The sequence below is a fragment of the Pangasianodon hypophthalmus genome, chromosome 23, assembly GCF_027358585.1.
Source record: "Pangasianodon hypophthalmus isolate fPanHyp1 chromosome 23, fPanHyp1.pri, whole genome shotgun sequence".
Classification (NCBI taxonomy): domain Eukaryota; kingdom Metazoa; phylum Chordata; class Actinopteri; order Siluriformes; family Pangasiidae; genus Pangasianodon; species Pangasianodon hypophthalmus.
Window position 1 is genome coordinate 17,334,833 of NC_069732.1, and position 144,179 is coordinate 17,479,011.

The 144,179-nt window shown below is 39.3% G+C and overlaps 1 protein-coding gene across 1 annotated transcript; it reads right to left on the reverse strand.

The window, feature by feature from the left end:
- Nucleotides 1–5,627: 5,627 nt before the first annotated feature.
- hs3st4 (heparan sulfate (glucosamine) 3-O-sulfotransferase 4) lies at nt 5,628–112,749 on the reverse strand. Its single transcript, XM_026929451.3, has 2 exons — nt 111,429–112,749; nt 5,628–11,735 (listed from the first exon to the last, which is right to left on the reverse strand). The coding sequence occupies exons 1-2, from the start codon at nt 112,010–112,012 to the stop codon at nt 11,081–11,083; spliced, it is 1,239 nt and encodes a 412-aa protein (XP_026785252.2). The 5' UTR covers nt 112,013–112,749; the 3' UTR covers nt 5,628–11,080.
- Between the last annotated feature and the right edge of the window lie 31,430 nt (nt 112,750–144,179).

Here is a 144,179-nt window from a genome sequence, read left to right on the forward strand (position 1 = left end):
TGAGAACTTTTTAAGACATTCTGGGAATTTGTACTAACACTTTAGCATTCAACTCTCACAAACATAATGGATGTGTACTGGCAAAAGGTTAATATTCACTCTGCACAAAATGGCTAAACAGTGTATTAATGAGACCATTACCAACAATGATGGATTTAGAAATTAGTGTCCTTTAGAGAAAAGTTCATTTATGTGGTATTGATTGGTGGGATGGGGCATTCTTTAGACATCACTCTGCCTCTATGGCCTTATTGAGACCATATAGCGTAATCTAAGGCAGTGTGAACCAATAAAAATATGGCGTGGGGGTGTGGTTTAGCGAGAACCTGTAGCGGGAGGGTGGCGTTTGGGGGACGAGCTACAGGATAATGAATAACGGGGCACACCCGAGCCCTGCCTCTCCCATAAATTACTAATGTGATCTCTATTTCTTCCTCTGTGTGTGTGTGTGTGTGTGTGTGTGTGTGTGTGTGTGGTCATGAGCAGAGCAAAGCATGAAGCAATGAGTACCCTATTATCCTGCCATGTTATCTGTGCTGAAAAGTTCTTTATGTTACGCTTGACATTGTTTCAGTAAGCTAGCATAGTCAAAACCGTCATGAAAAGAAAACTTAATACTTAATATTTGCTTTCTTCCCTGATCTTCACATGCAAAAGCATTCCCGTTAGTTTACAAAACTCTCAGTAGCATCTTATCTGAGTCTATATTATAGTTTCTTATTATAGATTTAACATGTAATCGCCATTGGAGAACCCATAGCTTTCATGAAATACAACACCCTACACACACACACACACACACACACACACACACACAATTTTTCTACCTAATTTAGTCTTGGCCTATTCCCACTCTCCAGGCAGATCTCCTCTAGCTTCTATGCATGTTCCCCTCCAGGTTCTCCGGTTTCCTCCCACCTCACAGAAACATGCCAGTAGATGCATTGCCTAAGATAAATTGTGTCCCTTTGTGTGTGTGTGTGTGTGTGTGTGTGTGTGTGTGTGTGTGTGTGTGTGGTTCTCTGCAATGGACTGTTCCATCCTGGGTGTTTTCCCTCCTCTTGCCCAGTGCTCCCAGGATAGGTTCCAGACGCACCATGACCCTGACCAGGATAAAGTACTTACTGAAGATGAATGAATGAATGAATGACTTCTAATTATTGTATAATCCTTTTATAAATTAGTAGATTTGATTTCAGAACTTGATTGCTATATAATTTAAACACGTACATACCTGTATATAATGTGTGCAGGGAACAGATCAGTATTAATCTGCACCTGTGACAGGTTAGTGGCTCACACACTTTAGAGGTCCACTGAATAACTAAGGGTTTTTATTTTCCAAAAAGGTTCTACTTGGAACCCGTTCTGACAGGGAAACCCTGTGCTGTAGGTTTCTATATACAGTAAAATCTTTAAGGGTTCCTTTTAAAGGGAAAGCCGGAGTGTGAATGCTAAGAATGCACTTATTCCCTTGAGGATGTAAGAATATCCTTGTTCCTGTTCTCACAACTCCTTCACTTCAACTCACAGTTACGTATTAGCAACAGCCACGTTCAGTCTTGATCACACGCCTCAAAGTCAAGGCCAGCGGGCCAAATACGGCCCACGTGAACGTCCAAAAAAAGTATTGAAACGACCTGAAGTACTCACTACTATACCTTTATATCTAAAAAATCTTGTATTCACTCTCCAACAACTTTTTTCCAACATCCCCACAACTAGTCAACTCATGAATGTATTAGTCTACCTAATAGAGTAACAAAAAGAAGTATATTAAATATTATCACCTATTAGTACATACAGTTGAACATTTTCTGTTCATTCTCTTTTCTTAGAATCATCCTGTTCTACTTTTAGGTTACTGATAATTGATAGAATACGTAATAAAACACGTAAAAAAAAAAAAAAGTAGCCTTACTTTATGGCCCTTCAAAGGCTCACTGAAATGATGATGTGGATCAGATTTTTACCCTCATTCACCTTCAGTAACTGCTTTATCCTGGTCAGAGTCACGGTGGATCCAGAGCTTATCCCGGGAACGCGGGACTCGATTATTAATGAATCCTTGAGGTTTTGGGTGCCATTGTGCAGACTTTTGAACGACTATATAAATTATCCCAAGTATTAAGGTAAACATGGTTTTTTTTCGGTATTTTCAGGAAGAGACCAACATTTTATTACCTCTGGTCAAGCAAAGTTTATGAAAAATGATATAAATAATTTATATCCAACGATGGTTGTGATTTTTGTCTTTTTACTAAATTCTGTTGAGGTTATGAGGAGATAAGTTACAGTATGCTCAATGTGCTAAGCTCTGTGTGTCTATATGAGTGCTGAGGACAAGTAAAAAGTACAAATGTTGCTATTATCTGTTTCAATGATGAGCTGTTATAAATTATAGATTAATATACTAAAATCATTTTTAACGTTAAATTCATTGATCTGGTTAAAGAAGAGATGATATCAGTGAATCACTGAATCTAAATTGTTACTAACTCAAACATCTTTGAGTAACAGGACGCAGTTAAAGTTACTTCTGGGTCTTTTATACATTTCCATAATTCTGTTTTTTATTTCATTTCGTTTCAAATAGAGATTTGAACTGAACTAGCGTGTTCATTGCAAAAGAGTCACGCTGCTTTAACACATCCTTTGTGACATAAGACAAAATAAGAAAACGTGAAATTGGCTTGTTTTAGCACGTTCTCTCTTGCGTGAATAATAAAAGTTTTCATTCCATTAATATCAAGGTAGTTTGCAATGAAAGCTGACACAGGCAAATGTTTACTTTTCTTTTTTTTTCTTTTTTTTTTTTTTTTTTTGCTAACTCTGCACATATCGTTATAGTAAACCTCAAAGAGTGTAATTCATGTACTAGAAAACAAAACAAAAAAAAAAACAGGTAGTGCCTTATTCTGCTTAGATATTGGAATGATGTATAGTTTCATTAGGAGAATATGTAAATAAGGAGAGAGAAAGTTTGAATGGTATTCCTAATATTATTTTCTTATCCATGGAAGCAGGGTGGATGAACAAATAATCGTGGTTGTTTTGTCTGTGCCTAATAAGCTACAACTATACAGTTGGCCCAAAAAAATCCTTATTAATTATGAATGAGAAATGAATATATGAATATATTTTCTTTATAAAATATGTCAAAGGAATTGTACTCCGTTTGAGACTGAGTGTTCAGCTGATGTCACCGACAGGGATGCTTGTCAGGAAAACGTCAAATCCATCACAAACGTCGCCACTGGCATCCGAGAGCATGTTTTATGCTAACCAGCACTGAAAAGCGTACATTTCAGACAGCGTTCTTCCATCATGTTCGACGTCGTGCTTTGGATTAGAACGGTACTAACATTACGATTGATTTTGTCTATTTGGTATGATGCGGCTTCAAGCGTTTTAAATATCACTGGAAAAGAATATAAATATTTCTCCTAGATCTTCAACATTCCATTGTAAGGCTTCATCTCCACCACAGGCCTAAAGAAGAAATACTACAGTTCAAAAAAACAACAGCAGTATACAGGATGCTGTGAGGCACTAAATAAGTCATGGACTTTTTTCTTTGGCTTTCTTGTAAAATATTTCATGAAGGAGGCTGCAAAGAGCTAGTCAAGAGCTGGAGTCTGCTGTATGAATTCATCAAAAACAAATCAATATAAATATTGAACTTTTGTGAGCTGGAGGAGTTCAGGGTTAAACAGAACGAACGCCGGTTTGCAATTACTCAAATAAGATGAACCTGCGGCTCCTGGAATCCAGCTGTTTGTATTCTCCGTATCACTTAATTTCATGTAATCTGTCTAGGAGCTGAGTTATTTTGACAGTATTTTATTGGACAGTGTCATAACCGCCACTTAGAAGAAACGGCTCGGTCTGATTGCCTATTCTTTCCCCTGACTCAGTATAAAGTGACATACATTGATTTGTGCCGCTCGGAACAAAAAAACGATGTGGCTTTGATACAGCGGTCCTGATGAGAGTGAAGCAGTCTCAGAGAGAGCTCGATGTCTCCGAGTCACACACTGCCAGACCGCCCACAGGGACACACACATGGAGGACAGCTTTGCATGTCTTTCATGCAATAGATCTCTTGTAAGCCATTATTCCTCTGAACGCAGGCTGTGCATACCTGAAAAGGGATTACAGAACTAAATTAAGGAGCGAAGAAGCTTTTAAATTGCAAAGCAGGCTTACTAATGAAAGACTGAAATGACTTTACACAGGGCTTGCACTTTGGAGACTTTGGCTGGTTTTCATGGTTCTCCTGTATGAAAAAGTTTTAGTTAATATTGTTAACTTAACGACGTGTGCTGGTTTGTTTGTGCGAATATATTTGTGCCTCACACTTTCAGAAAAAAACACTACAGCATTAAACTTGACCCTGATGCTACCCTTAAAGGTTTGTTCTTTGGTATGTTTCATATGAATATAATAGATCTTTAATACTAATTTAACGTACATCATTAGACTGTAAAGACCACTGACTTTGAGAGGCATACTACCTGCACTTTTTTCCAGATAAACAGAATCTATATAATTAATTTAAACACAACACACTCAGGCATTTTGTGTGGATGAAAGACACTAGTAGAAGTTTGTGCCACTAAATTCTACCCTTAACCAATCTTGCCTTATTAATAACATTGCCATAAAATATCTTTATGACAGTCCGACTGTAAACAGGGTTAGGGTTAGAATAGCATGTTAGCTGTAGAAGTAAAGTGACATCTTATAAAAATCAGATCTGTCTTTTTTATTTTGATGTCCTCCTGCAGTAGTAGATCATCTGTCACCTCAAAGTGTGCTCAAAGTGCAGCTAGCTGTCTACAAGCTTTCACACCAAGATGGGAAAATCCCAGTGCATGATCCTGATTGGTTAATCCTGTTTCGCACCAGGGCAGCTGACAGCCAATACAATATGATTAAACAAACTGTTTGTTTGATGTTTTGGGGTATTTAAATATGAAGGAATCATAATGTTGACTTTTTATGAACATCATCATAGCGCAGTTACTGCAGAAAACAATAACACATATGTATAATATCAGCTATGCTGTATGTGCGTTGTGATAAATAAGCATTTGATTTCAAACTGATGTAAAATATTTCAGGGGAATTCAAACCCATCCCAGGAAGAAGCAGCGGTACAGTTTAGCACATTTTTCTCACTTTCACTGGCACAAATAGACAATCCAAATCTGTGCAATGGGATCAGTACACTTCATAATGAAGGCTTTGAAACATGGGCTAAAAAGTCAGTCAACCTTTTTTGGTGCAGATGGCAGATAAGGGTTGATCCGAAGCAGACGGAGGCGATGCACCATTGTGTGTTCCTGCTCCACACACCTGACAGCATCCCAACCCAATTTCACTATAAAGCCTATGATTTAACTCAGGACTAACCGCAGCTTAGATTTGCATTATTATCCCCCCTTTTTATTACCATAAAAAGATACCAAACAAAGGGCTCTCGGAGAAGAGAAGAGATGGGATGAACGATTATAACGTGTTCAGAAATTAATCCCTTTTCAAGTTTCTCTTCCCCTCTTCCTTCCCCCCGCCCCTTTCCCCGCCCCTGTCCCTTGTTCACCGAGGCAGCAGAACAACAGCTCAGGCTCAGAGCTCACTCGCCTTCTCTCTTTCTTTTTTTTATTGTCTCCATTTTAAAAGACTGGCTTCATATATATTTATATACATTATATACCTTTATTATGTACACTGCAGCAAAAAATGTTTTCAGTTGATGTGTAGATCAAAGTGCAAATATACATACCATATTCATAAAGCTGTATGTTTTTAAAATTTGCAGGACTTTCTTTAATTATGACAAACATAATGTCATATCTTCTACATCATTCCCCCCCTCACACAGTGTTTTGATTGTAGTCTCACAACAATCTCGGTACTGAAAGAACAAGACAAAAAAGAATAATAAAAAAAAGAACATATGTGTGTGTGTGTGTGTGTGTGTGTATGATTAGCTTGAGCAGAGTCTTGGCAGAACTTTAGCAGCAGCGCCATATATCACCTTTCTTCTTACCTCCCCAGTGCTTTTGTCAGAAAAAAAACCCTGCTCGTGGCAGGAAACAGAGAAATATGAAATCAGAGAGTATGTACAGTGTGGCAACAAGGGGATCACCTTACATCTGAGCCTTTAAACCATGCGGGGATACAGCAGCTCGGAGACGAGTGATCGGGTGCGGGATTGTAAAGGGCAGCGCGGCAGTTACTCATTGAACCAATTGCTCTGTGTAACTATCCTGCGGCCATAGAATTCCCTCAGGCAATAAACACTCCAGCCCGGCCCACAGTATACACCCAGAGAGCGCTGCCTGGCTGCACGCAGGATTTTCTTCTCTTCTTCTCAAAGTGCTTCAACACAACCAAAGTGCTTCAGCGCTTACATGGTGATATGGTGCAGAAATTACCTCCCATATGCTTCCACAGGGCAGAGAATAAGACAGCATAATTGCTTTTAGAAACTCTAATACACCACTAATGCAGATATGCAATATTCTCCAGCATTTCCAGCTTACAGTAAGACCTGGTTAAAAAAACAAACAAAAAAAAACAATGCACTTAATCTGATAACTCGTTCTCTGCGCTCATTTGAATGTTGTTGTGATGCTGCTATGCAGACTCGCTGATCTTCCAATCATTATTTCCCTGAAGTGCACTGTGCATGTAATTTTTTGATCACGGCATAAACACGGCACATCTGTAAGTCAGATTCTCGCGAACAATCCCTAAATCATGCTTCCTCCCTCCTGGCTGGAAGAACACAGGACGCTGATGCTAGTACAGTCAGAATAATAGCTCCCAAGCTGTTTGCTAGACAAAAATAAAATACTTTTATGCTAAAAGTATTTCAGTACATACATTAAAATACTCCTCTATAATTCACACACTAGCCAGCTGAACGGTTTTTTTATGCTTGTGCTGTTAAAAGGCTGTTTGTAACTCACATTAGATCGAGTTCTGTGTCCTGTGGAAGCCTACGAAAGATAATTATCGTACTGTTTCTTTAGAAGCACACACTCCACTAAATAAATAAATAAATAAATAAATAAATAACAACAAAAGCATTTTGCTCTACAGAGTAAAATGTGAATTTTTTTTCTTCTTTTAAGCAACGATGCGGTACCTCAGCGGATGGCAAGCGAAGATGTGGAGTAGGGCTGCGTTTATTGATTCGCTGTCTGTATTGATTGTCTAAGTTGTCGAAGAGGAAGAAAATCAAAGCAATAACTACGGCGGAAAAGTGAGATGAAAGTTAATTGCAGTTGAAGGTTAAAACAACGTCAGGAATTTATGAAAAGCAGGAGATGGTAATGACACCCTGTTATCATAATCACGGCTGTGTTGGCAAACGACAATCACTTGTGGTCCTGATTAAAGAAAAAAAAAATCCCTCCTCAAACTGAACAAATTTCCAGCAACACTGCAAACAGCTGAATTGGATTTTTCTTTGTCTGGTATTTTGTTGGTATAAGTAAGCCTCCTGCAGCAGTCGTCCACAATGCCTTGATGGATTGAGTGTCTGAAATAAATAATTGATGGAAATAAATGAACCGCAAGCCAAAGAGAACTGTTAATGCTTATCTCATTTTCACAACCCTGAGGGCTCGATTTAAATGTCATAACACAAATGTAACTACAATATTTCTTAACTTACACAGGGCCAAGTTCCGCAAAAAAAATGCTGCGGAAATAGTATTAGCATATGTTATTTTATATCCTTCTATAGTATATGAATAAATCATTTTTCTCTGTGTAACGTTTTGCTCCGTCTGAACCCATGCAAGCCGTGCTGAATGCTTGTTTTTGCTGCTTATGATGACGTTGATTTCTACTTAATTAAAAGAAATGTATCACATTTTGCCTCACATTAGCATGGTCAGTGTTATTAAAATACCAATTTAATAACTTCCTTCAGTAAGTCAGTAACCTAGTACTAAGTGTGTAGTACTTAATTCATGACTATAAGAACTGAATATCAATGTTAGAGCATCTGGAATTGTGCAAAAGGGTGTCTTTCATTGCAGATGTGATCAAGTACGTTTATCAGCATGGCTTCAGGTAAATTAGGTAATCTGAATTATGAATAATAATAATAATAATAATAATAATAATAGTAATAATAATGTAAAAGTGGCTAGTGGTTAGCACGTTTGCCTCGCTCCTCTGGGGTTGGGGGTTCGATTCCCAACTCCACCCCGTGTGTGCGGAGTTTGCATGTTCTCCCTGTACTTCAGGGGTTTCCTCCGGGTACTCCGGCTTCCTCCCCCGGTCCAAAGACATGCGTCGTAGGCTGATTGGCATCTCTAAATTGTCTGCAGTGTGAGTGTGTGTGTGCGATTGGCTTGGCACTCTGTCCAGGGTGTCCCTCACTTTGTGCCCCGAGTCCCCTGGGATCGGCTCCAGGCTCCCCGCGACCCTGTGTAGGATAAGCGGTACGAAAAATGGATGGATAAACAATTCCAGTTCCCATAGTGCAGTTGTTAAACCTTAACTGAGATTTATACGAACAGCATGAAAAGTGTCAGCACCTGAGCAAGTACATTTGCATCCAGTGTTACATGCATTGAAATCAAACCCTACAATTTCAACCCTGAACCCATATCTGCACTGGAACGGAACAGAATTCACTGAGAAACGAGTGAAGATTTTAACAATAACAATGTTGCCGAGGCCTGTCTTGTAATAACCAATTTATCTTTAACGTCAAGATTTTCACACAGCAGATGTTTGGTAACACCCTCCTGCCCAGTCCGTCTGTGTTGTCGCTACACTCGATCACGCCTCCTTTTGCGTCTACACCGTGGACCAAATAGTAAGGAGTAAGGTTGCTTTAAGGCTGGTTATGAAGCATATGTGTGCCTCTTTGACGTTTTCCTGATTAATCCCATGCATGACAATGATTCATCGTGTAATGGTGCTCAAATCAGCTGTTCTTATGCTGTTGACAAGAGAATTAGCCAGTTAACTTATAGAAGACATTACTACTACCTACTGAAGGTATCCCACAGTGCTGTGTACTGCTTCACATTAAAGATTATGTCATTGTGGTAAAGAATGCTAATTCATGTTATGGTAATTCAAACCATTCTCACTCCCAGTGCGAGTCTTGAGTAAGCATGGGCAGAAGCTCTTAGCATCACTCTATACACTTTTATACCGTCACTATTTTGACTCACTCATTAATCCTGTTGTTATCAATGAAAGCCCACTTGCGTCATCTCTCAGACGCAAAAGGCAAACACATTTACCGCCTTTGTAGTTGTTAATGTGAGACTGGGTGTATTATGAGAGTGTGATTAATTAATTATCTGTTAATTAAGACTGATTTGAATCAATTTCAACAAGAATAAAGTCCATATTAAATTAGTAGATGTTAATGCTATCCAACATGTGGATAGTGAAAACACCCCAAAAATAAATACAAGTCTGACAAAATAAACTGAGAGTCTGAAAGTCTGAGACTGCTAAAGAAAATGCTTCTATTGTGCAAACGTTTTAATTACAAAAGATATTATCAGTAATAACCTGAGTTAAAAGTAACATTCATAGAATATTTACTTGATGATTTTGAAAATGTCTTAGTATTTGGTATGTCTCCCTGTTTTGCTTTAACGATAGTGTACACTCGATCTGGCATGGACTCCACAAGTTTGTGTAAAAGCTGATGATTCACGTTTGATCAAATCCATAGGAGTGTCGTCTGAACATGTTCTTCAGTGAAAGAGATCAATTTCACGGAACATCTTTGCTTTAGTAGAAATAAGTTACGAATCTCATAATGTCACAGATGTGCAGCATCTTGAATACTGAATATTTAGAATTTTGAACATTTCCTTTTTTTTGTTTCGATTATTTCTTTAAAAACTTCCAGTTATAATGTGGTCTCAGACTTTTCCTACTGTAGGAAGGTCCTAGAATTTCATTTAGCTACAGGAGACTGTTTTAGGCAGTCAAGCGTTTTGATCGGCCAACATTACAGCGCGCCAAAAAAATATGATGAGGAGACTTCCACGAACAAGTAATGAACCGTTTACTGATAAATATGATAAGTTAAATATTATGACCATATGCAGATAGGTCTAGCACTGAAGAACAATGCGAATAGAAAATCACCAAATTGTTATCCTTTATTATGGACTGTGTCTTGTTCTTTCATTCACCTTCTGTGCAGCAGACCTTTGAAACACAAAGTTCATCCTCAAAGCCAGTGCATGCATTTGCCTTTCGTGCTGGAGAGCTGAAGTAAATGGGCTTTAAATAGGATTACCGAGTGTGTCAAATTAGTCGAGCCAAAGGCGCCTTTCGGCATGCGTGCAGTGACGCTACAGGCTTCTGCCCATGTTTCAATATTTGGCGCGTTGGGAGTGAGAATGAGTTGAGAAAATACCTAAATCCAGTTAAACAAAAAACACAAAAATGATGCTTGTTTGTTCAAATTGATGTAGATGCTGAATATTCAGTGTAAAAATACAGATGCTTGTGCAGTTTTGTGGAATAAATCTGAACCTATGGTCACAGACTTGAAGTAGATTACGTCAAAAAAGAAAAAAAAACCTGTATTAATAACTTGCTTTGATTCTGAACAACTAAGTCTAAATGTCAAGACTGGACGAAATGATTTGCTAGAGACCCTTCAGCAGGTATAGGTAACATGTGACATGATCTAAACAAACAAATAAAAACAGACCGATAAATCCATATGGCTGAGGGGGTAAGGACACTTAACTCATTGCATGCATCGTCATAGTAGACATGATTTTAGAGCAACTTTGTGTTCAAAAACAAAATGAATAAAAGCATGTTCTTTTCACAAATATAAATATATTTATGTACTGTATAATATATATACAACAAATTGCCACCATGAAGACCATTGGCTTTTTGGGGAATGGATTAAAGAGCAAATCGGTAAAATCTTTGCTCTAAATACAGACAGCTATTACTGATTGGTTGTGCTGAAGCACTGTTTAAGGAGGATGAAGAATGTTGGTGTTTTTTCGCGGTGGTGGGGTTTAAGCTGGTGGAGCGGCGGTGCGCCAGTCTGTCAGTCCCGTGGGCCGGGGGAGTCACCTCCATCCTCCATCTCCCACTGGAAATTCTGCCCTGTCATTTGGTAGAACATATTATTAAAGGGCTTGTAGAACTTGTGCAGTCTGCGGATGACATCCGGCTCTATTTTGGGGTGTGTCCTGCCCTTGGACTTGCCAAGGCACCGCGGGGTGCTGCTGTCCTCAGGCTTCTTCAGGCAGGGGAAGCCTTTGGTCTTGTTGAAGTAGAAGTGCTTGTCGGTGACGATGCGCTTGAGACCCAGGAAGTCCTGCACCTTGGTCATTTCGCCGGCGGGATCCGTGATGAGCCGCTCACCGCTCACAAAGTGCATCTGTGACAGGGGAAAGTACTGGAGCCAGTTTTCTAGATGCAGCGCGTAGATGCCGATGCGCAGTGCGCTCCATGAGGCGTCGATTAGGCCCAGTGTCCGGTTCTTGAAAGCGAGGACCTCGAACGTGGGGATCTCGGGCCGTTTGGACAGCGTCTGTGTGTAGTCTGAAATGGCTCGTGTCACTGGGTTGCGCACCACTATGATCAGTTTGATGTCCTTCGCCATTGTGTGGATGCGCTTTGGAGCACTGTTCGTCACAAAATAGCTGGGCGTTTTCTCCATGGTGATCTGGCCCTCCAGCGTCGAAGGCATTAAGTCCCTGAAATGCAAGCAGACCAAAAATTAGTAGAATAATATTTCATCTGGAAAGGAGTAGATGTGAAACAGGTTGCATGTGTATGGTACTGAAGACAACACCCAATGATAGGAGAGGTGCAAAATCAGTACAAAGTAGATTACAGGGGGGGAAAAAAAACGACTATACATACAGCAAAAATGTACAGCTAATTACATTACATCAAAAGAATGAAAATGATACACAGAGTAAACATGCATGCTCACTGCTTAATCTGCATTAGGAGCTGTTTCGGTGCTTTAATAAATAAAAGAGTTCGCTGCATAACATTAATGCTTTCTGGCCTGGGGGATTGTTTTGTTTTACATCTTTCCCGTGAGCTCAGCAGTCCTCCTCGTCTCTTTCAGACACACCCCAGTCTCCTCTGTCAACTCTATAGTCTTCCCTGTCCTCCTCCCTTTAAGCTTAAGAGCGCTTCAGCGCAGAGGGAAACGGTGATTAATTATGACGTTCCCTCGGATCATTTGTAGCAGAGGAGAAATGTCTCTGCCTACAGAGATTTATCGGGAGGGATAGTGGGGAGCAATTTGCCACTGCTGCAAATATTATGTTCAACTTTGTCCTGGGGACTTGGTTGAAAGATGAATCAAGGCACAGGCACAAGTCATTCATGAGTATAAAACAGGAAAGAAGAAACCAGTGGTTTCTCAGTAAGTCTGCCTTCCAAGAAATGAGATGTAATCTACGTTCTGTGAGCAATTTACAGATTGCATTTAGAAAACTCCTCACTCGTGCTGCATCGTTGTAAGGTTTTCTTTTACTGCACTTTTATATGTCAACGCACAAAGTGTGTAGTTGTAGTATAGCTGGGCATCCATTGTGTCTGTTGGATCAAAATCAATATTTCAGTTCACGGTTTGCTTCTTATGTAACAATACCTACACGTTACTTGGGCTTGCGCAATATTGATTTGTCCTTGATCGTGATTTTCTATTTTAAAATAACTTGATAAATGATTTAATCATCCAGAAACTTTAGGCCAAAAAGACAGCAAAATGATCATTTCCACCATTTCAGGTTTAAGGAAAGGAGGGGAGGGTGTAACAGTATTAGCTGAGATTATTAAGAGATTCTGCAGTAATATGCATTAAACAGTTAAAAAAAAACCCAAAAAACACCACATTTCAATGTAATCTCTTTAGAAATCGGTTGTCTGATGTCCACATGGCCGACGTTTTCTCTCTCTTGATGCTGCTCAGAGTGTTGGGCAGGAGAGCACTAGTCAAAAGAAAACAACAACAGCGTATTTAATCACCTTCTAATTATCATCACAGCTAACATTGTTTCTAAAGTGTTATATCTGAGGTCTATTTAATCTGTCTGAGTCAAAATCTTCATCCATTTTTTCTCTTTTGGATAAATTTTTGGCCAAAATGTTCCAGTGACATCCCTAATAAATATATAAATAAATAACTATAATAAACTGATGCTAAATATATACTAGTCTAATGCTAACTAAGTTGAACATACACTGACAGATTTTATTTCACATTAACTCAAAATATTCTCCAATAATCGAGAGCGTGTGTGATGGAAGAAGTGGGCGGGGCTTCCAGGAATCAATGTCTGGTAATATCGGAGAGTTCAAACCACCCGCGCAGATCATTCCAGATTCACATGTCAATCGGCTCATCTCTTATTTTATTCAGGAGATAAAATCTGGCGTACATTCGAGCGGTAACTCGTATAAGCGTACTCTGCTGTTTTTGCGGAGCTCCTACACAAGATGTGTAACAGTGCCAGGTCTGGTAATATAACATAATCTGCAGTAAACGTCACCGGATACCGTGACAACGTAATATCGTTTAGGGACGATAATATCGTTATATCAGACAAGCCTATGTACGCATAACTTTTCGTTTTCGCTGCTATAAGACTATAAGAGCTTTACATGCAAGATGACTTGTAAAGCTTTCACTCACTCTCTCATGTCTTTCTCTTTATAAATGCTATGACTGTACTGACTTAATCATTCTAATTTAACATGTTTTTTTGTGTTAAAGCCCCAGATGCTTGAAAATGAACCCAGTATAATTAATCTATTACTGGTACAAGTTATATAACTATATTTGCTTAAAAAAGGGATGATTTTTTTAATCATGCAGAAAACACCTCACCTCTACCTTCTTTTTTTGATACCGTGCTATTTACAGTATGTCAGTCACAGGTTTTTGCATTAAAAATATTTTGATATTAGTATAAGAATGAAATATATATACTAAAAAAACAGTGTCTTGGTTTTATAGGTCTAATTTTTGATTATGACAGTTGCTTGCATGAAGCTAAAATGGCAGTCAATTATTCGCATGCGGAACACATTTTAATATGGACCCCTAAATGAAACACATTAAATGGTGAACTCACACACACACACACACACACACACACAACCCTCTCAGCACATACAGACACTCACTTACAAGCTGCTTTGTAATTTCATTTCTGCACCAGCGTTGCACTCTTGGTGCGTTATTTCCCAATGGATTATTTCTGGCTGTACATGGTATTGAGCGATGGCCGTTTGGGATATAATGGGATATAAAACATATCTCTAGCTTGCATGGCACCTACGAGCTGTATTAGTTTTCATTATGCACCATCAGTAACCCCTTCTTCCTCAGCATGCTTATGAACGGCTACAGTTTTTTCCCCTCCCTCCTTTCAAGGTCTTCAGGAGTTGACTATTTAAATTCAAGCACAAACAAATGTGAGAAACAACATTGAGAGAAATCTTGATGCCTACAAAAAGGCCATGACAAATCACCTTAGTGGAAAGCCACACCCATCTTCAACACAGCGCCAAGTTGTCTTAATATTGCGGTCATGCTTCTCCGGATGGTGCGGCAGGACATGCGACTTGTGCTCAAGGTAACCCTTTTCATTTAAGATGGGCCCATTACCAGCCTTTTGTCCTCATCAAGCCTCAGCACAACTCATTATACGTGTAATTGCGGAAATATGGAGATTACGGAGGCCCGATACCTTCATTTGTGATCGAGGTCGAACTCATTTGGATTGGGAGAGAATCAGTCATGGATGATGTACATTGAAAATGTCAAGCAGGACGGGGAGGTGGAACGGCAAACACAATGCTGATAAACAAGCTGATTTACCTACGCCTCTCCCGGCCGTGCACTCAGCCAGAACAGAAAGAACCCTGAAACGTAAAAGCACCCAGGCATGGGTCGTTCAGGTGGGCAGATAAATAAAGCATGCGGCACTGGAAAAGGCACTTCTCACCATCTGCTGTTTACCTACTCAGACAAATCGCATAACATCCTGTGGCCTTTTGTTCTATAGACCTTGCCATGCTTGTGTAACACCTGGATATGACACTTAAGCACAATAAACGATTGTGTTTCACATGGCCTGGTGTGTTATACAACACTTATTTTTAGCCCTAATAACAAACACAAGTACAAAGAGCAATTGTCACCTAAAAGTCATATTTCAGAGCCAGTAACAGCCTAAATTAGCAAGTTCCTGAGAAAGTTTTAGATGTACTCGCTATATTGCTATAAAACTAGTAGTACAGCTATGCAAAAGAATTAAAATAATCTTCACTTGCTTTAGAAGGACATTCAAAAATGGCTTTGCTCTTAGTGCTTTGAAGTTAAAAGCAATTTAATGGCCACTCACAGTGAGCTACGAACAGAACGGCGAAAGATCTTCAGAATCACTTTACTCTGGTTTACTCATTTCTCTAAATAAACCCATTCCCTACTTACTATGAAGAGCCGTTTATTGAAATCTGGCAAAACATGTACCTTTAGATCCAGCGAACACAAAGCTAAACACATAGAGCAGAGAGTCATTTGCTGTACAGACATGGCAATTGAATTGCAATTTTGAGGCTGCAGCATTAAAAAAAGACAAGAGACTTTTTATTAAGCAGTGAATATAGCTTCTTTTTTAAAGCGTCATAAAAACGACACTGTTCCATATCACAAATTCGTGTATTATTAGTGCTGGTATATCAACGTGGACATCCTCTCAGAGCATTGCTCCTAAAGTAGGTTCTCTGAGAAGGGAAGGAAGTACAATGTTTTAAACATTTCACAGCATTTCTATTTGTTATGCTTAGAGATGCCCAGTATCGGTATCGAGCCAATACCAGCGATAAATGGAGGATCAGAGGATCAAATTTATTTTTGGAGCTGGAAATGTGACTGTTTTTTTCTTTTGTTAGGATAGATTTTATTATATTTGTGCCATTTGTGCTTTATACTTTATTATATGTATTATATTTAAAGTAAGTGCTTTTTGTATGAAAGTGAAGTGCTTCGGTTAAAAAAAAAAACATTTGAAAGAAAACAATATCAGATGGGTATCGATATGGCGTCTACAGGTTGAACATATTGGCGTATAATGTATCTGTCTTTAAAGGGCAAAATTTAGGTCTTACATTAGTTTTGGTGCCTTTATGTTAACATCCTTATATATGCATCCTGAAAACTCTTTAACTCTTCTTTATACATCAATTTGAAAGGACGAGCAGGGCTTCAAGAGTGCTTATATTTCCTATAACCTCACTGGGATGTTTGATGTCTCATTTTACAGGAAGCACCCTAAACAGGAATGTACAAATCAATGTGAGCTAGCTAGCCAACTAGCCAGCTAGCCGAGGTGCTATAAAGTGAGTGCAGCTTCTTCTGGATCTATTTTGAAACAGCGGATCAAAAATAAACAGAACATTTGGCCATATTGTGTCTGAAATGTCACTCGATGTTAATTCTTATTTATAGTTATATAACTGTTGTATAAAAGCAATAGCGCACGCGTAAGAGTGCGGTTACAGTTTACTGAATATCAGCACGCTGTGATTAGCTACAGCCGATTCACAACCGTGCTGATATTCAGTATAACTGCACTCGAGCTCGTGCGATATTCTTAAAACATACAGGTTTTCACACTTATAAAAGGTTCCAGGTAGAAACCCTTTAGAGAGCTAGAACTGTTAACTATCCTTGAAGAACCTTTTTTTTATATAAGAAACATAAGAAACAAAAATAAGAAGCAATATATGCACAAATCGAAAGCTCTAGACTTAAGCTCTTGACTGAACCCTGTTTAGATAAAACTGGTGAAAATGTTTTTTTGTGTGTGTGTGTTATAATAAAGCTAAATGGATGGCAGAGACAGATGCTATGTTTATGAGCAGATTATAGTATTTTTTTTATTTCATTTATGTGCTCTACAGAGTTCATTGGATGAAAGGCATCTAAAATCATTGTATATTTGCAAAATCCTTTACATGTATCAGCTGGAGGCCCTTTTTTATAAGACTGTAAAACCTTGGAAAATATTTCTTTTTGACAATTGATACGGAATAAGAACCTGTCATACAGACTCAATGGCCTCAGTCTGAGAGAAGTGCTAAAGGTATTGTGAATATAGTTATATGGACAGAGAGAGAAAGAGAGAGAGAGATTTAAATGCCGCTGCTTCCTCCCAGCATCAAGTAAGCCCATTATGTTGGTGCTGAACTGTTTGCTTCAGTAGGAGGGTTAAGAAAAGGAACTGACAGCTGGTCCTGATCAAACCCCCTTTTCTCTGCTCCTCTCCCGCGATCCCCCAGAAGACCGTTCAACTTCCAACAGTGCTGCAGCCTGACACTTTTTCTAACACCACCATCAAGCTGCAACGCTCAAATTAAATATTTATTTGCCTCTTGGACGTGGAAGATGATGAAATAAAACAGAGGGGGAGAAACTTTATGGATCTTTGGAAGATCACCATAAACCTGATTATTGCTCTATGAAACCACCTTCTATATAACCTTGTAAATTAGCTTGTTTTTCTTTCCAGCATGTTAAAAACGACGAGGACACAGGCGCTGAGATCCACCTCTGGCTACGACGCAGTGAAACGGAGATAAACAAGGAGAAATCTCGCTTGTTTTATCATTTGTGCAGACTGGACAACAGCAAACACCCACTCATTTGAATATTTATACATTTACTTTGCAGTGTTTCACCCTCGTGTTGTTTACATCCCCCTGGATGAGCTGCTGAGAGTGCTTGAGGCCACACACATACAATTTGCTCACAACAGCCCTTGATAATCTATGATTACAAACACAAGTAGATGTGTGGTGTGCAACTGCAGAGTACAGCAACAAAGTGATCAGTTTGTGTTTTCAATGTCACTGCAGAAAATTTACTGGCATTGCAAAATGCAAAAAAAAAGAAAAAGAAAAAAAAAAAAAACACTGGAATTGGCAGTCACACCTGGGTACATCTGAGGCTAAGGCTATACCATTTATATCCAGAAAATCGTGCACACCTGGTTCACTTAAGCAGAACCGATTAATTTGACATATTGGATGTGATAGGTTTTATAGCGTGAGAGGGGAAAAAAAAAAAACATGGACGAGTGCTCATCCTGCTGCTCAGGGAGGGTTGACTGGTGGCCACGCACATTAACTCTCCAGCTTCTTTATGCAGGCCTTGGTGTGAGTAACAGCGATGAAGGGCGTCCATTAGCACAGAGGAAAGTGTGTAGGCACAGGCGCTAAATCCTGCTCAATCAGAGAGCATATGGCATGCATCGCCATAAAAACGCTTCAAAAGACTGACATCAAACGAGATGTATCATCCGCGCTCAGACACCAGTGCATGGAGCATGAAACATATCTATAGCGTAACAAGACCATGCTATTTACAGTATCAACCAATTATGCCTTTAAATCAAGTGTGGTGTGTTTGGAATGTATATCGTGTTTGGAGTGTGCGCCATAAAACACAAGCCCATGGGCATTTTATTGCGAGCAATCTAAACAACTTTTTTATTCTGCAATATGTGCAATACAGTGAAACACTAGGATTGCACATTCAAGTGAACTACATGTAAGTAACCACACACAAGTTGTCCCTAAGTGCTCAGTTACCACAGAATAATACCATACTGCCACTTTTCTTGCACTGGTTGATGAGCTGTGATCCTCTGGAGCCCCACAATGCTTTTAGGCCCACATCCTCTCTGCTCGGCCCTGAGACTTGCTTAAGTCAGCATCACAAGTCCCTATTTGTCCACAGCACTTTCCTATAATAGCTTGGCACAAACTAGCATTCGGGGCAGCTGAGGTTTCATTTACTCCGTGCCTTTACAAAAAAAAACATAGCAAAAGGAGCATAAACAACAATATCAATAAAAAAAGTGCATTTGAACCATCTCTGTCTCTGTGCAGCAGTCATCAATAGAGCAAAAGCGATGCACTACTTCCTTTCCCGCTTAATTTCCTGTTGATGGATTTACAACGTAATCGTGCATGCAAAACTGACATTTTGTAAAAATTGAACTTGTCTAGTCTTTGTTTTTGGTTTCCTGTCAAATGGATATATGACTCAATCAATTCCTCCATCTGTAAGTGAAGCAGTGGCTAGGAGAGACCTCCTGAGGCTTTGTGCTACTTTTTCCCTTGCATGGATCGCGTCAGTAAACTTATAGACGAGCTGGAACATTTCTGTTTAAGAGCAGGTTTTAGCGGGGGATATCAACACGATTGATTTTTTTATTCAGGTCTTCTTAGAGTCAGGCCACTGGAGCAGACTTCACTTCTGAAATGACTCGGTAGAAATGGCTGCTGGCCGGTGCCTCTCCCCTTTCTGTTCATTGATTACTCCCTCGCGTGGAGTCGCAGTGAATCACTCACAACTTCACTCCCACCTCAGAGCGAACAGTGTCAATAGCTCAACTCTATCACTGAGTCATATGCGAGGAACGTTCATGCCTGCAGAATCTAAAATAGTTAAGCATTTTAGCGGTGATATTTATTATACTGTACCTTACAGCTTCGATTGTACGGATGAAGACACATTCCAAATGAACAGTTTTGAAGAAAAAAAAATGTAACATTCACAATGAAACTATGTCTGTTAACAGAATTAGACTTTTCTTGCCTTGTTTTCTCAAACAAGGCAAATTAGTACAACTTAGAAGGTACTGAGTCAGCATACAGTGTAATTACACTTCAACAAATAGCATCTCATCAAGTGAAAATATCTTAAATACATTTATCTATTTCATATTGTACGATTAAATCTATCTCTGTCTCTATTAAACCTAATTCTGTTTCAAGCTGTAAATTTTCTATAATTTTGCTTCTTTCCATAAAGACAATAAATGAGTAAAATTGGCACAATTATCAGCCAAAAGAACAAGATCATTTCAAGCTTGAAATTAGTAAAATATATCTAGGAATAGGTTTAATAATCTTTATTAAATTTGGTTGTATATATACTGTAATTGGTAATCTTTAATATGATTTTTTTTCTATTAAAGATTACAATGGGGTCTTTTGATCCTTTTCTCCACACTTTCTTTATTTTTTTGGCGCCGACTTCCCACTTTTTGTGTCATCCTCCATCAAATGCTTACGTATGAGGGCCAGACAGCACAAAAACCGCAGGCTTGTACTGCAGGTTCATACACAACACGCACGGTGATGTGTGTGGGTTACAGACCAACCGCACCTGAAAATGGATATAAATATATCTTAATATATCTGCTCCTATAAGTGTGACAGTAGCTATTTAAATGTTACGATTTGTGAGTACAGTTAATCATGAGCAGCGGGTCAGTCAGTTTTTAGTGCTGCTGTAAAAAAAAAAAAAAAAACAGGAGCTGGACTGAATTTTAAAAATCACATCATAGGGTAGCAGATATTTATTTAGCATTAATTCACTGGGCAAATTTTTCATCTGCAAATTACACTATATGGCCAAAAATATGTGCACCTCTGACCCTACACCCATATGTAGTTCTTCCTCAAACTGTTACCACAAAGTTGGAGGCACACAATTGTATAGAACGTCTCCGTATTCTGTAGCTTTACAGTTTCCCTTCACTAGAACTAAGAGGCCCAAACCTGTTCCAGCATGACAATGCCCCTGTGCACAAAGCGAGACATGGTTTGAGAAGGTTGGAGTGGAAGAACTCGAGTGTCCTGCACAGAGCCCTGACATTAACCCCACTGAACACCTTTGGGATGAACTGGAACACCGACTGAACCCCAGACCTCCTCGACATCCCAACATCAGCGCCTGATCTCACTAATGCTCTTGTAGCTGAATGAACACAAATCCCCACAGCCACGCTCCAACATCTAGTGGAAAGCTTCCCAGAAGAGTGGAGCTCATTATAACAGCAAAGGGGAATAAATCTGGAATGGGAAGTTCAACAAGCACATATGAGTGTGATGGTCAGGGGTGCACATACTTTTGTCCATATAGTGTCTATAGCCTCTGTGCAAAGTGCTTCAATTAAAAAACAAACAAACAATATAGAAAGTCAGATTGAACAGGTCACCTGTTTTTACATAATTATAGATGATTAATTGAATATGCAAACACTAATAAGGAGAATGTCAGTGAAGATGAAAAATGCCTCCCAACTAATCCATCAAACAAAACACACCAGTCACTCCTTCTCAATGTGCAGACTCCTGATATGTTTTAACAGCAAAGAACATTAAGGCATGAGAAATGGAGTCAGCACTCAGAACTCAGATTTGAAATATCAGGGTGTCTCTGTACCACTTTTGCGTGCTGACACTGACAGTGTGTGAGCCAGTCAGTGTCTTACACACACTCACACACTAATACATAGACATGTTGCCCTGATACAGTGTTGTACTCTATTCTCAGTTTGATAGAAGCGAAGATCTCCACAATCCAGTGTCAGAGACAGACTTAAGGACAATGCGACATGTTTCGAAGACAGTAAAGTGATAGCCTTTCATCACAAAAATAACCTGTGGTTTTCTTCTCGGTGAGAAATATTATTTTTTTGATAGTAATTACACAGCGCCTCTTCACTGTGTCATTTTTGATTTTCCAAAACAACTATTACACAGGTCACTAAAAGCTCGATTATGGCAGTGTTAGTCACCGCTGAGATGCGGCCATGTGGCTCTGTTCATTTCAGAACATCTGCCCTGATGGAAATAGACCGGTAAGAATGTTATAATCATGCACCGAGGGGCCTAAGCTGCTCCATTAAGGTCTAAGCCGACCTAATACTGAAACCTCCGCTAATCCAAATTGTGCATTTGCTGGCACAGAAGAAAACCCTGCGTCAAATGTATTATGGTGAAACTATGTACAATCTGTGTGTTAACCACGTTCATGGCATAGCACATTCAATTTAGTTTTCATGAAGTTCATTGCAGGATTTAAAAAAAAAATTCTAAAGAGTTGGAGTCTAAATAGTAGTCTGGATTTCATAAAGAAATGTCATTTATGAGTTGCACGGAGAGGAATGTGATTAGTTTTAGGCTGCACTGCCAAGCAACGGTGCTCAAAAGCACCCAACAGCCAGCTTTTTAATCCTGGCACATGTTCATCCCCACTGGATGTTCGTCCCTCACATATTCAACAGCAAAGCCATCAAAAAACGATTGACTAAAATAGGGAGTGCCAGTTATATCCTGATAAAATTGCTCCTGGTTAGTTTAGCATTTCTGAGCTCAGGGGTTTGAAGTCTGGAGCTTCAATTAAAGTCTTCCTATCAAGTCTTCCCAGTTTATTTGAAGTCAACTTCCTTCCACAAAGGACAGTGTTGATTCTGGTGGCAATCTGCGTCCAGCTTTTAATTAAAATATGTCAGCACTAACCCCGAGCTCAGGACGCGCTCGTGATCATTTCAAGCCACTCATATTTTATAGAATCTACAGCAACCTATGGAGAATAACTACAATTTACTCTCTGGGACCCTTTTACAAATGTACATCATTAATCTGCATCTTGTGAGACTTTTTGAGAGTTTTTTCTTTTCTCAAAGTAATCATGGGCATAGGGAGTGTTGTAGGAGAGTGAGTTATGCTAAGTTAAGATATTAGTACAATCTTAACAGCAGTGCATCATGGTACAGAAACTCTAATGGTGTACAGTGAAGTCTTGAGACATGACCCTTGTGTCTCAGCAGTAGAGAAACATGAATAACAGCAATGTCACAGCAAGAGCCTTTAAGAGGTACGGGCGTTAGTAGTCTTTTCTAAAACGTCTGAAACGTCTCTGTCCACACAGGAAAGCTGGTGTAGGACTAACGTGTTCTCTTTCACTATGAAGATGAAAGTTGCATTACATACAAGAGCAATATCCGTATAAACTAAGCCATTCATATAATCGAATATATTCCAAGTAGACCTGAGCGATGTAATCGGATATCCCCGATGACTGACACGTAACCCAATGCTGATGATTGACAGGCGATAATCAATCAATGCTGCACGGAGGAAATAGAATTAACAGAGATCTTAGCATTTTTTGCATGGAAAAGCGCTGCCTGAAGCATGTTTTGTATTGATATGAAAAAAAACGATCATAATAATCATAACCACATGATATTTGCAAAGCCTACAAATATCTTCATTTAGATCCTCCTGTTCTCCTCGTTCATCTGGTTTAAACCAAAATACTGCTGATGTAGTGTCTTTCTTACAAACCAACATAACATCATTCGTGTTTGAGATCTGTTAATACAAGAATGCCTTCATTTCCACAAGAGCTAGTTTTAGTTCCTTAATTTACTCACTAAACAATATTAGTGAATATAGTAAATATTTATATTATAGTAAATATTTATTGTTATTTACTATGCGATTTTGAGTTAATCAGCCAACTCTGATAAAAGCAGTATCTTTAGCCTTTTGCTATCGTAGAGGTGACACAGGTGTGTGTGCGTGTGTGTGTGTGTGTGTGTGTGTGTGTGTGTCGGTAGGCTAATCCTAATTTAATTTGTATCAAGGAATGATATAAATATTGGAATATTAAATTATAATGCATTATAACAAAAAAGAAATAGTTATTATGTAAAAAGGGTTAAATGCATGAAATGTGAGAAGGATTGATTAATAAGTGACCACATTATCAATATTCACGCTATTTCAATAAGCGAATATCGTGATAATTATTTTTTGTTGTCGCCCAGTCGGCAAATTGAGAAGGTGAGATACAGCAGGCTGGTCACCGTATTGTTAACATTTTACACACTGAGGCTACTTTGTATTCGGTCTAAATGTACTGACACACACACACACACACACACATACACACACAAAATAAAGGTGCAACATTTGCTGCTAGACTGAAATTAACACCTTCCAAGAGCCATGAGTCTGAGAAGGGTACTGTACATTCTTCACTTAATTGTATGCAATTTCATTTTCTTCCTGTAACAGCTTCATTGTAGTTACTTGATAACACACATTAGGTTGAATAATTGAATAATAAGCCAAGCTTTAAATGTAAAAAGTTTAACAAGAAAGCAAGTCCTCTTGTAAAGATTAGAGCAGTCGTCCTGCAGTTGTTTAGTAGCTTCAGCACCTCTTGACTGCTCTAGCAGAAAGCCGGCGAGAGCCGCACTGAGCCAGTGAGCAACTGAATAAGCATTTAAGGGTTGCAGCAAGACCTGATGAAGTTGCTGTTTATTAGCAGGCAGAAGATTAACTCCATCCCTGATGGTATAATTCAAAGAATCCCACAAGTGCTCTGTGGAGAGGGAAAGTAGATATCGAACGGTCATCTGTCCTGGCAGCCGAGTGGCTTTACTCCGGAGTGTTCGACTCAGGGTCCTGGCTCAGGCTACTGTGTGTGCAAGGAGTTTCTGCTTTTCCACTTGTGTGTCATGTAGCGAGCCTCTCTGACTGCTCTATAGAGCTGAAAAAGAGCTGTCACTGAATTAAGGTTGCTAATGTCTGTGAGTTACTTTCTGCTAATTACCGTATGCTACCTACAACATTTCGAAAGACATCTTTAACTTAGTTTTCCTGCAATATTGCGACATGGATGTCTCCCAAGTTTGCTCTATCAGTGCAATGAGTAGAGAACAGGTGCCATGTTGTCTCCTGCCTGGAGAACCAATTTGCCTTCTTGTCTGGATTATGTTACAGGCTTGCAGTCCAAATTATAAATAGCAGATGTGATAGCACAATCAGCACTGTCTTAAATACCAGTCACTGCATCAAACGATAAATTAAAAAAGAAAAAAAGAAAAGAAACGTTTCATATTCCATCTGATTTAGAGCTGTAAAAGAAAAATACTCAAGTTATTGAAAAAATTGCAGTTCCAATTTGAGGAGTACATACATCCACTGAATGTTCCTACACTCCTAGCTCTGAGTGCTTTCTTGTCAAACTTCGGCATTATATCTTCCCTAGCACCATGCAGTGCCAGCTCAATAAAATGAGAGAAGGCAAAAAAAGTATCATTCTTTATCTTTAGAGAGAGCGACACAGAGCATGCCGACTGTGAAATGGCTGTCCCAAGTCATTGAACAGTTCACTGGCTCACAGTGAGGAGATGGATCTAGATATACAGCGTAATACTGGATGGATCTCCAGACAGCCCTCAGATGGCCTTGGGCCAATGAGCAGCTTGTTTAAGCACAGCCAGTAAATCACTGTACACATCTTTAATCTCCGGAGAAGAGGTAGTGTGCTACAGCGTGCCAATCTGCCATAAACACCTGCCGCAAAAAAAGCAGGATAATGATTTAAAGATATACAGATTAACTGTGCATAATGGTTTTAAGAGGGATCTTAAACCAGAAACAGCATTTATGGAAAATAAATGCAAAAATGGAACATTTATATATAAGTGTGTGTCTGTGTTTACAGTTGCAGTTTAGTAATAACCTTTCAATTCAATTTTATTTGTATAGCGCTTCAACAATGGAAACTGTCATAAAGCAGCTTTACAGAAATAAATAAATTCAGGATATAAATCTTAAATGTATAAACTTATCCCTAATGAGCAAGCCAGAGGCGACGGCGGCGAGGAAAAACTCCCTGAGACGACATGAGGACAAAACCTTAAGACTGAAAAAGGGAACACATCTTCATCTAGGTGACACCAAATAGTGCGATTATAAATGATTTCTCTTCTATAACTGTACACTATAGAGTCAGAAAGTGCTAATTGTGTTAAGAATTGTGAGTCATTTCTGAATCCATTCTAGTTTTAACTTTAAGTCTGTTGTATCAAAGTGAAGTCCTTAAAGAATGAAGGAACTCAATTCTTCCTTCAGAATGAACAAAAATGCTTTAAAGGAGCTTTACACAGAAGCTAGTCTGTGACCGTAATAAAACAGACTATTTTCTTACATTAAGGCCATATCAAATTCATAAAAATCTTTATAAAAATTAGTTTTTTTTATTAGTGCTCCAATAAGTCTTTTATAGCATGGTTGGAAACAAATACCTTAAATAGTGTATGCTCAATTTACTAAACCATCAGTGCAATTTTCTACAGCAGGAAGCTTTACAAAGCCAGATTAATTCACTGCATTGATTTAGCGTGGTATCAAAAGTGCACTAAAACTCAAATTTGAGCTTATTATCAAAGAGGAGATGAGCACTGAGGAGCTTCCCGGCTCAAAGTATAGCAGCTGAGCAAGAGCTCCAGCATCACACAGTGTCCCGTAACTGCAAATAAGACACATCTGAAGGCACTGATGGAATATTCTGTCTTTCAATCTCCAGCTTCACCTCCAGGCTTGAAAAAAAAACTAGATTCAGGTATCTCAGCAGAGAGGAAGAGATGAAAAACTTTGCCTTTATCACCTCATACATGTAAGCAGGGACTTGTGCACTGAAGGGGATGAAGAAGGATCGTAGCAGCAAAGACTTTGTCCATTTATTTGGATTTTCTCTCAGTAAAAGCTCAGAGATTTTGTCTGTTTGTTCAGTTTCCCAGAAGCACTCTAATGTGATGATCATCTTAACTGCAAGGCAAGGCAAGGCAAGGCAAGGCGAAGCGCGCACAGAAAGCTCACACACTTACAGAAAACGCAGACAACACGAGATTTTTCTCATGATGGATTCATTCACCCCGTTAATTTCCCTCAAACTACTTATGGGTTCTTACTGACTGACATTTATTAACATTTATGAATATTTATACCACAGAGCTGCTGAATTCTCAATTCTGACTGGTCAAAGCATAGCTAGGGCAAATTTACACTCATTTTAATACGTCACTGTTTCTATAGTAACAACTTCCACAGGGGCGCCAGATAAACTGATTTAAAAAAATGTGTGTAATTGTTGTTGATGTGGTGTTTTCTCTGAGGAGATGTTTAGCTATTTAACATTTTTGGAAGGAGTCTCCAGTGTCAGTAAAAAGCCAGGTAAATCTATTCCTTAAAAGACACTTCAGAATGTACGGCTTTAACATGAGAAACTGCATTTTTTAAAATGATTTTTAAATTATTCAAAAACATATCCAGCTTCTTTAGAGAGTTTGCATGTCATATTCCTTTTTTATTTAAAATTTTTTCTAAATATCATTAAAAAGTTACATTTACTGGTCATGTGTGGGTATACTATGAGTAAAAAAGGAAATAAATAAATAATATAAATTCATAAATTCTCCCAGTCTCTTTATAAACAAAAATTGCTAGCATTCAGAGATATATATAGTTGTGTTTATCGATATTAAATATTTGAACAAAATATAGTAATGTTCTTGTTGCATTATGCAGCTGATTTCTGAGGTAAAAAATCTAAAAAAAAAAAAAAAAAAAACAAGAAAGAAAGAAAAAAGTCATTAAGTGGAGTCTGGCACAATTTTTTTTCACAATTATTTTTTACTTAATTTACTTAAGTTAGGATTTTGTGTAGAACGTGTATAAAGATTGAGAATGGCACAAAGTTTAAAGAGCCACAGAAATCAAGATTCATGTTATTCATGTCATTTGGAGGTGATTTACATATATATATTTTCCAAAAAAACAAAAAAAAACCCTTTGCGCTGGATCACGTGACTCTGCACTTTCACTGATTACTTTCCTGTAACAGCACAGCAACCCAAGAGCTTCATTCCTTACATATTTTCTGATTTTTTTTTTTTTATTCACACATTTTGATCAACCAGTTGGATTGGCTAATTAAAAACAAAAAAAGAATTTTTTTTGCATAAATATTAAAACTTTTTTTTTAATTATTTTTCAAAAGCTGACAGGCTAACATGATAATATTTTTTCTAACGAGCACCTTACAGGCTGGACAGCAGCACTCTGAACCTGATCATGTGAAGGGAAATGAGAATAGTCACCGGCTGGGATTCCTTCTTAAACAAAACGATAATAAAAAAAAAATCATTGTATTCTTTTAAATGAACCTGAACTGCTTTCGAGCCATACAGTATATGAGCAATACAAAGTGGTTCCCTAGAAACAATAACAATAGCGTAATCCCACAGTTACTTAGTCGTAACATTAAAGCTGGCAGGCCACGTAATCAGCATCGTGCTGGTTTAAATCGTTTGCTTAGGAACATCTTGTAATTATGGATAAGTTACTATGACTACAGTAGATTGAACACATGCTGCAGTTTGCGCTTCATCTGGAAGGTAACTGGGGACTCAGCTCCTACTCATACAGTCCCAAAGGATGTCACTGTGCTTGAGGAACATAATGAACACATATTAGACTCTCCTCTTCACATGGACATTTTATAATCCAGACTTAGAACACAGCAGTTAGCCGGCAGCTCGAATTACTTTTTGTTAGCTAGTTAGCTAAAAATGGTAATAGTCCATTACTCAACCGCACTGTGTGTGTCCTCTCACTCGCTTGATGGATTCAGCGTCTAGATTTTTGTCATGGTTTCCATTTCACATTACATTAATGCTTTTAATAAAATGGTCATTATGATTTATTTATATAATAGGCAACAGTTGGTGGGAGAGAGAGAGAGAGAGCAAACTGAACAGTTTAAAGTTATACAAGAAGTTGCATAGACTAGTTGAGTAGTGTAATATGATACACAGATTTATTATTATGCACTTTTTTGCATTGATGTATTTACTTTCATCATTAGTGGTGTAATCAAAAAAGCATTGATGCTGGAAATGTAATGTTTAGCCTGTGAGGCTGATAACAAAACTTAACAAAACAGTTTGATGCGTTTTTTTTGCTGCACAAATAAAACAGCTTAAAAATAATGATGTCCTGAAACAGTTTTTGGTTTAACTATGGAAAAGATGATTAGTCGACTACTTTTTTTGAATTACTGCTCAGCTAGTAAAAATGAGTATTTGTCTCCAACCCCTAAAATAGACAAAAAAAAGAGAAAGAAACAAGCAGGCTCATTAATCAATCTTTTAGTAAAGTTGTGTGTAAAGGTATGTGTAAGCCAAACCAAAATAACATTTTCTACCAGATTTACAAAAGTTTTAGAAATCCTGATTTTCTTTGTTCTAGCGTGAGCATGATGATACAGCTCATTTGCATATAGTGACGCCCACAAGACTCCTTAAAAGGTCAAGTGCACAGACAGCTGGGAGCATGAAATGAACAATCAGGGTAAAGGTTGAAAGACAGAAGTGGAAGTTATTATGACTCACGTCTATGCCAAAAAAATGTAATAATACATAACATTAATAATAATAAGCGAGCACTAAATCTTCCGTTAGCTGAGGCGTTTGTTTACGGCTTGTGGCTCGGCGCAGACAGACCGACCCGTCCTCCGTTTATACACCGCCATTTCTTTTCTCACAATTGAATTAGTTTTATTTGTCTTAATTTATGGGTTTGTGTTGGCTTGCTTTATTTTTCACATTTTTTTAAATGAAAAAAAAACTGAATTTCACAAAATGTTCTCGATGGTACTCCTAATCCCTGACCGAGTGAATTAGCATGAGGATGTGTTTTTTATAGAGACTCCAAAGCTCTTCTGTAAGTCTCTCTGGATAAGGGTGTCTGCTAAATGCTAAATAAAATAGCTAAATAAAAATAAAAACAAAACTACAGTATTATTCCAGATATAAAAGTGCAGTAATTCATTCAAATTATCAATCAGGTTGAAGTTGACATTAGTCTGTAGTGTGTAACACTCAGGAGCACGAGTAGGATACGAACGTTTTTTACGTATTTACATGATTTTCATGAAGACCAAATTTCTTGTGTAAACATTCGTACAAACGATTTACAAATAAACCTGTTCATATCCAGCTTGAGAAATGAGGCCTATATGCTTGTATATGTATTATTTTCATTACAAATTTCATACATCTGTTTCTCTACATTACATGACATTATTATTAGAGGAGAGGAACACTGAACTAATATTTTACACTGCCAAATATTCTCACATAGATTATAATCATGGCATCAGACTAAGGGAGGAGAGCATTTTTAGAATGTTGACAATATGCTTACTCTTTTTAATGAGCAGTACTTTAAGTGCTAAAGGTTTTTACACTATTTATAAAATGCTGATTCAGTGCCATTACACTGCTTCCTTCTTACGTGGTTCTCACTACACTTGTATTAGTGATGTTTAACACTCGACCCTTCCACAACTTCATCATGACCCACTTGAAGAAACTTTAGTGACACCATTTTTCTGTTTTTATCTATGAATTTTCTAAAGTGCCACCATGAAATTAACCCGAACAGCTGAATCAGAGGATGAAATTCATATTACCCTCCAGTACTGGATGAGTTTCTTCTTCTCTTTCGGGCAAATCAAGCCATTTGGAAAATTGTATAAATTGGTACAAGCCTAATAAAGCTTTTCATTTATATTTGTGAAACATTCATACTTCCTTTTCCCTTCTGCTTCCTAAAATTCTGTTCATTTCCTGCGTGGATGAGTGTACAAATATACCATCCAGACTGGTGCTTTTCTGTGGCTGCTCATCGCAGATAAACCATTTCAGGCACTTGGAAATTATGAGATTAAGGTGGGGTCAATGGGATATCTCCTTTACACAGCACCTCAGAGCTGCAAATAACCTGTGTCATCAGACTAAGGGAGGAGGGCTCTCCATCGTCTTCTTTAATCACTGCTATAAACCTGAGAAGCACACGCTCAAATGGATCAAATCCACCCCGCGGTGCTTTAGAATGCATAAGAGAGCTCACACAAATCTTTAGACCTGCTTATTTGAGGGGATCGTTTATGACTCTGTTTTACGCTGGACAAGAGAAAGTATGCGTTCCATTATGTGGTTCATATTACACCCCAAACACTCCTCTAATACAGACGTCCGGGTCTCGGCGAACTCTCGCTCCGTCTGGAAATCTGTAAGGTCAACTGGAGGTCCGGAGCTGAAATCCGAGCTCATAAAGTCCCCATGATTTATGAAGTTCCTCCCTCTGGTTTAATGAACTAAGACTAATTAATCCAATTTCCCTCTCTAGGCTTTGAATGCTGAATATCGAGTGAGCAGAACATGGATCATTTTGGCCTTTTTAAGAAAATTAATTCAATTCAACAATCTGAACAATCGCTCGACTCATCTTCTGTTATCGGCTATTTCATCCACATTAACAACTGTGAAGAAATGAGTTGACACAACAAAAGGCATAAAGGAATAAAGGAATAAGGACTTTCTATGATGGTAGGGAGTCCAAAGAAGGAAAAATAAACATCAATGGACATCAATGTGAGAGGGAAGGGGGAGGGGGTTGATGAACGGGTCACAGTCTTGACTGATTGATTAGACTTAAAGCAATCATATGTGCCTTTGAGCGTGATTATCCAAAGCCTGTGCTCTGAGAATAAATCTCACTCAGGACTCAAGCTTTAGCGTAACATCATCGCAGCTCCTCTGTCATTGTTACATGGAGGAGAAGCACGGACATGCTCTTGAACCTGGCAGAAATAGTGTTCTGTGGAGAAGCTTTTTATCATGAAGGTCTTTTTGGCTATTACGGACAACTATTTCAAAACTCTTTTGCTTTTAATAAATAGAACCGTTCCTAAGAGAGGAGTTGTACATGAGTAAGGAGGAACGTCTCCACAATGCCATTCAGACAGCTTTTAGTGCTGGTGAATGGACAAACAGGGCTGAATGGACAAAAGTGCAGTTGGATGAAGATTTTTTTCATAAAACATAAATCATAAAAAGCCTGATTTGATTTCTTTAAAAGTGAAAGTCAGTGGTGCAAGCTTGTGTTTTAAACTCTATATACCGTGTGTGTGTGTGTGTGTGTGTGTGTGTGTGTGTGTGAGTGTGTGTGTGTATGTGTGTGTGTGGTGGCCTGGAAAAACCTTTCACATGGTAAGATTTTGACATTTTCTTCTATATAGTTCTGTAAACTACACGCATCCCTGAACTGAAATATGTTTCTCTTTTGCATCTCAACTACAAGTAAAGTTCTCGCATTTTAAATTTACTTACTCCACAAAAGTCCTCAGCTGGTATCTGATTCCAAACTGAACTGATTAGGCTTACGTCCAGGTTTCTGGCATGCAGCCAGTGGAGGCTGGTGGTGATATTCAAAGGGAGGGATAAAGTCTAATACCTATCAATACCCCGAGCATTAAACTAATACCTCATCAATTAAAATAATACCTCAGCAATTAAACTATAAGGGCAGACCAATACACCATATCCTGAGGCCTCATTTATATAATAATAATAATAATAATAATAATAATAATAATTCTTTTCTTCTTTTTCTTCATATTCTTATCTGAAATTATCTGGAATTTGTTTTGGATAAGTGTGTTTGTTAAATGCAAACATGTGTGAATATGTAAATATAATAATATTGTGGTAAATTATCACACACACACACACACACACACACAGTTCTTAAAGGAGATTGGGATCTGCATTAGTGATTTATTGATTGCATTAGTGATTTTTTTATGTTTCAAGCTCATAATACTGGACTGGGTTGATGCTGGGTTCACTTCAAGGACAATGGCGACACGCGGCGCATGTGGCAGGGCATCCAGGCCATCACCAGCTACAGGACAACATCACCTGCCTGCGACAGTGATGCCTCCCTTCCAGATGCGCTGAACAACTTCTACGCTCAGTTTGAGGCGCAGAATGACGTGGTGGCAAGGAAGACCACCCTCCTCCCAATGACCAGGTGCTGTGTCTTACCACAGCTGATGTGAGGAAGACTCTACACAGAATTAACCCACGGAAGGCTGTTGGACCAGACATCATTCCTGGCAGAGTGCACAGAGGATGTGCAGACCAGCTGGCGGATGTTTTCACTGACATCTTCAGCCTCCCCCTGAGCAGCGCCGTCATTCCAACGTGCTCCAAGGCCACCACAATTGTCCCACGCTGAAGAAATCTTCAGTGTCCTGCCTCAATGACTACCATCCCATTGCACACCCATCATCACGAAGTGCTTCAAGAGGCTCGTCATGAGGCACATCAAGACCCTTATGCCCCCCTCACTGGACCCCTTGCAGTTTATGCATCATCCGAAGCGCTCAGCAGATGACGCCATTGCCACCACCCTCCATCTGGCCCTCACCCACCTGGACCAAAATGACAATTACATCCGAATTCTGTTCATAGACTTCAGTTCAGCATTCAACACAATCATTCCTCAGCACCTGATTGGAAAGCCGTGCCGGCTGGGCCTGAACACCTCCCTCTGCGACTGGATCCTAGACTTCCTGAGTGGAAGACCAGATCGGGAACAGCATCTCCAACACCACCACACTGAGCCCTGAGGCCCCCCCAGGGTTGTGTGCTCAGTCCACTGCTGTTCACTCTGCGGACTCACGACTGTGCAGCAATGCACAGCTCGAATCACATCATCAAGTTCACCGACAACATGACAGAGAGGAGGTGCAGCAGCTAACAACCTGTCCCTGAATGTGGACAAACAAAAGAAATGGTTGTTGACTTCAGGAGAAAACAGAGTGACCACTCTCTGCTGAACATCTACAGCTTCTCTGTAGAGATCATCAAGAGCACCAAATTCCTTGGTGTTCACCTGGTGGAGAACCTCACCTGGTCCCTCAACACCAGTTCCATAGACAAAAGAAAGCCAAGCAGTATCTCTACTTTCTGCAAAAGCTGAGGAAAGCCGACATCTTACGACAACTTACGAGAACTGTGTCCTGGTCGGCACTGCACTGTCCTTTACTGTACCTATTGTCCTGTTTAGTGATTGTTCTTCTGTCTTGCGCTGTTCGTGCACATTGGTACACGTGAACTTTATGTAGTTCTGGGTATATCATTACAGTCTCATTTAGTTCTGTGTTGTTTATGTAGCACCATGGTCCTGGAGGAGCGTTGTTTACTTTCACTGTGTACTGTGCCAGATGTACATGGTTGAAATGACAATAAAGCCACTTGAACTTGAACTTGATGCTGCGTTTCCTCTGAATAACAAACACGCAACACAGAAAAGTTGTAGCACTTTCGTTCAAACCAAAAAACACTAAACTTACAGTTCTTTCATCTGTCCTTTGGTGGAATTTGTGCAATATTTGATTAGGCAATGTGTGCTCAATCTATCATCTTTTAGTTTCTCCTCCAAACATATTTAAGCTGAAAAATAATGATAGCGTAAATAATCCACTTCGTTCACGTTCATTATACATGTGACTGAATCTGTAACATGGCTACTGATGATGTATTATGGAAATGTCGCCAAAAATGGGCTAGAATATAGTAGCCCATTGGAGCACAAAATTATTGGGGGCGTGTCACTGTATAATCACGTGACATGACTGTTGCTGATTGGCTGCGCGAATCTACAGCACTGGGCTCGTTACAGTTAGCTCACAGCCTTGCTTCATATCATTCTGTGTGTTTTTTTACAATCTCTGGTGGTGCTTTTGCACTCGTTTTCGAAAAAAAAATCACTTTAAAATGTTTGTTAACCGCAGATAAGATGATGTGGATCTTATCCATATTGAGCTTTCTTTTACCTTTGAAAGATGGGCGTGGCTTAGTCCTGCTAGCCCATTGATATGTCGCTATCCAACAACTTGATTAAAGCATGACATTCACTGTGTGAGGAAACAGCTAGCAAAGTCTTCTTTATAGGCAAGATTATAAAGTAAATAAATATTTCCACACCATTTTGGTGGAATTTATGATTTCTTAAAGTTGAGGTGTCAAAGTATGTTACAGGCAGACTTTCAATTAAATAATTTTGTTACACAATAAGAAGAACATTTATTTTCCATTTCACTACAGGTATACTAATGTGACAAGTGCACAGTGAAAAGTCTTGTATACTGTATACACAATAACACCTTGCATTGTTTGCATCACATTACGCACAACACTACTACAGGATTGACTGGCTACCTGTTAAGTTTAGAATTGATTATAAACTAGCACTACTTACGTAAAAGGCTCTAAATGGTTTAGCTCCCACGTATCTAGCCAGTCTTCTAACACGTCACAATCCACCACGCTTCTTAAGATCTCAAAACTCCGGACTTCTGGTAGTTTCCAAAATATCAAAGTCTACAAAAAGGGGTAGAGCGTTTTCGTATTTAGCTCCTAAACTTTGGAATAGCCTTCCTGACAGTGTTCGGGGCTCAGACACAGTCTCCCAGTTCAAACGTAGATTAAAGACATCTGATTAATTGCACATTATGATCTAGTGCTTTCTAATATTTGAACAGCAGCTACGCTAATTCCTTTTCCACTTGTTTCCCTTCTTCTACCCATCCCGAGGCACACAGAGATTGTTCCAGCTCCAGTAGACAAGGCCAATCCTATGAGGATCCTGAGGCATCCAGAGATGGACCTGCTCCAGCCGGTTTCTGCCTCGTGAGGATTTGGGTATTCAAAGCAACGCTGCCAACCCTATGTGGACTTTGAGGAAGACAACAACCTCCAAATTAATATACACATAAAATTCTATGTGACTATACATAAATACAGAAAGGACATTGTTCATATCACACTCTCCAGTGTCACCCAGATGAGGATGGGTTCCATTTTGAGTCTGGTTCCTCTCAAGGTTTCTTCCTCATATCATCTAAGAGAGTTTTTCCTCGCCACAGTCACCACAGTCGCCTCAGGCTTGCTCACTAGGGATAATTCTGTCTAACATCTAGGACTGTTTGCATGTTTTTGTTTCTGTTTGCATGCTTTTTGTTTCTTATGTTCTGTAAAGCTGCTTTGAGACAATGTTCATTGTTAAAAGCGCTATACAAATAAAATTGAATTGAATTGAATTGAATTATCCTTACACACGGGAACTTTTAACGCACACGTTTGTCAAAACAATACATAGCAGTCTATTCACAATCAAATATTTTCATTGATTTTATTCCACATAAGGTTAAGGCTAGTGAGATATTAGCGGCCATATTTTTGAATCTCCTTTGTAGACAGGAACACTTTCTGCTTTTTGTTTCGGCTTCCTGTACTTGCTTCCTGTAGATAGCCACATCAGATTTAAAACACTGACACTAGCCTACAAAGCCAAAAACAGACCTATCTGAAGGCACTTATCACACCCTGCTCTTCACTACACTCCCTTCAGGCCTCTAGCATGACTCGACCTTGGTATAAAGAAGACATGCATCAAAACCCTTCTCTGTCCTGGTACCCAGGTGGTGAAATAGCACTTATTTAACCTATTAAAGAAAACTTTTCATGCTGTACTAACCTCTCCCTAACATGATTTTTAGCTCAAAGGTATTGATCTATTGAACTAGCTTGAGGATGTGTTTTTGATAGAGTCTACAAAGCCCTTCTGTAAGTCGCTCTGGATAAGGGCGTCTGCTAAACGCTGTAAATGTAAATGTAAATGCAGGAGACTGATAATCCAGCAGTCTGTAAGATGCCTGTCTGTCAAACGAGTGTGATAGTTGGACTTGAAATTTTTCAACTGTGAAAAGCCCACTTCACAAAAGAAAATGGATGGAAAGGAAGCCTTCAATTTGAATGCACAAGATATACGAGGGGGTTATTTCTCACTACTCACTAATCTCCAAAAGTCATCATAAGTTGATCTGACTTATCTTTTTATTTTGCACATCTATCCCGTTTGGCAAAGTAAACAGATGCTATACTGTACACTGGCTGATGTTTTCTCAATGTCTGTGCAAAGGAACGGGTTTGCAATGTCACAAAATCAGGCAGTCCGTTCCTGGAGACGAGTGCTGAATTCCAGTTTTGCTGAAAGCTTGAAAACATTCTTATCTGTGCTGCACTGAATAAATTCCTCCAAGGTCAGGAAGTTTGTCAGTTTCCCTTTACCTAGCTGACATATCCATACAACCAGGTTTGATTTAAATGCATTTATTGCACTGATCATGTGCTGGATTTCTTTCTTTCTTCCTTAGCTTTAAAGTCAAGCCTGTTAGAAAATCCGAAATCTTACAGCCAACTATTATCTGTAAGTTTATGTTTCTTGTTCCTCAATTAAAGAAATGATGATTTCTAGTATTAAACAAAAACTGTGACCTTCACAAAAACAGAATCAAGTTCAGTAAGCAAAGACTTAAACCAGAGATATTGAAGTCACTTGGCCCTGATTGAATTAACAGTTTTCACATGATGTGTGAAAAATCGATTACTTTGACACCTAGTGTTTGCTGATGAATTACACAATGGTAAGTGATCTGAATCTTTGCGGCAAATCCTGACCACGCACCAAGCGTTGCTGGAGCTCCATCTGTTGTGAAATCCACCAGCTTCTCAAGGGGAACACTTTTTCACTTGAACTAATTGAATACATCCTCACCAAATCCTCGTGAACACAGGAAGAACATGTGAAAGGAAGCTTTTCTCAAACTCGTACCCTTAAAAAAGGTGATGAGTTTGAGAAAATCTTCCTTGCAAATGTTCTCCCTTTGTTCTCTTGGGTTTCAAGCTGTCCATAAACATGCATGTAGTTGGATTGTCTACACTAAATAGCCCATTGGTTGTGAATGAGTGTGTGTGTGTGTGTGTGTGTGTGAATGGTGTCCTGTGATCGACTGGCGTCCCATCCGGGGTGAATTCTCCCGCTATGTGCCCAGGGTTACCAGGATTAGCTCCAAAACCCCCGTGACCCTCATCAGAATATAAATGAATGAAAAATTTTCCTTGGTAAAAGAATCCTTAAATATCACACAAACAAAAACCATTAGCTAGGCAATATCCACTGATTGATCATGTCCAGACCTAAGTCTTGTTTAAAACTTGTTCAGAATCTTCCTGTCCACAGCAGATTTTCCTAGTGCCATATTTCTAATCATAATTTTTTAACATCCATTTTGTTTTTAAAAATCAGGGCGTATTCAGGCTCATTGCTTCTTTGACAACCTCAGGATCTATGACTGGTTTCTTATGTTTGGTGATCAGGCGGCTGACTCAAAACCATGCTAGCCTCCTTTGTTTTCCCCGTAGACTCAGTCAACGGTGACTGTTGGGCCTTAAATGCAAGCTTTACCTCTCTTTTCTGAAGCTCACTCTTCGTCAAAATCTGTGTGCATATAGGTGTGATGGCTCGCTGAATTTCCCCGTTTGGCCAAGGTAACAGTTTGCTTGCATATAGCATGTGCACTGTCTTATCTTTCACACTGGTGAAAGGAAATTCATTTTTCCCAGCCCCCATTAAAATGATAAGTTTTAGAGTCGAGCTGGCTTTTCTGTGCTCAGCAAAACTGGGGTTTGGAGGCACAAAACCCTGAAGCAAGCTGACTGGTGGATGTGTACATTGTACTAGCATGTCTGTCATTTTAAATGTAATTTATCAGCATTTGTAAGTAGACTTCAAGAGAACTAGGAACACTAGACTGACAAGCGAATTAACAGTTGACTTTTAGATAGTCTAATTACAAAAATGATATTTATTAAACGTCTTTCTGAATATACAGGTCCAAATTACTATATATTTAAGCGATATTGCACACGCAGTCGTTTGGTTATACTGAATATCGGCATGGCTAGAGCTAATCTCAGCTGTGCTGATATTCAGAATAACCGTATGAATGCAGGTACGATATCACTTTTATACAACAGTGCTATAAACAAGAAATTAATATTGAGTAAGTGACATTTTGTGCATGACATAGTCAAATGTTCTGTTTATTTTTGCTCCGCTAGCAGAAATAGATCCCGAAGAAGCCACACTCACTTTATAGCAAGTCGGCTAGCTAGCTCACATTGATTCATACATTCCTGTTAAAGGTGCTTCAGGTATAATCGGTGTGCCTTCTTTCTTTTCTTCTTCATCTGATGAGCTTTCATGTTTTAAATCAAAAATTATATTCATGAAAAGTATCATTCGCTAAGTCCACTGATGATGTCGCTAAGTCTACTGTAGTAACCATTTCAAACTAGGAAGTGGAAACTTACGTGCGAACTCAGACAAGTGGAGTGATACACACAGCGAAATGTCCCCGTGTGGTTATAGGAAATATACGCACTCTTGGAACCCTGCTTGACCAATCAAATTAGTGGACTGGGAACTAACTGATGTATAATAGGTCCACATTAAATTAAATTCAATTCAATTTTATTTGTATAGCGCTTTTAACAATGGACATTGTCACAAAGCAGCTTTATAGAAATAAATGGATTCACAAAAAATACATTGTAAATATGTGAAATGTGTGTAATCTTGTTTTTTTGTTTTTTTTTAATCTGGGATTATATCCTCAGCAGACATTTGTAACAAGCATTTTTAATTGTTTTTTTGGACAAGACACTTCAATCCCCCTTCAATCCCTCAAACTCATACTGTGCAGCATACTTCTTGTCTTTAATTATGTGTTGTAAATGGAGGTGACTTTCCTAATTAAAACTAATCCATGAACAAAAGACCGAACATATTATTACAGATGTGAGTATTCATTTAAGGCTTTTGTTCTGATTTGAGTGGTTAGAAGTTTGTGAAAGTTTGAATTGCAGCCATGACAGAAATGGATGGCTTTCCACTTTCCCTTGCCAGTCAAAGCATTCAAGTACGCTATGAAACTACATGAGCAGCAGTCGGAAAAGATGTGACAGCACCCTGTCTCTCCCTGGGGCTTTTCACACTTGAAATAGTTAATCCTGGGTCATTCTAAACCCCGGGTTAACAGAATCCTGGGTTATCTTCTTTCACGTTTCACATTACTCCTACTTTACCCGGGGTTAACAATTAATCCTGGGTATTAATAATCTGACATTTCACCGAAACCCGGGGTTAACGTACTTATTTGCGTATCTGCGGTGTCAACAACAGCACGCAACTGGTTTAAATATCGGCTTGGCTTGCGCTTTCGCATCAGTGAGAAAAAAATGTCACAGCTTAAATCCTCCTGGGCTGTTTTTAGCCTCCTGAGATGCACAAAGAAAACATAGACAAAAAGACAAAAGAAAGAAAGCACAAAGGAGCAAATTATATGATTTTTTTTTTTGGGGATTTCTTTTAAGCATGGAGAGACTGGTGTATAACTCGGGGTTAAGTGCAGTGTGAAAAGCCCTCCTGATTGGTAGATTTCATGTGACAAGCGGAGAAATTGCTAGATTTTATGAATGCTTTTTTTTTTAATCACTCAAAATGCACTTTCAGGTCATCATGTGTAGTTCACACTGCCAAAAAAATGACATCTTTGCAAGTGGAAATACCTTGAATATAGTATTTCCTGTTATAAGATCACACTAAACCAAATATAAGATTATTAAATGTATTTCAATCAATTTTTACTAATTCTAAGCTTGATTTTTTTTATTATTTATTTATCAATTGTTTTTTTTTCAATGTAGAAATTTATTTATAGAAAAGATAAGAAGCAAAATAATTTGCCAATAGAATAAGAGAATTTAAGGCTTGAAATTAGTAAAACAAATGTCAAGAAATAGGTTTAATAATCTTATATTTAGTTTACTGTAATCTTATAATAGGAAATACTGAATAAATATGACTATATGCAAACTTTTCACTTGCTAAAATGACATTTTTTGCAGTGTACTTTCAGTTAAGTACTAAATACTGCACATGGCCAGTGTGCTAAGAGTATATTCAGTGTATTCTTTACTGTAAACTAAAAACATGTATAATTTTCAATCATGAGACCTTTGTATACTTTGCCTGAAAGATCACTTAACACCATGAGATTCCATGAAAATTAACCCTATCTCGCAGTACACTGGCGTTCTATTCCACCGCCAGAATGGAAATCGAATTATCAGACATTTTCAATCAGTATAAACAAATGAATGACTTTATTACTGCAAGTCTGTTATAAGATTAGTCAGGACACTGTTGGGTTTCTGTTTGTAGAGTATCATGACTCTGTGTTTAGCTGCTGGTGAGCAGAAATACTTATGAAAAACTGCAAATTCTTAAAGAAATAGCCATTTCATATAAGCCATTAAGCACTACTGTGGAGTGAGACATCACAAATAAATTCAATCCTAAACAGTACAGGTGCAAATTCCATTTTTTTTGGCTTGAAACACATTAAGCGGACCTGTTTCGCCTGCTGTGGAGAATAGCTAAAGTGTTAAAGCGCCGTCATGCTGGATGCTGACTAACTTTACAAGTCACCACACAAGCCTATTTAAACTCCTCTTCATCTGGCATGTGACATTTGCAAAAAAAAAACAATTAGCAGTGCAAATAAACAGCAAAAGAGAACATGGAGCTGATCATAAGCAAGCCTGGATTCATTACAGACTTTTCTTGCACCCTGACATTCACGTGAAAAGATTAACAGCCAGCATGTTTGCTGTTATTGTTACAGAGCACAATACGAACACGTATACTTAATTGCAGTTTATTTGCAGAGGTGATGCTTACTCACATACTGTACATGTTTGCTTGTGAATTTAGCCTGTGTATTTTGTAATATATTATATTATATTATATTATATTATATTATATTATATTATATTAAATTATAATACAACAGCATTATACTGCATCTGAAGCCACAGTTCCTTATTGTACCAGCTTTAAAAATCACCTGCATGTCAATCTCCCATTCACTCTATGCACAATTTCCCACAGAAGCTATTAATGAGTATGTTTACACACTCACTGTGTTAATATAATTAAAACCACAAGAAAAAAAAAAAGTTAGGAGTAACTATTCAGTGTAATTAAAACAAACTCTCTAATGGAACTAAATGACCACTTTCATTTCTGCTATATTTTGTAAGTTTTGTAAATCTATTATAAATTATATCAAGTGATTGTTGTGATTGTGATGTTATTTTTTAAATTAGAAAGTATTCAAGTTGTGGGCATTAACGCACCAAAAGTCTTGACATCTTCCATACGAAATAAACGGCAATATCTCACATGTAAGATTCAGAACGGATTTATCCATTATCCTTTCTAAAGACACGTGATCTATAATGTATCCATTATCCATGAACTGTTTCGAGTAACAGCGTGACACAGTCACGAGAGAAGACAGACTGCAGTAATCCACCATCTTTCTTTGTTTGTTTGTTTCTATATAATAAGGTGAAGCATATGAGCCATAAGGAATAATTAGATGCCATGTGCTGAATCCCGAGCAAGGGCTACGCATTTGAAATGGATTGCTAGCTGATGAAGACAAATTGCAAATGATTCTCCCTGCTCTCACTGTTTGCCATGGGCACACAACTAATCTGCTGTGATTATGGCTCCCTAATAGGTTCATGTATTTTTGACTGAATAATGACGACACCTTGCACAATCCCTTCTGTGAATTAACCAAGTCTCAACAGCCTCCTACAAAACAGTTGGTTTAAATGAACCTAAAATAGACTCGCCAACTGTTGCCTACACAGACATCCCATTTGGGAAAAAAAAAAAACACGCAAAGACACACAAATAAGGCTGCAAATTATATGCAGTCTGATCATTGATTAATTCGAGAAATTTTCTTGCTTAATCAATTTGTTTTAAAACAATAAAAGGTGCAGCTTTATACCTAGAAAGAAAAAAAAAGAACTTAATTAACATACAAACATAATCTTTATTGAGTCAGGGGAGAAAAAAAAAGCAAAACCTTCCTGAGCTGTAGTCTTGATATGGCGAGAGTTTTCTGACACATGCACAAACGCCATCTTATAATGTCCTCTGTGATCATGCAAATACGTTTCCAGTTGTTCCAGTGCTGACTGGAAGCAAGCTAACTGGCTAACGTTAGCTAGTTTGGTAAGACAACCTAAAACGAATATGAAAATGCACAGATGATGTAATACGTTAATCTGAAAATACTTCATTCCGTGTTTAAACTAGCTAGCAATAACGAGCTACCTAGCTACTGGCCCTGTTTGATAGATGGTTGAGTTGCACTAAAGGCTGAGGAAGGCTAGTATATTTATACTACAGTGACGCAGAGAGAGAACTTAAGGGATTAGCGCAGAGTGTGTGTTGTGCTAATTTCACCACAGTGCTGGCGATTAGTGCCGATCGCTGATAGATCAGAGCAGAGCACACGGAGTACACAGAGCATGCTAGCTGGTTAATGCTAGCATGCTAGCTAAAAGGAAAGCTCTTGTGAGAAGTGAGAGGTTTTGTTCTTTCCTTTTGTATTGACTTGTGTCTCACAGACATCGGATTAATTAACACGGTCTAGAAGGGTGCAGCAGACATTATGCTACAAAATGTTCAAATGTACAAAATGTGCAGCTTGCAACAGCAATTTTTCTATAAGGGAGCAAATAACCAAATCTTGTATTCAACAGCTTTAAGGAAATGCGAATACTGAAACAGAACGACTTCCGTAGGAAGATTCTTGGCTCCAGGGCGAAACCTTCTTATACAGGAACTACAGATGTTACGGAGAGCCACCACTGCTGGAAATGATGTCATGAATGGTGTAAGGAATAACACACTCCAGACTGTGTGGTTATAACAGCAGGGCCTGGAGTGTGTTATTCCGCTTATACTACACTTTTTAGAATTTGCCAACGATTACAATGTCCAATTTATTAATGAATGACACCGTGTGCATTTTCACACTTTATAGTTAAGTTATTATAGTTATTATAGTTAAGATTTAATGTTGTGGAACATCCGAGAGACAAGTTAGTTCCTGTACTCACTTACGTTAAAGCTGCGATAAACAGTTGCTATCTCAGCAGCATCTCCTTCTCTCTCTCTCTCTTTCTCTCTCTCTTTCTCTCTCTCGCTCTCTCCTTTTCTCAAAACTTGCAGCTTGTCATTTTACCGTGAAAACAGAAAGCATAAACTGGGAAACTCTGCCCTGTTACTGTTACAAAGCTCTGAGACTCCTTCCCTAAATGTTAAATAAATGTCGCCAAATAAAAAAATGTCACCACATCAATGATTATACGTGTTTCTTTGTTAAACAACAAGACATTTAAAAAAAAAAAATCTGTTTATTATTAGTCTCAGATTATGTGGAGTGTCTCAGCTGTGTATGAGCTGTTACTATAGAAACGATATTAGAACAAGCGCATGTTATAGCCAGAGCTACTGCCTGAGCCGCACCTTCTGACCAATCGGAGTGAAGAATTCAGCTGTGCTGTGGTATAATAAAACCTTCAGCTAAACCTGTGATAAGCCTCATACATTTCTCTGAAGCAAAACTGTACTTGGTACCATGGAAGCAAGACAACAGGATTGCTTTGTTGGGCTAACAAAAGTATAGAAATGTTGTTAAATTATTTACCACGTTTTCCCAACGATGTAGCAATCCCTTGTGATGAAACCCTGTCTGATTGTCTTCAATACAATATCATGTTTCTGATCCTTATCAGACACACAGACGTCTATAATGCATCACTTTCGATTCGTCTAATCGTCTGAGTCTTCCCACCAAGTTATGTGGCATCGCTAGACGATAAACAATCTACATAATTGATTGACATGTTTATCACTATCACTTTTGTGTTATCAGTATTGCAGCCCTAGATCTTCAGATTTTGCAGTGTTAATAAGGTGATGCAGAAGGCACGGCTGCTTTTGGAGACATTCTGAGGCCACTGAGATGCAGTCATAGCACAGACAGAAGAGGCTCTGAGAGTGTCTTTCATTATTAATAAAAATGTGACAACAGTTCCAGCCTGATGGCCCTGAACCTCCCCCCTCCCCAAACCCGTAATATAAAGCTGGTGATGGGCCTAAAGCCGCAGCAACAACACTCTACGAATGATGCTGCTGTCACAAATACGCGTGCACATGTATTATCCAACTGCACCGTATAATTATTCACACTGCTCAAAGTGCTCTCAGTCTGATATCAGGATCACATTTGTTAGGTGAGTTTAGCTTTAGAAAGAGGGAAAAGGGAAAAAGAAAAAAAGATGGGTAAAAAAAAAGGGGGAACGCTCAGTATAGTGGTGTTAGAGTGCTGGCCATAAGTGATTTCAAATTACTAGTTGAGATGCCAAACAGATAATCAAATGGAGTGAAACGCTAATTTTTAAACATCTTATTTCGAAGCCCCTTTTTAAACATTTTTTAAAAGCATGTCACTCTTTAACACGCCAATGAAAGTGTGCCAACGGCTCCAGCACTCACTGCAAGCACCGCCTTTAATCTTTTCTGGGCTCTAATTCAACATCAAACCAACACAAGCTCACTTTGTTCGAACTGATTTCGAAACTTGCAGCCAGTTAGCATGCAGCATGGCACACATCTTTAATCTCTGTCTCCCTAGGAGACTTGAAAGTCTCTACCTGCTTTAATACACCACCATTATTCCACTCTTAAAGAAAAACAAAGTGGCCTGTCTCAATGGTTACCGTCCAGTGGCACTCACCGCCATCGCAATGAAATGCGTTGAGAGGCTGGTAATGGGCCGTATTAACACTGTTATCTCAGAAAGTCTGATCCACGTCCAGTTTGGCCACTGCCGCAACACGTCTACTGTGAACACGATTTCTTCAGGAATGCCATATTCCAGGATCAACATTCCTGATACAGTATTCGTTTTTACCAATAACTGCCCACTAACATCATTATTGTGTGGCTTTGATTACTCCTATCAAAACCCTTGATGCATTTACAAAATTTAACCTGTTAGCTAACCTGTTAAGTTAGCTAGCTATACAACTACTGACTGCTGATAGTGCTTGTTTGCAGATAAATGCCACTATGGTTAGATGGTCAATGTTTATTCTCAACAGATACACAGTGTTGTTTAATTTTATGACCTGAAATCCAGGGCTAACTCTGGACGGTATCCTCAACACTGAGTTCAGCAAGTGATTAGTCATTACAGGTAGCTAGCTAGCTTGTTGCTAACAAAAGATGAACATGGAGGTATCTGTGGTTTTTTTTCCACATTGTAGCTTAAACACACAGAGGTTAAAAAGAACATAATTCCGAGCTCCGATTTCCCCCTTCTGAGGTAAGTCGAGTGCAGTGCACACTGGTGCACACTGATGATGTCATTTGACAGTGATTGGTTAACAGTTATGTTGTTTGTGGAATAACAGAGTGAGGTTTATCCTGGAACATGTACTACGTGAAGTAATAATGTTCACCTTTGAAATATATGTGCTTTATATTACAGTGCCATAGTCTTGAAAAATCCTATACGCTCTTTGACATTCAACACTTTCATCCAAAACTATCACTAAAACAGACAACAGCTGGATCCCAACAAATGGAAATCCCACAAGTTAGTGTGCTGGGTTTGTTTCTCTTTTTGTTCACCTACAGTTTGACTGCATACGCAGACATAACTCCAAATCCTAACATGTATGTATATTGATGACATTACTATGTACTGTATATGCCAAAACAGACAAAATGTAACAGAGTGGTGTCTGGATAATATCCAATATGGTGTCTCTCACCATCAGCAATGCTAAAGAGCGAGTCGTCAGTTTCAGGAATCAGGAAGTACTCCCAATGGCTCCTTCTGTTGCTCCAGAAACAACCTAACTGTTAACCAATCCCTGTGAGATGACATCATCAGTGTGCACCACTTACTCCTTCCATTCCTAAACCACTTAAAATGTAACTGTTAACCATGGAGATGGACAACAGCTCTGAAATTCCCATCACCGTTACCAATGACATCAAGTGTACACAGCATACTTAGCGTGCTGTATGCTTCTTTTCTTCCTCAGATGACTCAGTGACTCACAGAAGTTGGAGAACACTGTTCAAGTGCACCGTGGAGTCTATTCTTACAGGTTGCATCACCTCCTGGTCTGGTGTCTCACTTCAGCCTGGACTGTGTTGCTGACACACAGCTTACAGCATCACTAGCACAAAATTTCTCACAATGCAGGATGCCACAAAGACAACTCACGTCCTAAAAGACAATAATCACCATAAATACATGCTGCTGTACTGAGCTCTTGTACTGAGCTATTAGCACGGCAAAATTCAGACAGCTTCTGCCACTAGCAGATAATCAGAGTCAATATCCAGGATTTTGGACCAATATTTTATTACAGTTAATAGCAGTATTGTACTCTTAAACTGTCAACATCAATTCGGTTGCACAGACACTTGCCAATTTAACGACCAGCTGGCAGTCGAATCTATCGAATGGTGGTACGGTGAGTTTTTGAATTTCCAAATTCTCTGCTTTCTTGCAATTAATAACAAGAAACAAAAACAAAATCTCATAACACATGATACATTTCTGAATTCCTCAGTACGTTGACGGTCTACATGTGAAGGAAAAATGTTTGTCATATTCCAAAGAAGAATGGCTCAATGTTTTGTCAAAACTGACTGAAAACCATTTTTTAATGAAATGTTTGGTCATTTGGAACATTGTGAAAACATACGTAATGTATAAATATACACTATATCGCCAAAAGTATGTGGACATCTGACCATCACACCCATATGTGGTTCTTCTCCAATCTGTTGCCACAAAGTTGGAGGCACACGATTGTATAGAATGTCTTTATATGCTGTAGCTTTACAATTTCCCTTCACTGGAACTCAAACCTGTTCCAGCATGACAATACCCCTGTGCACAAAACGAGCTCCATGAAGACATGGTGTGTGAAGGTTGGAGTGGAAGAACTCGAGTGTCCTGCACAGAGCCCTGACCTCAACCCCACTGAACACCTTTGGGATGAACTGGAACACCGACTGCACCCCAGACCTCCTCGACATCCCAACATCAGCGCCTGATCTCACTAATGCTCTTGTAGCTGAACGAACACAAATCCCCACAGCCACGCTCCAACATCTAGTGGAAAGCTTCCCAGAAGAGTGGAGCTCATTATAACAGCAAAGGGGGAATAAATCTGGAATGAGATCTTCAGCAAGCACTTATGGGTGTGATGGTCAGGGGTACACAAACTTTTGGCCATATATTGTATCTTACAGAGGTGAAAACTATACCAATCAAACATTTAAACAACATGTGCTTCATTAGGGCTCTTCATTTTTACTACTGAAGATACTGTGTATTTTAGAATAATTCTAATAATGAAGTCATTATGAAACTGAATATCTAGAATTATGCCAGGACTGAGAAAAGTGTTAAACAAATCAAAAATATTTTATATTTGACATTCAGAAAACTGAAACACCACCCAGTCATTTGGAAAACATAGAAATATTTGGCAAGGAAATATGAAATATAAGCAGCAGAAGAGAATTTCAGATTAGCCAAAATAAAAGGAATATGTTAAAGTTTGGTGCTCTGTAATTCCAGGTAAGATATGGGATTATAACGCTGCTGATTATTACTGATTGTTTAAGCTGTTTCTTTCAGTCCATGTGTGCGTGTGTGTGTGTGTGTGTGCGCGTGCACTGAGTAGACCTATCCGATTACCGTTAGCCTGCAATAGAACGAAATCAATTAAAATCGAGTAGGAAAAGTGGGTAACTTGTCTACACTGCTCCGCTTTGAGCCATTCGCTAACGGAGTGATTTGTCAGTCGTGTGCTTCTGCGACATGAAACTGCGATGTCAGCTGAACTTCACGCAGAATGATGTGGTTAATAGGTTAGACGCACTTTAAAAATGGACGTGCAATTGTTTTTGTGTGTGTGTGTGTGTGTGTGTGTGTGAGCGCATTTGGGGAAGATTATTCCTATACATATTGTAAACTAATCCAAAGTGTCTAAATATATTTTATGATACTTAATACCTAATGTGTGTGAATGTGAAGGGAGTATCTGGTGTTTTCAATCCATTTTTGTTGCTTTTATCTGTGAACCAGTAATTAATTAATTAAGACACTACTTCTAACAAGCTACTAACCCAAAACTCTGATCAGTAAGAAGCAAAATGAGACAAAGATTGCCTAACACACGTCATAGTTCTTATAGCTGTGCCTTTAAAATATGCATTACCTGTAAGACAGAGTATTGAGTTTTCAGCCCTGGATTCGGCCAACCCTGGTGCTGCTTTGTTTAATGTTGATGCTGTGAGCTGCCATGTTGATTTGACGTCACTTGCTGAACTTGTATTTTTTCCCTGGTAAGAATTACGAGCTATGACCTGTAGTCGTATGCACCATAAGCTCACAAACCCTGTGCAGGAACATCTCATTTCCTCCAATCACAGACTTCTTGTCTGGGGAAACCATTTAAGCTAAAATAAAAATGAGGTGATTTAATAACAAAAATTTGATTCAGAAATCAATTTACACGGGGCATTAACGAGGTATGAGGTCATCAAGACGACCTAGTGGTCATGTGAGGTAAGATGTTTCTGATGGCCTCGCTATGAGTCTAGGTTTGTGTGAGAGGCTGAGTCAGAGGAAGCCAGCACCTGTCATGCTGTCACCCTTACTGATGATGACAGAGAGGTATTGCTTCAGGCTTGTCTCACACACACACACACACACACACACACTCAATCTCTCTCTCTCTCTCTCTCTCTCTCTCTCTCTCTCTGCACCTGATCTGCCTCCATGTGTTTTAAGACAGGAGGGGGAGGATGTGGGGGACAAATACTTCAGCCAGGCATCCATTCCATTTCAGCCGTCAAACAGTGACACGTGGCATCTTGCGCAGGGATTTGGCGTGTTTGAAAGCCCTCAGACTTCCTCATGGCTCGCTCAGAATGCCTCCGACTTGTGCATAACTGTCAGAGCAGACCCCGGCAGGTGAGCTGACAATTTTACCATGCTGATGAATGAAACTCAGTGGAGTTTGTCACAAATATGCACACACACCTTGGGTAAGTGCTACAAATTCACACAGACACACACACACACACACACACACACACACACACATGGCATAGGTGTACGAATACCCACACCTTCTATGACATGAAAAATGATCCAAGGAATATGACAAATCCATGGACACCTATTGCTAACATGCTTAGTGTAGTCATTATGTGTTCCATAATGACGTGTAGTCTGTTCTATCTAGCTCCTATTCATTTCATTTCCTATAACGCTAATGTGTCACATGGATGGGTCTTTGCCTCAGGCGCAGTAGGGATACACTGATATGTGATAAGACTTCGCTTCACTCAAGGACTCCCAAATCAGATGATTATTCGCTGTACTAGCCAGCTCGACTCGGAGGAGGAGTTGGGACTAGATGGCTTGAGTCACCAGAGTGAGGAGAAGAAATGCCTGTAACGAGCTCAGCAGTACCTTTTTCAAAGAAAACCCTTAGCAGAAACCTTGTGAAAAATGAGTAGGTAACGACAATATTGACACGGTTCCTCATCCTTTTCTGATCTCTTTAAGAGCTACGTTTTTCCCGAGCCAACCCAAACCCAGTTATTCTTTAATACCTCTACAAAAATAACAGCAGCACACTGCTAAGAGCTTTTCTCACAGGTTCATTTCATAGTTCTGTCTTCAGTTTCTAAAAAGCAAGGGGTGAATTTGTGAGCAAATAGAATTATGGATAGAATAGAAGAAAACACTCACAGTTTTACACTTTAGCAACATTTTAAAAAACACTCTATTGGATGTTAGATACATAATGTAAATCATAAATAAATTTAAAAAACGGTCGCATGCAGCTTTAGAATTGAGAGCGCCTTCTATACGCTGAATATCAACGTTCTGGCACAAACATACGATGTTCTGTGTCACGGAATTTGGAGTCGGATGCAAGCGCAAGTGGTTTCTTTACAAACGAAACACAAACATAAACAAGACAAAAACTAGGAGCGTAAACATGAGCTCTGAGATGTACAAGACATAAAAGACAAAAACATCATTTAACACACAGACAGCACAATGCTAGACAAAGGAACACACAAAAACCAGGATTTATGGTGCGTTCAAGTCATGTCAGAAAGATCGTATTTACGAGTTGAACGCACATGAACGCCACCACAAAGTCGTAATTATGAGCGGGAAGCTCTGGGTTTTCTTTGAGCTTTGAGTTTCCGAGTTAGAGAGCATGTCAGTAAGAAAACATGGTGGAATCAGTGGATGTAACATCTGTAGCTGACGGTAAATTTGTTGAAATGAGTATTGAGTATTTAGCAGTGACATGTCTTTGTCAGGCTTTTTAATTTACAATAAAACAAGCTAATTGCCTGCACAAAATACAATAGCATTGTACAATTACGATATAATATGCAACGATAAGTTTTCAGTGGCTTCATAAATTGATTAAAAACATAAAAAAGCAAAACACTCCTGATGCGCATTCTTTATTCTTCATTTTCTACAAGTAGAGTTAAAAAAACCTTGCTGCATTTTTTTGTAGTTAATTAAGAGAAGGTACATTGCCATTTTTTACTCCGACCAAAGTGACTTGAATGCACCTGACGTCGTAATTACGACTTCCCAACTCATAAATATGAAGTTAAATGCAGTGCTCATTAGGTGCAATCAGGAACAGGTGTGTGTCATGTGATGTGCAGAGGCTGATGGGTAGTGTGGGTGTGGATTTCGGCGCTCACATGACACTCTGCGTGAGACGTTCTGAACCAACGTATTTTAACCAAGCTAACCTCTACCACTGTGCTATTTCAATAAGATCGATATGTAATAAAAAAAATTACCTCTTTTTTTTTACGTATTGAGCATTGCTGACTATCTGCGTAAAGTTTGTGCTTTTCACAACAGGACTCATGAAACTTCTTCTCTTCTCCTCAAACACAAATAAGTCACGAGGTAAGGCAGTACAGTAGTATGAGTGTTTTCAAAATTTGGATAGTTTTTATCCCGTAAATTCTTTAGGATACTGAAAATACACAGACTTCCGCATGTTGAAAATACCAGCGCTAGCGTACCGTGTTAACTCGCAAGCCTGTTTGTGTTTGCACAGAGTTTCATGAGCTCGGGAGGTCTAATCGTGAAAAGCACAAATTTTACACATGCAAAGGATAACACTCAATATGTTAAAAAAGAAAAGAGGTCAAAAGATTTACTACACAGCGATCTTATTCGAATAGCGTAGTGGTAGAGGTGGGCGTGGATAAATCATGTGACATACAGAGCACTCAAGTGACAGTTTAATACGTTGATATACAACATACAGTATGTTCGTAACAGAAGATTGATATTTTCTGTATAGAAAGTGCTGCAAATGAGTTGCATGCAAACATTTTTTTTTTCCAGTGAGACAGGGCTGATGGAAACACTACTGAACTGACCACATATAAACTCCCAGAAGCAAACTTCTTTATGCCCACTAGCAGGCTATCTTAGTGCAATGTGTGCAACAAATGACAGTCATTTACTCCCGAATGCAGGCATTTCAAAAGGTTGCACAGCAAAGAGAGATGGGGAGAAGAAAGAGGCTATTACCTACATAGGTAGCAGTGTTATGATGGGTGTTGTGATATAGTGAACTCGTAGACTCGTTTATGCGCAAGTGAAAGTGAACAGAATGCAGTAATGTGAAGACAGTAAAATGTCATCTGGAAATTCGGGTGGATCAGAGGCACAAAAATCAGGCACCAGACCTATTAATGATACATATGCTGAGGATTGACAAGGAAAGGCATCAGGTCATCAGAGAGCTTTCATTTTACAGCAATTAGTCGGCAAGCAGATGAGAAGTCGCCTGACTACAGAGTAGATCAACATGACGCAGAGCAAGAGAGTCATTTGGTTGGAATAAATATGCAGGACCTTTGCTGCCTGGAAGATTGCAGGGATTTTTCTTTATTTATTGCTATAGAAATCCAGTGAGCATTAAAGACGTGAACTTGTTGACCTTCAGGATGAGTTGCCAGTCATGACCTCCTCACCTTGCAGCCTGCACATGCCCTTTTCTGGCCATTAAAAATAAAACGATGCCTTGTGTGACCACAGATAAACTGACCTCAAAGTACAGCTCTGTTTACTTTGTTTTTTCTCCAGTTCATATATTGCTAGTATAGTGGCCTGGGTCTTCGTTTGCTTTTCCGAAAGAGCGGCGGCACAAAACCACTGGCAGAACTAACCGAGATGAACGAGCAATGACGTAAATTTCCCGTTGAAAAAGAATCTACCCAGTGCTAAAAGTGAAGCCAGACAGACTGGCACTCTGAAGAACAAAAGCGCAGACAAACAGCATCATAAAATATGGATGATTGTCTTGTCTCCCTAAATGCTGTTTGACCAAGTAAATGCTTTTTTTTTATAGTAATCCAGTGAGACTATGGTGGGAAAAAAAGCACTGAGACAGACTCCTACAACCCACAGAGCCATAACAGGAATCACTTAAACTATTACAGTACATATTACAGAGAGAACAGTAATAATTCCTTTACACATGTAAACTGTAAACATCTGATTGTTCTTTTATTTTAGTGTATGATTATAATACAGCAGGTAGCTGAACAGGTTTAGGAAATATTCGTAACCCAGATCCCCAAATTAAACACTGTGAACACATGATTTAAAAAAAAAAAAAAAAAAAGACAAAACCAAAAAAAACATTCATCACAATTCAAATTACACAGCACTCTTTCTTAATACCTAGCTACACATTTTTGTAAGTATTTATTTTACCCTCATTGTGTTCTGGTTTCTAGTTTGCTGTTACTTTTTACTCTTGCACAAACTTATCGAAGTGTCTGATTTAATTACAGCGTGTGAAGCACTGCAGGGTGCACCGCTTCCTCTCTTTGTGCAATACACACAATAATAATAAAGTCGACTTTGACTTTGACCCGCATTAGATTTGTTATGTTCAATCTGGGGTTCAAATTCAATTTTTTAGGGCTTTGAACAATGGAACGCATGGACTGTTAATTAATTATGGCTAATCAAACATGTAATTTAATCTGCTCGCTGTTGTGCTTTAGTGGACATGCTAACAGGAATGGTCGAGCACCAAAGTTATTTTTAGAGGCCGAACTGAACACATGATTATGCAGCAATCCGATACCCAATATCAGCATCGGGCCAATAGCAGCAAAAATGGTGGATTGGATATCGGAAAAAAATATCGGATATCAGTTCCTGTAAGAAATGGCATTTTTGGAACTGGAAATATTTACATATAAAGAACGTGACTGTTTTTTCTTTCTTTTTTTAATTGTTTTTATACTTTTTTATTATTTATTATATTTACAATGGAAGTGAAAGAGTTAAACTTTGAAGTGCTTCGGTATAATAATAATAATAATAATAATAATAATAATAATAATAATAATAATAATAATAAAGCTTAGTAGTTTTTAAAGAACACAATATCGGCTGATACTCCAGGTTTCAGGATCCGTATCGGAAAAGAAAAAGTGGTCTCATGCAGCAACCCATTAGGCTTCAAACTATAGCTGGGAAGATTTAAAGCAAATGTTTGAGTTGAGGGATGCAGGCCCATGTTTAATCCACAGGAGAGATTAAAATCTCAAAGTCTCCACTGAGCTATTTACTGCCTGCCAATTTCCCAAACAAGAGAGGATTTTGAGGTGTTTCCGAGTTTATATAACGTGCCTCAGTAACTCAAGTCTGTTCCTTTAATCTCTAGAGAAGCCATATCCGTTCCACGATTCCATCAAACTTTCAGGAGCCGTGCAAACCACTCCTGATTTTAAACTCATCACTTTATCAGCGGGGAGCACTGATGTGTTTCATGATTACAGTAGCAGGAATGGCCATTACATTTATGAGAATTATTACACTCTTTTTTTTCCAACCCTGGACTCAGAAGATGGTTTAAAAAACAACAGTGGATGTATAGGTTGCATCTTATTTCTTTATTCCGTCTGTCATTTGGAGCCAGAGCCACAAACCTATGTGGGAGACATGTTTGCAGCAAAACTTTCATCCACTCCAAATGGTTTCCATGGTAACAACAAGGGAGGCTTACATGAAAGGTTTCTCTGTATTGGTAAAAAAAAAAAAAAAAGAAAAAGAAAAAAAAAGAAAGGCAGAAAAAATGAGGCTAATATATTGGAGTAAGCTAATAAAGAAGACTCACATGTAGTCAATGGACCTGTGGGAACATCTACTGAGGCGTTCAAGAAATCAATGGATACGTGTCGTTGAAAGGCCCAAGTGTTGTCACATAACACAGCATTCGTCAATCTGTGAATGAGGCTTATATAAGTGACTACCGTACAAGTGTCTGCTTTTATTGTTCTTCAATTTCAACATGGCAATTTATTGATTACAGAGAGGCCCTCAATTACAATCCTCTGATCCAGTCAGAATGAACAGGTCATACAGACGCAACGCTCTGAGCTCGTTCCAGCCAAGCTCAGGCATAAACATGAGACAAACGTTGGCCTTGAACGGTTCATTCTGTCCATCACAGGGCTTCTCACACCCACACACACACACACATTCACACATCATTCCTGGGATTCCGGAGATAACCGGAGAACCCCGAGCAAACCAACATGAACATGAGGAGACCAGTACACACAGACAGCATCCCAAGCTCAGGATCCAACTCAATCTCCAGGGACCCTGGATGTGTGTAACGTCACTGCTGTTTATCCTCAGAAACAGGCAATGCTAATAGCAGTCAATGACAGTACATCCAATATGAGCAGTAGCATCACACTGCCATCACATCACATCACATCACCAGTCATAGATAGGGATAATAGTCAATAAGTTTCGAAGGACATCGTGAGCATTTCCATGGAAATATTCGTGTTGGCTGGAGAATCTTAAATTAGAAGCACTTATAAGTATCAGCCGGTTAATGTGTAATAATGTACGGTACATACTGTACATTACCTGGTGCATATGATACTAACTCTCATGGAAGTAACTTACATGAAAAATGTTTTAGTTTTGCATGGCAGTACTTGCTTTGGTGTTATAGTGCAATAATTATTCAGATCATAATGAATAAATATTTAGTTCTTCGTAGTAGGGGTGTAACGATACACTCCGGCCACGATTCGATTCAATTCCATTCATGATACTGGATTCAAGATTCGTTATACTCCAAATATTTAGAACTAAATTTGAATGAAGAAAAATGTGACTGAAAAGACTCCTTTTAGCATTTTTGTCCATATATAAAACTGTGAATAAATAAATAAAATAAACAGAAGTTCAATATTGTAAACAAAATGTACTACAGGTTCGCCATATCTAAAAAAATATTTATTTAAAAGAAAATATTTATTTAAAAGAATATATAAATTCTTCAGAAAATCTGATCAATTAAAAAAACGAACTGTGACCTGAGGACTTTGAAAAAGTTCGACTGAAACACACTGAGCTACGTAGCAGAGCCTGAGGTTTCATTTTAGCTGGAAATAAAGTTCTAACAGACAGCATAGATCTGAAGAGCCCTTTTTAATGTTTATAATGTGGATGATTCCTGTTTTGGTAACGGCGCAGGCTCTCCATGAAAGAACGCAATCATGTGACCGGCATGCTCGCGCTACATATTTTAACTCTATGGCCTGTACGGATTGGGATCTCAACAATGCAACTGAATAAGATGCATAATTAATCGAATATCGCACTAATATTGCACATTTCCAAGATGCATCATCACATTTTTGCATTGTGATGTATTATGTCATGATGTATTGAAAAAAATTCCTTGCACATTCCAGGCTTTTATGCTAGCTTCCCTTTTAGACACCTCAATAATAACAATAATAATGGTCATTCAGGTGAATGTTAAACAATTGCATACTGTTAGAAGCAGTATTACTCATTTATTTGTTTATCTACTCCTGTTGGTCTGATATGCATTGAATGTATTTACCAAAGCAGTGTAGTAGGATCTACCATGTTTATATTACATTCAAGTTAAATGCTGAATTGTACCTGGTCTGCTTCACATTATTTACTATGTACTTAAATATTCACCTAGTACCAACTATTATTTATAAGCAGTACATTATTGCCTATGAGATTTTGAGTAAGTATTGCATTGTGGCACATAGGGTCCATGGAGGACTTGTGGTTAGGCCACAGCGCTCTTACCGCCGCAGCCTGGATTCGGTTCCCGGACAGGAAACCGAACAAACCCCAGCCATTGGGGTTTCACACGACAGTGCACTCCCAGTGCGGTTCCCAAGCTGTGTCAGGAAGGGTGTAAAAACTGTGCCAAATCAAATATGCTGACCAGTGATCCGCTGTGGCGACCCCTAAATGGAGCAGCCGAAAGAAGAACAGCAACATTGCATTGTGGCAATTATTGTTTCACAAACTTGGTAATTTTCACTCAACTCACTCTATCCAATATGGAAACTACGGTATAGACTTGTAATGACGTTTCACATCCCTGTGTGGAAATATGAGAGGTCTACTCACTTTCTAGCCAATGATTATTTAATATGGGAATGTTTACTTGCTTAATTGCTAAGAGTGTCATAAAATGGAGCATCTGGCAGCTTATTCTAGAAGTGCAGCAGCAAATGGAAATGAGGTTAGACTGCTTATCGGCTCAAACACGCCAAGAATACCAGAAGCACAAAGAGTACAGTCCTCTATTTTCACACTCGGCTGACGTAGCAGTATGGGAGAGGCGGGGCACAGCGATAAGGGGTGGAGTCATTGGCTTGTCATCTTGCCTCCTATTGGCTGGCAGCAGGTGGAGTTTATTCTCCCTGTGAGCGCTGTAAATAAATAAAGCAAGTCAGCGGCCTAATTAAAGCACAGCATGTAACGCTGCTTTGTTTTTGCTTATGTTGCAGAGGCAGCACGCTGACTGAGAGCGACTGTAACAGATAACTGCACAAGACCTTCAACAAAAGGGCGGAAAGGGCACAACAACTGGTACAGAATTATGAAGATCTTCATATTTTTTCATATTTTTGTTTATGTTCCTGTTGATAAATGTCTCCGCTCTGTGTGGCTCTGTTTTTATTTATTTTATTTTATTTTATTTTTTTCCGAGAATACTATCTTGCTCTCTTGGTAAACACCACACGGTAATACTGTTATGGAGAAATAAAGATATAAAATAACAGTCATTTGCTGGAAATGGAAAGTCATTTGCTGGAAATGGCAGACTAATCTGCTATGTAGATTTGTTATCTCCACTAGATTTCTCTCTCTCTCTCTCTCTCTCTCTCTCTCTCTCTCTTTTTCATCTTTTCACACTCTGCTTTCTAGGGGCTCTCAGCGGTTTTTATTTATTTTTTTGATTATGGCAAATGGAATGTAGAGGATTAGAAATGTGTAATCTTTTAGAAGCTATGTGGTCAGGGATTGTAGTAAATGACACATACAGCAGGACTTGTCATTTGTCGCTTATGTTTTTGCCGTGCAGTCCTGCTGATGAGACAAATCTGTATCATCTTTTTTTTTGTAAAGTCTGAATCATAGCACACTGCTGGAAATCTTGGCCTTATTAAGGATTATTTGTGGATTTAGGAACGCTCAGTGTGTTCAGAGGAATTCAAATGTACACATATTTTTCCACTCAAGCTGCAGTAAAGCAAGACAGGTCCGGCGTCCACGTTTTACTTCTTCAGCTTTACAGTTACAACGTTAGACCATCACTTGGTTTAATGCACATCACATGCTGGACTCATCACACTTGCTTTTTTCTTAAAAGGAAAGATCATGCTTGTTTCACAGAGGTGATAGTATCTGAGAAACTGCTTGTTGTTTGTACAATTCACAGTTTGTTCTAAACTGTATTCCCTCAGAAAATGTCACCACTGGCGCAGCGGTACATAAGAGGAAGTCTTTGCTCTCACTCCAAATGTGTTTCCGACTTAGTCGCTGTGAATAAGGAAGCAGCGGGATGGGAAGAGTTGTTCTGTAAGTAGAAATGAGAGTCTGGAGCTTTATAATGAATTGTAGTTTTCAAAGTCTTCTGACTTCAGTGATAAGTGTTAAAAAAAAGTTTTACTCGAGCCAGGGTGAGAAATGCACCATGTATATTCCAGGGCTGGGGGAAAATCATAGGCCTTAAAGATCGATTTTTGTCACTCATCACTCCTCGTGCATCACCACAGAAGTTGTTTACTGGCTCTCCTGCAAGAGATGCAATCAGCTGTACACTGGAGAAACCAAGAGGAGACTGGCTGGTCGTTTAGTTGAGCAGCTTTGTAGCATCAGAATGAAGGATTTCTCTTTTCCAGCGGCGAGACACTTCGACCGCGATGGACATAACATTAATGACATCTCTGTCTGCTGGCTGTTGATATGGGAGCAATTTTACATCTTACATTAGCATTTTTTTGAATATCCACTGGTCTAAGAAGCACCTTGCTTCCATATACTATATATAGATATACGCATATGTAGAATATACATTATATACATATTCAGTATATTCTATGATGTCTAGAGGTCACAGCCACATTCACAACCAGCTCACTAGCATGTAACATAGAAGTAAAAGCTTGAAATAAGAATAAAAGCCACCCACAAGCAGGGAGTTAGCATCAATCATGGCAAAGGAAACATCTGGAGCTGGCGAAGTGCCGAGATGCCTGTTAATTCCCTCAAATTCCACCAACGTCCAAGCATCTGGGCAAACTGTTGGGTATCGTGACCACGATGATGTTTTAGTGTGTTTGTGCAGCTACACCAGGGAGCTACTGCCAATAGCACACTCTTCTTCCGTGCCTGGAACTCAGATCAATGAAGAGCAGCAGGTGATGTTTGGGTACAGACATTCACCTCCAGCTGAACACAGCCACAGGGGACAGCTTACAGGCACACATGTTCACTCGACAGCAAGGGGCACCTCAACTCCATGCTGTAATTACTTTATCTGGTCATAAAAAAACAATAATTATTATTAAAAGGGATGACAAACAAACAGACTAACTAATTGAGCATGATGAGTATCCTCAAACCAAATGAGGTATGACTAAATGTCCTCCTTGGAAAATAGAAATGCTGGATTGACTGCAGTTCAGAGCTCTAGGAAATGAAGAAGCATGGCAATGTGTCGTGGTTTTTGAAGGATACGCAAGCACAGAGTTTCGTGCCAGTTACATAAACACACCAATCAGCACAACAGACACAGTGAGTGGGGCAAGGCAAGGAGAAAATCCATGACACACCGTGACTAAAATGGGAATCCTAAATGAGATGTGTCTTTCCTACACACATGCACCTCATCACAGCGAATTAAGGCTGCTGTTTGACTTCAAACACCCATTGCCAAACTGTGCCTAAGTCAATCCCAACTCAAGTGTGTGTAATAAAAATATATTTGCTACCGATCCGCATCTTTTTGCCTCTCATGGGTCTTGCTGAATAGCATGAGACGCGCTTTCAAGCTCAGAAATTTGATTCAGAAACCTCTGTGCCACATTTGTTCTCTGAAACGTTCATCTTTGCAACAAAAAAAGGACAGCAAAAATAGATATGTGTGATCAAAGGTACATCTGAAACTCGTGATAAGAAAAAGAAATCAGTCTGGTTAAAAAAAAAAAAAGAAGGGAAAGAACAAGGGAGGTGTTCTGAGAAAAGAGTGTGTGTATGAGGAATCCTGTAGATGCTTTGCATCACCTGGGGGGGGTGTTATCTGCAGTCTCTATCGACGTTTAAAACAGAAATGGAGGCAGTGAAGAGGGATGGAGAAGAGACAAAAGACAGTAATACTTAAAAATAAAAAAAGAAGTGGAAGATGGTGATTGGTTGGTGGTTATTTGAAACTAATTCAGAGAAAGAGACAAGCTGGTCAATCTATGACTGTCCCTGAATCTCCTGTGCAGTTTAAACTAGGTCATACATTTTCCACATTTTGGGCTTGAGATATCTAACAAAATCCGCTCACAGGCCATTTTCCGGCAAAAAGCAGAGGATGACGCACATATTAAAAATTAATGGACAATACAGTGCTCCCTGAATGCCAATTAAATCTCCAGAGGCCTGTCCTCACAGCCCTCAAAATACTGACGCAAACAATGAAATAAAACTGTCTAAAAATAAGGCTTTTAATTACATCTGGGCCACTTTGCATAAATTTATCAGGCAAGCGCAAAGCAAAGAAAAGCAGGTACTCAAATATTCAATAACAGCCCACAGAAAGGTTCCTTAATTTCTTTAGCTACAATTTCAGGAGGAAAAAAAGCACCATGATCTACATCCTGATACAATGTACAGCACAGGTGGAGTTTCACAGAGAGACTAAAACCACAGTCACAGCAAGAGTGAGCACGCATTTACTGATGATGAATGAATGAATGCGGTAATCACAGCACGCAATGCCGTACGAGCAAACCGGCACGTCCAGTACACGTCCCTGTTAATCAACTTTTCATTGTCCTTCATATTTGACCACCTGCTTCCACCTCCATGAGAGTACAAACCGTCCACTCCTGCATGATTCGAGTCTCAGTGCACACCTTCAGAACAGCCATTAATACAGCTACTGCAAATCATCTTCGTCTAGTAGCTAAAGAATGAAAATTTAGGTCTGGACCAAGCATATATACGGATAAAATATTCCCATCCAGTGTTTTTGAAATGATCTCAGTCCACAAAAAACAATTCAAAACCACTTACATGAGCATGACTCCCCAGTGATCATATGCCATAAACCGTCATGTCAAAAGAATAACGTTAACACAACAATTTACACATCTGGACTGTTGATGAGGTGGAGGTACGCACAGCTGTACGCAAAATGGAGGTTGATACATCCCATGTATTCTTCATTGCTCTGCTTGTGCCTGGCCATAATCGTTTGCATAATGATACACCCCAAATCACCATAATCACCATTAATACTTTAATACTATAATACATACTGTACATATACTATATAATATTATAATATTACTATATATACTATATACTACATATACTATATAATATACACTGTAGTATAATACACTAATACTGTAATACTATAATACATACGTATACTATAATATTCTAATACTATATAATAACAATTATTATCAAGTTCTATGTAGATAAATTTCATTAGTCTAGGTCAGTGGTTCTTAAAGTGGGGTCTGTGAAGCACTGCTACAGTGTCCTTGTTACAGTGGTGCAAATCACAACCCACATTAGTTATTATTTTTAGGGGTCCAAGCACCAAAGTCGTCTCAGACCTAATGTAAGATCTGTGGCTCCAAAACATATTATTTGAAAAATCTAAACAATGTTCATGAAATAAATCCATACTGAGGGGGTCTGTAGAATGTATTTTACAGTTAAAGGGGTCTGTAGCTACAGAAAGTTTGAGAACCCCCGGCCCAGGCTATATATTTAACTAAGCTCATACTACTCCAAACCTTTTTCTTTTTCAGGAGTCCTATTTCTGTGGTTTCTGGCTATTGGCTATTAATGCTATATTTTGCAGTGTAGGCCCATAATCTAAACCATGTATTCTTCATTGCTCTGCTTGTGCCTGGCCATAATCGTTCGCATAATGATATGCCCCCAAATCACCATATAAGGTAAAAAAAAATCCTTTTAAAAAGCCCAGTAGCCTGTTCATGTCAAACTGTCTGGAAAGATGACTAAAAATACTGACAGGACAGACAGTACTGCATGAAATAGAGTAAAACAAAATTGGTTTATTTGGCACTTTCATATATATATATATATATATATATATATATATATATATATATATATATATATATATATATATCATTTTATTTTATGTGTGCCTTCTACTGCCCCAACTGCATTTAGAAATGTAATTTTTTATATTTGGAAATGTAAGGTGTTGCAGAGTGAGTGATATGAGTGCATGAAAGATGTGTCATTATTTGACTCATAGTTGGTTTGGAAATCCCAGACCTGTCTCAAATTTCTCTTTGCCCATGGCTAAAAGCCGTAGAACAAAGATCAACTAAAACTATACTGGGCAAACAAATCGACTGATGAGCCACTCATCACTTTCAGCATGATGTCTTTAGCTGTGTCTTTTATACAATTTTACTTTACATTCATCATCTGTCTGCACCTTGTGAACTCAGAAATCAATAATTACTCTGTCAGTTATGTTGGGTATATTATGTATATTAACAATAAGAGCGATGAGTTTACCCACAATTACACTTTTCTACCACTAGGGGTTTATGCATACGCATGGTCACGAGTGTGTGTAATATATATATATATATATATATATATATATATATATATATATATATATATATATATATATATATATGTATATATATACATATACAGGATATCCTCACATGCAAGAAAAAGTATGCACAAGTGTACACATACACACAGTTGATAAATGAGACACCTGGTCAGTAGCCATCATAAACAGAGTCCTAGCACATTCATAACACACATTCAAACCCACAGTGAGAACACGCAGCTTGATGCCGCAACGTCAGCTTTTCCAAAAGCTCATTTTTCATCATCCGCTTTCAGTATTTCTTGACTCTGCCTTAGACTCCTATAAATTTGTGTCTCTTGTTTATAGTTTCTTAATTCACAATAACATTCATACATTGCCTATAATGAAAACTTGAGGGCGTGACCTGCAGGGTTATGGTTTTCAGCCCGAGTGGGAATATGTGTGGATTAATCTCCCACGAACATCAAAAAATTCGGCATTATATTGTGATTCATCAAGCTTATGCTACACCATATAGACGTTATAAAATGTGTCTAACATATTCCTGTAATTTCTGTACTTCTAACTCTCCTGGGACATTTTTACATATATTTAGGGACTGTCTGGTTATAAGTAAATTCTGGAAGTGTGTAAAGACTTCTTTGTGGAAGTTGACTGGAGAAGACTATGATCCCAATCCAGGCTGGTGTCATCTGAATGACAATTAAAGTTTCACCCTTAATCAGCGTAGTCAGATTTTTGCTGGATTTACAGCTACTATTCTCCAACCATAGTATACTCCTTCCCTTTCTATGCATTTTAATTATTGGAAACGTACATTTTTAAAGATTTGGAATTATTGACTGCTAAACAACTCAGTAAGACACATTTAAAGACAATACAGGCCTGGCTGGACATCACTGTCCAATAATTGCATAGAGAAAGGAAAGCAGTAGACTATAGATGGAGAATAGTCTTTTTAGTAGCTGTAAATCCAAGAAAAATCAGACTACATTGATTAAGGGTGAAACTTGATTTGTCATTAAGACGACACAGGCCTGGATTGGGATCATAATCTTCTCCAATCAACTTCCACAAAGAAGTGTTTACAGGCCTGGTCAGACATCATTGCTACCTTGGAAGATATCTTAAAGCCTCAGCTGTTTTTTTTTTTTGTTTTTTTTTATATCTGTGTCTTATATATCTGTGTCTTTTAAATATATCTATGTCTTAAAGTGTTATTGTTGTCAAAAGAAGAAAAAGTCAATAAAAAGAAACAGTTCAGACAAAAACAATGAAAACTACTGGAGATTTCTCCACCCTGAAATCTGAAAATCTTCATTTTCAGTGAAGCTGTTTTCCTGTGGACAGAAGGCCAAAATGCAGAGAAAAAAACTATGCTTTCAAAAATATCAGTGTAGATGTAGACGGGGCCTTTGCCTGCCAATTCAATTCAAAACGAAAAAATTACAATAATGACCTTTGAAAAAAACTGACATCCTCATTACCCACTCTCATCAACAAGATGATTGGACATTGTATTGTCCATTAACTGCTTATTATAATCATCAAAATCCCACTATCCAGTTTTAGCACTTTCTTCTAACAAAGTTCAACAACATCTAACTATTTTTATTTAAATACTCTTTTTTTCATCAGACAGTCTGACAGCATCAGACAGTCATGTGTCCACCAAACCACAACATCAATGTCTAACAATCTCAAGTTAATGAAAAGCCGGCATCCAAAAACATGCTTCCTCCATCTGTATCGTTAAGACGTTCTGCTTTACCTCTTGAAGTCAAGAGGTCAGAGTCGAGTTGATCGAAACACCAAAAGTGTGCCGTAAACAATATATGAGCAGGCGTGGTGAGAGACAGCTGTGCAATCTGTCTTGCTGTCCTGTTCACCTTGCACTGACAGAACACAACGTCTCCTGTAAATGTCATGACCGTAGCACTAGGAAATGCAGCTCAGGCAAAAAGGGAAAAAATGGCAAAATGTACAGAGCAGGTGAACAGTTTTAAGGCAATGAAGCAATTCCATTTTCATGTTAGCAAAGCTATAATGAAATCTCACACTCCTCACAGCATTTCGTGACCTCCAGTCATAATTACTTGTGAAAATGTCAGGTGCAGTCTTCTCATAGGTTTTTTTTTTTTTTTAACTTTCTTTTACTAGTCATGTTGCCATTCAAATCCTCCAATCCATTCAAGTACTATAATACATATAGTATATACTGTATACTTTAATACTATAATACATACTGTACATACACTATATAACATTATAATATTACTATATGTATTATATACTATATATACTATATAGTATAATATACACTATAGTATAATACACTAATACTGTAATACTATAATACATACATATACTACAATATTCTAATACTATATAATATACTATATATACTATACTATATAATATACACTATAGTATAATACACTAATACTGTAATACTATAATACGTATGTATACTATAATAATCTAATACTATATAATATACTAAATATACTATACTATAATAGACTAATACTATAATACATACCCACAAGGGAGCACCTGAGATGCAGATGAGGTCACAGGGGATTTTTACCAACAATTATTATCGGGTTCTATGTAGATAAATTTCATTAGTCTAGGTCAGTGGTTCTTAAAGTGGGGTCTGTGAAGCACTGCTACAGTGTCCTTGTTACAGTGGTGCAAATCACAACCCACATTAGTTATTATTGTTAGGGGTCCAAGCACCAAAGTTGACTCAGACCTAATGTAAGATCTGTGGCTCCAAAACATATTATTTGAAAAATCTAAACAATGTTCATGAAATAAATCCATACTGAGGGGGTCTGTAGAATGTATTTTACGGTTAAAGGGGTCTGTAGCTACAGAAAGTTTGAGAACCCCCAGCCCAGGCTATATATTTAACTAAGCTCATACTACTCCAAACCTCAGAAGTGTTTTTTTTTTCTTTTTCAGGAGTCCTATTTCTGTGGTTTCTGGCTATTAATGCTATATTTTGCAGTATAGGCCCATAATCTAAACAGCACTATATTTCAGCCGGTAGCATACTGTAGCAGTGGACGCTTGGGAATCGGGTAAAATTCACTGCCACAGAGCATGAAAGCGAAAATCCTGTTGGATTAACAACCAATCTGTGATCATATTGCATGTTTATATTATATAACGGTAAAACAGACCCAGCTGACAGACAGTATTTAAACATTATATTTACTAAACCGATGCAAGAAAGGACAGATGCTTGGCCTGTGTAGAAAACAGACTTTGCACTTATGAAAATATTACATGACATACACCACATGACCCTGAATAACCAACAAACCCCATACATTTGCAAGCACTTATTTTGTGCAAAGCAGGATGCAGTGCCCTTGTGTGCATCAAATCAAAGCACTGATCTAGGATGGATGGAACAGCTAAGATGAAATACACACTTCCAACCCGACTTTGATAAGCTGCGCTACAACAAACCCAGCTGTGTCATGAGCCGTGATGGATGTGAAAACACAATTACACACAGCACTGCATACAGTACATACAGCCTTGTTAGACGTATAAAAATAACAGCCACCTGTGATTGTTTTCTAATTCATGTATGATAATTGAATGTTTAACTGAATGAGTTTTTTTTTAGGATATTTGTTATGATTGGTGATTTCTAACAATCTACACACGGAGCACTATTTTACAGTAACACAATGGGGAATTTTGGGCCCTTGAAATGGAGTCACGGGCAAAAAAAAAGGTCGAGAACCTCTCTTATAATAAACTCAAACAAGAAATTAAATTATGAAATATACAGTATTAAATAGGCCGTGTTCCCATGAGCCCTGTTTAAACACGTCTCAAACACAGGTCTGTCACAATTAAAATAATTACATAATCACAATTATTTTGAGATTAATTGTTAGATTCCAAAATCATATGTTTCTGTATTAACATAGTCACTATATTTCTTCTCAGTTTGTTTGGTGATTATAGTCAAATCACTCAAATTCATTCATTCATTCATTCATTCATTCATTCATTCATTCATTCATTCATTCATCTTCAGTACCTGCTTTATCCTGGTCAGGGACTCAGTGCTACAGCATCATACTGTATTTATATGTAATTATCATAATTATATGTAATGTGTCTCTGTGAACTCTTTGCAACTATATATTTTCTTTAACGATATAAATAATTAGTCACTAAAACATGCTAATGATAATATTTAGTGCAGAACGGTATGATGGTGTGGCGTGCAACCATGACCAGGATAAAGCAGTTACTACACTGCAAAAAGTGACATCCTATCTATCAAATATTTCCTTTTATAAGATTACAATAAGCCAAATATACTATTAGTAAACGTATTTCTAGACATTTTTACTCGTAATCTTGTTCTATTGGTGGATAATTTTGCTGATTTTTAACATTTATCTATTTCTAAAAAGTAAAAAATAAAGAATGGCAAAACTGTCTGCGAATAAAATAACATTTAAAGCTTGAAATGAGTACAAATGTCTAGAAATACTTCTGCGTTTAGTTTACTGTAATCTTATAATAAGAAATACTAGATACATTTGGCTATATTCATGATATTTTCACTTGCTAAGATAGCATTTTTTGCAGTGTAAAATGACATTGTAGTGATTTGTCTATGCCACAAAAGAACTATATTTCGATTTAATATATGACTATATTTCGATTTATATATTTATATGACAGCAGAATCTAATAATTCAACTCAATCTCAAATCTCAGTAATTGTATTACAAAAGAAAGGTACATGATTTACAAAATCAAAAAAGGTGTCTTTGCAAATGAAAATATCTTGAATTTAGTAAAATCTGTCTAGTATTTCCTATTATACAAATAAAATAAATCAAATATATGATTAGTAAACCTACTTCTAGTAATAGTATTGTTCTGTTGGCAGATATGAGATTTACTCATTTTAAGCATTTATTTCTTTAAAGAAATATACAGAAAAACAGTTTGCTGTTGATAAAGCTCTAGGTTTGTGTCCATTTTTACACTAATGTTACTATATATTCTTATAAAACAGCACAATTTCAACAAGAAAGACAAACCGTAAATAGTAATTATGTGCTTAATAATTTGTCAGCCAGAATGGAATAATTGAGATAGGCTTACATGCCATGTCTGTAAAAACACCTGAAAGCTGTATGAATAAATTTGTAATTTGTCTTTTCAGGAACATTATAGTTACACTAATCAGCCATAACATTAAAAGCACTGACAGGTGACGTGAATAATATTGATTATCTTGTTACATTAGCTCCTGTCATGGGGTGGGGTATATTAGGCAGCAAGTGAACAGTCAGTTCTCAAAGTTGATGAGTTGGAAGCAGGAAAAATGGGCAAGCGTAAGAATCTGAGCGACTTTGACAACGGCCAAACTGTGATGGCTAGACGACTGGGTCAGAGCATCTCCAAAACAGCAGGTGCTGTGGGGCGTTCCCGGGACGCAGTGGCTAGTACCTACCAAAAGTGGTCCAAGGAAGGACAACTGGTGAGCCCAAGGCTCACTGACTGTAATAAGATAATCAATGTTATTCACTTCACCTGTCAGTGATTTTAATGTTATGGCTGATTAGTGTATATATCACAAATACTACGGCCTGTTTTTGGGATAAAAACGGGATTTTTATTGCAGTAAGAAAATGTTTTCCATTTCGAGGGGATCATAACCATTTGTGGTGAGACTTTGGAATGTTATGCTACATATATTTGCTTTTTCAAACAAGCCAGTACTTTATGACATACTCTGAGCAGACAATCATCTCTCTCTCTCTTTCTTTCACTCTCTTTTTTCTCTCTCTTTCCCCTACAGCCCTGCTTCTGATTCTAGCTAAACCATGCATGGGGCTTTTTTTTTTTTTTCTCACTAATTCATGGGGCTGTTTTTGTTGTTAAAGGATGTGGGGCATCCTCACAGAAGGCACTTTATAACAGCTGCAACATACCCATGAACGAACTCTGCTACTTTATGGCTATATTGTGTTCCAGTGTGTAAGCAATACGCCCCGGGTGTAAAGGCGCTAAAAGCGACGGTCTGCCCAAAGCTAATGCTTTTCTCTAGAATGAACCTAATGGAATAAAAAGAAGCAAGCCAGTATGTGTGTGTGTGTGTGTGTGTGTGTGTGTGCGTGTGTGTGTGTGTGGTTATTGGAGCACATCCATTTCATAAATGCAGAAATATTGCTTATCATCGCTCTATCTATCAGTCAAGCCAGTCGTGAATTTGAGTCATTGCCATGTTGCCAAGCAGGTGCTAACTTGATCTTTCTCGACAGTAACACAAAAACAGATCTTTTTATTGCACACATCGCCTGACTAACATCTGCATTTGTAGCGCTGCGCTGGTTTATTGCGGCTGAGTAGTAATGATGAATAGCTCACTGGTGGGATCTTATTTGTCACCTTGATCAATGTTATCTGCCATTGAGTTTTCTTTCTTTTTTTTTCCGGGACGCTGACTGCTCTCGCTACTTCAGGCCACTGTTCTTTTGTGTCTCACTTAAGATAATGTCACCGGAAGGGCACAAGGAGTGCTTTCGTCTCTTCACTCTCTCGAACTCCACTCTGCGCTTTTTCATCAAGCACTCATGAAGACATGGGAAAGTGTGTTAAAAGGTTATCAGTGGCCTTCAATGATCACTATCAAAGACAACTGAACTGACTGAACACACCACACTGCCTAAGAAAAAAAAAAAGTCCTGATGTGGAAAAACACACTGACAAGCGTATCAGAGTAAAATATCACTTTAGAAATGAAGAAAGAAAAAAAAAAACACCCAAAGATATCAGAAATGTTCCAAAGCATTGCTGTCAGGGCATAAACAATGTTCCTGAAACCCTGACTGAACTGTGTGATCTTCTGAACCCTGAAAACAAAATGTCTCCTGGGAGAGCGAGAGAAGTAAAGAAACATTTGGCTTAGAGCACAGGAATGGAGAGAGCAGCAAAGACCCGCATTTACTCCTGTTTGCATGAAGTATTGTTTACCCCAAACAGAGAGAGAGAGAGAGAGAGAGAGAGAGAGAGAGGGAGAGAGAGAGATGGTTAAAAAAAATTAAGAGACTAGACAGGATGTTAAATAAAGGAAGAGAAAAAAAATGACTAAATGTCTAAATGTTATGTAAATATGTATGCGGGGAAAGTTATTGGTATTCAGTGTCAGGTTGTGCAGGTACTTATGTTGATTTTCAGTAGTTCACGAGTTTTCTGTAGGTGAGTAGAAGCCTCTAGACCACCATCACACAAGCATTTGCCTTTATCTCCCCCCGCCAAAAAATAGACAGAAAATTTATAGATAGAAAAAATTGATAGGGAAAGGGAAAGAAAATAGACAGACTGAAGAAGTGTTCTTCCCTTTGCTGTTCAATGTAATATGATGTAATATAAAAGCAATGTTGTGTTACTAATATGATCGTGCGAGTCTAGCATATCAGTTGTAATCATCGCATTAATCACGGTTAATTTGGGTTAATTTAACAATATGGCTTCCACCTTTCCACCATTATTCATCAGCTTAAAAAAATAGCACTCCCTTATTTATTATATTGCATTTTATCTTTTTATAAATTGTGTGCAGACAGTTACTTGTGTGAACAATTTAATGAAGCCACTAGATATTAAATTGAGGTCATGAAGTATATGTCTGTGTGGGATGTAAGCCATTTTATCACACTTTTAATTTATTATTTTGAGTTGTTTTGCTAATAAAATAATGCCCATGTTTCTGTTAAATCGTTGTGCTCTCCATTGTTTGAAGTATATACATATATATATATATATATATATGGATATCCTACACTACTGTCTGAATAGTGTATAAGTTCGTAGTTATCTGAGGTCTGAATATGAATGTCTGATGTAAGGCTACATTATGCACTGATACCAATTACAGCAACAGCCAGCTGCCAAAATGAGCAAGCACTCCAGTGTGTCAGTCTGAATTTTTCTGTAGTAAATCTTCAGTCAAGCAATTAATGAAGTAACAAGCGAATGATATACGAGCTAAAATATATGGATTATAATTAAGCATTCAATCTCATGCACTTGTATAATATCTCAGATATCAGTGTTGAATCAATATCCATTTTGTTCTTTTTATACTCTTAAAACCTCATAACCAAGACAATACTGATTAAAAAACTCATCTTTTTTTCCTACAGTAATTCTGAAACTACTACAAAATTGTGAAAAAGCGATCAATAAAAAAAATAAAGAACGAAAGAACGAAAAAAATTGCACAGTGTAGGCTGTAAACGTGTACAGGGAAATGAAATGCGTATTTTAATGAGAACGCACTCTAGGACTTTGATAGCTACAAGATAAATGCTCTTGTAATGCCGGGGAAATGAACACTATACATTAAGCGATGCTGATCTTAAGTATGTCCTCTGAGCTGTTTAGAGACTCTCACATGGTTTAAGTTCCTGCATTTACCCGTTTATACACACCACAGCTTCCAGTACATGTGCTAAATTAAAAACGAAGAATGGAAAGTTTAGCCAAGCGTTTTATAAGCAGAGTAAATGGCCTGGTGGCGGTGAGGAGTGCTGGGCAGAATGGTGAAGAGAGCGCACGGCACTGTGGGTAGAGCAGCGCCGCTTAAGCACACCAGCACCTCCGTTTTTATATTTCATCTGAGTCACTTAGGGAATCGATGCAGGATGACAGGTGACCTGGCCGCGCCGAACCTCCTCTGAACGGCCTCCAGATGTCTTGTGAATATTTGAGGCGCCGGGATTTTCGTAGGCGAGAGGACAAATCCACCAGGTGTTCTCTCTCTCGCTCTTACTTTGCTTAATCTGGAATGCTTGCAACAGGAAGCTGATCAACACCAAACAGAAAAAAACATACAAAAATCAAAATCACAAAATGTTCAGAGGAAAATCTTATTGCTGGTACAGAATGAGTTTTACTCCTGAGTTGATGCAGTAGGGACTGAGGCTGAGCTGAAGGCATCGTAGCATTATAAAGCTATAAAGCGCTCATTTATATGTTTAATCTCTACAAGGCAGTATTTTGACTTCAAATGATTATCAGCAAGTCCTAATTACTACTTTATCATGCATACACATCTGTGCCTGGTACTTGTAAAGCTAGTAAAAAAGAAAGAAAAAAAAAACTTATGAGGTGGGAAAAATCCTAGCCAGGTGATTGTGAGGACATTTGACACTATCCTATCATTATGAGGACATTTTTATTCCCCCAACCCCTACTCCTCCACCAACTCTCTCTCTCTCTCTCTCTCACTCAGACACACACACACACTACAGAAACAAACATGCTCATATTCAACACAAGTTTGATAAAAACTGCAATATAATTATGAGGATCACTGAAACTCGCTGTAAGAAACATTTTCACGGGACAAATGAAAAGGTAAACAGACTAATGCTAATTCATGCTTCAGTCAAGCTCTATGGTTCGTATGATTTAATGAGTGCCATGTGCATATAATTACTTTAATTGCTAACATCTTTCAGCAGGATTTAAATGTATTAACATTTGTTATACATATTCAGTGTGAGCGAACTAAACACCATGCTCAATTGCTTTTTATTTATTGAAGAAATGCAATGCTTTGAAAGCAGGCACAAACTAACTTAAAAAAAAAAGAAAATTGATAGGTTATAATTATATAACCATTTTACATCAAAAATTGTATCACCTTAAATTTATACTGAGCTCTCTTAAACTTTTCAACATTGTCCACGACTCCTAGCCTTTTAGCCTAGCCTTTGCCAAATGAAGCTTGTGACTAAAATCCTATTATATGAGGTTGTGAAACATACGCACGCAGTATTACACATATCAGTCATCATCTAGGGAAATTTTAGACTAGTTTTCTAGATTTCTCTCTGAGGATAGGTTTCAGCTGTTCTTCATATGCCAAAGCCTCGCTAACAAAGCAAGTCTGACCTACAGTATAGTGCAGGTGGCTTTTATAATCCTCAGCCCATCATATTTTATTTCCACTAACTCAGAAGCTTATTGATTAATGGGCTGCTCCATCGCCAGAACATTTAACAGGTCGATTTTTAGAAATTGCCAAGGAATAGGGGCAATCCTGTATCCTGTAACAGATTCTTAAAAAACAATTTCAAAAATAACAAGAATAAACTAAATCTGTGCTCTTCCAGCACATTATCGCTGCGCCACCGTAGAAATTAGAGCCTGCCGTAGCTCTGTAGGGGACGGATGTAAAGCTAAACGCTGATACTCTGCTAGACAATAAGGTTTTCTCCTGATTAGGACAAAAGGAAGATGGAACAGAAGCTATGGAGGAGGAACAGCGGCCGCTTTACAAGCATGCACTCTCTGATTGTGAAATCTGCGAGTAACTCCAGGTCGAGGAAGCCAGGGAATCAAATATAGCTAATCATCCTGTGATGCTGCAAGGCAATATATGAGACGGCCTATCGTCCAGGACTTAATTAATTGTCTTAGGACTTGGATTCCCCTGGCTTTCATGCAGGAATGAGAACAAAAGACGAAAAGATGAGACAGGACAGAGAGAGAGAGAGAAGGAGAGAGAGAGAGAGAGAGAGAGAGCATGTCAGTTGTCTCCAATATTGAATATTACACATTACGCCACAAGAATTTCTAATGAACTCCATCCAATTTCATTTGAACGGTTATCAGAGGCAGATTTGATTTCGCCATCCTTTGTGTGTGATTATTGATTGTCCCAAGAAAGGTGGGGGTAAACAGCAGGTAATTAGTATTCATAGACACTTTGCTGGATTACTCTCAATACTGCTTTTATTAGCCTCCGAGTGAATTGAAGGGGGTGGGGGGTCCTTCACGCGCTGAGCTGAATAAGTAATAAGCTCATCTCCAGCGTTCCAATGCTTTCATACTCTCTATATTCAAAAGCGATTATGCCTTATAAAGGAAAACTCAAGTGGAGGATGGATGATGTTAACCTTTTTGTGGCTTCAGGGAAAACAAAGCTGACAGAACGTCCTTAGCTGAGTGCTCATTATAGCGGTGTTACGGCAGGAGACACGCCTGTAATATAGCCCTAAAAAGAGTGCATGTGCCTAGTCCATGTTTTTCTGAACAAGACAAACAAGGTGGCGAAGGGAAAAGCATGGGGCGGCAGCGACATTATTGATGGTACGGGATTAGGATGAGCTCTCGTGGTGCAGCAGCGGCAGAAGGATGAGCGCAGTGGGGACCAGGGCAGCACGCGCTCTGTTTACTCACGCTAATCACTGCCTCCTTCATTCCCACAAACACTGATTACCGCAGCCGCAGCGGGAGGCCATCGGAGTGTATGCTTCCTGCCTCTGCCACTTTAATTTGCTATTATGAAACTTGCGACGCCATTGGCACATTAGCGATGTCACTCTGAGGCTCGTTCAGAGGCGGTTAATGGTAATTGGCTTGCCAGAAGGTACTAAGTTGCTGTTGTTCCACATTACCGCAGCTTGTTTGAATTGGAGGCAAAAATGTCCCTTTAATAGCATTGGCTACTGAGGGTGAAATATTTCCAGTAGAGCAAGGAGAGTCTTAGCAGTTCATGACCTCTTTGTACGGTTGTCCACAGTGGTCCTGGAGGTAGTGAGAGGCCGTTAGCTCAGATGGGATTTGTGGGACGGATGAGCAGTTGAGAGAAATGTGAGCTGGTGGAAAAATTTCAGGTCTAATTTACAGGAAAGCTGTTTCTGCTGCTGTTCAGTCCTGCTTACCACAAATGGCACCCCATGAAGCCACCACATTGTGCTTAGTGAACTTGTTCCTAACACCCTGAATTACTCAGATATCTCTACTCAGGCTGGTCAATGGAGATAACTGGCACAAAAAAAAAAAAAAAAAAAAAAAAAAAAAACTTATAGCAACATTTTATCCAAATGTTTCACTACACTTCAACCATCCTCAATTTCTGGGATGTGGTCGGAAACACAAAAAGTCTTTTTAGGGTTTTTAGTGGAAGAGACAGCCTGAGAAATAAACAAGACTTCTAGTCCAAGAGATGCTATTTACTGTGCATGCAGAGAAAGATGGGAGTCTACCTTTCCTTGTGCATCCAATGCATTATTTAAAAATCTCTTAATGGCACTTAGGAGAGAGAGAGAGAGACATCGAAGAAGCATCGGGAGCAGTGCACCTAATTAAAACAACCCTTTTTATTTATGCACATCTTCCCTGCACTTTAGGCTCGTCCAGGTGGGCCCATTGGAGCTCTGATGGATGGCTGGCCCTCGAGCTCGGCTGTCTTGTGTCAACTCTGGATGGCCGTATTGATTACACCTGCTGCCAGTCTTCCCCAGAGCTGCCAATAAGCCCTATCAAGCATTCGACAAGGAAGGGCCTTGCCAAATAAAGGCATCAATCTGGAATAAGCAAGCTGAGACCGCCTCAGCTGCAACACGGAAGATCACAAGAAGGGCCCTCTAGTAAGCGACAGAGATACCCCACTGCACACCATCCTTCACCCTGCTGAAACTTCTCCACCCATGACTCCTACAGTGAAAATGTAAACATTGTCCCTCAGCAGCTCGGTGGGATTTTTATTAGATCAAAAAGTGACCAAGAGACAATATATGTGGAAGGTGAAAGTTTTTTGTTTTTCATTTGCGGCATAATTACTTACAAGTATTTCGTCCTCAGCCTTGTCTGAAGCCGACTCTGCTACAGAAACAAGCTCAGTGCCACCTTCTATCATAGGAGGAGAAACAACAGATTTCACACCAAGACAACATTTTTTTTCTGAGAATACACTGTCATGTGTGTGTGTGTTCTTGTGTGTGTTTTAAAGCACAATGCAGTGCACAAAGGAGAACGCACAAATCCAGACAACAAACAGCCCTGGATTGTAATTAATTCAACAAAACTCTTCCTGGAGAATCTAAGATTACAGTGTGCACGCGGCTGCATAATTATACGCTAAAAAGTTACACAATTACAGCCACACACTCTCATTCCGCCAAAACAGGTGCATAAATGTATGCAAATGAGGACAAAGCCTATAATCGGTTATCTGTTTCAATGGCGTTGTGAACACAGGGGAGCAATTTCTGTCTCACATCACTTGTTCCGGCATTATGAATGACAAAAGATCAGACACACCCCTTGTAAGGTAATTCTTTCTGCAGATCCACTGGGAAAAAAAATAATAAGATGTCGGGTTCTATACTGTTCACCTGAAATTGCATGATGGAAGAAGTGTGTCTTGTTCAGTCCCAGGTATTGTGTTATTAAAGAAGTAATCTTGTCAACGAAGTTTACTACTTAATACCATGCACTCCAGAAAAGAGCCAGGATTAGAATAAAGAAGAGAAGAGCCCTTGTTCAACAGCCACTGCTTATCAGCAGGCAAATCAACATAGTCATTGACCCCTGTGCCCAGTGGCACTCATTAGGCCAAACTCTGACAGTGATGAAAGCGAAGTCTCTTTCTGCGGGTCAGAGATGAGGAGATTAGTGAGTGTCGGCGAGAGCTTCCTCTTTGCAAAGCTTCACACTCTGGGCAAACTCTTTCACCTCGCACGCAGAGCCCCGTGTGGATGTGCGGGTCCCAGGGGACTAACCATTCCTTTGTTTTATCCAGCTCTCTTTCCCATAGTGAGGGTAACGGAGGTGAAAAAAGAGGAGCGTATCCGCCAGGGGTAGGCTGGAGTGCAGCTTCTCCAAGCGCTCGAGGCTTTATGGGCACACAGAGCTGAGTGCTCAGGAATGAGCAGGGATCAACTGCAGCTTTACAGCACTTTCTAAAGTAGGTGAGGCTGAACGAGACAATTCTGTTCAGTGTCCCAGCACCAGTGCGTATCGAGTTAAGCAAACAGTTGGAACGAAAAATAAAGATATACGACATTAACATTTAATACTGGTTAATTCTTATGAGATTTCATATATAATGTACAGGGGGACACGTTGGCTTAGTGGTTAGCACGTTTGCCTCGTACCTGCAGGGTTGGGGGTTCGATTGCTGCCTCTGCCGTGTGTGTGCAGAGTTTGCAGAGTTCTCCCTCTCAGGTTTCCTCTGGGCACTTTGCTTTCCTCCCCCAGTCCAAAGACATGTGTTATAGGTGGACTGGCATTTCCAAATTGTTCGCAGTGTGTGAAGGTGAGTGTGTGATTGTGCCCTGCGATGGGTTGGCCCCTACCTTTTGCCCGGAGTTCCCTGGGATAGGCTCCAGGCTCGCCACAACCCTGTGTAGGATAAGCGGTGCACAGAACAGATGGATGGATATAATATACAGAATTCCAGTGAAATATTCTTTAGGAGATTGTATGCTGAAAATGTAATAAAACATACTTTTAAAAAATTTGAGGCGAAATCATAGGATATTAGTGGAACTAGAAAGCATAAATGTACTGTATTTCTGCTAGAAAACATCATTTTCGCCTGCACTAAAATAAACTAAGTAGCACATATTGGTAAGTATATCAACTCACCTGACAAAACCAATTAGCGTCGTCTGTGAACAAGCCAACTGTTTCTGACTGAGACCTCACCAGATGAGGTGCTGAAAACCTGCTCAGTCCCACAGTGAGCCAATTATTTTCAGTTTTGCAAATACGCCTCTCTCTCAGCAGTGAAGCGCACAGGGACTAGAATCACAGGGCTGGTACTTGGTGCCGACACAGACACATTCAAAGGATCCAACTGCCTCCCCTCCACCTCCCCTCGTCCCACCTCCACAAACACACTCATCGCTGTGCCTCCGTTAACTGCACTTCTAAAAATAATGCGACGTGTAATGTTAACACAAAAGCCTGATGCAATGGATCTGATCGCTGTGTGTAATAAACAAAGAAGAAGGAGAAAAATATGAAGAGGGAACAGAAAGTGAGTGTTTGGTAGCTCATGGTAGCGTAGGGATTCTTTCCTGCAATATGTGGGAAGTGTGGCTAATTTCATTCTTTTCCAGGGGCGGGTGTGAACGCGGGAGAGAGCGGCATGCGCCTCACCCACGTGCTGTATTGTAGCAACGACGAACAACGAGCTGCTCTATCAAAAGAGGTATTCATTCTCCCCAGGCCATTTCCCCAGCAGGGAAGAAGGGCCGGTACTAAGTTTTTTTTTTCACTGCTATCATTAAACCTGCAATGGAAAAAAAAAATCTTTTCCCACTTGAGTACGAAGAGTGAATGAAAAGAATGACTATTTGAGGGCAGGTGCATAAAGGAAAGCTAATTCCCCTTATCTAAACCTCCAACAGGGATTTTAATTGGCCATTCAACTATTCAATTATAGTGGGGTTGAATAGCACTTATTTTAATTTTTTGACCTTCCATTATAACGATGTGTGAAATCCATTATTAAAAACCTGTTCCCTGTAATACCATTGCACTGAGAAATGCACAGCTGTGGTCAGGAGTCGCTACAGACATGCTGCTGCGGGGCAGAGAACTTCGTTTGCACAGACATTTTACGCTGGCTTTCACCTTTAATGTTTTCCTGAAACAAATAAGGATCGATCGCAATGCTGTGTTTCCTAGCTTGATTATTTATAGAGTCACTGTCATTAAATTTCATGCTATACTAACCACAGCTGTCATATAATAAATTGTTTTATCATACGCCGTTTTATTTCAGTCATGCGCACATTTATAATACAAGATGTTAGCATGAGTTACGGATCTGTCTGATTTGTCTGATTTCTGCTCGGAGCTTTCTGCCTTGTGGCTCACTTTCTGCTGCTGTGGTCCCATATGGACACCCTAAAGATTTGTTAAACAGTTTAAGTCTTAAGCTTCAGTGAATTTGGATTATGCTAATCACCTGCGTGTAGTTTACGCCTATCAGGCTGCTAGGTTTTCCTTTAGTAGGAGCATTCAAGACAGGGTTTAGTGTCTAGACCACCGCCTTTAAACACAAGCGTGGAAAATGCAGACTGAAGAAGGATTTTTTTTCTTTGCCATCAAATGCAATATGATGTAACAAAAAAGCAAGAGACAATTTAAAAATGAAAAAAAAAACTAATATAATGATACTGTATATGAATGAAAAGAATGAAAGCATTGAAATAAACATCTCATAGGAGTCTAGCATATTGCTAAAATACAGCTGCATGAGTAGTCTCAGTGATAATTATCACATCAATCACTGTATGTTTGGTTTAATTTCACAATATGGCTTCCACCTTATAAACCAGCTTATAAAATAGCACTTGATCCAGCACAACCTATTATTTTGCAACCTATATATACTGTATATATATATATGTATATGTGTGTGTGTGTGTGTGTGTGTGTGCGTGTGTATATGTGTGTGTACACACTCAGCTGTACACCTGCACATTCATGCAGTTATCTAATCAGCCAATCATGTGGCAGCAGCACAATGCATAAAATCATGCAGATGCAGGTCAAGAGCTTCAGTTAATGTTCACATCAAACATCAGAATGGGGAAAAAGTGTGATCTCTGTGACTTTAACCGTGGCATGGTTGTTGGTGCCAGATGGGCTGGTTTGAGTATTTCAGAATCTGCTGATCTCCTGGGATTTACACACACTACAGTATCTAGAGTTTATACAGAATGGTGCGAAAAACAAAAAAACACTGAGTGAGTGACTTTTCTGTAAGTGGAAACGCCTTGTTGATGAGAGAGATCAGAGGAAAATGGCCAGATAAGTTCGAGCTGCCAGGAAAGATCCGTAATTCAAATAATCACTCTTTACAACCACGGTGAACAGAAAAGCATCTCAGCAAGCACAAAACCTCAAACCTTGAGCTACAGCAGCAGAAGAACACACTGGGTTCCACTCCTGTCAGCCAGGAACCCATCCACCTCTAGGTTTGATGTGTTGTGCATTCTGAGATGCTTTTCTGCTCACCATGGTTGTAAAGAGTGATTGAGTTACTACAGACTTCCTATCAGCTCAAACCACATCATTTTACATCATGCTCCTACAGTTATTCATGCACCCAACTTAATAAAACCACTAGATATAAAAATCTATTTTCTCATGCTTTTAATTTGCTATTTTCAGTTTTCAAATTCATATGTAATGTTTTTGTTGTTAATTTGAAGCGCTCTGCTAGAAAGAAAACATGCCCACAGTAAGTAACTAACAGTAAGCGTTGTTCATGATTTTATCCATAAAAGATTCTTGAGATTAGCAATATCTGTAAGTAAGATGTGATGTCCTCCAGGCAGAAAAAAAACCCTTTCATGGACAGGGCTAATACTATTAATTTATTAATAGTGTAATACTTATGTATTTAATAATGGCCTCAAATCGCATTCCATAGTTTTCCTGAGTGACACCAGTGAAGCTCTGGAAGCTAGTAATAATGTGACAGTCATACAGCAGCCAGCACTACGGGACCATTACTAGTGGCACCGCGAAAATGAGGAAACCATATGATTCACAAAGAGCAAGGCACTGCGGGGTGCGAGCTCATAATGCAGGCAGCTATTACAGATTAAACCCTTTTGAATCCAAATGCAGTGCCTATAGACTCTGTGGGATATCTTTATAGTTTCTTTTACAAAGTGTGTCAACATCGGGCTATTATAATAATACCAGCACGTCGACGTCTGCTCTAGACTTCTGAATAAGAAGACGCGGAGCTCCGAGTGATGACCCAATAGTTGCGAAAGCACTTAGCCCGCATTAAGTCAATTCTCTTGTTAAGCTGATCGCAGGCGAATATTAATTGCTGCCTTTGCATTCAGCGGCAGTTCTTCGTGGTCGCCAACATCCAATTAGTCAAAGTCACTGTGCAGGTTAGCTGGGTCAGGGAAGTTTTCAAAAGCCTTACTCTGCATTGTGATACGACCATAATCTGCTCCCCCTGCCCTGCGCCACGAGAAAAAGCAGGGCAGCACCAATTAAGGTGAAAACGGGCCTGTGGGTTTAATTGTGCATTGCAGTGCATCACAATGAAGACGCGCATGTTATTGGAAACCATTCGACAACACGTGTTATAAAATTCCGCAACAGACCCAATGGAGGACGTTCTTGACATTCACTTAGTCAAACGATTCTAGTACGAGTCAATGCCAAAGCCTTTTAAATTATTGTGGACAGATCGAAGCATCACGGCATACCCCGGAGTGTATTTCCATCTAAACTCTGTGTTTGTTATCTGCTTTTTACTCTTGTATCTCATACCAGATCCTCTCTAAGGAAAAGGCACAAAGAAGATCTACTTGCATTCCATACTATGTAGGTCAGCTGCCTCCGAGAAAGGGTCAGGCACCGTGGTGCATTTTCAGAGCAAGTCTGGAAGAGAATCAGAGAGCTCCTCTGCACCCGGCGGACTGGCTTTGTGTGTTTAATGTACTGTGAAGAAATGCACCACAGGGAGAAAGGAAAAAAAAGTGCACAACTAATACAGTAAACCAAGTATACCCTTTATAATTCCATCATGCTTCTGTACAGATCGTGCAAATTTCACCAGAAAGGGAATAAGCTGCATATAATTCATTTCCTACAGTGGAAAAAATAAAGAGGTACACATACAGGAAAAACAAACAAACAAATAATTTCACCTTGTTTGGCTGGATAGTGTGTTTGTTTGCTTGCTGCCTAGCCAACCACCTGAACTTGTTTGATAGCATAGAAATGCAGCCAAATATTCAGTGAAACATGACCAGCACATAACAGGAGCAGCTCAGTAGTAATGCACCTACTGGAGCAATGAGGACTATTACCACGCATTGCTCATTCATCATATAGGACTGGCTCACCGCAGGTCATATGACCATATGGCAAGGCACAAAACTGGAAGTGGAAATCGTAGGCATATTCTTTCCAAGGAACAACACCTACTAATATACCACTGATGTTTATTTTGGTAATTATTCTACTTACTCATAGATATGTCTTTTGGATGCAATACCAATATCAGAGCTATGTGCATCCGCCACTGGTCTGATACGAACATCCTGTCAGTAACTGAGACACTCTGTAGCTTCTCTTGCCAAGTAATGCGAAACTCCAGAGGCATGATGGCGACATGATTTAAGATGTTCGCAAAAAGTGCAAGATCTACAGCAATCTTGTTCATGCCTGTTTCCTGCGGATTTGGAGCTCATGTGCTCCCGATCTTATTTACGTGGATTGAGTACCTCTGCAGCTTTTTAAAAAAATAAATAAATAAAGTAATACTAATAATAAAATCTTTTAATGAAATGATCTTTATGCATCACCTCCCTTCCAAAAATACAACCTGATCATTTCCATGACGATGAATTGGTAACTAGTAAACATGGAGTACTCTCATTATCTGTGCTCACTGATCATTAGAGCTAAGGGAGCGCAAGGTTTTGAAAGAAGTAAGCAGCTGAATCAGTAAGCAAAAGGGGCAAACAAAACAAAAAAAGCAAGGGAGATTGAAAAGGAGGAGATTGATCTGCAGACCAGCAGCGATGATGCTGTTGCTAGTTTGGCAGTAACTTGCAGAATCATCCTTTATTGGGAACGTACGCTAGCGCATACAAGAAACAGATGTTTCCGTGTTTGTAAACAAAAAGAGACATTCATGCAACCTGGCTGAAAAAAGACCCGAGAAGCCTAGCGACATGATGCTACTTGGTTATAATCTGACTGAATAATCGATCAAGAATTTTATTCAGGAATGGGATTGACATTAGCTAAAATGTTATCCGCTTATTACTAAAGATTAGCACTAAAAGACAGGAAGTGCTATTTAGCTATAAACTAACATTTTCAAATGGTGTAACTGTACGTGTAAGCTAAAGGATGCTAAGTGGTGATCTAGCCTGCGATGACCGGACATGTGTACATAACTCTTAGAAACTCTGAGCGTTTATACTCAGAGACTATACAGGTCTCTTGATGCTTACAACTTTATTGTTTGTGACACGTTCAAGACGAAAAGTTTTACGATTACAACATTAAGGATGTCATGGTGGCACTGAAAGCCAAGGTCATGGCAATGATACCCAAACATTTTAGCTAGCTAAACATGTCCATTATAGGTAACTTCTCAGTAAGAATGTGATCTAGCTATCTAGTTAGCTAGCTAGTTTACTGATGTAGATTTTAGGTGATGCACTACTACGTAGCACGCTAAATTCTTAGTTAGCAAGCTGACTTCATTGATATGATAGTTAGCTGAGGTGAAATGGCCTCTGCAAAGACAGAGGTCCTCGGACCAGTTATTCCTCCTAACTGTCTATCACCACAACCGTCTTCTGTTGGTTTGGAAATGTGTCCGATTTGATATTTAATGTGTTTATGAACACTTTTCTGATTCTGACACCCAACAGCACAACATGTTATTTGAGAATTCCAATTCTGACATGCTGTTACACATTTCTACATACCCTCGCTGTGTTTTTGCTTCCAGGAGGTGCGGCTGACGTCACAGTGACGTGTCTCACTCAGGGGTCTATAATGTACCAGCTTTCTGAGCAAAATGTTACATACCAGAAATATGCAGTTGACTCCTCCAGTCCTCCTACAGCATGTCTGAAAACACTCACTGTACCGCTGTGATCATCCTAACACTACTGGCCCTAGGTCTATATGATGGCATTGAACGCTACTCTATTACATAACACATCTGGAGCACTGGTGTTGCTGTTGTTGGTTTAAATGTTATGTAAAATCCAATTTGATAAAGATCTGGTGTTTCAGGCCTCGGTGCTGAAACTCAGTACAGATCAATACTTATTCAGTTATATATTTGGATAGCTTGCTTTTATAAATCAGAGCTAGCACATCCGCACATATGGTGTGAATGAAGTCTCAAGACAAATACACTTTAATGCTGTTAAACAAATCACTTCCCACTTTACACTTCCATTTCAGCAAAGCTGGCGGTAAAATTTTTACTAATTAACACATCCTAGACCAGACGAACTTGTGATCTGTGACATGGATTTTGCTCTGATCTGTGGATGGACAGAATGTTGGTTTATTTTTTTTTCGTAGACATGGTGCTTTCACCCCCATCCCCCCCTTTCCCAAACATGTTGTCATGGTTTTCAGGATGTCACTCTGAGCAATGGCTTGTCATTGTCATGCCAATGAACAGGTCGAATTGAGAAGCACAGCTGGAGTTATGTTAAGCGTAAGGCAAAGTGACAGAAATGCTAATCAAGTATCTAAACTGACAGCACACAGCTATTGATGCATATCAGCCAATCAATGATTTATTAGATGCAAGGAAAAGCATGAATGGCTGTGCAAGTGCATCTCCTGGGTAAACAAGCCACACAGCACTTAGAGAACAGGGCTATCCGTGTGTGTGTGTGTGTGTGTGTGTGTGCAATACATCCCAACCACAGGCTATGTGCTTAAGCACCACTACAAGTATATGTGTGTGTCTCAGAGAGAGTGTGTCTCCAGCTCTGAGTAAGCTTTCTCCCATGTCTTGTACCTGGAGCTCCAGCAACACCCTAATTATCGTAGCATCACTCCATATTTCTCCTTCAGCTTTCATTTCAGTGTGGAGCTTCCAGAGGGGCCTCGACAGAATGGGACAGCAAAGTTAAACACCACCCACCTCAACTCAGTCTGCCATTAGTAGTGAAAGGACAGGAACCATAAAAGACATTCTGCCTTTGCATCTCAGCCTGAGTGTCTGCTTGGTGGCTGCCAATTAAAGTTGAGTCTTTATTTTAGAGACGCTTCAGTAAAGTAGCCAATTTTCCCACATCAACAATTTGGCAGTGCATAATTTAGTCGGAAGAAAAACATATAAATGAGGCAGCCTGCTCTCGGAAGATTAAGGTAAAGATCCTTGAGCTAATTAATAATTTCGTACACTGCAGTAGAAAGAATTCTGCGAGCCTTTACACATCTCTAAATGCTCCTGATATTTTTTCTTCATGGCCTTATCAGAAGATAATATCTACCTGACTACAGCCTCTTCATTTCCATTAAAGAAAACTCATACATAGTGCTAAGTACTGGCACAGCTGGTTTCTGCATAATTTATAAATCATAACATTTGAGCAAGCAAAGCCGTTTCACTGGCCCCCTTGCAAACCCGGACCAAGTTCCTGCTTGCCAAGACACGGCGCCTCGCTGGGGCTGTTCATTTTTAATAGCGAGCGGAGTAAAATAGAATTTCTAATAATGTTGATTATTTTGTGCGCCAGGCCAACATGTTGCTTTTCTCTACACAAAGGGCGAATTTTCCAAGGATAACAGATTGAATTGAAAATGTTCTTCCGATTGCGACAACCCTCCCCACATTCAGACTCACACAGACTAGCAAAGGCGCACATGCTGTACAGTACACGATTAATAATTCATTTAATTAAGGCTATGCTTACCTAAATAACCCTAACCTTAACTTCACTAACCACAAGGAACCAATTTTCTTTTTAAGTTTTCAAATTAAAGAGGAAAAGACATGGTCCAGGCAAAATGTCTCCACGAGGTCAAAACAGATCTTCCTAGCCTTGAAGATATTATAAACATACCCACACACAAACACACACACACACACACACACACACAGAGAGAGAGAGAGAGAGAGAGAGAGAGAGAGAGAGGGAGAGAGAGACAAATGAGTATTCTCTACGGATCCCATTTGAGTCCTCCATTAGCTTTGATGTTGATAGCTATTAAAAAGATTTCTTGCTTGATGTGTGTAATTAATGTTCACTCTTTGTTCTCGCTTCAGTGTTTGAGAGGAAGAACATTCACAATTCCACACTCATTCGACTTCATATTCATAGCTGAGCATAATCAGATTTTCTTTTCACCCCCCACTCAGAAATGTGAAGAAAGCCATTTCCTTGATGACAGCGTGACAACATCGCGATCATCCAGCACTTTGGGAAAAAGCTGAAATGTTGGAGGTCCGTGTGATCCGTGAGCAAAGCGAGTGCTCCTTCTGCACAGTGGCCAGCGCTGACGCATTGGAGAAAGAAAGCAGGCCAGAGCACTCAACATTTTCATAAGGGACGTGAGAAAGAGGAACGAGTGGGAGATTAATGGTGTATAAACAATATGGAAGGGCGGATAAGCAAGGAGTCGAGTCATATGCACTTCTAGAGCAATTCCTGTCATTGGCAATGCCGTAAATCACTCGAGCCATTAGAGAGTCCACTGAAAGGCTTTTTTTTTCCTCCCTCCCCTGAGTGGGTGTCATGAGTGTATGCTACCTGCCTTGACTATATACAAATGTCTGCCTGAGTGATTGAACATGATCTTCTCTTGCCTCATAAAGCACCGCTTGCTGAAGCAACGTACAGGTAAAACATGATTCATCTGTGTTACAAGTCACACCTGAGTACTTACAGCTGTGACAGATCAGAGAAGACTTAAATGGAAACTCCAGTGCAGCTCTGATCCTGTGGTGATGAAGTAGTGTAAATTTATATGCACTCACACCCACCCACACACACCCACACACACGCACACACACACACACACATACACACACACACACACACACACACATCATGTTGATATCCCATGATAAAAGACTTCATTTCCTCACAGGCAGACTGACTGCAACTCTGTGTGCCAAAAAAAAAAAAAAAAAAAAAAGAGAGAGACCACAGACTCATTAAACACAATGAGGCGGTGATTCACACCGTTCTATTAAGTAGTCTAGTAGTCATGGAAACAGCATAAGGAGTTAGTTGTTGCTGCTCAGAATTATGGACTAATGAACCTGTCAGGCAAATTTGGTAAACTTTTCTGTCTGAATTACTATTAGATCCCATAAAACAACGTATACCTTACTTCACATAATTCTCAGCTTTTTTTTTCAATCGGTCCTGCTGGATAATGTATTTCCCTTTAGTGTTTGTGTACTGTTACAACAAATTACTTCAACCGCATTGCAAGTTCCTCATTAGCAGTGAATACAAGTGCAAGCCACAAAACCACAGTGCAAAATGAATCAAATGCGCTGCCTTTGGTAAAGCGAGCTGCTTATTACAAAACACGCCGTTCATAAACAACAGCAACAGAAATGCAATCGCAGCTTGATTATTTACATGAAATCGATTCAATTTCAGTCCTCTGCTTAATAGTTTTCATCAAATCTTTTCCTTGATTAATTCTTTGCTTTTTTAAACCTCATTATTGACTTAAAATGAGCTTATTTTGGAACAATTTGTCCACTGTGACCTGATTGGAATAACATCTAAAGGAGAGGAAACAGCTTTTCCTCCTTGTCTTTTGTCACATTATGTCTGGTTATGAATAAGATCTGTCATTTCTACAGCCCAAGTTCCCCAGTACAACATTATGTTGCCACCTTCAAAGGCAGTAACGCTGAGAGACAGAGCATTAGGCAGCAGCCGTGTTCCAGCGCTACTGCAGATGCTACGCTGCCACCCAACACCCTTCCCACCCCATCACTATCACCATCTCCATCACAGTTTCCCTCCTTCCTCTACACCATGTAATTAGCACTATCAGTAAGAAGTGCACTTCTCTCCATAGTTTGACCTAAACCGGTCACGCTCGACCCGACCCTGCTGTATGGTAGAAAAGGGACATGCTATTTTTTAACTGAAATGAGACTGGGTGTACTTATTTTAATGTGGAAATATTTCAGTATGTGCAGCTAAGCGATTAGAGTAACCAAGAATGCATGTATTTTACAATTTGTCCTTCCACCTAAATATTAATAGTTCTCCATAATGATGTCATTATGAATCAAAACAGTGTTGCATTAGGATGAATAGTGACACTTGGCAATTTCAAGATTTTATACATTTATTATTATTTTTACTGATTAAAAAGAAAGATAAGATAAGATGTTGGGCCATCACGAGCCACCAGAACAGACGAGGGGAGATGCTCTGGAACTGTATTGGAGGAATGGACACCAATGGAATGGATATTTCCTCATTTTGTGTTTTGATGATGATGATGATGATGGTGATGATGGTGATGGTGATGATGGTGGTGGTGGTGGTGGTAGAGAGTGCTGTCTAACACATCGCTCCCAAATCTCCCATAGATGTTCAGTTGGGTCGAGATCTGGTGAGTGTGAAGGTTATAGCACACATTAATTTACATCACGATAAGTGAGCCCTCGTGTCCTGTAGATAGGGGCGGAGTCATCCTGGAAGACGCCACTCCCATCAGGATAGAAATGTTTCATCATAGGATAAAGGTGATCAGTCAGAAGAAATGTATTGATTTGTACGGGACAGCCAAATGGCCACACCATACTCATACTGTGGTATGGATTAATCTGAAATTTAAGAGTTAATTGTTTGGCTTTACTATTATCATTCATCATAATAACACACTATAAAACAAGAAGACTTGCTGCCTATAAAATACAACCTACCAACACGTGCCCTAGTGCGCTAGGAGAAAACATTATATTCGGAATATATTGGAATAAATTAGTTTCTGCAGCATATGCTGTATTTATTTACTGGCTACTGTTTGAAGTAATGTGTAACATTCAGCACACATAAGGCTGGATAATACAACATTGTGCATTTTGGAGAGTATTTGCATTGGAACTCATTCAAAACAACTGGGACTACAATTGTCAATTCATGCTAACAGGATCTCCATGCAAATTACAGGCGGATATGAGAAGGGGGGAAAAAAACACACACTCCTTATCTCTGGCTTGAGTTTCACTAGGCTGATGCATCTTTCTTATAATAAATAGTCTGCATGCTCTATCCAAGCAGCCTTAAAACGCCAGGAAGGAAAACTTACCGTGCATCCCAGATTTGTTTGCTGTTATTAATGGGTCAAGGAAGAAGCACATTAAATCAGGGCATAAGCGCCGATAGTAATAAAGAAGATCGCTGAGGTGGAGGACCTCAGCCAAAACAAACACGGCCATAGACACAGCAAGCCAAGAGCCCTGGCTGCCATAAACACTGCAGAGAGAATTAATATCTGGTCTTAATCTGTCATATCGAGGCTAGTGACCTGGTGCAAGCCTCTGCATGTCCCGAGACAGAGTGAGAGTCTCTCCAGAGGAACTAAACTCGGACGAAAGCCAAACTTGAAAAGAGCACTCTTTCTGCTGGATTTATAAGGAGAGAATCTGCATTCCAATACTGTGTTAAAACACACCTCATTAACATAGCCTCTGGCGTTGGAAGTGAATATCAACTATGTCACATGAAGCACAACTTGTAGCAGGAGGAAGCTGATTGTTTTTAATCGGGATGCATCTTGGACTTTTAATCTTGGACTTGGCAGCAAGCACAAAGTATCTGAAATCATTTCCTTGATGATTGGTACCATATTTTCGCTGAAGTAGGGAACAGTGGCAGTTCAGCGTGCTAAGTAGTGTAAGTGGGTCTTTCTTCTGCTGCATTCGACTTACCTCGGAGCTCAGTCATTTTTGACATCTGTGCGTTCGAGCTACAAAGTAGACACCTTCATGATCACGTTTGGTTAGCAACAACTGTGATGAGTGATGTATATTTACCTCCCCGAAACAGTGAAGTGTAGAATCAGTGTTATAGATTTAACAAGCGAACATGTCTGTACGTTGATTGATCTAAAGGAAATACTTGTACATACCGTATAACTTGTTTAAAGGTAAGACGTGCTACTGTGTTTACTTTTCATGCTGTAAGCAGCCATGTTGATTTGATGTCACTTGCTGAACCACCGAGTTCCTGAGTAGGAATTCTAAGATCGGAGGTCGGAAATTATGAGTTACCATCTCCAGTCGAACGCAGCATTACAGTGCAGTGCCTTTTGTTTAGCTGTACTGTTTATGATATTTACATGGTATTGTAAATATGGTATTGTACATTATCTACATTATTTAGATTTCCAAACATTACTTTTCCAGCACAAAATTAAATGTTGCAGAAAAATGTTTGTATGTCAGTAAAGAAAGCAGCAGATTCCATAAGAGACACTTTTCAGATAAAAACAGAATGAAGGCTGCTGGGTTTCGCTGCAGAAATAAGAAGCGAGACGACAGTCAAAGTCTCCAGAAGAACTGTGGCTGCTTCTGCAAGATGCTCAGTAACACTTCCAGCTCATTTCCTTATAAAACTGCACACACTGCACCTGAGACTGTGCTTTTTTTTTTAAAGCAAAGGGTCATGAGTCCGAATGTGTTTCATTTATTACAGTTTACTGCTCTTTATAATATTTTTTAATGTAGAAACAATCATTTCATTATTTTTGAAGGCATCTTTGCTGTATAGCATTTCTTTGCACACAGTACTGTAGGTATTAGATAAAAGTCTTTCAAACTGTAAAGCAAAGATGCATATTTTGGGTGAGGCTTCTCATTAAAATCTTTAGTAAAGCTGACAGATTTTTACGCCTGAGCAGGAGTAATATGAACATGTCCATTTTTTCTCCAGAAGACAGAGCTTATGCTTCATGTGAGAAAAATACTCTTATAAAATGCTATAAATCCTTATGTATAACAACAAATGAAGTAGACTGTGATGGGTATAGGATTCAATTTTCATAAGTTCTCCCCCTCTCTAAGTCTGCTTAAATCTCTGTAAAAGAAAGAAAGAAAGAAAGAAAGAAAGAAGTAGCATAATTTCAAAAACTGTCTGTAACGGTTTTGAAAGAAAACTGAAGTTATATTTGGTGTAATTTACAATGCACGGCAGTACACTGGCTCACTGCGGCTCCTATTACAGCTCTCGTGCCGTGGGAACGTCAGCGATTACATTCATTATCACAACAGGATTGCGCCACCGCGTTTTCAGTAATTGACGGAACACGCAGCGAACTTTGGCTGTGTCTTTCACATGGGAATAATGTGCCCGAAGGAAGAAGAAAAGTAAACTCCCAGAGAAAATGGGGAATGAGAGCTAAGAGCAGTACAGAAGCACGATGGGGCTTCACGTCCTTTAAGTGGGTGGCTTTTTCACGGCCTTTCATACTTACGTCAGCTGTCTGCTACACACGCTACCTTTTGCTGTCAAGACCATCACAGTGCCTACCAAACTTCCAGAGCAAGCTTGAACTTTCAGAGTTACATTACATAAGAGTTATATTAGAGAACTAGCTCCACAAACTACTACAAGTGGACTGATAAAGAACTAAATCATGATATAAGGACAAAATTAAAGGATAATCAAAATGATATTAGAAAGATAACAGATTTAACTATGTCTATGGCACTGCGTTGCCTTCAGGCAACAGGAACAATTTTAGCTTCTTGCAAACAAAAAACAACAACCAATTTTCTAAGTCCATGTTTCATTACAAGGGGTGGAGCCATTACTAACCAATAGAAATGCAAAGAATTGGTCATATGATCCACTGGCAGACAATTCAGTCATTTCTGATCCACGCTTACTGGCAAATCAAGGTGCGTTTTGAATAACTTTATATCAGAAATATATAAATGTGTGCTGGAAAATTGCAAAACTGTGCATGTTGCCCTGAGGCAACAACATGCCCTAATGGAATCGCACTAGGCCATAACAAAACTATTAGGTCTCTAAATAAGTATTGCATTGGCAAGCAGTATAGTTAGAAGGGTCTGAATATCTTTGCGTTATAGCCATGAATTAACCATTTTTGAAAAAAAAATATATATATATATATTTCATATATTATGAATTGCAGTACGTTATTCTATTATGTATAAGATAAATCCCTCTTTGTTCTACTGAACTTCAAAGAGGCATAAAGCAGAGCTAGCAGATGAGAGGATGAGATGGCATTTAGTGATGAGGAAGATGATGAGTAACTGTACAGGCAGAAAGTGAGAGTGAGGATGAGGAAGAAGATGATGATGATGATGATAGTGAATAAGAATATAGGGTGGCAAGGAATTATTAAAATAGGAAAATTAACAATGCATTTGCAATACATTTCATTTCTTATTTATCGTACATTGTTTAAGTTGCTGGCTGTGCAAACTGATGTTTTAAGAATATTTTTCTTTTTGTCTATGAAAACATCCACCGTTTCAATATTTATCATTATGGTACAATCTTGCCTCGAGGCATAAAACACTAAAATCCCTCACAAAATATAGATATATTTTGAAAATAAATATTGATTATGTTTAAGTATTCTGTTTTATGTAGAAAAATTGTATTTTTTTTTTAACCATATGGCATCATAATGTGTACCATAGAGGGTTAAGAAAGAGAAAGGTTACATGTTGTAGAGGTTTCTTAAGGCAATGATCAAATGAAGTGCACTGACATCTTTATCTTCTGGCATGGCTTAAGTAAGGAAACAGATGTTACTGAACTACAAACAGCTGCAGAAACACTTTAAAGTGCACAGCGCCTTTGTCTGAGACACGGCAGAGCACAAAGACCTGTGAAATTGGCACTATGGCACTCTATAAGTGACAGAGAGATAAATACACAAAGGAGCAGATTCAATTAAGACACATTCTGTGTAAAAAGATCAGGTGTTATGTATGAAATTCAGATACATGCCAGTTGTGAACAGACATTTTTCAGCTGTGTAGATGGCCAGATGTTATGTGCGGTTTACAGAGACAAAGGCTAAAAGACATGTTGAAAGAACATTTACTAGCAAATTAATGCTATTTCAGAACAAACATCATCAGGAACTACTCTTACATAAGAAATAAAAGAGGACCTTAAACCTGACCATCAAAGTCATTGTGCTTGCCTTGTGGCGAATCATTTTCGTTTTTTTGGAATCGACTCCAAAGCTTTAAGGCTGACTCACGAAAGTAGTTAGACTATTTTTTCGACTCAGTAGCATTGATAAACACTGCACTGTTTATTTTTTTAGCATATATGATTTATATTTTTAACATATATTGTGTGTCAAGTCATCAAGGCGTCATCTTGCTTTCGGTTCACATCAAAGTCGATCCCAAAAAGAGTCGAATCTGTGAATCTTTGAATCTTGAATCTGTGCCTTTATGACTTGACACACAATATATATTAAAAATATAAATCATATATGCTAAAAAAAATAAACAGTGCAGTGTTTATCAATGCTACTGAGTCGAAAAAATAGTCTAACTACTTTCAATCTAATTGTTTCACGTAGCTTCACTACTCACTGCCAAGTACTGCACGATGCACGAGTTGTGTTTTGAAAAGAGAAAACGTCTTATAGGCTAATCATTCATTTAAAATCATGTTCATTTACAACCCATTGAGATTTCATATTAACTACCATCTTTTTGGCCAAAGTAGCAGGAAAAATAGATAAATATGACCATAAATGTGCAATACAGCAAGAAAACTATATGTTCAACCATATACAGCACTCTTCCACTGTTTCTTACATTCTCACAAACAAACAGTTAAAAATCAGAATATTACTCCCACGAAAGCTATAAGTTATATCATGAGGCCATCAGCGGAGTGTAATGTAAAGTGTTTGCATGCTTTAGAGCAGGTTTTCTCAGTTGTAATGTGCTTCTCCATTTCCAATAAATGTGCTTTTAGTCTCAGTGAAGTTACATAGCTATATACCTGAAGTTACATAGAATAACAAAGTAATGTTACTACGACGTAGTAAGGAGTTCTGTGTAAGGAGTTATGTGGCTATGATGAAACTTCGGTAATCAGGGGAATGCATACGACAGAGTGCTTCATAACACAGTCCAACTAACTGACAAGGAAACGCGACGCCAAGTGATTTTTATCGATTAGATGTTGCAGCCCTAATAACAACAACAACAACAATAAGAAAAGAAGAAAAAGAAGAAGAATATGAAGAAGAAGAATGCCAGTACTGATAATACCTCTCTTACTACTTGCAATAATAAGAATAAGAATAATACAATGCCTTGCATTTTTATGCTGGATTGTTTGCAAATACTAAACGTTAGTGTAGAGTTTATGCATCTATCTTCTTATTTTAGTATTAAATCACAAAATTTACATGAAATATAAGACCAACAAACAAACAAACAAACAAACAAAAGTGCCATCTGTAGCATGAAACTGTGTGTGGTGGTACTTGTATAACCGAGAGTTTGTTTTAAACACTGTATTTAATATACACTACATGGGCAAAAGTATGTGGACACCTAATCATTACACCCATATGTGGTTCTTCTCCAAACTGTTACCACAAAGTTAGAAACACACAATTGTATAGAACGTCTCTGTGTGCTGTAGCATTACAATTTCCCTTCAGTGGAACTAAGACGCTCAAACCTGTTCCAGCATGACAATGCCCCTGTGCACAAAGCGAGCTCCATGAAGACATGGTGTGTGAAGGTTGGAGTGGAAGAACTTGAGTGTCCTGCACAGAGCCCTGACCTCAACCCCACTGAACACCTTTGGGATGAACTGGAACACCGACTGCACCCCAGACCTCCTCACCAACATCAGCGCCTGATCTCACTAATGCTCTTGTAGCTGAATGAACACAAATCCCCACAGCCACACTCCAACATCTAGTGGAAAGCTTCCCAGAAGAGTGGAGCTTATTATAACAGCAAAGGAGAATAAATCTGGAATGAGATGTTCAACAAGGATGTATGTCTGTGATGGTCAGGGGTGCACAAACTTTTGGCCATATAGTATATGTCTCAGTATTGTCTGTAGTATTTGCTTTGGTAATGGAGCCCCCTTTTTTTAGTAAGGACTACATTAAAGTCATAATACTACTCATGTACAGCAAATCAACCCCCCAGAATATACAGAATTGAGTGTGAGGCAGACAGTCCTGATTCAGGTCGAAATGTGTGTTTGTCTGCTGAAGCTTATGAAATTCGAGTTCCCATAAGAGGTTAAATGGATCTTGTCCTTGGTTCTTAATGGAAGCCCTGTGGCCCATACTATAAAATAATCATATCAAGCAACAGCTCTGAGGCTGATGCATGTGAATGATGGATCCCGTAAGCATCCAGTGCATTATAAACCTCTGCACAGCAAACCCAGCTCAAAACCTTACTGAAAGGCACTCTGACCAACCGAGAGCCTTTCGACTACTGTGCGCATCAGCCCTACAGTCAGCCATCATCGATCTGTAGACAGCATTCACTGACAATTATAACCAAACCTGTGTTTGAACGCCAAACGCACCTGCTTGTGGAGATTCATCTGAGGGGAAGAACAGAAGGAGGTGTTAGAGTGAGACTCAGAACGGAGGAACGCAGCATGAAGGAATGTGCATGCATTATGAGCATGGCAAATTAAACTATCTGTTATTAAATACAAGGTAGAACATTCCCTCCTCTGGCAGTGCTCTGTTCATTAACTAATTATCACGGTACATTAATTCTCCAAGCCCTGAAGCTTTTATTGGATTTACACGAGGTAATGTGTGTGTTTAGCCTGGTAAAAGAAGTAGGTTTATTGCTAACAGATCTGAGCTTCAGGAAGAACCGTGGCGATGCAGAGCCAGAGGCTGCTGGGATTGCTTCATTTACATTCCACAGATTACATCAGAAATTCGGAGACACTGTTTTCCCTTCTCTCTCCCTGCCCTCGGTTGTTAATTGGGGATACTGTGGCAAGAACCAGATATGCACTGACACGTAAGCACAATAACAGCATCAAACACAAAGCCCTAATTAGGACGTGTTAATGAGGATGGCACATGCTTGACCACGACTGTGATATTCTGCCAGCCTGTAAATACAGATTTTTTTTTTTTTAACTTCTACAAATGATCAGGAAGTCCTCTGTGCCTGCTGTGTGTGCTATTTACCCTGTGGTTCAGTGTGCATGCTTTTTTGAATCTAGAGGTGGTTGCTCTGGCAAATGTTCCCCTCCATCCGAGGACATGTTTACAAAGCTTTCATTTATGAGCAGCTCCCAGGCCCACTGAGCACAGCCCCAGTGTGACGTTGATTAGGAGGCTTGTCAGAAATAAGCGGGAGAGAGACCCCATTCCACCTGTTTTCATTTAGTTCTGCCGATTTCTGCCGTGCAATATCTCGGCCAGAAAATCCACCATGACATGAGAGTGAATTTTGCCCTTTAAAAAAAAAAGAGTGAGAGAGGGTTGATCTTCCTTTCTTTCCCATAGCAACTTCGATCATAGTGTGGCCAGCGTGCCTTCTGTGATCCCAAGTCGCTGCAGTAAATTAAATTAAATAAACCTATTAGTCACAGAACTGCTGCCTTCTCACCTCTGCCCAGATGTGCTTTCACGGTTTGTTGGTCCTTTGAAGGAGCCGGAGGACTCTGTATATCGGCTCTCGTTTACAAAGTGACCTTGCATTGAACAAAACGGAGGCCATTCTTTATTGTTTATCACCCAGATCAATTAAAATAACGTGGATAAAACGCATCAGAAGCTCCAAGTTAAATATACAATTATATAAAAATCAATTCATGTTCAAGACTTCCTGTCGTGGAACTGCAGGCTAGAGGCTTACGAGGACGAGACTGTGCTGACTAAAGGGAGTAACGGATAGAATCGAGTGCCTATCTCTAACAAAACTCCTTTAGACTGAAGAATGACAGGAATGACATTTCTTCACATTTCTCCCTGTGCTGTTATTCCACTCTCTCTATTACCGTTGTAAATGAGAAAGAACATGCGTTTACTTTGGAGTGACAAAAGGAGATAAATAGTGAAACAGATTCTTTTTTTTTTTTCCCCAGAACAATCACACATATAGTGCCATGGTTCGAATTCCCTCTTTACACTGATGTTGTTTTAAGGTTTATTAAAAAGTGTGTGAAGTTACTTTTCGTTTCCTTTTTTTTTTTTTTTCGAAATTCTTCACAGTTAATGCAACAGTATACTAAGTAGGCCAAACTGCAAATGATTTGCTTTGAAACAAAAAGCATTCAGTGAACAAAAGCTACAGACTTTTGTTTCACTCTAAAGCTAAATTTCAGACGACACTCTGATGGATTCGATCTGAAATGGATCATAAGGTTTCGCACAAACTTGTACACGCTGGCATTAAAGCAAAAAGGGGACGAACCAAATAATCAAGAAAGAAAGTCTGAAATTCATGTGAATATTTCAACAATTCTACTTTTCACTCATCAGTGAAATTGTCAGTGAAATAATTTGTAGTGAAAATTGTTGTATTTATTATAATTAGATTTTCGCTAGTGCTCTCAGCCTTATAAATGGAGAAACTCAAAAGTAACTCGTTAAGCACACATCATTCCTCATCATTCTCAACACATTGTGGTGTTAAAAGCATCTCCTGCTCCTGAGACTTCAGTGTAGTCCAGAGGTCTCCTATATCACTGAGACAGAACCATAAACAATGGCAGTAACCCATGTCACACCTGATTTAATGACAACGAGCTGTTAAAAGGTCTCGATTGCGAGGGTTGCATCGCCTTGCATAGTGACAGAAGCAACGCAGTGCTGGAGTTTAACACTCCACTACGCCAAACCTCTCATACATCCCTCTTCAGGAAAATGCAGTTTAGCACGTCAGTTCCTTTCATGGGAGTCGTAGTTCGAAATGCAACTACAGCCACCAAAATATCAAAATAAACTCCATTCTCAAAACTGGTGGCATTACATTGCATTCATTAAAAACAGAACTGTGTATTTTACAGAAGCACAAATAAATCAAAAATTAGAATATAATAATACACATGGTAGCGTGAGTAATATGAGAGAAAGAGCAGACTGCAAATCAGTGTGTGTCTGCATGAAGATGGGTGAAATGCAATAGTTTTTTTTTTTTTTTCTGCTTTTTCATATGTGATCAAGCCATAAATGAAATCAGCACTCTGTATTCCACAACATAGTGCTGCTGCTACTCCTCTGGCCCAGAACATTCACTGTTGCCCTTTTCTCTTTATCTCTGTTATTTATATCTATTCTCATTTCACAGCTTTAAGAAGAAAATCTTAGCTACGAATTTTTCATGAAACTTAGAATTCTTTGTTGCAGTTAAACTTTAAATGGTTTAGTCCCTTCTTTTACATTCCGTACATTTGAAAAGTGTTTTTTTGGAGAAGCTGAAAAAAATTCTGCAATATTGTATTGATTTATTTTAATTATCGTAGATATGTGCTGTCAGAACAAAAGGGTTAATGAAGTACAACAGCGAAACAGCTGAAGTATTTATACTTTTTAACACTAGCTAACATGCGTTATTCTCTCTCACACACACTTCTTCAAAACTCTTCACACTCTTCAGTTCATGTCTAAACTGCACCACAGCTGCAAACACACATCTCAGAGTAACGTCATTCTGGCAAAACAGCAGCGCTAGTTTTCCTCTAACATTGTCAACAGGACCCCAATATCCAGTACTAACAGTAATGTAACACTACGGTACAGCAGGTGCACCATTTTATGTAAATAAAAATAGTAAAACATTTTTGATAGGACCTTTGCAAAAAAAAAAAAAAATTCATACAAAAAAAATCTTCTTTGGATGCACACAAAAATTCGAGATTTTTTTTCTTAAAGAAAATTAAAAAAAAAAACTTAAAACAAAAAAATACTGCACACAGGATAATTTTCCATTTTCAAGATTTTTTTTTTGTGTGTGTTTTTAAAGATCTTTCCCCTGTGCACCTCTTTCTTGTTTTTTTTAAAGAAAAAAATCATGAAAATGACACATTTTTGTGTGCGTACAACATATATATAGTTTTTTTTTGTTTTTTTTTTTGCAAAATCCCGTAGTTTTGTACAGCACAGCTGTTTCTTTGGTAGTGTAAACACAGTACACATTCCAGTGGTTTATTTAATGCACTTTTCATTCTATAAACAGAACGCAGTGTTTTTACCTTATAGCATGTATCACTTAATGCAATAGAAAGATTTACAATAGAAACAAATACGACGAGCATCAACTTTCCACCTCTATGAGGAAAACAATTCTTCTTTGGGATTAAGGATTGGGAAAAGTGAAATTCTACATTGTCCCGTGCAGTTACACGTGTCTACATGTTTAACAATTCCTGTCTTCTTTCATCTTCAGGCATAAGCTTTACATACAGGTTGAAATTAATTCCTGCATTACTTCGGGATTTGTGTTACAGCGATGCATTGGATGATATTGGTGCACAAACAGTGACGAAGGCATCCCTTTACTCTGAACCTCTACTGTTTCTTTTTTTCTTTTCTTTTTGTCTCTTTGAGTATTATTTTTTAAGGTTTTCATTATACTTCAATATTCATTGCTAAGAAAATTGCTATGTACTTGATATCCAAATTGCCATCCACTTGGTTGTGAACTTCTGCAAACGCGGGGTGCAGAAATAGTTTTCAGCTTGAGTCAGAAATGAATGCAGGGATTTTGAAAACACTTCACTGAATGTTACATATGTCAAAACAACGAAAAAAAAATTCACATGTTTGCTGCACGTACTACACAGCTGACGAGAGGCCACAGAAAAGATCTTTTTTAAAAAAAATCTTGTCTGTAAGACATACTAAATTTTTGTATTTTGAGTTCTCGATTTTAATAAAATTAGGCTCAAGTTTGGGTTAATTTTTTTCTCTCCTCTGAAGATAATCTGCCAACAAATCGCTCTGGAAGCAGTGTGCCTAACAAAGTGATTTCATTACATATTTCAGCTACTGTTAAAACGTTTCAGAACATGGCTAGCTCTAGTTCTGTTGTATTAAATGGAAAACTGCCTCATTCTACATCTCTACATTTATATCGCTAGACACAGTACCTTTATTATTTCTCTTCTGTTTGCTGTATAGCAGCATCAAATTTAACTAAATCGAAATGGGATTTATTTCTGAAAATGAATTGATTCTTTACAGAAATAAACTTATCTATTCTAAATTACTTAGATGTCCTCAGAATTATTTGAAAATTATTTGAAAATTAAAAAAAATACTCTTTAATTGATAAGTATTCACCCCCTCAGAGTGACAGATTTGAGTTGTCTCAGATGTTTCTCTGTGAGGTTTTAGCATTCCTTAATTTTCTTCAACTCTCAGTAATTTTCAGGTCACGCTACAAATTTGCATTTAATTTTAACTCTGGGCTTTGACTCGGCCATTCCAGAAAGCAAACCTTCTTTTTTTCAGTCTGCTGCTGTGTAATTTTTTTCCCTGTGCTTTGGCTCAGTGTCCTACTGGAACATATATTTTCGCCCTAGACACAGATTTCTTCTTGACTGAAACAGGTTCTGCTCAACAATTTGCTTATATTTGGCTCCGTCCATGTTGCCTGTGATGGCAACAAGCTTTCCAGTTTCTCTTGCTGAAAAAAGCAAAATCAGAGCATCATGCTACCACCACCATGCTTGATCACAGGAATGGTGTTACCTCAGTGTTGGGCTTTATTTGGTTTGTGCCAAATCTTATGCTTTGCTTTTAGACCAAATGGCTGAACATGGCCTTTCTCAGAAGTTTCTTCCTTCTGGTCACTCTTCTATAGAGGCTGTATCTGTGAAGAGCTGATGATGATGTTGAGGTTTGCACAGGTTCTCCTATTTCAGCCAGTGAGCTCTGTAACCCCTTCAGTGTTAAAGAGCTGGACTTCAGCTGGACTCTCAGACACTTCTCTGACAATTGTCCTTCTTGACCGAGCCTGGCCTGATCTTGGTATTGTCTGGGTTGTGCTATATCTTTTTTCTCTTTGCTGTTATGGATTTCACAGTGCTCCTAGGAAGGTTCAAAGCTTTGTTTTAATCACCTTCACCATCTTTCTTCCTCTTAATAACTTCATACTGAAGCTTCACAGGCAGTTCTTTGGACTTCATGACAGCAGGACTGATCTGAGCTGCCATTTTTAGCTGTGAGACCTCCCAAAGTCAGAGATCGTTAATGTTCAAGCATATAATTTCACACAAGTGGATTTATAATGAACACAGGTGTACCAGTTCCACATATTAATGTGAGTGCTCAAGAAAATTAGATTGTTAAAAGAAAGGGGGGCGAATACTTATCAATTAAGCAGTTTTTAGATTCTGAGGACATACTTTATTTCTGTACACACTTTATTTAATCTTATTTCTGTAGCGAGTCACATTCTAGTATAGTTTAGTATATTTAATTTTGAAATATTGCAGAAAAAGAAAGAAATATACTCTTTTTTTGCTATGTGTGTGTGTCTGTGTGTGTGTGTGTGTGTGTGTGTGTGTGTGTGTGTGTGTGTGTGTGTGTGTGTGTGTGTGTGGGGGTGGGGTGAGGGGGTGGGAGGCACAGTATATAGACAAACTAATATTGGGGTAGTTAGCTTTTAGTTTGCATTTGTTAGCTAACATTACTTGGCAGTGAAGTCACCATCCATGAATGACAGTGTAATAATAAGAGAGTAAATATTCAGTAAATGATATTAATTTAAGGTGTTTTGCTTGTTTTATTATTTGCCACTGAACTGGCAGGTTCTCTCAGTACGTCTCCGTAACGCACCCCAGTGTAAAAGTTTACAGTAATTAAAGCAGTTCTGTTATAACGGAGACGTGAGCTGGATCCCTGCCCTGCAGTTAGAGACGAGCCCCAAAAGCTGGGCAGTTTTACTCATTTCAGATCAAACAGCTAATTGAGATGAGAAATTAAACCTATAATACGTGTTTGCATACATTATGATTTCATGACCGAGATGTAGGATCTCGTGTCGTCTCCAGGTCTCTGTAACTGTACGAAGAGAAAAAAAAAAACGTGAGACTGGAGAAAGCTTCTTAATTTGCAACTTCTCCATTCCTCTCTCCCTTCATCTTCTCCATCTCCTCTCTCCCTTCATCCTCTCCATCTCCTCACTCCCTTCATCCTCTCCATCTCCTCACTCCCTTCATCCTTTCCATCTCCTCTCTCCCTTCATCCTCTCCATCTCCTCTCTCCCTTCATCCTCTCCATCTCCTCTCTCCCTTCATCCTCTCCATCTCCTCACTCCCTTCATCCTTTCCATCTCCTCACTCCCTTCATCCTCTCCATCTCCTCACTCCCTTCATCCTCTCCATATTCTCTCTCCCTTCATCCTCTCCATCTCCTCTCCCTTCATCCTCTCCATCTCCTCTCTCCCTTCATCCTCTCCATCTCCTCACTCCCTTCATCCTCTCCATCTCCTCTCCCTTCATCCTCTCCATCTCCTCTCTCCCTACATCTTCTCCATCTCCTCACTCCCTTCATCCTCTCCATCTCCTCACTCCCTTCATCCTCTCCATCTCCTCACTCCCTTCATCCTCTCCATATTCTCTCTCCCTTCATCCTCTCCATCTCCTCTCCCTTCATCCTCTCCATCTCCTCTCTCCCTTCATCCTCTCCATCTCCTCACTCCCTTCATCCTCTCTGTCACCTCTCTCCCTTCATCCTCTCCATCTCCTCTCTCCCTTCATCCTCTCCATATTCTCTCTCCCTTCATCCTCTCCATCTCCTCACTCCCTTCATCCTCTCCATTCCTCTCTCCCTTCATCTTCTCCATTCCTCTCTCCCTTCATCCTCTCCATCTCCTCTCTCCCTTCATCCTCTCTGTCTCCTCAACTCCCTTCATCCTCTCCATCTCCTCTCTCCCTTCATCCTCTCCATCTCCTCTCTCCCTTCATCTTCTCCATTCCTCTCTCCCTTCATCCTCTCCATTCCTCTCTCCCTTCATCTTCTCCATCTCCTCTCTCCCTTCATCCTCTCCATCTCCTCTCTCCCTTCATCCTCTCCATCTCCTCTCTCCCTTCATCCTCCCCATATTCTCTCTCCTTCATCCTCTCCATCTCCTCTCTCCCTTCATCCTCTCCATTCCTCTCTCCCTTCATCCTCTCCATCTCCTCTCTCCCTTCATCCTCTCCATTCCTCTCTCCCTTCATCTTCTCCATCTCCTCTCTCCCTTCATCCTCTCCGTCTCCTCTCTCCCTTCATCCTCTCCATATTCTCTCTCCCTTCATCCTCTCCATCTCCTCTCTCCCTTCATCCTCTCCATCTCCTCTCTCCCTTCAATCTTTCCATATTCTCTCCTCCTTCATCCTCTCTGTCTCCTCAACTCCCTTCATCCTCTCAATTCCTCTCTCCCTTCATCCTCTCCATCTCCTCACTCCCTTCATCCTCTCCATCTCCTCTCTCCCTTCATCCTCTCCATCTCCTCTCTCCCTTCATCCTCTCCTCTCTCCCTTCATCCTCTCCTCTCTCTCTTCATCCTCTCCATCTCCTCACTCCCTTCATCCTCTCCATATTCTCTCTCCCTTCATCCTCTCCATTCCTCTCTCCCTTCATCCTCTCCATCTCCTCTCTTGGAAAAAAGGTGGATTGTTTTTTCAGAATGGATAATTAACCAAGCTCCAATCTGTGTGTGAAAAACTGTAAATGAAACTGCAAATTTAATTTCTTTTCATCATATCAAAGTAATGAATGAGTTGAATTCTAGAGCACGTACATTTTACACAGAAAGCTGTGCATCCTCCCTAATCATTTATATTAGACTATAGGCCACTTAAATTCTAAATATGCATCAATATATATGTGTGTGGAAAGTATCTGCATTTCTCTCTCTCTTCATCTTCTCTCCATCTCCTCTCTTCTTTCATCTTCTCTCCATCTCCTCTCTTCTTTCATCCGTGCCATTACTCTTCCTTCATCCTCTCCATCCTCTCTCTCTCTTCATCCTCTCCATCTCCGCTTTCCCTTCATCCTCTCCATCTCCTTTCTCCCTTCATCCTTTCCATGTCCTTTCTCCCTTCATCCACTCCATCTCCTCACTCCCTTCATCCTCTCCATCTCCTCACTCCCTTCATCCTCTCTATCTCCTCTCTCCCTTCATCCACTCCATCTCCTCACTCCCTTCATCCTCTCCATCTCCTGTGTCCCTTCATCCTCTCCATCTACTTTCTCAATTCATCCTTTCCATCTCCTCTCTCCTTTCATCCTCTCTATCTCCTCTCTCCCTTCATCCACTCCATCTCCTGTGTTCCTTCATCCTCTCCATCTACTTTCTCAATTCATCCTTTCCATCTCCTCTCTCCCTTCATCCTTTCCATCTCCTCTCTCCCTTCATCCTCTCCATCTCCTCACTCCCTTCATCCTCTCCAAGTCCTTTCTCCCTTCATCCACTCCATCTCCTCTCTCCCTTCATCCTTTCCATCTCCTCTCTCCCTTCATCCTCTCCATCTCCTCTCTCCCTTCATCCTCTCCATCTCCTCACTCCCTTCATCCTCTCCAAGTCCTTTCTCCCTTCATCCACTCCATCTCCTCTCTCCCTTCATCCTTTCCATCTCCTCTCTCCCTTCATCCTCTCCATCTCCTCTCTTGGAAACTCAAGGCATTTTGTTTTCTCAGAATGGATAATTAAACAAGCTACAATCTGTGTGTGGAAAACAGTAAATGAAGCTGTATATCTAATTACAGTTTTTATTTTTCTTCATATCAAAGCAATGAATCAGTTGAATTCTACAGCACATAAATTTGACACAGAAAGCTGTGCATTGTACCTAATCATTTATATTGGGCTATAGGCGACTTAAATTCAAAATGCTCATCTATATGTGTGTGTGTGTGTGTGTGTGGAAAGTTATTTATATCAGACTTGTGCTAAATGGGCGCTTAACTTGATTTTCTCCACATACTGAAATTACCTTCATGCCTTCCAGAGTTTTTTCTTGGCAGTAGAGATTTCACGGCATAAGTTTTCAATTGTGTCTAAGTCATACATTTTTTTAATGAAAGAAAGAAAGAATGGATGGATGCTCTATAGAAAAAAACTGCACTCGTAAAAATGAATGCAACAGCCAAGCACACTAGGGGGCGCTCAACTTTTTTTGTTGTAGTTTTCTTCAGTTTTAAACAGTACAGTGGTAAAGGAGCAAACATGATTTATTTAAGAAATGAATTTTAAATTATTGCAACCATGTAGCTTTATATTTTTCTGCTTATAGCATCTGCTTAAAGGTTTAGGGCTCAGAAGCGCAAGTGAAATGACTTCAGTGTTCAATCTAACACTCAAAATGCACAGAATACAATTATAGATATCCACTTCTTTAAATGTTTAAACATATTACATTAATACATATTAAAATGTTTGCTGAGCTGTTTAGATTATTTCGATTTCTTGATTAATCTCTTTACTTATTTATTTAACTTACTAATTCAATTTGAATGATTAAATTATTTCTGGTATTACGTTCTGTGAGGTTTTGTTTAAAGTTTCTGCTCTCTGTCTGAGAAACTGACAAATCACTAAAGACCTGTTCAATCTTTTATTTCATCTGAAATAATTACACAAACGTTTCAGGTTTAAGCCTGCATCACTATTTATATTTCTAACCATACAAAATTATACTGACTAATATATTGTATTTTCGGTGATAAGAATAAGAAGTCCCTAAAAAGCATTATGTGATCTGTACTATATATACACTTTGGCCAAAATCTGAATTTCACGGTGAAATATTGTGGTCACGACAAATTGTCAAGACAGTGGAATCATCAGAGGTTCATCTAATAAATGATTCTTAAGGTTTTTTATTATTATTATTATGATTACCTTCTCAACTGAATATGGCCCATAATCCATAATAAATGATGGGTTATAACACTTTTCTCTTCTACTTGCTTTCTGCATTATTGAGAAAATCAATTAAATAGAAAAATCCATCATTTACCTATGGATATTTCTGAATATCTTACAATGAAAGATTCCTTTTGTTTAAAAAAAAAAAAAAAGCCTCAGTACATGTCAGTACTCAAGCGTTAACGCTGATAATCAAAGATATTCAGGAAAATCAATCACCTGGTACATCGATTAACATAATACATAAAAAATTCAAAAACCCCAACTACTTTTTATAGAAAAATCATTTGTGTCAGTGCAACATGCAGGAAGCCATTGTCACATGAGGCTTTATTAATTGTGCATGCACACATTTACCGCGCTTCGTTGCACTTTGGCAAAATTAATTCACTTGCTTATTTGTCGAAAAAAATCAAAATCAAATGTTGGCACTTTTTTGTACAGACTATGTAAGCAGCAGTTTGCACTTCCAGTGCTTGGTGACTACATTGTCTCACACTGCGCTAAAATTATTCTAGCGGAATACCCCATAGTGATTTGATGAACGAAGGAGCATGAATAAATAAAACGCATAAAGCAGTGAGAAACTTCAAAGGCACTGGGACACTCAGAGCAAACAAGCTTTACGGAGGCCAATGAATATGTGTGTGTCTATGTTCATGGCAGTGACTCAGGAGTGTAAACACAGGAATTAGCTCACACCTCAGAGACTGAGCGCATCTCCCTATAATTGAATTAAGCCTGTCACATCTCCCGAGCTGCATATGCTAGTCAGTGGTATGGATCCGTCATAGCTTTTGTGCCGGCGACATCAACAGGCTTGCAATTTCAGTCTCACCTTTTTAACTCCTGAAACACTGCTGAGATAGTACATTCCTTCCCATCTCCATCAAAGGCTACATTTGATTACACCCCACAAGCCCAAAACACATTATGTGCAGTATGTTTCCTCTGTGTCCTGAATGTCAAATGTCATGAAAACAGTCATGTGTCAGATGCATAGCAGGAGGTCTGATTTCGCCTTGGAGGAGTCGCAAAAAAACCCGTGGAGGTAAATGTCAGGTCAGGGGGAGAACGGCTGCTACATGCTGCAAACAACCTGTCTGTCCTTGCTTCATGGTCACAGCATGGTCACAGCATGTCAAACTTCCTGTCGGGGCTGTAGGAGATCGCTTTAGGGTTCTTGTGTCTGGAGACTAGGACCAGAAAAGAAAATAGGAAGGAATAGGAAAACTGGACTCTTGACAAGTATGACTGATACAGTTATTTCCATCCTTGTGCATTTAATGATGCTGTAAAGAAACCATTGTTCCAAATGGAATTCTTATTCTTCCCGACTTGGAAGCACGACTTGGAATTTCTGTGGAAAGTGACTAATCCCTGGGAGTTAGGAATCCTTTTAAATCCAAAACAATGTCACCTTACGGTTTCGAATTAATTGAACAAAATTTCTATACCTGTCATTTCAAGCAATCCATCCACTGCTATGCAACTAAAGTAAGTTTCAAAGAGCCTCGCTGTTGACAGCAGAAGAGGAGAAAATCTGAAATACAGACAGGTTCTCCATTTGAAGGACGCAAAAAGCCAAGGAAGAAGCTGTGCATTAATGGCAGCCTGTGTACCAATGTCATTTTTTTATGTCAGCAAATTAAATTGGCAAATTCAATTCTTGGCTTAAGCGAATTAAACTTGTGGAACTGAATGATGATCATCGCTTTAGAATCTTGGTAGCAGGATGAATCTCAGCAGGAAGCGAGAGATGAATGTCGGAGTGGAGGATATGGTGAGAAGGAAGCAAGTAAAGGCATAATTGTGTAAAAAAAAAAAAAAAATCTGCCTGGAATTTTTTTTTCTTTTCAGCCATCAAGGATACAGTGTTGTGACTCCCACTAAAATTCTGGTGTCACAAAAGAAATGACTCGAATAACCCTGGCGGCTGACCCCTGAGTAAGTGGCACGATATGAACTCGCTTTATACCTCGACTCTGGAGGCTACAGAAAACCTTTTTCAGACTCTGTGGCCCTCTGTGAATGCTTATGCCTTAAGGCGCCAGGGCTTTAAATCTGAGATGTAATTGAACTGTCAAGATACTGTCTGGGATTGTTTCCTAAGGTCCAAGTAAATGTGCACGCAATAAGATGCAGATTCAGGGATGTGTCTAGATGCCATCCATATAAGGTCACTGCAAAAGGGCAATTACTTTCTTTATTTTCTCAGGCCGTGTCCCAATCCTTGCAGCAATGAAAGGACTGCAAGAAGGGAAAGGCAGTACAGTTGTGTTTCCAATCCCAATATCTCGGAAATAAAGAATGAACCAGGTGGTACAAACACACACTCACACGTAGTCAAAAGATGACAGACAGAGATAAACATGTGAGGTGCCTGTTGAGGAAGCGGATAGAAGAGGTTTCTTCTGCACAGCTGAATTTAATCAAGTGATGCAGAAAACACTGAGACACAACAGCTTGCCAAAGTCCAGGCTCTTGACGTGCGCCAGACTATGCTGCTAATTAAAAAAAAAAGTTAAATTCTGTAACTACAGCGCCGATATCCAAAGAGGCAGAAGCGCGTCTGTGTATGTTTTGGCGAGGGCTTATCACTGGCCGCCAGATTGGGGCATCCCGGGAAAAAGCAGACACCACAGTGCGGAAACTCGGCAGCAAGATGCCACCCAGTCTGGGCTTGGGAAGAAGCCCAAACTTCTCCCCTTCCGTTCTTTCCCAGTCAGGAGGCAAGGAGTCACAGGCTGAAGTGTTGGACAGACACACTGAAGTTTAACTCTGGGTTTTTTGGACCCTGCCCTGTTTCCCTCAGCTGTAGACCTGTTTTGGCCACTGACTCGGGCTCCTGTCTCATTTCCTCACAGAAACGATCAACTGCGCAACATCAATCGCTCTCTATCCCATTCATTCAGACGAAGGAGAGTGAGTGGGAATTGTTCAAGCGGCAGAGGTTTAGCATGTAACAAAGAAACAAAAGTGCTGCAGTGGTTAAATAGATAATGGAATAAGAGTACTTCGCTGTGTAACCTTGGACAGGGTCAAGGCACTGCGTGGGCTACATTCATCCAGTTCTTGCATTCATCAGAATGCATTTTCTTGGCAACAAAAAGAAAACGACCTCGGTTCTGGCAGTGCTGATTTTCATTTGAAGTTGCTAAGAGGCCGCATCCTTTACTCACTCATGACCTAACACGAAAATTGAGAAATTCTCCCGAGGTGACGCAGCCTCAGGATCTTCAGATCTAGAAACTATGTGGTAATCAGTGAATGAAAAGCATCATATTAGCTTTTATTTTGTGTTCAGTATAACCACGAGGGATACAGAGAATAAAGCAGAAAATAACTCCTTACCTCCTAACTGATTAAAATCCAAATATAACTAAAATATCAGATATTAGCATGGGCTAAGTATCCAGATATAGGCTTTTTTTTTTCCAAAGCAACACAACAATGAAGTCAATGTGTTTAACTGAACTCCGCGTATTTAACTGACGCCAAGCCCTGTTGCAAATGAAGCATTAATTTGTCCTCTTGTTCTTCAGCACATCTTTAAACTGTGGTGGAACCCCAGTGATTGTGTGACTCAGCTAATGATGGCGCAGCTATTATCACCTGACAGAGAGAACCTACTTACTCACTCAGTAAAACCTGGAACTTCATTTGAAAGCAGTAAGGATTTACTCCTTTACGAACCTGTTAACTGTTGTGTCAGGTGGTGAGATATATGTCACTGAGCTGTAGCATCAGACTATAATCTAAAGCCATGGATGTACTGTACGTACCTGCTGAATGAGTCAAAAACGCCTTTTAGACTTCATATTTCCATGTTGAAATCAAGACACCAGGGTGTAGCGCGTTTCAGTACTGCTGTCCTCTGAGATGCATCACTTGCCTCGACTCATAGGAAATGTGAGCAAATTATTAACAGACATGACATTTCCCTGGTAAGCTCAAACCGCTAGACATGCCAGCTCCCCTAGTGCTAATTGAGTGGTGTGTTTGATGGGATTTTTTTTTTTTGCTCTGACTCCAGAACAGCAAATGAAATCAGTCAAATGTTTGAAGACACCAGATTGAATTTATGTTATTCATGATGTTAAATATGTTTGGATTTACTGCCTTATGATGGCATTTTCTTCCTAGGACAAAAATGGTCATGTGGATGTGTAGGTATGCATTTCCAACCCACCACCACAGACATAATAATAATAAAAATAATTAATAAATAAATAATATTATAATTTCATTTGTTTAGGACTTTTTGGTCACTATGTAAATCCATGCATTTTACTGGATCAGTGTTATTCTAAATTGTGGAAAATGCACACGTACATCACATACATATTATTTAACTACGATATTGGCATTTGCCACATAATGTGTTATGAATTTAGTGACTAAAAATGAGCAATCACATAACTCCTGTATAATTTTTTTTTAAAAAGAAAGCTAAACTTTGAAACTTTTTTTGCCTTACATGTCATTAGTTATGTAAAAGCTCACCTTCCTTGGCTAAAGAACACAGAGGCAAATTTGTGTCCACTTCAGGGATTCGCCTGGTCCAGGGACCTGAAAAGACCCTGGCGCTGTTTGGTGTTATTTATGTAAGCCTGTCATCCTTCTGTCTAATGAGCCCCAAACTACGAGCATAATGAAACGGCTTGTGTTAACACGCAGTAAATGAACAGCCCAGGGTTAAGCTGCCCTCTGAAGTGAAATGCAGCAGATGCTCCGGCGTCCCTACAGCCCCGACTTACAGTCCGGGGGAAAGTGAACGCATTCCAGAAGTCACATGCCAAACATCCCTTAATGCTTTCTCTCTCCCTACAGACATCAGTTTGACTGATGGCTTTGATTGGACCTTTATATGCAGGGAGAATGGTACTCTGAATGTATTCAGTTATAGCATTATCATAATTCTATAGATGAGTACGGAGCAGAACTAGAATTGAAAAAAAAAAAAAACATAAACCATGAAGGCAGATGCCAGGTGTGTGCGGAGGTAAAGTTGAAAGTGTGGGATGTAGGAGGGTTTTGTGTGAACAGCGCTGCCCTGAGTAAGCACTTCATGATTCAGCTTCACTTGGGAATAGGTCGGCGCAGGGTAACAGAGCGTGCACTGCACCTGACTCACCTACACACACACACTGTACCCAGTAGCCAGGGCACGCAATCTGCTACTCATTAAATACAACCAACACTGTGTGTAATACTCTTTGAGCCGCTAACGACGACACGTCACAGGAACAGTTATTGCAACGAAGGCCCAGTATCAGGATTCCTGAATGAATCTGCATTATCTTCAATTACAAACAGGTTTTGAACAGCAGGCTATGCAGAGCTGGCTAAACGGATCTGTCCTTGCTACGTGTGGACGCGTTCTGCGTATGTTCAGCAATAAAATGCGTTCAGTGCTGATGCTTTTTTGGGTACAGTATCTAGCTTTTGGAGCAAGAATTTTAATTCAAAGTTAGACTGCCATGTGTTGAAATTGGATGTGTATTTTATTACATGTATTATATTGTCCTTTATTATTCATTATAGTAAATAGTGATAATTCCTTCTGTAGTTAGTTAGTTAGTTAGTTAGTACAAAGATGTCTGGAGAGAAGGCAAATACCAGAAGTGCCTGAGAGAAGTCTGCAGCTGAGCACTCTTAAAATAATTTGAATAATATCATTTGATAAAATGCCAATCTGTTCATATAATATTATATAACGGTGTTAGTTGCTGTATTTCAACAGGTGTGCTGTAGTTGTAAAATGTTGATCCATGTGCCCCTTTTGTACCTTTCAGCACAGGTTTCTGCTCGGACCAGATGCTCAGAGAAATGCAAAATGTACACCTGCAGTGATAAACTGATCTCCACTTGTATACTGTGCAGAGATACTAATCTCCACCATGCACCATTAGTGCTCATTTTCCACTGCTTGTGAGATGGCCTACAGCAGGGCTGGCTGAGGAAATACTAATACTAATAATAATAATAATAATAATAATAATAATAATGAAAGTGAATAAAAGAAAAAAAAGTGAGCTCAGGCAAAGATGGAAATGTTGACCCGCACCCGAGGTGCTATTTCTGGATATTATTATAAGGCTAAACCATATCTGGAGCTGTGTGAGAAATCAGACACAAAAGCTGGAGCAGTTACAGGGAGATGTGTGTGTGTGTGTGTGTGTGTGTGCATGGATGTGGTGAGGGGGTGGAAAAGCCAAGGAGAAATACAACTAGAAATCTAATTAAAAAAAAAAACCTGGTATAAATATTGCTCGCCTGTTTTATGGCCATGTGTAGGCTATTTAACACTTCTTCTGCAGATGGATGCAATAACAATAATTATTTTTTATGACAAAACCAGAGCGACGGCATTTTAGACGCGGGATTCACATGAATACATAAAATATATATTTTTTTAATTAAAAAAAAAAATCACGAACTTCAGCAAATCAGACAATAATCTTTTTTTTTTTTTCAATAATCGCGACAAACATGTATGTGTAGCGTGCATGCGGGAAGAAAGCGAGCGCGCGCACCTGTACCAGTCCAGTCCTTTTTCGTAGTTCCTGTCGAAGAAGTGCGGCTCGTTTCCGACCGCGCGCACGTCCGGGTGAACTCGGAGCGCCTCGAGCAGAGCCCTCGTGCCCCCTTTCTTCACCCCTATTATAATAGCTTGGGGTAATTTCTTCTCCCCGTAATCCGAGGTGCAGTTCGCGGCTTTCCCCAGCCCTCCGTCCATGGTGCTGGTCTCCGGATGCTCCACGTTCACCGCGGCGTTCTGGCTAACAGCCGTCTCCGCCCGAGCTCGCTCCCATCCCGCCGTGATCTCCTCGACGTCGTACTTCTCCGTGAACAGATTCGCCGTGACGGTGGTCGCTACGAGCTCCGGGTCGAGGTGCGCGCGGGAAGGGCTGGAATAAAGTTTCTCCCGCAGCGTGGCCAAAGTTGTGACCTCCGGTGCCTGGTACGCGTAGTTCTCCAGCACGGGGAAGCGCAGCGAGTCGTAGCAGCTCATCAAACTGTAGAACAGGTAGGTGACGGACAGCGAGAGCGTGAACATGAACAGGATTTTGCGAGGCACTTTAGAAGCGAGCAGCGCCGTGCCGGGCAAAAATGCCATCTCTGATAGCAGGGATCCTCTCAGAGAAGTGGCCAGACATGTTTCCTTTCCTCTCTCACCCTCTCCGAGTCTTGCATGGACACTCAACAGCGGTAATCTGTCACTCTCAGCCCCCTCGAGTTGCAGCGGCGAGCAGGAGTCCAGGAGAGCCACTTCGCATGGTTATAAAGACGCGAGGGGAAAAAAAAAAAAAACGGGGATCGTTAAAATTCCAGGAGAGCCGCGCGTCGCTTCCTCGAGCATCGATTTCTTATTCGGGCGCTGACAGCCCTTTGTCACAATTCATCGGAGTGAACTTGCAGATGAGGAATGCTGCGGTCGGGCGTCCTTCCAAACGTGCGGCCCGGCTTGACACGCGCGCGCGGTGACGGGCCAACACTTGGCATTTTACACACACGCGCGCGCGCACACACAAATAAGGTATGAGCAGGAAGAAAATAAATAAATAAATAAATAAATAAAAATAACAAGAGCTACACCAAAGTGACCGAAATGACGCACGCGGCACCGTGCGCACACACACACACACACACACACGCGCGCGCGCGCGCACACAGTTGCGGTTGGTTTCCCACTCGCCGTTAACCTCCACGCGGCTGCTTTTCTGTGCAAACTGCAACAACCGTGCAGTCTGAGCGCGAGCGCAGTCCTCCCAGCCGACCAGCCGCCAACTTTGAGCGCGCTGAAAGTGAACAGCCTGCGCATAAATAAGCGTCGCTGTCTCTCACTGGCTGCGAGCGAAAGCGCCCGGTCCTCACGGCGCGCGCTCATTGGTGGACGCGCCATCAGCCGCGTGAGCTCACCAAACCGGCGGAGTAGCCCTAATGGGAAAAAAAAAATCGCGTACATTTCATACGTGATCATAAGCTTTCCCACGTGTGGAAAGTCCATTACATGTGAATGGACGTGAATTAAAACGTCTAAAAACTGCATTGTGTGCTCAGGTGTCTCTTCTGTCACAAACTGCATACTGCTGTACTAAATATTACAGCAAAGCTAGTTCTGAAAATGCATACTCAATCATTCATCATGAAAGGACATGGCTACAACCAAACAGCACACCTTACTAAACAGAATGCAAACCACATGTACCTGTGTAGGCTTCCGGTTCCTTCTGCTGCTTTTCACTGCACAAAAATATACACTATATGGCCAAAAGTTTGTGCACCCCTGACCATCACACCCATATGTGTTTGTTAAATATCTCATTCCAGATTTGTTCTCCCTTTGCTGTTATAATAAGCTCCACTCTTCTGGGAAGCTTTCCACTAGATGTTGGAGCGTGGCTGTGGGGATTTGTGTTCATTCAGCTACAAGAGCATTAGTGAGATCAGGCGCTGATGTTGGTGAGGAGGTCTGGGGTTCAGTCGGTGTTCCAGTTCATCCCAAAGGTGTTCAGTGGGGTTGAGGTCAGGGCTCTGTGCAGGACACTCGAGTTCTTCCACTCCAACCTTCACACACCATGTCTTCATGGAGCTCGCTTTGTGCACAGTGGCATTGTCATGCTGGAACAGGTTTGGACCTCTTAGTTCCAGTGAAAGGAAATTGTAAAGCTACAGCACACAAAGACATTCTATACAATTGTGTGTTTCTAACAGTTTTTGGAAGAACCACATATGAGTGTGATGGTCAGATGTCCACATACAGTGCACGTGGTGGAGTTATTCCTATACCACAATGCGAAAAAAAAAACATACTAGCAAGTAAAAGTATCTTGAGCAGGCTATAGTAAAATGTATCTAGGATTTCCTGTTGTAAGAAGAATAGTAAACCCATTTCCAAACATTTTTACTAATTTCAAGCTTGCAAAAGTCTTATTCTATTGGCAGATGACAGTTTTTCTTTCTTCTTTTTAGAAATACTGTAAAAAAGTAAAATTAACAAAAGCTCGAAATGAGTAAACATGTCTAGAAATAGGTTTAATAATATTTTATTTGGTTTATTGTAATGTTTTAATAAGAAATAGATAAATTTGACTATATTAAGGATATTTTTTACTTGCTAAGATGTCATGTTTTTGTAGCGCTGCAGCTAAACAAAAGGGTTTGGTAGCCATTTGCAGTTACATTACAGTCAGATTACAATTTACATTACTCGAAAAATATCATATAAAAATAATATTGTGGCTTACTGGATATATCACATCATGTAATGTCTTACTACATCAGTCAGTATACAAAGTAGTAACAGTGGCAGTTATGTCTGTTTGAAAAGGTAAATGTTAATGATATATTGCTACTAATGTATTTCCTCTAATTAACATTAGTACAGTTCAGATAGATGGCTGTTCCATGACCACTTTTCAGCCTACATTTTGAAGCTCACATCTGCCCTCTACTGTTTATGGATGTGCTCAGACATAAAGCATGATAAAGTGCAGAAAGGCTTGATGAGGATAACGGTGGGTGGGCTGAGCTAATGAGTCTATGTGCAAAACACTGATTTAAATGTATGGATGACAGATGAAATTTCAAATCACTTGGACCCAGCAAGAGCTCTGCCATGTGCATAATATATTACTGAGTGAATGAGAATGTGCCGTGCCCTGTGTGGTAGAAATGGAGGCCAATTCAAGGTGAAAAAGCTTATTTAGTGCTAACGTTCATTTGGCACATTTTGCAGCCACTGTGTGACAGACCTTATTATTCACTGGATTGACTGCATTCCCCAGATTACACTTAGGCTCTTTAGGGAAATAAATAGCAGCGCTCTGAGGTTGAGTGGCACTGAGCATGGTGTCCCCTTTTATTAGAAATACCTCATTCATGGGTTCTTCCATGCTCTAGACTTACAACCTCTTTAGCCTTAAGTCCTGAGTGTCAATTAAAAGTATGAATGCCCCGATGACATTTTGAAGATTGACTGTAACATGATTGCATTTAGCCAAATGTTCAGAAGACTTGCATTAAAGTTGACATCATACCATTTTTGGTTTGAAGCAGTGAAAAAACGGTGTCTGTCAGTGATTTCAGGCCTGCTCAGTTAAATGGGCTGAAAATGGGATATATGATGCTAAAGGAAAGGAAAAATTAAGCAGCCGAGGCTTGTGACCATCGAATTTGGTGTGGCAGGCCAACATTAATAACCACATAGCCTCAAAAAGAAATGAAGTCGAGAGGCTATCACACTTGACTTATGCTATAGGCTACTATCTAGTGAATTTTAGAGCAACCCTGTAACAGGAAGTTGAGAATCGACAACAGAGAGTCATCCAGCATACGGTCTAGCAGATCATTTTGAGCGTTTTTAGATGTACCTTTGTTCATCTGTGTTCTAGGTAATATCATTAACCAGGGTTGACGGGATCCAGCAAAATTTCTGTCCCAAATACATCTCAAAAAACATCTGAAACTAGCCCAAAGGTTTGCTCATTGGAAAACGGAGACATGTTTCTTCTAATTTTTATCCCCTTTTTTTTATAGGTAAACAAATATTTCACACATATTTCTGATGACTGCACATTATCCACTCATCATAGACAAACTGTCCACACTTAGACTTTGCCATTTTGCTGAAATATATTCAGATTATTTGCTTTAAAACAAGATCTTGGTGGCTACAGAGTGTAGTAAAACTAGCCCAATCTGGCAACCCAGTCATTAAGTCCTGTCTGCTCCCCGTTCTCTGCTGAAAATACTTACAGAGCGAACAAGAGGCAGGAAAAATTCTGCTCATGTGGATCTCTATTAGCACTTGGTGCATTTCCCATTTTTGACCACTATGTGCTATAATAACGCTATGGAGGCTGAGTGGGGCTGTGGGCAATATCAGGAAATGCGAGTAATCAACAGAAAATCAGCATATATCTGTTAAATAGCAACATTTTTTAAATTGTTTGTCACTCAAAAGCAGTAATTAGTATTTCAACTGAATTTAAATAGTTTCGAATCAGGACTTTATGAAGATGAACATTTGTTGAATGGCTGATATACTGTAAATGGTGGGGCTCTGCTCCACCTGCCCCGATGGAAGAGCCACCCCTGAGATTACGTTTGACAAATTGTGTTATAAGCATTTGCATAAGGTTCAATGGTAAAGGCTATAGATAATATTGCTTGATTTAAAAAAAAAAAAACATAAGGTTTAAAGATTAAAACATGCCATTAAAAGTATATAATAGAAAATTCCAAAAAAGCACTTAGTAGGATTTTCCACCATTCGGCCCTTTTGAGATGCAGTGAGGTCTACTTAACACTAAAACAGACTTATGAAGCAAGTCTCAGCACAAGAATAATACAGACATTGCCTACGGTCACTAGTGTCTGCCTGCTCCATGGACCTCAGTTGCTTAATTGAGCACTCTGCCAGTTCTGCTACCTCCACAGAAGTATTATAATGAACATGATAAAAGAGCATGTAGCTGTAAGTAGCTCAGAGGAACTTAATTGGTGTGCAAATGAAAACAATTATCACCTCTGTTAATGGATAGCTCACTCATTCTTAAAGCCCTAATCAGCACTTGCGGAAAGAGCAGCGCAGCCGCCCCAGGATTAAGTCTGATTTGACTGGTGGACAGCGTGGTAAACGTACATTTTGGTTGTTTTTCATTTTACATTTGGAGCTCTGTTAATATTTTGAAAGCCTGCACTGGGGCAGAGCTGACACCTGGTCTGCCAGTTGCTGCAACTCTCAATTGGGCCATTAAATCATCAGTATCACTGCTAAGCTCGCTGCTTTCAGTACCTCACTTTGTTTTGGATCTCCAGAGAGAGAGAGAGAGAGAGAGAGAGTGGGAGAGGACTGTTCAACAGACCGCAGTGTTTAAATAAAGGTGTAGTTGTGTCAAGAAGCACACAACAACGTGCAGGTCCTGCAGTTTCTGGCTTTAAATTTTCTCTACAACTCTTTATAGGGAGGCTGGTGTTTGACGCTGGCTGTGACCTGGGGAGAGTGGGTGGCAGGCTTACCGCAGTAAATCAATTCTGATTACACTCTTGGAACCACTTATAATCAATAATCCAATCTCTCATAATTAATATTTTATCTTTTATAACACCTACCCCTCTCAGTACAAATATGGATTCATTAACTTTAAAAATAGATTTGTCCCCAGCGTGCTGTTTCATAAGGCCATAACCTCAACACCTCAGATTGTCAGTTTATTGATTTAAGGCTTAGGGCACTTACTGAATCAGTTGAACAAAAAAAAACAACTTTTCAGCAGGAACTGAAAAAAAAGAGTAGGCATTACATACTCAAGACAGATTGAGTAACAAGGTATTGTCATGCATATATAAAGAGGTGCATAATTACCTGTATAGAAAGGTTCCCATAAGAAATGAATTATTAGTACAGATGCCGACATCAGCATAACTTGTTGGGATGAATGGGAGCAATTTTTAACTTGAAATTAACTTCTGCTGTGATGTTATTACGCACTATGAGTTTACAAGTAGTTTAAAGACAAATGCAAATACAAGCGCTCGCTTTAAAATATATAGTTAAGGCCAAAAGGTTACATCCTCCTATGCTAAAGGTATTCAATCTCAGTTTTTCACAACTCCACACATTCAATGTTAACATACTTTACTTTTGGCAAGTTAATTAGGGCGTCTACTTTGTTCACATAAGAGGTCATTTTAAAACAATCAATTAGAGACGGATTTATTTCAATTTTAATTCACTGTATAAGAAATTCCAGTGGATCTGAAGTTTATATACACCAAGCTGTCCCTTTAAACAGTCTGGAAAATTATTGCATCAATTTTTAGAAGATTGTTGTAATTAGGAGTTAACTGGGAGTGCACCTGTGGCTGTAATTAGAGCCTTCCATTAGAGACAGTGTCTTTTTGCCCTTGATACCATGGGAATATCTAAGCAACTCAGCCAAGACATCAGAAAATAAACGGTGGACCTCCACATGTCCACTTCCTCCTTAAGAGTAATTTCCAAACAACTGAAGGTACAGCGAGCATAAAATAATTGTATGAAAATATAGAAATCTTGGGACCACAGAGACACTGCATCTTTCAGGAAAGAGGGACAAATTAACTCCCAGGGATGAACAAACTTTGGTCTGAAAGGTTCAGCTGCATCTCAAGACAACAACAAGGTGAACTGATGAAGGAGGTGGTGGCATCAGGTAGCAAATATATACATCCACCAATAATGAAGCCCATACTCCAAGACCTGTATAAAAAACCAGACTGAAGTTTGCAGGTGATCACCAGGCTTCTGGAGGAGTGTTCTCTGGTCAGATGAAACAATTATTTAACTGTTTGGCCATAATGATCAGCACTATGTATGGTGTAAAAAGGGTGAGGATTTAATTTGAAGAACACCATCCCAACTTTGAAGCATGGGGGTGGCAGCATCATGTTGTCGGGCGGTTTTTCTCAAAAAGGGACTGGTGCACTTCAGAAAATAGATCATGAAGAAGGAGGATTATGTAGATATACTGACGCAAAATCTCAAGACATCATCCAGAAAGTTAAAACTTGCTCACAGCTGGGACTTCCAGCACGACAATGATCCTAAGCATACCTCCAAAGTTGTAACCAAATGATTTAAAGACAACAAAGCGAAGGCAAAACCATTCTTCACATCTTCACTGTAAAGAATATTATTTAAACTTTGATCATAATAATAAAAAAGATGATGACTTTTAATGACTGAATATACTGTAGAACACTGAAATTAATGACTGAATACTGAATAATTTTTTATTATCTGTATATATTCAGTGGAACCTCACACATCGTTAATGTTGCAGTTCTCTCTTTATGAATTATCTGCACAATGCAGGAGAAGGAACAGGACATGATGTTCTCAGGGCATGATCACATGTGAACATGTCTACCCTTCATATGGAACAAGGGAGTGGAACAGGACAGAAAAACAAATGACATACTCAACAGGCCAGTAGCTGAGGGCAACAGCAGAGATGCATTCATTGTCCAGCCAAGATAGAATATGAGAACCTTTGCACGCCTCAGAGGCGAAACCATCCACAAACATGGAAGCACATGGAGAGAGCTGAAATAGCCTTAAGACATATAACTAGTCTGTCAGAAAAGAAATCGATAATCAGCTGATAGGAGTAGCATATTTCATCTTATGAAGTAATATCACCTTTACCCTCATATTTCAGGCCAAGCTGAAAATAACAACACTATAATAACATTATTATGTGTTTGAAACTTGCAGAGAGAGAGAGAGAGAGAGAGAGAGAGAGAAATAGAAATTTGCCTTTAGGCTATGATATCATAATGCAAGTATTTTGCAGAACAAATTCCACACTAAGTGGGACTAACATAAAACTCTTTCAGCACATTTTATTGTGAAGACTGTCAAGCATTAAAGCTGAATTATTTAATCCATAATCAGCTAATAGAGTGAGCACGTTCCAGATTATAATTCAAATAAGATCACAAACAATCAATCTTAATTCTTAGACAAGAAGTTTACTAGGATAACATTGCCATAATAGGAAAAAAACTGACTCGGAGGAGTTTTTCCTTTAGGCTATAGTATCATCATATATAACATTGAGCATGGCAAATTCTGTATTAAGTGGCATTAGCATAATAGTTATTCAGCGCATTATATCTTGCAGATTGTCAGCCACTAAGCCCGAGTCATTTCGCTGCTGATGGCTTTGTACACATCTGCTAGTTCAAGATGTGCGTTTCTGCAGAATGATGGACAGTCAAGGCTTGGCAGGGAGGATGTCTCACACAGGAAACTCATTCATGAAATCAGACAGATGAAGACAGTTAGCACCACCACAGAAGAAGCACAGAAGCACTTTGCTAATGCTGAGAAGGAGGAAAGTCAGAAAACGGCCCAACATTTTGTCAATGGAAGAGTGAAATGATGAATATCAGACCTTTATCTAATCAATAGCTCAGTTTTCTTGACATGTTGAACAGCCTGCCATTGTGTGGACTAATTAGATGATAAAAAGTGATAGATGCATATAAAATTCAGCTGGCCCTTCAAATGGTCCTTGGGGGTTTTGGAAACATTTCTGCTGACCTTATAGATCCTAACTTTACTGTATGCGAATGCAATTAAATCAATTTATCTGATGTTTGCGTATCAAGAACACTAGGCTCTGGTTAATGCTCACAGCACTCGTTGACCCTGGAAGGCGAAATATACACAATAAACAAAGAAAGTTTTCGTAGGTGGTGGTTCAGTGGTTATGGTTATGAAATACTGTTCGGAAAGTTTGTTTTCTAGTGCGTACAAGCTGCCACTGCTGGGCCCTTGAGCACAGCTCAATTGTAAGTCTGTCAAATGAATAAAGGTAAATATAAGAAAGGAACAGATTCCTATCCTATATTCTGTAAGCACACAAACCAATGTGGTGGAGAGTGACAGATTTGCACCAAAGTACGAACTCACAGAGAGCAGGTTGCAAATCCAAGAGCAAAAACTGGCCACTGTAGGGGAAGTTGAGCAGGCGGATAAGAATTACCTCAAGCAGGGAACAGAAAACCAGAGAGAGTCTCAGAGATTGCGAGAGCGTGACTGTCAGGTACCTTGGGGAGGATCGGATCACACTAGCAGGAACCAGAGGTCGAAGGAATCCCCCTGTGGAGAGACTGCCAGACCAAATAGTGCCCCAAAGGGATCAGGCTTCATACAAAGTCTCTTCTTCTACAGCTGGATTCTTCAGCTCAGTGAGCTGTGATCTGTATTCTGTGCCCAAATTGAGAATGAAAGGTGTGTGTTATTATAGCCTATACCACAGAGCAGTTGGATTCTGTAATCTGATTGGTCAGAAGGTGTGCATTATTTTTGTATAAACGCATGGCTCGGACAGTAGTACCAGCTGTAACATGAACAACAGGTTTATATTAATGCATTTGTTCTAATAACCTGCACGTCGTACTGTGTACGGTTGCGTGTGTGAATAATAAAATTTGACAGGCTGCGTTTTTTGAGAGAGAGAGAGAGAGAGAGAGAGAGAGAGAGAGCAATGCTGGGGAGTGAATGACTGTTTATCACAGATATAAAGCAAGTGAGAACAGGAACTAACTTGTCTCTCAGCTGTTCCACAACAATAAATCTAAATGTAAATCATTAAAATGTGCGACATGTCGTTCCTTAATAAATTAAACGTTGTAATCATTGGCAAATCGATGTGGTACAAGCGGAATAACTCCAGAGTGTGCTGTTACAAAAATAATGCACTTCGGGGTAGTAGCGGCACTCCACTTGCATGTTGTGCTTCATCACACCACCCCGGCATGCATTATTTTCATATCACAGCACAGTCTTTACTGAAATGTCACACGATGTTAATGTTAGTGTTAATGTTAGCTATTTCACCAACAGTTCATTTCTTTCTCATTGAAGTAAGAAATGACCAGGTGCTATAAAATATGAATAAAAGAGCCTGTCATGTGCCAGTATGCAAATTCTCATGATGTAACACCAAGAAAAAAAGTGGGCACCTGTTGGTTTGGGGGCATTTCCAATTTTACAGCTGTAGAACCTAAATTTCTTGATGAGGGTTGAAATGTAGGCATGTCTCCCTTTTTCTACTTCCACTTATCATTTATTTTAAATCTTGTTTGTGGGTTTTGTTATTTTGTTAGATAAATTTTGCATAAATAATAACTCCATACCTTAAAATGACAAATTTAGTAGGCTATTCAAAACACCGAACACATTTGGTGGGATGCAAGAAGACTTGAGAATGAGAACATTTGTATAGCCTTTCTGAATTTTTAAGTGGCAACAGAACAGAAGCTGCAGTTTACAACATCTGTTTCAGCCAAAAGGAAAAAGCCAGTCCTGCCTACCTTGTTGGAGACATGTATTATTTATACACTTGGAGACCTTCAGCCAGTGCAATACTCTACTGAGAGCACTCAATTTTCAACATTACTCTCAGCTCCAGAGAGAGATAATCAGGTGGAACTGGAGATGGTCAAAACAACTCTGAAAGCAATCCAGCAGAAGCAGATCCCTCAAAGCATTTAAAAAGCATCAAGACATGTCTAAATAGATTTCAGGCCTCTAATGACCCTTTTCTGGGACACCACTCAGATTGATGACTCGTGAAACTCAATGCCTATGTGGCTCATAAGAGAAACAGTTTCCATGCATCATCTCCTCATAAAACAGTGATGTAACTGCTCCCAGAGGAGGCCCTCCAACTTTCCGGTGGTGCAATATCTGAAGCCACCTGTAGGGAGGCGATGTAGTCCTGAGTCTGCAAAACTCAGTCTGTGCACTTCCCAGGTGTAGCACCCTCAGCATAATTAAGGCAGGTACTGCCATGAATTCTGCTCTGGGGTCATTCATCAATTGGATCACCTGCAAGATTAATAGGCCTTGGTGCAGTGTTGAAATGGATTGCTGCCACTTGCTAAGATCATTAGTGCCTTTACAGAAGGGGCACTGCACAGTGGAAAGTGAAGATTTGCAGCTTTGCATGCTAAACGAATAGTCTATCATCACCTAATTAAGGGATTACTGGAGACACTTGTGTCCAGTCCCCTGGACAGTTAACCATAACTGAAGGGCAAAAGAGATAGATTAGCTTCACTTGCACAGGGGCAAAGTAACAAAACTGCTGACAATGTTGCACATAGACACACAAAAATAGCGAGTGGCTATTAAGACACTAAAAAGAGCCAAAGGTGCTTATTAATTTTTAAACTGAAAGGAGCAGAAGAGTTCCTCCTGGCCAATCAGGGAAGGCCTACCAGGCTGGATATACAGTTACAGTTCCCATCCTCTGTCTTGGTAAGCTTTGCATCATTCTAAAGGTACCAGTGAGGGCGTTATATACCTACCTGAAGTAGTGGAGTGCAGTTGAGCAGAGATGGCTAATTATAATTCATGAACTCAGCCAAAGAAACATTTCCTTCCTCAGTTCATGAAGCTATTTGCACAACAACAACAAAAAGATTCTGCTACGTCACCTGCACATCTTATCAGTAGAAGATGGATGGTTTAAAGATGATTTAGTTTGTTCTGAATAATGCAAGAATTCAAACAGAGTTGGAAAAATTTCAAACCAGGCGTCCACTTGAGTAGAAATTCAGACACCGGCTGCACATTCTGAGAGAGCAAATGAAGGGAAGAGCATGGGAGGGAGTAAAGCTCTACTGGCTGTAAGCCTACCAGTGTATAAGACTTGTTTTTCATTGACTATGTCAGGAATCAAGAGGGCTAATCCTTCTGAGACTTCAGATGAAAGTTTCAAAAGAAATAATGAAAGGCACAGTGCCTGAGGGTGCATATCAGGGTGAACATACAGCGAGCAGAAAGAGAACCGCAGCAGCGCACGACAAAGCATGCAGCAGGGAAGAACACGAGCATATTTCTTGCTTGCCTCCACCTCCTCCAGTCCAACTAAAAATACATAAAAATTCACAATCTTCCCTCTAGACAGAAACAGAAAGGGAAGGGGGAAACAATATTAAAATATTATGTGTGGAGAAACCAACCAAATCCTTTCTTCAATTGGGATTATGTTCTCATGAAGCAGAATATAGGCTCAATATAAATAAATCCTCAAAATGGGGATAAAGAATAACCTTTGGGACTTAGAACAATTGAGTAAATATCAAGAATTTGTACTAATGTTACTAATGACATACAGTGTTTCTTTGCAGACACTTTATGGCCAAACATATATGGACACCTGACCTTCAAACCCATATGTGGTTCTTCTCCAAACTCTTGCCACAAAGTTGGAAGCACATAATTGTATAGAATGTCTTTGTATGCTGTAGCATTACAGTTTCCCTTCACTGGAACTAAGAGGCCCAAACCTGTTCCAGCATGACAATGCCCCTGTGCACAAAGCGAGCTCCATGAAGACATGGTGTGTGAAGGTTGGAGTGGAAGAACTCGAGTGTCCTGCACAGAGCCCTGACCTCAACCCCACTGAACACCTTTGGGATGAACTGGAACACCGACTGAACCCCAGACCTCCTCGACATCCCAACATCAGCGCCTGACCTCACTAATGCTCTTGTAGCTGAATGAACACAAATCCCCACAGCCACGCTCCAACATCTAGTGGAAAGCTTCCCTGAAGAGTGGAGCTTATTATAACAGCAAAGTGGGAATAAATATTGTAAATATGGAATGAGATATTCAACAAGTCCAAGTCAAAACTGTTCCTTTTTTGCATGGATAAAAATGTGACTGATCTGCAAAACCCACTCTTGTCCAAACAAAATATCCCTGAGAAGGTTTCATCAGCAGATGAGGCTCACCGTACTTGGTCACAGCACGACCAGTCAGGCAATCAAATTTACTGTACCAAGAGAGCTGAAGAGACCTGGTTTTACTCCCTGAATTGAATCAATATTGGGCATTGGTCTTCTCTCCTGTTTAAATCTCAATCTCTTCTCACAAGCAAGGACATCAGAAAATAAATAAAAAAATCAGGATTGAGAAGGTTGTGATTACTAGTTTTCTGAAAAGATTACTAGATTTCTGAAACACGAGCAAATAATCCAAGAGAACTTTATACTTACAATTTATTTACAGAATTTACATTTACAAAGATAAAGATCATTGCAAAAATAGAGATCATTACTGTTTCAGTGACTGGCAGTTGGTTATGAGGTTCAGCTCCTTTGAGAGAACTTCTAATCATCATATGGAGAAGCCATGCATCTGGGTGGGACAAGAATGCATTTATGAAAAGCATACTGTCCAATAAAATGTTTTTCCTATGCAAAATCCACCCGTAATACACTTATTGACTCCCACTGAAGCACAGCATCTGTGTGGGACCCAAAATGCTGTTTTAAAAGCTGAATGAACATTAATCTTTGCACCGTTAAACAAAGCATACTTGAATCTGTCATAGGATCCCAATGAAGCCGTGCATCAATGGAGTTCTATGAGCAGTGTGTCTCCTGCCTTCTGTGGGCATTTTCACTCAAGCTACTCTGTCCACTGAAAACAGTTTGTAGTAAATGAATGAACAGCACAATATTGCAGTGAGATATTTGATATTTTGATTTGCTAAAGTACAGTATAATTCACCAAGGGTGATGAATAGCATAGACACATTGATTTACAATATCGGTAAACATTTCATTGCTGCATTTTGATGAAATTTTAGGGGAGCGCATACTTCCTGTGTAGTCCTAAAGCTATGGTCTATACTAATAGGTGATGTATATATGAATAAAGACGACTGCTTTAAAAAAAATGTCAATCTGAGATCAAAATCAGCTCTCAGATATAGATCAAATATGGTGTTACTTGATAATCAATACCTAAAACATAATTGGTATTGAATTAACCTAACCAGGAACCTTAAACTTAATCAATTAAATTAATTGTCTTTATATGAAGTTTACTGTTTTTAAAAAAATTAAGACTTGCCCCCATGTAGCAAAAAAGCTCTTATAATCTAACCATAAAGAACCAAAGCACATACAGTTGCATATTTTCCAGTTATAAAGTGGATCATCAGGTTTATCAATATCACTCAACAAACACACACAAAAAAACATCTTTTAATGTATTGCCTGATTATTTACTCTACATTCAATAAATAGAGCTTGGATTGTCTGCCTTTACTACAGATGTGTTTCACCTGCATCTTAGCAGTATTTCAATACTTCAAAATCTATCAATGGAGTATAATTTTTATCCTCTTTGAACTCTATTGTTTCATCAGAAGCAATCGGCTGTGGTATATCAGTTGAGCTTCTCTCATTGTAAAGGAAACCTTATCTGCCTGCTTTGTTTTGTCTGACTCTGTGCCCTGATGTCTAGCCTTGGCCATGGCTCGGGAAACCATGCTCTCAGAGGAGGAAGCCAGCTGAAATTTGAGTGCATATGATTCACTGGGCAATTGTGGCTATTCAGAACCACAGAGTTTTAAATGGCTTGGTGCTAACAAGTTCTTTTTTTAGTCAATTTCAGTAAAGTTAACATTGAAGAAAATATGTGTAATTTAAGGCTACCATGAGGATTACCATTTAAATTTATCAGCTTAATTAATCAGCTTAATGTCTTGTAATGATGATTTCCTCAATAAAAAGGTCAAACAATTTTAATTTGCCAATGATATCTACAGTGCAAGTTGTACAAGCTGTACAGTGCAAGCAAGATGCCTACTTTTAAGGTAATTAATTTGGCATGTGCTTTGGGTCCTTGGTGGTCTAGTGGTTAAGGATCCCCTGCGCTCACTGCTGCAGCCCAGTTTCGATTCAATTCAGGGAACTAACCCAGCCACTGGGAGTGCACCCTTAGTGCTGGTCCCAAGCCCAGATAAAATGGGAGGTTCGCATCAGGAAGGGCATCCAGTGTAAAACCTGTGCCAAATCAAACATGTGGACCAATGATCCGCTGTGGCAACCCCTAATGAGAGCAGCCAAAAGAACAACAACAATTTGGCATGTGTTTTAATCTAAAGTGACTTATAAATGAGGCAAAAATGAAAGTTAGGGCATGGGAGTTATTAGGGTGAGCTTTTGAGGCTTAAACCAAAAACATGTATATACTATCTGGTTTTACAGAAATATTGGTAAATAATTAATAATTAAACCATGGGATATGTCCACCCTCACCGAAACACACAGTATTAAAAATAATTGACTTCTTATGATAGGAGGGAGCAGCACACGATGAGGTGGACACATAAAGCAGTCAAACAAAACACACAAAACAAATTAAAAAAAAGTGGAACATTTATAATAATAATAATAATAATACATTTTATTTATAAAGCACTTTACATTTTAAAGAAAATCTCAAAGTGCTACAAAAAAAACAGCAATTAAAACCAGCTGCCAACTGAGATTAGCACAGAAATTTAAACTATATTAAAACACTTTTTAAAAAGGTATGTTTTTAAACCCCTTTTAAAACCATCAGTCATTTGTGGAGCCCTCAGATGTTCAGGGAGGGCGTTCCACAGGCGAGGAGCAGCGGCGCAAAAGGCTCGATCCCCAATGGTGCGGGTATTAGTCCTAGGGGGGGGGGAGACGATGAGTGTTTGTGGAGCGGAGAGGACGTGCTGAAATCTGTGGGGTGAGGAGTTCTTTAAGGTAAGTGGGGGCGTTGCCATAGATGCACTGATGTGTGAGGAGGGAGACCTTGTATTCAATCCGGGCGGAAATGGGAAGCCAGTGTAATGATTGAAGAATTGGTGTGATATGTTCGTATTTACGCACTCTCATCAGGATCCTAGCGGCACTATTCTGTATGTGCTGGAGTTTCTGGATGCTCTTGCTAGGGATCCCGATGAGAAGAGAGTTGCAGTAGTCCAGCCTGGAGGAGACAAAGGCGTGGACGAGTTTCTCAGCATCATGTAGGGAGAGTGTAGGACGGAGTCTGGCTATATTCCTGAGGTGATGAAATGATGTTTTGCAAAGATGTTTAATGTGAGCCTCAACGGTTAAATGAGGGTCAAACCTAACACCAAGATTTGTAACTAATGGTGATAGGGGGATGTCCTGGCCAGAGAATGTAATACAAGTTATGGTAGATGTTCTGATCTGATGAGGGGAACCAATGAGGATGGCTTCTGTTTTTTGAGCTGTTCAACTGGAGAAAGTTATGATTCATCCAAGCCCTTATCTCCTCCAGACAGGCAGTGAGTGTAGGTAAAGTTGATGACGATGATGATGATGATGAGTGAGCATCATTATATGTTTGTATATCTGTTTGCTTGGTCATGAAATCTTGAAAAAAAAAAAACATTGACACCATTGTATTGACTGAAAAGCATTAAAAGCATCTTAGCATTAAACATCAGAACATCAAGAGAACAGTGAATTCTTGTTCCCTGGTTCAACCCAGCTGCTTCTATATATACATTTCTAATTACATATTCTGTTTCAGCTAATCTGACTAGGGAGGTATATAGAGGTATAGCTAATGTAATTCCAGATATGCTGAAATAAAAGTAGAGAAATAGCTTTCTAAAAATAAAATGTTTTTCAAAACATGATCCATAAAATTTATATTTTGTAAATTATAGCAATGAATCTCTTCCTGTAATGTTGGAGACACTTACTGAGTTCCTAGACTGTTCCTGGACCAGTTCTCTACCCAGAATATTTTTAAGCTCCTTTATATTCTTATATGTGTTCCCATTTTCAGGGCCAGAATGTGTGCTTCATTCTATTGCCCTACCACTGACTGGACATTCACTGAGCCGGCCACTCGGCCATCCCATTACAAGGAATTGGAGTGGTGCTTCCTTACTTTATCCCCCCTCAACTAGAACTAATGGGATTAATACCCCAGAGGGTGTCCTCTCCATCACCTAACACCGCTGACTACATCAGAAACCATCTTTGCTCATGCAACCAGTGCCTGAATCTGAAGCTGAATCTTCAGCCAGTGCCAAATGTGAAGCTAGGCATATGCAACTGGACAAGAGTGACTAGCAGGCCTACACCTCGCTGACCAACACACAAAAACTAAAAAAAAAACTCAAGAAATATCTACACCCCTGTGGCTTCCATTGCACCCCTGTGGCTTCCTAGAATCTACTAGTTCAGACTGGCCATGAAGCCACACTAGTGTGCCGGGGCCTGATGCACCACTGTGTTTTCAGCAACCACATAGCCAGATCATGTGCTTTTCTCCTTCCACATTCAACCTGCCAAAACCTCAGCACATTGACTCAGAAGCCACTTGCTTGCCTCCCTTGTCTCAAGGACCTGTGGATAACTCCAACAGACCATGTTGCGTTTCGTGCAGCCAATGCCTGCTGCTAGCTATTTGCCTACCACCTCTTTATCAACCTAATCAAGCCACTAATTGCAAATGTTCAAGATGGTGCCTGCAGATGCAAAACCAAGAACTGCTTAGAGATTCTCTCCAAGCATGTGGTTGGCTTGATATCAGGCATAGCTCAGATAACATCACTTTTTCGGGTTGAAGCTATAAACTACGGCTACGCCTTTCGGCAGAACCCTCCTGGTAGCTCAGGATCCTAGCCCCTAGGTGATATTTGCCCCATTAGGCTGTCAGAGATGGGTCATCAGCCTGTGGCTGATCCCCTGGCTTAATCAACAAACACAGGTCATATCAGTAAAATGGGCATAGACCCTTACCTGTTGAAGTGGGGAAGTCTTCTCATGGTCACCTCCCTCACCAGAGCAGTGTGGTGTCACAGGGGGCACATGAACCCTTAATTTGAGGTCAGAACACATCAACCTGCTAGAGCCAAGGGTGACCCACTGATTCTTCCTACCTGCTCTAAGACACTGTGACATCCTGGTCCACAGCAAAGTGACAGTCAGGTGCATAAATCACCAGAGTAGCATGAAGAACCCCAGCATGGGGACCCCAATTTTGGTGAGGTAGCATGAGGACCCACTTTGCCAATGCTGAGTCGACTCGCTGTCAAGCACAATTCTCCTTGTCAGAGCCAAAGAGCCCTCTGGGTCAGGAAGCACTAGCCCATGATTGGCTAATTGGTCTACTATATGCATTTCCACATTCTGTCCATGTTGCACAAGATTAAGCAGTGAAACCTATTGCGGATGGCAAATTGTTTGGAGCTCATTTAAGCTCATGTCAGCATTTTTGAAAGGAGCTAGATGCCTCCAGGAACCCAGCATGGGATCTCCCCCCATATTGGAGTCTTTCAAGTCCTCTCTCTCTCTATTAGCCCATTCAGGAGGGTGCTCTGAAATGGGTTTCATCAAAAATGACTTCACTTCAGAAAGAAGTGTGGGAGAATTGCATGTCTTGGTGATAAACTCGCCCTGCATACATTGGGTGCCAGATAATTCCAGAGTGACCTTATGGCCGAACCCTGGGTTCCTGCCTAAGGTTACATCACCTAGGTTTGTGAAACCAGGCAATTGCCCTCACAGTGTTCTGTGAAGGTCTACACTCAGAACATTCCCTTCCATGTCCAAATAGTACTTTACATTTGGCTATTTATAGTAAATACTTCATCTCTGTCATTACTTGAGTTTGTAGGAGGTCTTGTCATAGTGCCCACATGCATGAGAGCATATCCAGGTGTTTAGCACCACCCCTGGTGGTTATCCAGTGTTCACAGAACTACAGTTACTAAGTGTAATAACTTAATAACTTACGTTAAATGAAAATAAAGATTAGTTGTAAGTAATTGTCTCCCCCCAATAGTCTCAGCCTGTTGCTCTGACTGGAGGACAGATAGATTTCTAGACTTTTCAAGGATGTTAGAAAGTGAGGAATGTAAGTGAAGAGATGTAAGTGTGTACTTCAGTGGGTGCTAATTTTTTTTCCATTTTAAGATAGAGGTAAAGAATTTGGACAGTGTGTGCATGTGTGAGTGGTTCAACATTTGCATTTATGCTGATATTGACTGGAACAAAATCATTAAAACTAACATTGTTCACAATAAGGTATGACAATGATCTACTTTGGGGATGGGTCTTTTGAGCTGTAGGGTGTCAAATGTCCAAAGTACAAATGAAATGTAGTCTATGTAATAGTGCAGACTTTACGAAGTAGCTACCACCCCGGCTAACGTTACATTGCTTGCTCTCTGTTAGCTGTGCTGAGAAGTTACACCTCCTCTGTCAATGCATCAATCTTAGTATTCTGCACACAATTCTGTCCCCAGGACTGCTGGCATTTGACAAGAGTATTTAATTCATAACATTACTTGAAGTTCAGGTAATAGCCTAATGCTTTAGATCATAATGTAAGGATTTATTGAGGTTTTAAAGGGGGGTAATGTTCTAATTAAACTCATATTTTGTATTAGGGTGGGTATTATTGAGAGACAGCCAGTAACAAGAGAGGAACAAGGACACAAGTTGACCTTCCTCCCATGTGAGTGAGACAGAAACTGGAGTAATTTGATGAGATTTTATGTGTTAATTGTGGTCCTATTGTGAAGGCCTGTCTGCACACAAGGCTTGGAATAAGCCCCAAAAGAAACTCAAATGCTGAGCTACAAATAAAAAATTCCTGACCTATTACTGCCCAGAAAAGCTGATATGCTTTTAGATTTTCTTTTTTTTTTTTCAATATTTGATTTGGAACTCCATATAAACAAAGGAGTCACTGTAAATTACCAAAATACATAAGAAATCATTTCTATTTAAACTACCATGAAGTAGACAGAAGCATAATTATCCAGGTTTGTTCTCTGCCTGTTAATTGTGAATAAACAACAGGAAGTAAGCTCACATGTTCTAGACTGTATTTGGTTAATTTAGTTAGCGAAGGCAAATAAGATTTGGATACTTGATTCTATATTGCTTTTAAATATATTGATATTGATTTCATCCACCTCACCAAAGCTCAGGCATGTCCATGATTTATTGAAATACCCAACATGACCATGATTTTAGACATTGCCCTTACGAAAATAAAACAGAATACTGTAAGATCAAGACCGTGAGCATTAATAATGAGATTCATATAATGTACAAATGTTTACAAATTCAGCCTTCGGGTGGGTGATTAATGGTTTAATAGCTCTGGTCTGTTCAGTGCCATGTTAAATATATTGATTTATAGTGTCTCGTGGAGAAGGATATGAAAAAAACTGAAGAAAATGTGAGCAGGCTGTAGCTGTGTTTGCAAGATAGTGTTGAGAAAGAGCTTGTTTGTGATGTTTGGGTCCTTGAATATTTTAAAGCATGCCACACTACCCACAACCAAAAAATATTACAAAATGTTGTGTTTAGGGACACATTAATACACAGTAGGTTAACAAGGTCTTCCTATGATATAACCCACTAGCTGATATGAGATTAATGAATCTTTTACATTTCTAAAAGCGCCCTTTTTTATGAGTTCTTTAAGATGTTTGCTGTAATGCTGTAAAGTCCAGAGGAATTCTGATAAAGCAACTATATTGTCCTCACTGTGGTCAGCATAGAATGAGTGAATGAATGGTACCACTCTTACTGTGTCAGTCTGGTATGTTTTTTGTCTGCACCGTGAATTACGGCGTCTACACTCTTCTTTCCAGAAGCAGCAGTCAGTAGAGATAGTGCGTAGTGCATAGTGCACAGGCAGGAATGCTTGATTGCTCCTCAGATTGCAAGAGCAGGTTTAGACTTGTATCTCTGTAGTATAAGATGGTAAGTAATAAATAAAACAATGTGTTCTTTCCTGAGCTGAATATATTGGAGGTCTATGTCCAGTAAGACAGAATCTGTTCCTATCGAATGTATCAAATGCAGGTATTCCAACAGCGAGGTGTAATAAGGCTCGGAAATGTGCCACTGCAAGTTAATGCTGTCTGAGACCATTCAAGCAGGAAGGTCTTCACAGGGTCTTCTCCGCTGCTCACATGATGGCTAAGCTTGCGTTGAGAGCTTGACAAGTACAGCTTGATCGACAAGTGAATGTGATTCATAATGCGATGTGTTCCCGTGCACACAGCTGCTACATCTTTCTCCATGTCATGGTGTGTATGTGTATTTCCAATCTCATTTTTCATTGTCAAGTGGAAGCATAACAAGAGCGAAGGAGTCTTCTAGACAAAGTGGTAGAAATATCCTGCAAGGTCACACTGTCGAATTTCAACAAGCTTGAGAGGAGCAGGCCTTACGTGTGTATTCCAACCACGTCCTGAATGGAAAGCAACACAAGCAATATCTTCCCTTCATGAGCCTCTCAACTGTCCAATTAGCCTTATCTATTCTTTGCAAGAACAAAAATGTGTCATTTAAAAAGAAATGTGTGAGAAAAGTAGAAGCTGCAGCCGTCCCTTGGGATCAGAATGTATTACCTACTTAATATATCTAATTATGTAATGATTTCAATGCACTGCTTATGTCACCCCTGTTTTATGGTGCAGAAGAAGTCCTCAAGTTGATAAATGAAGATTTCAATTAAAGATGGTTTTTATGAATAAGAATGACCGCACCATGTCACCATGATTCACTTCAAAGGTGCGTCCTAAATTTCACCTTGATTAAACTCTGTTCTCTGCCTGCATATTCTCTGTGTTCTGTTCTTTCCAGTCTTCTCATCTCTGAACCTGCGTCTGTGTATCTCATTGTCTTGTCTGTGCATGTCTTTTCCTTTCCAACATGAAGAAGAGCTATTCTTCTCTTAACACAGCAGTCATATTTAAATTTTCTCTCTTTTCTCCCACTCTCCTTCATGCATCCTTAGATATTACATATTACGACGCATAAAAAGATAATAGTGTTGTGTCAGAAAGGCATTCTCCCGCAGGCGGCTGTACGGAGTGTAAATCATACAGCCCGAGTCATCCATGGTGGCACCTTCCATAAACACTCCTGACCACTGGCCATAGCTGTCTATTTCTTCATCAACATGCTTCACTATAGGGAGATGGTTATACTGGGTGTACCAGATAGCAAGACATGATGGATTCATCCAGCCACAAAGCCTGGCAGAAGGAGCAGCTGCAATGGAAAAAACACATAAATAAATCACGGGTCGGGAAAAAAGTACAGAAACTACAAATACACACTAATGGCCATATTTTGTATGTCTGTCAATTGTAGCATACTGCCATTCACAATCATATTTTGATAAGTATTTTTTTCTGGAATTATTCATGGCATATTAAATTAAGTGTATGTATAAAGTATATATGCCTTCCAATCACATAATTAATAATTCCAGGACCTAAAACCTCTGATAAGTTGTCTGGTGAGTGTCCAAGTGTCGGTCATTGTACTCATTCTAAATTATAAGGAAAAAAAATATTTTAAATATTTAAAATATAATGTAATATTTTTTACATTTGTATTTAATATGGCATGACCCTAATTCTTTCAGCAGTATCTCCAACTTTGAACTTGTTAACATAACTTCCAGCAGTCTTGCCAATTAAACAGTCCAGCACGAGAACTACTATTGGTCATTTTTAGCATGCTAAGTAGGTTATCAATATTTACATGAACTATTATTAAAATATCAATTAGAAATATAAATCTGGTCTCTAAAAGATCCATTTATGTCTTTGCTGAGAATATACAAGATAAGAGACAATCCAGTAATGATCGTATATACATCTTTTAGTGTCATTTGAAAAAAAAAATATATATATATATTTTTTTAAGAATTTATGGCAGCAGATATGAAGGTTTAAATAGCATATTGCTTGGCTTGAGGTGATGTACTTCACCCACCCACAGTCAGCCATTTGCAGCACAATATGTTGTGTGGGATTTAATACATCCTCCCCAGGTGATTTCGTTGCAGTCAGAATGGCCAGCTTGAGCCTCTGTTAGCTGTCATTTATAACCCTATGGCTGTTTAGTGAAATTGCTAAATACAGCCTCGATTGTCAAAACAATGCCACTTGTCTAAAAAATCAGTGTTTCGCTCAAAATACAACTTGTGATATGTCATTGCAACAATAACTACCAACACAGTGTCTCAGTTCCTTATTACTGCTCCAGCTTCTCAAAAGTCTGAGTACTAGATGAAGGAAATTATTATAGTACTAAAGAAGAAATCCAACAGAGCAACTGAACAGTCTGACATAATTTAGTTCTGCATTGTTAAGTGGCGTAAGTGCTCAGGTCCAGGTCATGAGCTTCCTCATTTCGCCATGTTTCCTCTTGAACTACCATTTGTCTCAAGTACATAGTTTAATAACTTTTCCACAAAAATAAATGAGATGGGGATTGTGTTAGCAGCAGCCCTTTTTTCCTGCCAGGCATTTGGGACCAAAACGCTTATGATTAATAATTCATACTTCGTATTTGATCCCCATCATTATAGAAATGGTTTCCTCTAGCCTCATCCTCCCTTGATCATAAAATGATGGTCTACTAAACCCAGAACACTAATGCTCTCCTGTAAATTAACACATTAATAAGGTCCTTCTCTCTGTAGGAACGAAGGCTATATCTCATGCCCGTGTGTTGATGGCCATAGAGAATGAGAGAATGCTGATCACAAGTATCACCTTGCAGAATCTGGATTTTATATCTGTTGGCCTCATATGATGGAGTACACTTAAAAGTGAGAGGAGCTTTCCGAATATGCAGGAGACGTGTAAGTGGAGATCGGCAGGTTTCTACCCTCCATCTCATGCTCTTCAGGGAGTTAGAGGCGAGCGAGCGAGACGGCATTCTTCACTCACACTCCTAAAGTAGCTGTGATCCAAGATAGCTGATATACAGATATGAAAAGCAAAGATAGATTATGACTCAAGTGTGGAGAACATTAGAACCTTCACATCTGCTGCTGCTCTTTGATAAATGGAACCTAATTTAGCCATCCCATCTATAACACCTTCCCTCTACACATCTCAGTCTGCAGTTATTAAAAGCTAATATTTGAATTGTTATAAACAGCCAGATGAGAAAAAAGAGCGAAAGAGGACGTTTGTGACTGATAAATTCACAGAAAGATTAGCAAGTCAGACCACATTCTTAAATATAAGTTAAAATCTTGACAGCTTGGGAAATTCTTCTCTGTATGTAAATGACTCAATTCTCAATTAAATAGCATAGAGAGTAAATACAGTATAATAGTGGTTTTTAGGCCCAAACTGCAAAATGAAAACTCAACATGCATCACAATCAGTTATACAAATTCAGGTATATGTATACTCTGTGTACTGATCATACCTATTAATAGATGAAAAGTCTGAAAGGTTGTGGCTCTTCCCCAAACTGCTACCACAAAGTCGAAGGCACACAATTGTCTACAATGTCTTTGTATGCTGTAGTGTTACAGTTTTCCAAACCTGTTCCAGCACGACAATGCCCCTGTGTACAAATCGAGCTCCATGAAGACATGGTTTACCAAGTTTGGAGTTGAAGAACTCGACATATAGTAAGTATATTTTCCACAGTTACTGCGTTTCCAGTCCATTCACTACAGTTGTAATTGTGGTATTTTACAGTCAGGGTCTGCAAGAGCTCCTGAAGATGAATGTCAGTGACTTTTATTGTAAAACCCCCTCTAGCAAACTGGAGTATGGCTTCAAACTGAATGCTTAATCATAAATTTGAACTCTGAAGGTAAGATAATTCCTATAAACTGAAACTCACACCCAAGCTCATATAAGTCCACCTAGTTCACTGCAAAGTAGTTTGTGATGTTGGAACTGGATAGTGTACATTATGGAGGATTCTAGACACATACAGTAAATTATTATATGTGGTTTTCTTCATCAATTTATCACAATAACTCATATGCTATAAAGGTAAATATTGCTAATGCATGTTCACATTGACAGCATGTAAATGCATGTTAATAATAATAATAATAATAATAATAATAATAGGTGTTGGATGTTATTATCCAGTGCCTGTCTGTCCCACACACTGGACCGTGGTGTTTGAACGTGTATCCGTTCTCTTCAGTGAGCAGTGGTACTGTGCTTTTTGCCGGTCTTCTCTGACTCTCTGTGGTTTTAGATCAATTTGGTGATCTGGTCTGAAAGGTTCGCTACAGACCTTCGTATTGGTGGAAATGGTGAAATGATTGTGATGTATGAGCTGGGAAGCTGTGGAAGCGTAAAGCTGTTAAATTTCAGAGATGCTGCACAGAGAGAGACGCAGCAGTGCTCGTTATATTTCTTCATTTTTCTTTGAAAATATTCGATCTTAAAAACATCGCAGTGGACACTCATTATGATCACACTCATTACGAAGGACAAACAGTACTGATGGATGTAAAGAGTGATAGTAGGACATTCTGTTGATGAACATATGAGCTGCAGGAGTCGAGGTACAAAATGGAATAAAAAGGTTCTTCTGGACTTTACGATAACAGAGCACTGTTTGATGGTAATAACTTGATACTCTATCTCTCCAGTTTCACATGATCAAAGGTGTGAAATGTAATACATATTATATATGGATTCAGATGTGAAAGGTATTGAGAATTCAAACTACAAAACTGCACAGTATGAAGCTGAACGAGGGACTGATTTTTTTTTTTTTTTTTGGGGGGGGGGGGGGTCGCTTCCCACGTATTCTCGATTCTCTGATCTTCAAACACTACTGTATTGAGTAGTCAAAATGGCTGAGGCCAGTGCGTTATTTGTATTCCAGGCATGAAGACAGCACACTCAAAGGTTCAGGGCTGAAATTCAGAAAGAATTCTGAGCTGGATTCCAAACAGTCAGATAATCTGAGGTTTTGGAGCATGACAGTGAGTGCGATGACAGCATGTAATAAATTTAGTACAGCAGTGGAGTATGATGACTCAAAATGATCACTGCATATTTTGTTGGATATCCTTATAAGAGTACACAGTCATGCTTAAAGTACAATCAGATCATCAATATCTACTAATCAGATACTGGACTGTGATAATGAAATTTACTACAGCCCAAACTCGCAAATCTAAATCTATGTTTTTGTATTTTCCTTCAAATATCTGCTTTGCTTTCAAAGAGTTATGGCACAATTACACTATCACCAATACACAAGTTCTGGCTAATCTCCCAGCAGCTGATTGGGGACTTTTGATCTTGTTGTTTTTGTTGGTGTCATTTCAATTTAAAGCCAGCAAACCATTAAGACCAGGATGTAGATAACCAGAATAAGGTTTGTACACATGGCAGTCATATAACTGTAATGGCATGTGAAAAAATGTGAGGCTGGGTGGGGTTCATCCTTTCAGACTGGATTAATTCGACATCCCCCCTGAGCGAGCAAGCCGATCAGGGATTTGCCACACAATAAGCTCAGCCTTATATAATTGCCTTCTGCAACCCAGAGAAGACCATGTCAGAGCAGAAGCACAAAAAAAAAGAGAATGGTGGATTTTTCCAGCAACTAGGGCTCAAAAGAAGAAACAGAGGAGATGAAGAAGAAAAAGAGGAGAGAGAGAGAGGTCGAGCTCACATGCATGGAGGGCTCCTGTGGTGTCGAACTTGGCTGCAGGTGAAGTTGAACACAGAGAGAGTGTACACGCAGTGGCCTGGGCCTCCGGGTGGATTTCAGCAGGGATTGGACTCAGTTGAGCGGTAGAGGGGAGCTGACATGCACCTTTATCACAGGGCTTAGCCAGCCTAAGGCTGTGTATAGACACAGGCCCAGTGATGGATGGTCTGCAGGACTTGCGTCTCTCTCTCTCTCTCTCTCTCTCTCTCTTTCTCCATCTGTGAAAAGGAGCTGTTGTAATCTGTTACAGTGGAGCCTCCACGGTCTCCACATTTGCTCCCCTTGCAAAGCGTCACCACTGCTGCCATTTCTTTGACCTTTGAACTCCATATTTGCACCTTCTGCTCCACTGAGCACCAGATCACGGTAGTTGAGGAGCGGTGTGCCGTATGAATTCTAATAAACAGCACACATCTCTCAGGATGTGGCACAGGATAGCATGAGAGCCAGCTCTTCGGTAGCCTCCATATTAAACACAGCTCTTTTTAAAGCACAGAGCTGCTGATGAGGTTATTGTTTAAAGGTATTTTCAACAGGTCTGTGCTAGCCCAGTGTCCCTCATCCCATTAACTAAGAAGGAAGCGCTTTCTGTTCAACACCCATAATTGAGTAAAATGCTCATAGTAAGTGGTGTGATTTCCCAGTGCTAGCTTCATTAAAATGAACTTCTCACTCTCTTGAATTTTGGAGACCTAGATGGGAACTGTGAGAAATAAAGATTTGATCAAATGTTACTCAAATGCACCAAAGGATCACAGACTAACATGTCACAAGTCTAGGCTGACACATAGACTATCCTGTTGTGATACAAATCTACAAATCAGTCCTGCTCTGTTACAAATCTTTCATTTAATTTTTAATGATCACATTAAATACACACTTGAATACGGACCTTGCGCTACTGCCATAATTACAAACACCATTTTGAGGTAAGAGGACACTATTGTGAGAAATATCAATATAATAATGTTTTTGATTCAATTATATTTTTCAATTTTATTTTTATAGCCCTTTAAACAATAGACATTCTTTTTCACAAAGCAGTATCTAGATCCCTATTGAGCAAGCCAGAGGTTACTATGGCACGGTAAAACATGAGATGACCTGAAAAAGAAACCTCGAGAAGAACCAGATTCAAAGGGAACCCATACTTTTTTGGCTGACACCAGGTAGGGGGAGTTATTACAATATACCATCATATAGTAAAGAGGCAAACAGTACTTAATGCCTTGAAAGGATCTGGAATGTTGTGGTATGATCATATTGTCAATGTAATAAGTCAGTTACCCCTGTTGAAGACAATGTATAGGGTAAAGATGCCCAATGTAGATTCTGATCTTCTGAGGTGATCATTTTGGGGAAGTTCTGATTTCTCTTTGGGTTTTATCTTGTGGTCGTGTTTCTCAGAAAGCAAAACTAACTGACTAGCATCCTAGCACCAGAAATGGACTGGGGCATGGCCTGTTTTGGCAGCGTTTACCAGCGTTTACTTTTGGCAGTAGCGGTGGTTTCAGGCACATGGGAAATGTGCGACCCAATCAAATCAAGTCCAATCATGCTGATCCACCAGCCTCCAGTTCCAACAACAAAAAAATACACAAGTGGACCAAAAGGTGATTACAGGTAGATAACTTCTCCCATCTTTCAATCACAAAAGATACAAGTAAGAGGAAAAAGCCTGGGACCATTTATATATTAAATTGTCTCAGTTTATATAACTAAGTGGTTATCATCAGAAGGTAGTGTGCCATGTTTATGCTGCAGTTGAATATTGTTCCCTTCTAGCCTTCAGTTGAGTGAATCTCCAGGAACAGTCCATGCAAAAACATGTCAAACAGCTCGATAATAAAGGATTGATAAGCACTTATTTATGTATGCAAACCGAGACAATTTACTTCCACCCTGGGTCAACGTAATCCTCAGAGCCAATAAGCAAAGTCAATCATGGCCGATGATGGCGACAGGCCAGGGTTACACAGGCCACTACCTGCATTTATTTGAAGACACAAACTCGATTAGCTTGAATATGAGATTGTTTAGGACTCTTTATGGATTTTTTCTCTTTATTTCCAGCATCATCCTTGGATGCTTTTCCAAACTTGTATTCTTTTAGTTGACTGTGTTTCTCAACTAAAAGAGAAAAAGGACTGAATTCGCAAAAATCTGGGATGAAGCTTTTTATGCCTTTCATCAAGGGATGACCTTTTATTAGCTCATGTTAAGCACTTTTGAATGAAAAGTTCTAGAAAATGTGAAAAGGTTACCTTCAGTACTTTGACGCTGCCACGTTTCATGGTCTTAACCAAAGCCAACACCATATTACTACAATGTAGAGAAAATTTGGATTCAACCCCTTAACAATAAATTTGATTGGCAGTGGAAATGTGTAACTCCGCAGCATAGCAAAGTGCTGTTTTATTTCTGACTTATTTGTGTGAAAATGTCTGTTGATCAATGCCTGGCAGTTTACGCTTGACGGATGGATCATCTCATTGTTCTTAAAATTATTAGTGACATGTTTTATGTATTTCTAGAGATGGAGTAAATTCATTTTGTAAACCTTGTCACTGCTCTCGGATGACTCAAATTAAAATGCTGCCAGGTAAATTCTGCACATGAATGAATATGCATATGAATGATAAACATGGCCACATGGTGCTGATGTTGCCCCAAGCGCACTGCTTAGTTCCTAGCTACACAAACATTAACACAGTTAACATGGCTCTGCTCTGGAACATAACAGACACTAGATTTGTGTCCATTCTCAATGTTTGTGGCCTCTCTGGTTTCTCTGTGTCTGACTCATTATGATTGTCCTTTCCGTCTAATCATCTTCCATCACTTTTAATTTTGTTTTATATATATATATTCATATTGGGGGGTCATGGTGGCTTAGTGGTTAGCTCTGTTGCCTCGCACCTCCAGGGCTGAGTGTTCAAATCCCTTCTCTGCCCTGAGCTTGCAGGTTCTCCCCATGATATGGGGTTTCCTCCAGGTACTCCGTTTTCCTCCCCCACTCCAAAGACATGCATTATAGGCTGATTGGTATATCTAAATTGTCCATAGTGTGTGTGTGTGTGTGTGTGTGTGACTGTGCCCTGATTGGGCCCTGATCCTGCCCAGGGTGTCCCCCGCCTTGTGTCCTGGGTTCCCTGTGATAAGCTCCAGGCTCCCCGTGACCCTGTGTAGGATAAGCAGTACAGAGAATGGATGGATGTATATATTTACAAATTATATTTACATATTATATATTATGTATTTCTAATCTTCTAAACAGAAGATAAATTGCTGTCACCAATGCTGGCATATACTTCTGTTCCCTTGCACCAAAGTTGAAAGTTTACTGGCCTTAATGAAATGTGTTCAGTGAAACAGAAAGACAAATACATGGCTTCCTTGCAGATGGATTTTGGCTGCATGCCATGGGCTGCTGCCTCCAGACCAACAAAGTCCCTGTGCTGGCATCAGGTTCCATACGGAGACGGCACAGAGGCAGGCTATCAAGTGCTGCCCACACAATCAAAATATAAACATGCACACTTTAGAACTGCTCCTCAAATTTCACTGTAAAGAAGATCCAAAACATGTCACTAATAATTATAAGCATAAGGAAACATTACATTAATTTGTGACACAATGAAAGGCATAGTATAGTTAAAGAACCCAGGAATAAATAGGAAGTTACATCAGCAACTGGCAGTATAAATCTGAAAATGAAGAGAATATAAATCAGATCCCAGACTAAAATACAATATTCCCACCTAAAACATGAGACAAATAATCTGTCCAGCCATGTGTCATGATGGATCCTGCTTCCAGAAAACATGTCTTCATGAAGAGCCAGCTTTTTTTGTGTGTGTGTTTGAGATTCTTTTTCAATAAATAATTTTTGTTCAAATTCATTGTGCATGACCCGTTACACCAAATCACCACTAGAAGGTTATGATAGAACACTGTAGCTGGATGAATGCAACATTAATGGCTTTGGTTCGTCTGTAAACAACACTCTGTCCTTAACGCTAACAAACTGTGACATAATTAACATAGGTAGCAATTCACAGTAATTGAGTTAGGAGCCAAATGACCCATGCAAGTTGGGTATTGGTTTCTCCCCAAACATTGGACATGACGCATGTTGCCATTGATGTGATAAGCTGTACAGTTTGGGGTCAGACAGGAGCTAAACATAATTACTGAAGGGCAACCTCAGTCATCTCTAAAGCTCAAACTGACAGGGCGTAATTGCTAGGGAAGCCTGAATTTATTTTAAAAGCATATTGTTTATCTTTTGACCTCAGACCCCACACAGAGCACAGTGACTCATACAAATACAGCAAAGTGCAAATAGTGAAATTTTATCTAATAAAAACAGAGCAGTAGCTTCCTCAGATGTGAATACACTGCCTCCCCCAGGTGATTTTAGAGAAACACTGAATCATTTAGGCATGCTTAGTTTAAATGGATGACACATAATATCAGAAAATGCAATTCTGGGAATTAGATCAGCCTGGATTCACTACTCGAGACAGGCCGGACATACAATCAGGACTATTATTAGTTAACAAGCTTTATTTGCCATTGTTAGTATTGTCACTTAGCGAAGAATGACAAATAAAAAGCAACGCTCCTTCTTTGTTTTACCCCCCTAACCTCCAGCGGCAGTGTGAAACATCTGGATTCCACTTTGTGTGCATGTGCATGCATGTTGAGGTGCTCATACAGCAATCATTTCTTTTCTGAATATGATCTGGAGCAATATGCTTAGCATCTTATGCAGCTCAGAGCTATAGAGCTACACACTGTCCTACCATTCCATTTTTTTTTTCACCTCAATGGATGTGCTTTCTTCTACATTATAAGTAGAGAATACTATGCATTTTTCTGCCTTTGAATATGTCCTGCCAACTATTTTACTAGTGGAGCTTGTAGTTCATGCATTGATAGCACTGAGTGGTACTCACTTGACATATGCACTGCGTCTAAATATGTGTGAAAGGATGATCAATATGAGCAAACTGGTCCGTCTTAAAAGTTGGTGACACGAGTCGGCAATTTGCATTCAAAAGTTAGGTCACTATTTATGTGGGAAAAGTTGCATGTATTCAGAGAAGAGTTAACCCCGAAAAAAAAAAATCAGGGAAAGAAAATGCGGACCAAAAAAAGAAATAGTGTTTTTTAAAAATAGTTTGTTTTTTGCTGTTAAATGTGATATGATATAACAAAACCAAGACATAATTTAACAAATGAAAAAGAAAAAATACTAATAAAATGATATATGAATAATAAGAATGATCACATTAGTCACTGCAAATTTTTAACAATAAAGTTTAATTTAACAATATGGCTGCCACCCTCATTATTCAGCAGCTTATAAAATAGCACTTGATCCAGCACATATTATTTTGCATTTAATTTTTTTATATATATATTGAACTCTGACAGTTAATTGTGTGCACAACTCAGTGTAGCCACGAGATACTAAATCAAGGTCATGAAATTGTTGTTTGTGTAGGATATGGGGTATTTTATCATACTTTTAATTTGCTATATTGATTTGTCGAATTGCTAAAATAATGAGTGTTTCTGTATACTTTAAAGGGATGATATTATTAAACAATTAATTACTAGGATTACATTTCTGTACTTAATATTGGCCTCAAATGGCATTCCATAGATTTTTGAGTGTATTTAAACACCCAAAATAGTGTCACATGTTCTGGTTACATTAAACAGACAGTGGCACTGTCAGACAGTGGAGCTGGATTTAATAGTGCTCATTGTTAAAGTCGACATCGCACAAGAAACATTGGTATAAGTCGAAGGCCAGAGTTATAACTGAGCCTCACCTCTTTTTAAAACCTGTACATACACTATATGGCCAAAAGTATGTGGACACCTGTCCATCACACCCATATGTAAGCCTTACCCAATTTTCTGCCACAAAGGTGGAAGCACACAGTTGTCTAGAATGTCTTTGTATGTTGTAGCTTTAAGATTTAAGATTTAAGATTTCACTAGAACTAATGAGCCAAGGCCAAACCTGTTCCAGCATGACGATGCCCCTGTGCACAAAGCGAGCTCCATGAAGACATGGTGTGTGAAGGTTGGAGTGGAAGAACTTGAGTGTCCTGCACAGAGCCCTGACCTCAACCCCACTGAACACCATTGGGATGAACTGGAACACCGACTGAACCCCAGACCTCCTCACCAACATCAGCGCCTGATCTCACTAATGCTCTTGTAGCTGAATGAACACAAATCCCCACAGCCACGCTCCAACATCTAGTGGAAAGCCTTCCGAGAAGAGTGGAGCTTATTATAACAGGAAAGGAGGGACCAACTCCATATAAATTCCCATGGTTTTAGAATGAGATGGTCAAGCACATAGGAGTGTGATGGTCAGATGTCTACATACTTTTGGCCAT

What these genes read in the sequence shown, in the direction of transcription:
- hs3st4 (XM_026929451.3), bottom strand. Translation starts at nt 112,012, where the DNA reads ATGGCATTTTTGCCCGGCACGGCGCTGCTCGCTTCTAAAGTGCCTCGC. An exon ending in AAAGGACTGGACTGGTACAG is followed by an intron (nt 11,736 to 111,428) that starts GTGCGCGCGCTC and finishes CTTGCATTTCAG; the next exon opens with GGACTTAATGCCTTCGACGC.